At 37.1% G+C, this 113625-nt stretch overlaps 12 protein-coding genes and 1 non-coding gene across 21 annotated transcripts; 6 read left to right on the top strand and 7 right to left on the bottom strand.

Annotated features, from left to right (window-relative positions):
- The first annotated feature begins 419 nt into the window (after positions 1–419).
- LOC113714831 (transcription factor E2FC-like) lies at positions 420–5148 on the top strand. The gene is made up of 13 exons (XM_027238933.2): positions 420–907; positions 2028–2214; positions 2301–2354; positions 2495–2580; positions 2760–2848; positions 2922–2976; positions 3768–3820; positions 3900–3950; positions 4033–4081; positions 4162–4227; positions 4327–4403; positions 4557–4728; positions 4851–5148. The coding sequence occupies exons 1-13, from the start codon at positions 575–577 to the stop codon at positions 4923–4925; spliced, it is 1347 nt and encodes a 448-aa protein (XP_027094734.2). The 5' UTR covers positions 420–574; the 3' UTR covers positions 4926–5148.
- Positions 5149–5860: 712 nt separating this feature from the next.
- Positions 5861–9698, bottom strand: LOC113714832 (putative HVA22-like protein g). The gene is made up of 7 exons (XM_027238934.2): positions 9384–9698; positions 8232–8272; positions 8041–8139; positions 7900–7956; positions 7722–7785; positions 7414–7620; positions 5861–6410 (listed from the first exon to the last, which is right to left on the bottom strand). The coding sequence occupies exons 2-7, from the start codon at positions 8261–8263 to the stop codon at positions 6009–6011; spliced, it is 861 nt and encodes a 286-aa protein (XP_027094735.1). The 5' UTR covers positions 8264–8272; positions 9384–9698; the 3' UTR covers positions 5861–6008.
- Positions 9699–14597: 4899 nt separating this feature from the next.
- Positions 14598–16910, top strand: LOC113713517 (protein SPA, chloroplastic-like). Its single transcript, XM_027237253.2, has 5 exons — positions 14598–14946; positions 15094–15177; positions 15356–15407; positions 16274–16430; positions 16709–16910. Exons 1-5 carry the CDS (start codon positions 14782–14784, stop codon positions 16728–16730), a joined length of 480 nt encoding a protein of 159 aa, XP_027093054.1. The 5' UTR covers positions 14598–14781; the 3' UTR covers positions 16731–16910.
- A 464-nt stretch (positions 16911–17374) lies between these two features.
- On the top strand, positions 17375–20340 carry LOC113713233 (probable diphthine methyl ester synthase). Of its 5 annotated transcripts, none has more exons than XM_027236908.2 (6): positions 17375–17908; positions 17984–18132; positions 18482–18711; positions 19299–19338; positions 19445–19542; positions 19940–20340. In XM_027236908.2, exons 1-6 carry the CDS (start codon positions 17759–17761, stop codon positions 20140–20142), a joined length of 870 nt encoding a protein of 289 aa, XP_027092709.1. In that variant the 5' UTR covers positions 17375–17758; the 3' UTR covers positions 20143–20340. The 5 variants fall into 5 exon arrangements, with proteins under 5 accessions (XP_027092709.1, XP_027092713.1, XP_027092710.1 ...); XM_027236912.2 differs by having other exon boundaries at positions 17375–17879; positions 17988–18132; XM_027236909.2 differs by having other exon boundaries at positions 17379–17908; positions 19451–19542.
- On the bottom strand, positions 17423–17504 carry TRNAS-UGA (transfer RNA serine (anticodon UGA)). Its single transcript has one exon. It is a non-coding gene; the product is annotated as a tRNA-Ser (tRNA).
- Positions 20336–23264, bottom strand: LOC113714940 (L10-interacting MYB domain-containing protein-like). The gene is made up of 3 exons (XM_027239091.2): positions 23136–23264; positions 21311–21641; positions 20336–21214 (listed from the first exon to the last, which is right to left on the bottom strand). The coding sequence occupies exons 2-3, from the start codon at positions 21635–21637 to the stop codon at positions 20582–20584; spliced, it is 960 nt and encodes a 319-aa protein (XP_027094892.2). The 5' UTR covers positions 21638–21641; positions 23136–23264; the 3' UTR covers positions 20336–20581.
- Positions 23265–27514: 4250 nt separating this feature from the next.
- On the top strand, positions 27515–32059 carry LOC113714538 (endoglucanase 10-like). The gene is made up of 6 exons (XM_027238431.2): positions 27515–28167; positions 28885–29168; positions 29602–30039; positions 30722–30863; positions 31273–31439; positions 31583–32059. The coding sequence occupies exons 1-6, from the start codon at positions 27951–27953 to the stop codon at positions 31913–31915; spliced, it is 1581 nt and encodes a 526-aa protein (XP_027094232.1). The 5' UTR covers positions 27515–27950; the 3' UTR covers positions 31916–32059.
- Positions 32060–32319: 260 nt separating this feature from the next.
- LOC113714540 (cytokinin riboside 5'-monophosphate phosphoribohydrolase LOG1) lies at positions 32320–37910 on the bottom strand. Of its 4 annotated transcripts, none has more exons than XR_011822433.1 (9): positions 37378–37910; positions 36606–36703; positions 36468–36498; positions 35886–35985; positions 33813–33883; positions 33517–33660; positions 33269–33389; positions 32639–32729; positions 32320–32536 (listed from the first exon to the last, which is right to left on the bottom strand). XR_011822433.1 is itself a non-coding variant. In XM_072069179.1 (7 exons), exons 1-7 carry the CDS (start codon positions 37513–37515, stop codon positions 33291–33293), a joined length of 681 nt encoding a protein of 226 aa, XP_071925280.1. In that variant the 5' UTR covers positions 37516–37909; the 3' UTR covers positions 32878–33290. The 4 variants fall into 4 exon arrangements, 2 of the variants coding, with proteins under 2 accessions (XP_071925280.1, XP_027094233.1); XR_003453728.2 differs by having other exon boundaries at positions 33269–33386; positions 37378–37907; XM_072069179.1 differs by lacking the exons at positions 32320–32536; positions 32639–32729 and having other exon boundaries at positions 32878–33389; positions 37378–37909.
- Positions 37911–47759: 9849 nt separating this feature from the next.
- On the bottom strand, positions 47760–57618 carry LOC113713816 (5'-3' exoribonuclease 3-like). 2 transcript variants are annotated; one of them, XM_027237603.2, is made up of 24 exons: positions 56747–57618; positions 56075–56177; positions 55907–55983; positions 55630–55821; positions 55346–55465; positions 55183–55245; positions 54657–54806; positions 54382–54546; positions 53992–54069; positions 53817–53903; positions 52634–52984; positions 52283–52378; positions 51885–51980; positions 51010–51080; positions 50607–50735; positions 50455–50531; positions 50304–50344; positions 50118–50192; positions 49881–50038; positions 49361–49465; positions 49155–49230; positions 48821–48900; positions 47978–48705; positions 47760–47867 (listed from the first exon to the last, which is right to left on the bottom strand). In XM_027237603.2, the coding sequence occupies exons 1-23, from the start codon at positions 56948–56950 to the stop codon at positions 47982–47984; spliced, it is 3318 nt and encodes a 1105-aa protein (XP_027093404.1). In that variant the 5' UTR covers positions 56951–57618; the 3' UTR covers positions 47760–47867; positions 47978–47981. The 2 variants fall into 2 exon arrangements, with proteins under 2 accessions (XP_027093404.1, XP_027093403.1); XM_027237602.2 differs by having other exon boundaries at positions 47760–48705.
- Positions 57619–58614: 996 nt separating this feature from the next.
- Positions 58615–63671, top strand: LOC113715112 (ATP sulfurylase 2). Its single transcript, XM_027239282.2, has 5 exons — positions 58615–59321; positions 60602–61007; positions 62055–62315; positions 62996–63082; positions 63211–63671. The coding sequence occupies exons 1-5, from the start codon at positions 58765–58767 to the stop codon at positions 63346–63348; spliced, it is 1449 nt and encodes a 482-aa protein (XP_027095083.1). The 5' UTR covers positions 58615–58764; the 3' UTR covers positions 63349–63671.
- Positions 63672–69728: 6057 nt separating this feature from the next.
- On the top strand, positions 69729–70652 carry LOC113713661 (protein SMALL AUXIN UP-REGULATED RNA 51). Its single transcript, XM_027237440.2, has one exon. The coding sequence runs from the start codon at positions 70037–70039 to the stop codon at positions 70352–70354; it is 318 nt and encodes a 105-aa protein (XP_027093241.1). The 5' UTR covers positions 69729–70036; the 3' UTR covers positions 70355–70652.
- A 7693-nt stretch (positions 70653–78345) lies between these two features.
- Positions 78346–85358, bottom strand: LOC113714752 (filament-like plant protein 4). The gene is made up of 6 exons (XM_027238807.2): positions 85113–85358; positions 83230–83354; positions 82425–82653; positions 79907–82322; positions 79433–79475; positions 78346–78989 (listed from the first exon to the last, which is right to left on the bottom strand). The coding sequence occupies exons 2-6, from the start codon at positions 83344–83346 to the stop codon at positions 78543–78545; spliced, it is 3252 nt and encodes a 1083-aa protein (XP_027094608.1). The 5' UTR covers positions 83347–83354; positions 85113–85358; the 3' UTR covers positions 78346–78542.
- A 26030-nt stretch (positions 85359–111388) lies between these two features.
- LOC113714923 (auxin-induced protein 6B-like) lies at positions 111389–112415 on the bottom strand. Its single transcript, XM_027239069.2, has one exon. The coding sequence runs from the start codon at positions 112338–112340 to the stop codon at positions 111894–111896; it is 447 nt and encodes a 148-aa protein (XP_027094870.1). The 5' UTR covers positions 112341–112415; the 3' UTR covers positions 111389–111893.
- Positions 112416–113625: the final 1210 nt, after the last annotated feature.

Below are 113625 nucleotides of genomic sequence, written 5' to 3' on the forward strand. Positions count from 1 at the left end.
TCTTCTTAATTGCCTCAACACCGAACATGTTTTCAACATACTTTATGAACAGCTTAGTACGAGATACTAAGTTGAGGTAAACAAAAATGTACCATATGTTTTCTACAGCGAAGAAAGACTGGGCCATGCTGGGAGTTTTGACACAAATAAAACGGGAGTTACAATTGGAAAAGAATAATGTGAGGATTTGAGAGTTAAACAAAGATTTCACGGTCACCTAACTAATCCCTCTATCAGTTTAAGTTGATCTTGGATCTTGTATTTGTCTTGGTGCCCTAATCCTACTCATATTTAGGGGTTAATTGGCCCATTCAGCCGTCATTTTGTCAAAAACCGGGAAAAGCCCAAGGAGTTCAAAGGAAGGGAGTTTAAATATGACGCGCACCGCCAACAGGCTAAGACTTCCCCCACCTGGCATTCGGTAGCCATCCACGCACTCACTCACTGACTCACTCACCTATTTTTCCGCTCGTTTTCCCTAAACCAACAAGATCTTTCAAAACTCCCCCTCTTCGGTCTCGTCTTCAGACTCTCCCATTCTCTTTGGGCTTTTCCCCTGGAATTCCTCCTCCTCATGTCGACCTCTGGTGATGGTAGAGGTAGAGGTAGAGAGAGACACATTGACATTGATTTGAACGTTAGTTTAAACAGCAGTTTCGGCAACTTATCCCTCGCAGCTTCTGGTGTTCCTCCCCCTCCTCGTTTGGAGCCACAACATCGTTTCTCGGTTCCCGTGGTCCCGTCCAGAGTCTGTGAACGGCTCGACCCTTTTGCCTCTATACATTCTCCTCCTGCTGCTGCTGATCCCTCTGCTATTATCAATTACTGCATAGCTCCCAATTTTCTAGATATTCAGCCTAAGGACTCCTTCACAAGTCGGAATTCACCTTCACTTCTCGGTCTTCCGGTATATTTTTGCTTCTTGACTTTGGTGGGTTTTGTTTCTGATTCCCCTGGTTGAGCTTCCAGTTGAATTGGTTTTCTTTGTTTTTTTTTTTTTTTTTTGCCTTTTATGGTACGCAAATGTATGACGGCCTTGACGGCTTAGTATCTTTGAAGTGTGTGATCAAGCAAAGAAAATTTTTTTTAAATGTTGTTCCGTTCTGGATTTTGATTATTCAGTAATTTTTTTATGTTTGAGATTTATGTAATTGTGGGTTCAAAGAAAATTCGGTGATCCTTCTCTTCTTTGATTTCTCTCTTTTACTTTTTTTTTCTGGAGGTTTAATCATTAATTTGCGCTTTCACATCATGCTTGAGGTTCTGATGTACCATGATAAATGTAACACGAATGTCGAGGAATTAAGAAGAACCTTTCACTATTAAATTCTCACGTCAGTTTTTGTTTGTTGGCGTGTTTTTGTGTGTGTGTGTAAAACATGATAACATGATAAGCAAGCGCGATAAGCTTCCTACATCTTTGGATAGCTGCCAGCTTGCTGTTCTTTATAATTATTTTGGCGTCAAAAAGGTTGAATTTGTCACCATTAACCTCTATTATCCGCTGGCAAAAACATATCATACTTGCTTTCTCCTGGTTGGACAAGATTTCAGTTCTAGAAGTAAAATTAGTGTTGAAGTATTGGACATTGGTAAAGTACCCTAATATTAGTGATTACCTTCAGCATCTGTATAACTTTCGGTTAGCGAGTTTGTGGTCTCGAGATGCTATATGAGAATCTTATTGTGGATTTAAGTTTCACGACTTCAGATAAAATGGTTGTGTTATTGCATGCCTTGGAGCAATGGTTAGTAGACATCTAGTTCTATAATCTGCAACTTTTGTTGCATGAAATTGTAATTTCTGCTTTAGCTAGTTCATGCTTGTAACTCTACTTCATCAGTGTATTTATTTCGGATAACATGTTGCAATAATTTATTAGCATATCTATAGATATTTGAGCTCCTGAACCAGCAAATTACTAGTCAATAATTGCATTGTAGATTGCCAAAACATTTAATAATGTCAGCAATTAATTTGTATTCCATGAGCATATTAATTACAATGCGTTTCCATTTTTGCGAAGGATACGAATGAGCATGGCATCTTTGAAGCTAATAAAGGCACAAGTAAAACTAGCTCGGTTCATGACATTACTCAAGCTGTAAATGCCGCTTCACTTAAGCTGCCAGTATCTCTCCTTGAAGCTAAGCAATGCAGCAAAGCAAGAGGCTCAAATCACGTGAAACCAGGAACGTTGGAACCAAATGCAGGTTAATGGCATATCAGTCGGATTAGACCTTATACAGTTAACCTTACTTTTACTGTCGTTAATAGCTTGTTGATTCTATTCTTACAGAGGTTCTTGACAATGTGGGTGTAGTAGGTAGCTGCCGATATGACAGCTCTCTAGGTGAGGCAGATTTCAGAATTTTTAGATGTTAAAAGCCAATTTAATAACATTCGTGCATGGGAGGCTTGATGCATTATTTTTCTTTTATGCCAAGCATTTGTACTAAAAGCTCCGGAAGTCATGTCTTTGTTGTCTGGCAGGCTTGTTGACAAAGAAGTTCATTAAATTGATACGGGAAGCTGAGGATGGATGCCTTGATCTCAATAGAGCTGCAGATCTGTTGGAGGTATTGTAGTTTATAGAAGATTACTTGCAAAATATCTTTTCTTCTCCACCCTTAGTAGACAGGATTTTGAAGTAAGGAGTTTTTATTCTTTTACCACTATTTTTGTTTCACAGCATGCCAAATGCATGTAATATTTATTTATTTATTATTTATCTCAGATGGTTGCTTTCTATCTACAGGTACAGAAAAGGCGAATATATGATATTACAAATGTCCTTGAAGGAGTAGGATTAATTGAAAAGACTACAAAGAGTCACATACGTTGGAAGTAATGTTGCTAACCTTTGTTAGTTCCATTTTAATGCCTTTATCGACTTATGATACTAGCATTTTTATATCAGGGGATATGAGATGTTTGGACCGGAAGAGTTGAATAATCAAGCAAGCATTCTGAAGGTGATCTGCTGACAATGTTCCTTTTTATGGACATGCATAAATAAATGCTATATGCAACTTGTGTTCTGATTATCATTATGCCCTTGTTAATTTGTTCATTTTGTTGCACAAGATTAAGTCAAAATACTTGGCTCATTGGACAACTATCTTTCTTCTCATATTGAAATGGGCAAAGCTTAGGATAAACCATCCTTCTTGAGAAAGTACTCCAATAAGGAACTTGTGAGGTACTATATAGCTTCTGCTACTCTAATGCCTTCGTTGCAAGCTGACGCATAGTCTATTACTGTCTACTTCCTGTAGCTAAAAATGGATTTTGCATTACGCACCCCTCCCTTGCCCACTTGAAAGGGAGAAACAAATGATTAGGAACTAGGAGTAATGCATTTTGAAGCCGTTCTCAAAATTTCGACCATCTAACTGAAGTGGTGCCAAAAGCGAAAAAACGTGTCAATCCCTATGTGATTGTGTAAAAGCAGTAGATTTAACCAATAGCTTGCTAAAACTGTAACCAACTGCAAGAATTTTTTGTATGGAAATGAGAAACATGTTGACTATTAAAAAAGTTCAAAACTATTGTCATTATCATGTGAATGTGGTAGAAATTTGTTTAACTGAATCATATTTGTTTTCCCCCCTTTATTGGTCCCCTCCTTTTTTTTACTTTTTCTTTCAAAATCCCTTTCCTTTCTAAAAAATCAACCTAAAGAAATCGTTTGGAAGTTTTTTTTTTTTACCAGAAAACTTGTGGTGAGGCTTTAACTGCAATAACCTTTTGTTTTCCATGACAGGCTGAAATTGAACGTTTATTTGCTGAAGATTGCAGGCTTGACGATTGCATAAGGTTTGATAATCATGATATGGAAGAATGCCTCTTGTAAATTTCCTAGGATTAAATGTTTGGCTTGGATCTTATCCTGCAGGAAAATGGATGAGAAGATGAATGCCCTAGTGCATGCTGGAACTTCTCAAAGGTAAATAATGTCTTCCTACGTTTTATTTGTTTACTGGATGCATAACTTATATCACAGTGTTCATCTGCTTGGACTGATTCAGGACCCTTTATTTGACTGAGGAAGATATCATGAGCCAGCCATGTTTCAGGGTTAGTTAAATTTGTTTCTCTTTGCATTTATATCTTTTTCCCTTTATGTTTGAGATGTTTATGCTGTATGTTTTCTGCAGAATAAAACTGTTATCGCTGTAAAAGCTCCACATGCTAGTACTCTTGAAGTTCCTGATCCTGATGAAGTGAGTCTTCTGTACTGACTTAACCGAGAGGTGCCCTTTAAAGATTTGGATTCCTTGGCCTCTCATAGTGCTGATTGGAATTTTTTGGCATCTGAACAGGATATCGGATTCTCAGAAAGGCAGTACAAACTTATTCTTCGAAGCACTACTGGACCTATTGATTTGTATCTCTTGAGGTATCTTTTTGCTCAGAACAAATAAGCTACCCTGAGAATATCTAGAGACACCATTCAGATTCAACTTCCTTTTCTTCACATTTTAAATTCAGAAGCATGCATGCATGCATGTATTCCAGCTTCTGATGGCTTTGATAATCATTATGACCGTAGCAATCATGGAGGACATCATGAAGATGTGAAGGTCAAGCGCAGAAAATTATTGGATTCATCAGTTGTGAATGGTTGCAGACAAGGGGCGGACGACGCGTATTATTCAGATGCTTCTGGTTTGCAGAGCTCTGATGTATCTGGCATTAATAAAATAATCCCATCGGATGGGGCTGTAAGTTTTCCCAGCCAAACCGACTTACCTTGCAGGGAATGAGAACAAAAGGGAATAAGCTACAGATATTCAGAAGAAGTTTTACCACCCTCTAATAAATACCTTGCTTGTGTGACCTGCAGGTTAATGATGACTATTGGTTGCGATCAGATTACGCGGTCACTGCTACAGATCTGTGGGGTACAGAATGTTCTTAGCAGGCAAATCGTTATCCATCTATTGCAGAAGTTTAGGATCAAAATCAACGAGGCTCTCCATTTCACCTGTACATGCATTTATTTATATAGCATTAAAGGAATAGGTTAGTGTTTAGATCATTGATTATTATAGTTTTCCTTGAAGGACTTGTACAATCCACATCCCTTCCTTCAAGTGTAAAATTGACATGCAGTAAATGCTAATGAATTGTAGGTTCATTAACTATTTTCTTCATCTTTTTTTTTGCCCCCTTTCTGCCGTTTTTGATACAATTGCTATGCATCACATGGTCGATTCACTTCCAAGGCTGATGTTGCTATCTAACTCAAACGGGCTTTGTAGTGGCATTAAAATGGTTTGCCTTCTTCACCATTCCGACCTGCATTTCTGCTTTTCCTCCTCAATAGTATCATGTTTACGTTGTCTTCTTAATTGCCTCAACACCGAACATGTTTTCAACATACTTTATGAACAGCTTAGTACGAGATACTAAGTTGAGGTAAACAAAAATGTACCATATGTTTTCTACAGCGAAGAAAGACTGGGCCATGCTGGGAGTTTTGACACAAATAAAACGGCTCGTTCATATACATTGACAAAGCTTACCAGTGAGCGACAATTGTTTCAACTTCCAAATCCATCGCCATTTTGTGGGTCCCACATCTCGAGTAACAATCAATGTAAATAGCGTCATCATCACCGTTAATTCTACAAACTTCGATCGAATCCGGACCGTCAACGGCCCCAAATCGTTGCAGCTGTTGGGCCCAGGTCCAACCGTATTAGTACCTGATCGTGGAGCGGTGCTCGGCCCCAACTTTTACTTTAGCGCGAGTTACCCAAAGCACAACAACGAGAGATATCTAAATCGTTGTTTCCTCGGCCTTTAATCTAAATCAATTATAGCTTTCACGGCCTACCCACTCAAAATCCATCAACTTAAAAATCTTGAACATTTATAACCAACGAGTCGTCCAACAACAACAACGATGTACATGCACCATTTATCAGCTCTTAACCTATGCCTCCTAGTTACTCACAATTCACAAATTAGGAAGGATAATGGAGGACCCAAGCTCTACTCAACGGTTGGATGTAGCACGTGGTTTCCTTGACCTGGCACGCGTGACCCGAACGCTTTCTTCAATGACCGTCTCTTGTGACCGAGGTTTGGCATTTTCTGCTCCGGACGAAGAAGCTGAATCAATCTCCATAACCTCAGTTTCTTTTGAGGTTGTAGGTTTTGTGGTTTCAGTAAGGGGTTCCGTTGGTGTTGTGTTTAGTGCATTTAGGGCCGCCCCAGAAGAATCAGCTAAAGGCGCTTGTGAATGGGCAACATCCTCCGACACATCATCTTGGTTCTCACTTGAAGATGTACTAGAAGCTGGAGAAGGGGTCTCTTCAGCCTGTGGCACTGATGTAGCAGCTCCTTTACGAACCTGTGGTGCATTGTTTTGTCGAACTCTAGCACCTTCTTGTTGTGTCTGTCACTCAAAAGTAAAAGCTTATGATTAAGAAAACTTTCTAAAATAACAGCACAAGAGAATTAAAGAACATACGATTCATTCACAGGACAACCAAGGTTACAGGCAACATAAATAACTTCCAGATAGACACTGTATCATAAGTGAGTATACTGATAAATTATTGAGGTATAACGTCCATAAGGTTTATATACAGATAAAGTATTGAGGCATAATGTCCTTAAGGTTCAAGTGTACTCCAGACTCCAAAATCCAATTTTAGAACACTTGTAAGACAACCACACCAGATAACATGGCGTAATATAGGTGAACGTCACTGTGATGGAATGTTGCCAGAAAGAATTACAAACATCCTATTATGAATTCGTAAGCCACTATTTGTTTGCAACTGAAATAACGAGGTCGCAGAATGCCATCCAATATAAGAGGCCTTTCTAGAGGAAAGATAGTGGGACATCATGTCTAATGCATACAAACAATAGGACCCGTTTGTTCAGTCTGATTTTGTTTGTAGCAAAAACTGTCCTCCTTATGTTTGTAAAATAATAATAATAATAATAATAGTGATAATAATAAACACACGCATTGCACTCGAAATCTTATGTTCAATTAGCTCTCTAGCCAAAGTCTGCTAATTAGCTAGTTTTCAAGCAAAAAGTGAAGTATTTAATATTGTGCTAAAGATAAAACTATGATAAAGTTTTTCATACCTCAACACGTCGTGTTAATACATCATCATTTCTTTTCAGGGATATATAAATTCATTCAAGTATGCCATGACTTCTTTATTGAGTTGTCAATGTAGTCAAGGATTCACATAAATTGTTGAAAAAGTAGTACTGGAAATGAGCAACTAACTTGTGAAAATGGAAAATTGGATAGTCCTACTCTCAACAAATTCATAGATCTGAGCAAGTTAACCGGACAAATTCATATGTGAAACAGAGTCACACTGGAAATATGACCATGGGATAAGATGCCTATTATACTTAGACATTCATACCTGAGCAGGCCGAGGCTGAGCCGATTGCGAAGCAATATACTGCAAGACATCAAATATTCTTGTCTGACCATAACTAACAGCCTTTTGCCAGTATAGAGCCGCCATATCACCAGCTCTAATTCTCAATTCCAACAGATTACGATCAATTTCTGTCTCGTGTTCTGAGACTATAGGTCTGAAGAAAGAATCGTAAACATAAGTTGTTCCCTGACATATATTTAGCACCAAAACTGTAAAAAATTAGACACTAAAAAGAGAGAAAAAGTTTGAAAAGTTTTAATTGAAATTCTGGAAGGAAAAGTAGAGACCTTAGTCTTGGGGAACCACAAATATATGAAGAATGCCAACTTAGCCTCACTGTACATTGGGACCCTTCATGACAAGGGGAAAATTAATTAAAATAGGGAACAGGAAACAAACACAAAAAAGTTAATTAAGCAAACAGTAATAAAAGTAAGTCACCATTGTACCCCCTAAATTACTTACCATGAAATAAAAGCATCTCCTACCCTCTCACAAACTGTCAACACTGCAACCAATATCCTTCAATGAAGGGACAAGGCAGAGTTAACCAATATACTTGTCATCATAAGAATTTCACAGGAACATACATAAACAGTATATTACCAGTACTGGCACCAAAAGCGAAGTTGCTCAATGTCAGGTTTATTCATCTCCACAGTTTTGAAGCACTCATAAGCAGGATAAGCATAACCAAAAACCATCCTGGAGAAGAAAGTCATGAAAAATGAGAAAATCACACAAGCACAAAGAGAAGCGTATTATATCTTTTTCTTGAAAAGGGATGTAAGGCTTACACAAGTCCTCTGGTGAGAAAAGACCCAATCATCTTGATTACCTAATTAACAAAAAAGTAAAAAGTTATAAACGCAGTTCTACATTGGAAAACAAAAGGATTCATAAAACTGGAAGCAGCTAAAACCCCTTCAGCAGCATGAAGTTGGGAACAACTATTAAAAGCAGATAAACACATCAGCTGCAAAAGCAAAACCTCTACCAGTTTTGTTTTAAAGCAAGCATGTGCATAACTTGCTCCCAATTCCATAGGTAAATTTCATACAGAAACAAAGTAAATCCCATTGAAAACCTCACATCAACCTGGTCACAAACAACAAAACAGCAATCCAACTCTAGGTGACATATTCCTCCTGCTTGGGGTGGCAAAAGAAAATGCAATACAAGGAGAGTGATCTGAGGCTTAGAAAACCAGAAAACCAACACTCACGAAATGAGGTGCTGCAGAACTTTATGTCCAAACTTTGCTCTGTACTGTTTTCTGCTTTTACTTTTGTCTAGACATTTCTTGGATCACTGTGGTCGAAATGATTTTGAAGAAACTATTTCTCTTTACAAAAGACAAGAGTTATCCTTCATTGTTTTGTCCCATTCTTCCTTTCCTCAGCTTCCAAACCAAGCACTAATACACAAAGCAAATTTCATGATCACTTAACTATTTAAAGGTCAATCACAGGGCCTTTTGAATCAAACAATCCAGCCAACTGGGAAAACAAAAGATGACAAAACCGGAAATGCAAAATATGAAAAGTCTCCAAGAGATTGTTTTAATGAAAATTCGACAGTGATCGTTTAGATGCAAATTCAGTTGCTTCGGGGAGAGAAAAACTTAGGGCACACAAAACACTGGCTACTACTTTTAAACTCTTCAATGTTACTCCACTCAAACTACTTGCTACAATACACAAAAGATAAACAAATACATTCCTAATTTGTTTCAAACAGAGAAAGCGATAAAATCAAAAGCACTGCAAACAGAAGTAATAATAGCAATAGCACCCTAAATATCTCAAAACATAGCAACAGAAGAAGAAAAGGCAGAAGCATGGACAGTAAAAACCTAGAATAAGAACCGACAACTATCGCCCCAAAAAGCGAAAAAAGGGAGGTGATAGCCAGAGAAAAATCAAGACAACAATTGTCAAATAAGTTACCGTTGAAATTGGAAAATGACCGTTAGTAATGAGCGGCGGAGCAAATCGGAGAGTAGTGGAGTTAATTCGGAGTAGATAGCCGGCACGTAGAAGAAAGCCGGCGATAATCCGCGGCGGACGGTTGCGATGTCAGCGGAGCTGATTACTGAAATTTTACAGCGTAGTTTTGTTTGAAATTATCTGTTTTATATTTATCATCTGTTTTCTTGTTGAGAGCGTCGAGCGGATTTAAATCCTTGGTGGCTGGATTTGCTATTTAGAGTTCGGTACTGGTGCGGGAAATTCTGTGCGTGGGGGAGCATAAATATATCGTGAGGCTTCTTTGATGAACGGTTGGATATGCAAAGTGCGGGTATATCTATCGCTCTTTATTTTGGGATGTCTGTCTTTTGTCACCTGATGAACGTTGTTTTAACTTTTAATACGCTATCCACCGGGCTTCGTTTGGGATGTTATTGTGAAAAGTGTTAACATCACGTGCAGGGTACCCAAGGACTTTCACGCTGCTGTGCAGCTTTACGATTTTGCCCGTCTAAAGGTAAAGGCGAAGGTCATTTGTTATTCTGTCATAGCCATCTTCATGACATAGTGCCATGCTATTAGGTAAGTTGTAACTGTTGGGAGAGACGGATTGGATGATGCAAAAGAAAAAAAAGTGTAAAAGAGAGATCGCTAATTTGAAATCTCGCACTTATATTATATAAAAAAAAATTATAGTTGTAAATGGATCCTAGTCGTTAAAAAGTGCAAATGGCCGATGGGCAATTTGGTCTAATGAAGCGATGGTGATGTAGCCCGGGTCACAGGTGTGTGATCCCAGACAATTGCAAAAGATGGATGATAAAGTTGAAAGGAGGAATTTCGTTTTTGCCGTTGCTGGGAGGAGGAGTAAGGTACTTCTGGATAAGTCGTATCTAATCGTTACAGATAACGGGCAAAGTATAATATATGAGAGGCCCACTAAACCATAAAGGAGAAAACACTACAAATAATCCGCGGGTGGTTCAAGAAATTAATGGTCTTCTAACTTCTCTCCTCAACCACCCAAAAAAAAAACAAAAACAAAAGGACTTATAGGCATATTTTGTACTAAATTGGATTGTTTAAAACCAATTACTGCATAATTATGTTGAGATAAAAAATGGAATTCAGCAGATAATCACTCAGTTAATGAAGATTGTAAAGGTTATTCCACTTTGTGCATAGCTCTATGTCTCAGCATAATGCCCGATAATGCAAAAACGGGAATTGGATGGGGAATGAGAAAGATGGAGTAGTCATAGCATTTTCAGCACAAGAGTCAAGCCAGTTTGGATTTTTTTTTTCAAATTTTAAGTAAAAGTATATTATAACGATTTGATGTATGTGAAATAAAAAGATGATTAAAAAATATATTTGCGAAAAAAGTAAAATTTTTTTAGAGAAAAATGGCAATCCAAATCCAAACAGATCGTCCAATGATTTTTCCAATAAAGAAGATAATAGATTATTTGGAATTTTTTTTGAAAAATATACTATAATATTTTTTTGATATTATGTACGTAAAATAAAAATATAATTAAAAAAATATGTTGATGATACAAACAAATAAATTTTTACAAATAATCTACAATCCAAACAAACAATTGAATCTTATCAAATACCTTGTAATGCTAATCTATATATTGCATTTCTTCATCAGTGAGTTGTACATCTAACTCGTGATCGCTACACAAGTTGCCCAAATGGCAGATGAAAGCCTTCCTTAAGGAATTTCAATGTCGATGAGCAAATGGTATTTGTACGACATTAATTTAATTTAATTTAATGTATTGTGAAATCTCCTTGCTTGAATTGTTATTTTTGTTTAAAAAAATTATGTTTGTCATAAACATATTTTTTAATTATTTTTTTATTTTATATACTTCAAATTGCTATAATACTTTTTTTATAAAAATTGTAGAAAATAACAAATCAGACGGGCTAAAGTTCCTTGGCTTTTTTTTTTTTATCACATGTACACATTTTGTGGGATCAACCATATAGCCATTATGCCTACCTTAGTGGATATCCTAACTGGAAAGGGTTCGAGTTATACCATGTCGCCTATATTGGGGAAAGTTGCACCAGACCAGGTCGAGCTATATTATACCCTCGAGAAAAAAAAGGGCTCAAGTTATACTATATTTAGGGTTGCAAACGAGTCAAATTGAATCGATTTTTGAATTTATTGAACAGAGTTTGACTTGTTAATATGTGAGTTTGAATTCGAGCTCGAGCTCATCAAGTTGAAAAAAATGAAACTCAGCTTCATTTGACTTAGAAAAATGAATATTTGAACTCGACTCATTTCTGACTCACGAATTTGGCTCGATTTTTGGCATGTGAGCGATTCGAAGTTAGCTCAATTTTAATTGATGTAGGGACATTTTTATAATTTTACATCAACTCGAGTTTTTCGAACGACTCGTCTAACAATTGAGTCGAATAAATGACTGCTCGAGTTCAATTCGCATATATTAACGCTAGGCTCGAGCTCGATGTTGATCAAACAGCCCGCAAACATTTCGAGTCGATTGCAACCTTAACCGTCATCTATGTTGGGGAGAAAAGAAGCAAAGAAATGAATCGTGGTATTTTGTTTGCCTCTTTAAAAAAAAAAAAAAAGTATTTTCACGAAGAAAAATATAAGCAAGAAGTTCGAAGTGATTGAAGTCCTCAAAGTGGCCACGTATTCAAAAAGGCTGGATTTGATTAACTAAACTACATTATTAATTTTACACGTCAGTCAAAAGGTACTGGCAGTAGGGGGTAGCATCCTTGAAAAAAAAAATGCAAGCTGTGAGTGAAGTAACATGACTAAAGGAAAAGTGAAAGACTGGGATGCCATGCTAGATTTTCATGGGAATTAATTTAAAGCACGTTTCCGTTGACTTATTATCAATTAAGACGTGTTTTTACTTTTTAATGCAAGCGTATAAAGATGCATACATAGACATAATGAGTAAAGAATAACATATAGAAAGCAGACGAGTTCAGTAGTATAACGACCACATATCATATCATATATGCACTCCCTCCTGCTCCTGCTCCTGCTCCTGCTTGCTTGCGACTGTAAACAGGCCTATGCATATTCCTAATTAAAAAAATGGGAGCATGATGCATTGGGTAGCTGAAACCAGACAATTAACGTATCACGAGGTTCCAGGACTCGAATTGTTTGTTTAAACTTTAAATGGTGGTCGTCGTACATTCAGAAAAATATGGAAGACCATCCAGTATATGATCATGCGATGCTCAAATGCCATCAATCTTTTGAAAACAAGTCAAGGAACGAAGGTACAAATATGCCATGAATCTTTTGAAAACAAGTAAAGGAACGAAGGTACAAATATGCCATGAATCTTTCTACCCCGCTCTCAGAACGAAGGCACAAATATGGGAAGATTTAATAACCAAAGCCTTGGATTCTACGTTTCATCTCACAGACGTAGGAGGAGTAATTTCAAGGCCATTATGGTAAGAAGAAGACAAACATCAAACTCCAAAGCCATGAATTATGATGATGCTTCTCTAGTTCAAGGATGAGGTGAGTCCCTCACATGCCTACTCATGATGACTACAGGAGAGAGAGTTGTTGCTTAGTCACTCTCATAACCACTCTCTGTTCACCCCTCCCCACTCATCTTCTTTAAGTATTCAATATCATGACTCATTTCTCTCCTCTCCTGTCCTTTTATAATATATATATATATATGTGGTCTTTTTTTTTTTTATACAATAAATATTTTCGTGCCCTTCTACTGCGATGGTTTCGTTTAATTCGTCTGTCCACAACTACTACCAGTAGTATATTAATTAAAGAAATCACAACCTCGTTGTTCTCTTCTCCCTCAAATAAGAAAAAGGGATTCTAGTTCATTTCCAGCCTATGCTGTGAGCCTATGATCAGTTCCATCTCCATATATAACCTTTCTTTGACCGAAACAAGAAAAAATTGAACTAAAAAAAAAAAAAGAGAATAAAGAAACCCCCTCTGGCAGCTCCTATTTTAGCAAAAATGACAGTACAGGCAAAAGTCTTGATGGCGTGACTGGAGGGGGTAAAAGAAAGAAATGTAAAGGGGCTGTCACGGGTTCATCAGAATTCCTTGTTTGGAAAGTGAAACGGAGGATACAATGAGCATCCCATCCCACTTTAGTAAGGTATTCACGAGGAAGTCGTTGTACTCGAAAGGCAATTGAGAACAAAGAATATTTCATATACAAGTATGATGATCACTCAGTTCTTCTTTGTCCAATTCTAACTGCAAAATCCACTTTCTTGGATGGATTAGAAGTTTGAGCTTCGCAAAGATAAATGGATAATAGACCGTTAGAAATAAAAATCCTCCAATGGTAGTGGCGCTGCAGTACATTACAATGTCGATGTGTCGAATTCCGACGAGAGAAAAGGGTATGGAGTCGTAATGCAAAATGTACTTTTCTTCGTCGTTTACGCTATCCAAGTTTTCAAGCATTGATAGGCAGCCTTAAAAACGTTTCTTTATCAGAAACAACTATTACTTTACCCTTTTTTTTTGGATAAAAGAAATAATTTCATTGCCATGAATTTGCTGTAATGACTGAAAACGCATCAACGTGCCACAGATATGAACAAGAATAAAAAACAAAATGTTATTGTGGGTTCTAAAATAACTTCAGTATCATAATATTGTTGCTTTTCCTAGACAGAATGCTGTCACTGCTCAAGTACCTAACTTGACAAATGAAACCTTTAAATCAGCTGGACAAGCATTGCGGGTAGTTCGACTGATTCTGTAATCTGGTAGTTATCGTGTGCTACCTCACTATGTATTCTTGGGACAAGGCTCTACAGAGGCTTAAGAGATTAGTCTGATTGTAATGTAGGAATATCCCTAAATGAAAAAGAAAAAAAAAATTCAGCTGGACAAAACTCGAGCAGTTAAGAGCAGGCTCAGGCCTCAGAGTCTTGTTATCACAACTTGGGCGGGCATGTGTAATCCAAGCGAAGACCAATACCAACTCGAGTCTGATCCAAGTTCTCTTCTTTAAATCCCAAAAGCTAAAGCTAGCCGAGGATCAAATGGACTGGACAATTGTTAGCTGATGATATACGCTGTTGGAACTTGGAAGCCGACCCAAACAGCCCAAGACGAGTCACTCGGAGGTTCAAAATTACAAGAAATTGCTGTGGCTAAGATTGAATGTGACCCCACAAAATCCTACAACACCATTGACACTGAGCTCACATTCCCGTTTTCCACAAGTGCTCACTTGTAGCAGTAATTCTTTGCAATAATCTCAGCCCTTTGCACATACACACAGAACAATTCCTTGAAGCGTAGACAGCAGAGAAAAGAGTTACTTGGAATCTTAGAAGAAATTAGTCAGAGAAAATGACAATTACACCTTCAGTTTCCAGACTGCATTCTCCATTCATATGCTGTCCTCTCAAGAATTCTTCTTCTTCTTCTGGTCTTCTTACGCAGAAATCAATTAGGAACCGACGCTGCCCAACTTCTTATCCATGCATCAGAGCTATTGAACTTGACCAGAATACGGTGCCCCTCTTCTGTCCTTGTAACATTCCTTCTTTTTATTTTATTTTTATCTTGTAGTTTCTTCTGTTTTAAAATCATAACAGATGTCTAACCAGTTTTTGTTGATTCTTGTATGTTTCCTTTTTGAGATGGCATTGGATTCTGCAGATAGTAGCAATAACGGTAGGTGTGGCCAGCATTGCAGTTGGGATTGGAATTCCAGTTTTCTATGAAACCCAAATTGACAGTGCGGTTAGTCCTTAAGCTTGATGTTCTTTCTTCTTTTTCTGTTAGAAAGTACATTTATTTCCATGAAATTTTGTATCTTCTCTTTATTATTTGATTGGGAATCCAGCATTTTGGTAATTTGTACTCAATTTTCAATGATTCAATATTGGAGAGCTGACGCTAGTGCATACTATTGCTGTAGGCCAAAAGAGAGAATACCCAGCCATGCTTCCCTTGCAATGGCTCTGGTGCTCGTGAGTTAATTTTTTTTTTTTTCCTTTTTCAGTATTTCCTGTGTTTTCAAGACAGATAAATTGTTGAATTGACATGTTTTCTTTTTTTATTTTAAATTTTTTATTGAGCAACTGACATAATTAGTTAGTCCGTTGATCGAGCAATTTGAATGAAACAAGGAAGCAAAATGAAGCTTTAGAAGTAAAACAGCAGGAAATAATGATCGTTTACCTCTCTTGGAGTTTTGACACAACTTTGTGACTTGATGGGTTAAATGTAAAGATGTTAGATTACATCCACTATGGATTACTTGTGCTTCCATTCACACTCCACATTGGGGTTGATATATGTATTGACTGCTTGAAAATCTTTACACTTCATATTTAGGAAATTGGTTGATCTTATAGTTCAGAGGGCTTAAATCTTAAGTGTCAACCCAAGGACTCTAGTGTATGGCTTGCAACTCGTCCATAATCCAAAGCTTGGAACTTGGTATGCTTCCATTAAGGCAATAACCAAATGTACATGGCTGGAAAAGCAATCTTATGTTACTTATGTGGATAACCAGCAAAATGCAGTCTTTTACTCTTGATTGTTCAATTGCTTGATAACCATCAGACTATTATGCAACCATTTTCTGGATATCAGATGAATACCAGAAAGGAACAGTGGGTTTCTGTAAATTGTGTTATTGATGCATTGTCTCTGTGTGCATTTTGTGGTGAAGAAATGAGATTGTAAAAACTGTTTACACTGTCAATGGAAGTCAATGTTCTATTATTGCCACCTATTAATTGCCTAAGCACGGTTTACTCTAAACAGTAATATTTCACAGAATTATGAGACTTAAAACAGCTTACAAATATTCAATGGGATCCTTCACCAGAGACGTGCAGATTTTGCATGGGAACTGGAAGTGTGTCAGTCGAGCTTGGTGGGGGTGACAAAGAAGTCTCCCGCTGCATCAATTGTGAAGGTATGGGATCCTTGACATGCACTACATGTCAAGGAAGTGGCATTCAACCTCGATATCTTGATCGCAGGTGTGTACTTGTGCATTTTCTCCTTTTCTGTGTATGCCTAACTGACTATTGAACTACAATGTTGTAAGGTACTTGTAATTACATAAAGCTGTAAAATCTGATTCTGATATAGGGAACCAGGACAAGGAAAATATGGCTCGAAAACTTTAATTTTCACATTAAAACATTTACAATTCTGAAGATGCGTCCAAGCAGCCGCAAGAGAAAACAGTAGTGTAAGTGGAAGCTATGGTAGTCTGTTTTACTGATTGGAAGTAAACTTTTGCTGTTGAAAACAGAGAATTCAAAGATGACGATTAGGATATCTCCGAGCTACTGTGGTTCGCTCAATGGTGAGCCGCGCTTCAGTCATGGAGCAATCCCACAGCTATTCGTGGATAACACCTCAGTTGTTCCCTCTTTTGCTCAGCCAGACTCTTTATATTGGTATTCATTTATGTATGGCTAACAAGTTGTTTATCAGTGAACAAAATTTGTACACGATCTCGTTTTCCACTTGCTTCTAGATTTCCAACTGATGTATCTGATTAACAATGTAAGCATATGCAATACCAAGTGGATATTGAAGATACAAAAGCAGCACATATATATATAGTTACAGTTGTCGTATGCAAAAAGGATCCCATCTGCAAAATTGGACTGTCTAGAGAGAATTTCCATTTTTTGCCACTTCTAAGTTCTTAGGCTTAGGAAGAGGAGAAGACGAAGACGAATGCAGCAACATCAGGCCAAATTGTTAAAAGGAGCCGGTGTGGCTACAGTATCTAGAGGATGGATCAATTGCTAAGAAGCACAATTTCCTAAATGCTGCGTAATACTTGAAATGACTGGTTTCTGCAGCTTGCGTGATGACAAATTCACCATCTCCTCTCAATTTTGGACCCAGCGGTAAAATCATGAATCACTGAAGTCCATCCAAAATGTTTAAACATGGAAAAACATAAACAAACAAGCCAAGACCCATCAACAACGCAGCCAAGAAAATATCAAATCGTCGACAGCAGGGTTCGAACCTGCGCGGGCGAAGCCCAACAGATTTCAAGTCTGTCTCCTTAACCACTCGGACATATCGACGGTTGGTGATGCTCAACGTTGTTGATACCCTTTTGAATAAGACTCCAACGAGGGGTTTAGGGTTTAAGGTCTCCCTGGAGGAGGAATGTGATCTTCTCCGCTGGAACTCAATTACAATCGAGCTATATGAACACTAAATTAGCTTCTACCTGTAGAAATTGACCGGATATCCCCGGCGGTATCTCCATTTAAGGACCTCACACACCCTCCCCATCAGAACAAAACAAAAGAAAGAGAGGAGAAAGACAGTAGGAATGTTGTATATTATAGGACTGGGATTGGGAGATGAGAAAGACATCACTCTCAGAGGCCTTGAAGCTGTTCAGAAGTCCCAAAAAGTATTCATAGAAGCCTATACCTCTCTCCTCTCCTTTGGTATCTCCTCCGATGGCCTTTCTACTCTGGTATCTTTTTTTTTTTTTAATTTTATTTTGGTAGTTTCAGAATTCTTTGCTCGTCAAGCAGTTAACAAAGCTTAGAAAGAAATGTACAATCTTTTGCAGGAAAAGCTCTACGGCAAATCAATTACGGTAGCGGATAGGGAAATGGTCGAGGAAAAGGCAGACGATATACTCTTGGAAGCTACATCGTCCGATGTTGCTTTTCTCGTTGTTGGAGACCCTTTTGGGTAATGTACCACTGCATCTCAATTTCAATTCTTCAGTCTCTTCAAATGTTGCAATTTTTTATGTGGGGTTTGTTTGTTTCTTGTTAATTGCGCAGCAATCATTTAATGTAAAAGATGCTGCAATGTATCTTGTATGTGCGAACATTTGAAGTTTGAAGTAATCATCTTTCAAACTCTTCTTTAAATGTGTTTAATGTACTGGATGAAAATTTTTGGTTATACAGAGAGTCATGCAAGTATAGGCAGTCTGTAAGAGTAGATAGGTTCATTTCATCGATCAGGGAGCTTACTATTCTCTTTCATGGACTAATTATTTCTCTTGCTACTTTTGTGCTGCAATTGTTCACAGAGCTACTACGCACACAGATCTCGTTGTTAGAGCAAAAAAATTGGGTGTGGATGTTAAGGTTGTGCATAATGCGTCAGTAATGAATGCAATTGGAGTTTGTGGTTTACAACTCTACCGATATGGAGAGACGGTTTCCCTTCCATTTTTCACTGATACTTGGAGGCCTGATAGTTTTTATGAGAAGATTCAAAGAAATAGAAAGCTGGGATTGCATACTCTTTGCTTGTTAGGTAAAGTTGACATCTTTGATTGACAAACCAAACAATGTTTTTAATGAACTTAGATGCTGTAGTTAACAGCTGCAGTTGCTGGGCCCTGGTTTTACTGCACACTGCATCATCTGACATGTATGTGCAATGCATTTTTTGTGTTCCAAGAAGCTGTGTATATAGGCGGTGCAGTAGTGAACTTACAACAAGAATTGCCAAGTTCACATTCTGATGTTTTAATTGTTTTGGCTTCTCTAGCTTTCCATGTGCTTGGGTCAACTCAATTGACTAGTTGTATTTGAGTGCTTTGTAATTTTTCATAGTTTTGTTTTCAATCGTTGTTTTAATCCCGTCAGGTTCATGTTTAGAGCTTTATTCCATGAGAAAACCATCGAATCAACTATCATTGGTCATTCACTTCTAGGTTTTTTTTTTTCCCATGCCTTCCATGCCTTCACATCTTATCCTCATTTTAGATAATTCTATTGTCACTTTATATTGCCCTCAAACATCTCTGTAACAATCGAAAGTTCTGAGGCTCTACAACTCTTTTTCTTGTTAAAACCTTAAGCAATAACAGAACTCTAATTAAGAATTCTGCTTTGCAGACATACGAGTAAAGGAGCCCTCCTTGGAGTCTTTGTGCAGGTTTGTTTCAGTGTTAATGCCAGCCTGTAGAATGAAAAACCCCATGTGATTTTGTTTGTCTCTTGCTTTTATGCTTGACTCATCTGCAATATTCTTGATTCCCAAGTTACAGAGGGAAAAAGCAATATGAGCCTCCAAGGTTTATGGCAGTAAGTGTTGCAATTGAGCAGCTCTTGGAGGTTGAACAAATGCGTGGAGAAAATGGTAGGTATACGGGTACAATTGCATTGCTTTTCAGTTGTTGTGGCTCCTGAGATCTTTCCATCAAAAAATTTTCAACTAGCTATATACCTTTTAGCTTGATCTGCACAGATCTTATTCTGTCTAAAATGTACTTCGCCATGAAGTAGTTATCCTTTTTGGTTGTGTCGTCTGGTGTTAATTCCCTGTTCGTGGAAACATTTCAGCTTTGATTAACTTGCGCTACTAACGTGTTGTTTTCACTACCCATGTTTTGTGGGCCTATCATGATGAGCTCCAATGTTCCTACATGCAACATCATTAGAGAAGTAAAGCCATTTTGCTTTGGCCACCTGGATTTTTTTCCCTGTTTATGTTGCTTTTAAAAATATTCTGCTATTTGTTTTGTCTGGAATTGCAGCATACACTGAAGACACTACTTGCGTTGGCTTTGCTCGACTTGGTAGTGAAGATCAGTTGGTGGTTGCCGGTTCGATGAAACAATTGTTAGAGGTGGACTTTGGTCCCCCACTGCATTGCCTCGTGATAGTCGGTGATACTCACCCCGTGGAAGAAGAAATGCTGGATTTCTATAAGCTAGCGAAAAAGCAGGGCCAAGCCTGAATATTTTAATTGTACATCAATAGGATTGTATGACAGTTATTGTTGTATCCATCGTTTATCTCTTGCATTATTTCAACTTTAATTGGCTGTCGATGTTGAGAATGCCAATCTTGCTTGATGTTGGACAATTAGGTTTGTTTTACGATATCAGCTTAAATAGTACTAATACAGTACTGAAATGATTCGACATTGATTTTACTGGAAGGGCATTGCACATCTGCATATTTACTTTTCTTTGTACAGAACGGACATTTCCTAGACAGAACACGAATCCAGTTTTCAGCAATTAGTAGTCACCGTGACCGTTGATCATGCTAAAATATCTTGCATCCCTACTAGCCAGCAAGTCAAAAAAAGTTATCGCCTAACATAGTTTTTGCTATTGAAGGGTGTTATCTGCACCAAAAAATATAAAAAACCAAAAGGTAGTTCTACTAAACTAGGAGAAAAAATGACCACACTTCCCCTGTAGCCATGTTAACCTTACTGTGTTGCTCTTAAGAGAAAGGAACATCTCTCGTGAACTGGGATCCTCGAAAAGATCCAGCGCTGCATAATAGAGCCAATCCTCAATGCCTTCAATCTCGTCCAAAGCTTTTATGCAGTTGGTTATCGTAAATTTATCATCAGTCTTAGACATATCTGTTGATCGCAACTTTGATGCACCAATCATATCTAACAATGCTCCTGCCATTATATTTCTTAAATTTCCATCCAAGTAACTTTCTCCGGATCCCCTGCTAGTCTCTGCTGGACGCTTCCTCTTTCTTTCTGCTGTGGTTTTATTCATATTCTGTGGCGGAGATGGATTTCCTTGTTCAGGTCTTGACAGCGCAGGGGTTTGAGGAAGTGCATTTCCACTTTCCTGACATAAAGGGTCTGTACCTGCAGATTTATCCAGTTCTTCATAGTGGCTGGATTGGGCATATTTCCCAGCAGATTTGTCTAGCTCTTCATAGTGGCTGGATTGAGCATATTTTCCATCAGCACCTGAATCCGCAAAAATTGCACATAACTGGTCATAAATAGGACAATCCTTGATCTTGGTGGACTCAGCAGGCTTATGTTGTACCTGTTAATATAAAAAAAAGAAAAACAGAATCAAGAACCATAATACCATTCAGAGAGAGAGAGAGAGGTAGAAGAATAAGAAGGAAAAGAATAATACTCCAATGTCTTCCCATAGGTCAAACCCAATGTAGCAAGAATCTTCTATGGGATCCTGTTGATCAAAGGCTGATTTCAGACTACAGTAACGTGTCCGGAGAACATCAAGGTGTTTCCTCAATTGATTATTATTAAAGTTAAGATTTGTCTGTCTGTTAAATTCTTCACGTATGTGGTTCCATGTCTTCTTGTCAAAAACATTGTTTGGTCTGTTCCCCAGTTGAATCTGCTGAACAACAAGGTCTGCAAAAATCTTATCAAGGGATGCTGTCCATCTTGTCCTCAAACGCTCCTGTTTGGGCAGCTGTTCATTAGCTTCACCATCCATCTGTCTGAATTAAGCAATGCATTACAGGTTAATCCAGCAATCAGCAGCACAGAACAACTTTCCTCTTACTTTATTTCTCATACTTAATTCTTTTGACTTTGGTCATTTGGTAACATGAAACAAGCTGACTTCGGCTTTATCTTCAGCACAAAAAAATTTCTTAGCTGTATTAGAAAATTTTAGGTCTTCTACTGCACAAATGCCTACTACATCATAGAGTACCAGAACGGTCTGGAAGCTCAAACAGCAAAGCATAATGCAACTGTTATTGGACACGGTAACTTGACCTCCTTTTAAACTAGATTCTAGGAGCTCAAACCCCATTTGCAACACATGATAAAGTGCTTAAAAAGCCAAAGATGTCAGATGGATGGCTAATAGCAACAAGTTGCAGTTGATACCAAAGTTGCCAGGTACATATACAATGTGATATATAGTAAAAGTTAAAACAAGCATCCTACTGTAACTAAAGAAAATTGAATTAATGAACAGAGAAGTAGCAGATATAACACTTGCTGCAGTCAGATATCCACTGATTATCAAAAGTAGCACCATGGCAGCTTTATAGAAGGTTAATTGGATTAACTACTTGAAAGGATCTTGACCACAAAGTAAGCGATGCCAACCTAGGTAGTAAGTTCACCAACTCTCTGCATATTAATGGTTTTGCGAGAATATTCATGAGTCCCAAAATTAAGAAAATGTTCACATTACCTTAAAACATTGATGTCACAAAGAAACATGAAAGATTAGAATAATAAAACATGTCATCTGATTTTCAATCAACAATATACAACTACCTCAGCACTATTTCTCTTTAACATTCCTAATATACCAAATAGTTAAGATATGTTTTGGTATTGAAAAAAAATATCCTTCTAGATGTGATGATTTATTTTAGCAAAATCTCTAACGAAAATGACCGTAATTCAACCATAAGCTTGATAATGTGCACAGCAAAAGACAGTGAATTAGTAGAAAAGCGAATGATCGATTTGTGTTCTAAAATCTGGACTCTTTAAACATTAAAATAGCACAAAAATACTAATTTCAATTAGCACTTGGCAAGAATTGCTTTTTTATCCAATGCAATGAACAAAAATCATGCGCACAATCAGCAAATAAAGATCTAAATTACTTAAACAGCAAAAATTACTGAAAGAAAATGATCAAAATATTCAGCTGAAAGTTACCCTACCAAAACAAAACATCAAAATGCAGTCATCATACTGTCGTCGCACGTTAAACCCTAAACAATATGGTTACAATATGAACGCTTCTTCTTCGTCATTAATTTTGCGGCATTGACGATATTATGAAAAAAAAAATACCCAAAAAGACAAATACCTGGCTTAATAAAATGATATATCCGCACAAATTAAAAAGAAAAGAAAATCGCCACAACGGAAGTTCGAAACGAGAGGGCAAAATCATGAAAGGGAAATGTACATATATGCACGCTTGATGCTGACCAGGTAGGAACTAATGAAAAGTATACCTTTGGAGGGCTCCCGGGTAATCGCCGGAAACCTGGTAAAATTGTCGCCACGGCAAGAGGCGACAGAGCGGGCTCCTCTGAGTTGCGATCAAAGCTACAAAGTACGGCTCCGTAACTGAGTAATTTACCTGTGTTTAATTAAAATGGGGTTACATTTGTAATTCTATAGTTGACTAAATTACGGTAAGCCCCTAAAGTTTCTATAGTTACAATTACCTCCATGTAGTTCTTACAAAATTACCGGAGGATAGAGCATTACGCAAGTATTTAAATTGTACGAGGATATTATGTAAAAGTAAAAAAAAAAAAAAAGAAGTACTACATCAATGGTGTTTACAAATTACCTACCACTATAACTTTTAAATTTAAATTACCCATCAACACAGCACTCACGTCGATTCAAACATATGAACTTACATATTACTCAGTAACATAGCCGCACATTTATAATGAGATTCTGACTCAAATTTTTTGCGAGGAAGTGGTGTATGTTTAACAATTGAACCCACACATTTATATTTAGTGATCATGTCATAGAATCCATATAACTGTAATTTTTACTCATTTTGTGTCATCATCTATGGCTTGATTATTGATTCTTTAATTAATTATATCTTATTTTTTCTTTTGCTTTAGAAAATGTCAATCAGCTTAAATGATGTTATGATTTTTAATTTAAAAATAATTACTTCTATAATTCTCAACTGAATGGATATCATATAAATTATAAAAGAGGTTTTTTGAAAAAAAATATTTTATTAATAGCGGTTAAATGTGTATATGTTTGGGGAAGCAGAGAGGGGGTTATTGGTAATTCTAGAAGAGTGTTTCCTAAAGTAGCTTTTAGCTCCGATTGCTTTCTTTTAAAAGAACATTGGTAAATACCCATGGATAGGCGGAGTTCTTAAGACGAGTTAGAAAGGTAGGGTAATTTAGTGGAACAAGCATTCGTCGGTTGGATCGATAAGAGTGTGAACTGTAAGATGCTTTTAGATATGATGTATGTAAAATTAGTGAACAAACAAGTGTAGCAAACTTTTTTTTTTTTGGAAGAATTTCAACTTCTCTCGAGAACACATATGATCTTTACTTTTTATCTTTTAAGCATAGGATAGCAAATAATGAGAATAAAGGTAGAACCTCTGTTTTAAAACTCGGACCGGCCGATTGAACCGGGAACCGGCCAGGTAGCCGGTCCGAGTCATATTTAAAAACCGGAAATTTAAAATCCGGGTTTGACCGGAAAAAAACCGATTTTTCCGGTTCAACAGTAATTTTTTTAAAAAAAATTCAAACTTTTTAATATTATGTTTTGACCCCCTAAATTGTTAAAACTTATTGATATACCTCAAATATTTGATACTTTATAAATATTGTCCTAAAATTTGATGTTATTTTTCAATTAAATTCATAATTTTAATTCTAAACTTGTTAATATTTATTAAATAATATAAATTGCTACTTGATTGTTCTAATTTCTTTGTATTTTCTTGTTAAATATATTTGAAACATCAAATATATATGAATATAGCTTTATTAATATCAATATATTATTAGATATTATATATATAATATTTTAATTTTTAAATAATTTTTATTTATGACGTCATCCTGTTCGACCCCTATCGACCCCCGGTCGAACCCATTGACCCCTGACCTCTGACCTCGGTCGAGTCGCTATCCGGTCCGGTTCTGAAAACATAGGGTAGAACGAGTAGTAGAATCACATTTACTGGTCTAAGAAGGCAAATAAAGATAAAATAAAACATAAAAATGATCCACTCCAAGTTCGCGCTCCAACCTTTACCGTCCACAACTTGAACTTGCCACCTCTATGGCCCATCACAATTGTGAGAGGAAAAAATGAAAAATGAAAAATTTTCAGATTAAATTTTGAGAGGAAAAAATCAAAAATGAAAAAAGTTCCTTGAAGAATGCTATGTATTTAATACAATTTCATTTCATACATTTATTCAGTTAGGAAAGATGATAAATGTCGCAAGGCCCTAGACTTAGAAAGCTTGTATACCATACATCAGCTCAGTCAAATCAATAGTGCTCTTTTGGTTTTTTTTTTTTTTTTTTTTTGGGTAAATGCATTACATCAATGGACTCATATAATTATCTAATGAATATCTATCCAGAGTAAGCAGAATTAGCAAGGCTAGTTATGTCATGGCTGAGTAGCAGAAATGCTCATGTAAGGTCGCGCAATTCCTGTCTGCGAGTTGCTAGATCGATAATGATAAAAGTTGTTATGTAAGAATCCATCGACTAATTACTACTCTCTTTTTTTTTAAAAAAATTTTTTTTGTTTCATTGGTGAGTTTGTTAATGACGACCTCAGCAATTAGGGGCGAATTCGCTGGTACTTGACAAGTGGTGATTGCCGGATTGGACTTTTGGAGTGGACTAACGAATAACAGACAATAATGGCCAAAGAAACCACAATATGTAGCTATCAAAAGATTCCTGCCTGCCTGCTTGCGAGCAACATACCAAAAGCACCAACACCGGATTGCGTTTTGAAGCTTAAGACACAAATATTTCTAAAAGAGCTTAAGACACAAAGGGTAACAACAAAAAAGGACTCCGCAGGAACGAAAGCTTCCGTGTTTGTTGTGTGGGTGTTTCTTGTGGATCCCCTTTAAATTGCCTTCGGATCGCTCTTTCGGATTACTCCCGTATTTGTTCTAATTGAGTGGGTGTGTGTGTTTCATTCAGTTCTTGAAAAAAAGGAACGAAAGCTTCCGGTCTCTTTTTCTTTTCCCTTTATATATATATATATATATATATATATATATATATATATATATATATATATATGTGGTGTATTTCTTTAGTAATCTTACGTTTCTGTGGCGTAAAATCTTGTAATTCTGGAACGAGTTTAATAAGTTGATCGGAAAAAGTTCACACAAAACAAAAATAAACGGCAAAAGAGATCAGATTAGAATTTACGAGAGGCGCAATCCGGAGTATCCTGATGCCCTCAAACTTGCATTGAAGTTCTTCGACGTTCAAAAATGTAATTACCCTGCATTCCTAAGCTATCTCCTCCATTATCGATTTGTGTCGGTTAGATTGCTTTTGCACACATCCCTTTTTCTCGATTTATATGCAATACTTCTTCATTTGATTATTTATGTGATTCTTCGTCTGCCTTAAGAGTTGGAGTCATATCATATGGAAAAGATAGCTAAACTTCTGTGGGATGCAGACTGCTAAATCTTTAATGGGGATCTTTTTCGTGTTTTATTTACAAAGTAACAAATTATATAAAACCTGAATATAAAGTGGGCAGGACTTCTAATTCACGCATCTGTTGATAAACTAGCTTTGCATGCAAGTTTTTGATGGTGTCGAGTGCCTATCTACTTCACCTAAAAATTTGATGAGACGCATGGGCAGAAAAATCGAAAATTATGCAAATACGGAGTGTTGCACTTCTTGCTAGCGTGTCTTTCTTTGAACAGGTGGAATGTCTTCGTCACTCACCATACACCTCATGTCACACAAAGTTTTTTTTTTTTTTTTAGTTCCATATCACATAAAGTTCAAACCCCACACCACACCTTCCCAGAACACACAAAAAAATAGAAGAGAAAAATGTAGCTTTTGTACCCAAATTTTGATACATGAGCAGTTTTAATTCTTAAACTTTAGACAAAAACAAATCTGGTACTCAGATTTTTTAGCACATTTAGTACCCTTTACAATTTTTTTTCAAAATGCTATCGAAAAGAGTTACGTGATAGTCGCATGTTCAACAATTATTGCATAAGAAAAATACCAAAAAGACGTAAAATATCCTTCTAACACTAAGTACCAAGAAAGATATTTTAAAAATTTTAATCACTTGCCCAACTCTGCTCATCTTATTCTTTTCTCCTTCTTTTGTTGTATTTCATCTTCGCCTTAGTGTCAGAAAGATATTTTACGCTTTCTAGCAATTTTTTTTTTATACAATATTTGCCGAACATATGACTATCACGCGACTCTTTCAAGTAGCAATTTAGGAAAAAGCCATTAAGGGTACTAAATGTGCTCAAATATTAAAAGTTTGGATACCATATTTGTTTTTGTCCAAAGTTTGTGGATTAAAACTGCTTAAGTATCAGAATTTGGATACCAAAACTGCATTTTTCTCAAAAAAAAAAAAATCAATTCTTGGTCGAATTCAACCTCAAAAAGGAAAAGTGAAAAGATACGACGTCGCAGTAAAATAACCAATTATTTGTTAACAGCAAGATTTTCCCAAGGAAATGGAGCTTAGATACGTACGTAATCTTATGACGCCTGTTACAAGACTGATTTCAACATTTACTGCGGACAATCCGGAGACCCAATACTATTAAGGATACTCTTTCTTCTGAATGGCCAGAAAGCATATACATCGTCCTCGTCTATTGTCGGTGCCCCTGTTCTGTCCAAAACAACCATTTTAACGGACTCCTCACCTATCTTTCTCCCTCAAATGGGCTACTAAACCAACCACATTGCCCAGATAAACCTCTCTTCCTCTAAACCTGTTCGTTAATCGTTCCCTCCGGATTTAGTATCTTCTTTTTGGTGCAAAGAAATACTAGAACAAACTAGAAGAACAGAGGCACCTGGAATTGAGATTTTGCAATTTCCTGCAGAAATCTGCTCCAGTTTCCCTGGCATTGATCAATGCCAGGTGCTATATGACTTCTTAAGCCCCAGAACTTTCAAAGTTTTATCGTGTTTTCAAGGTTTTTCTTCTTCTTGGCAGATTAGATCTGAACCAGAACTAAATCCAAAGAAACCAAAGCGAATTCTTTTCCATAGAGAATGGGGGAGAAGTCAAGGTCGAAAGGGGGTTGGTGCGGTTGGTTGCTTGTTTTAATTGTAGCAGCTGCAATCGCATTTGGGATTTTTGTAACGATCAAGAAGAAGCACCATGCCTCAAAGGGAGAGGCAGCCCCTGTTCCGGGGCCTCCCGGTGCTGTTACCAAGAAGTATGCTGACGCTCTCCATGCCGCAATGCAGTTCTTAGACGTACAAAAATGTATAAAAGAATCCCTCCACAACCACAGCATTTTTTCTTTTCTTCGTCTGCGTCTTTCAAGTATCTACATCCACGTTTGCTGATGTTGTTTTAAAACTTCATTTGGTTTAATTGAGCTAAATCCATGTAGTTTCTTAGCTTCTTATGTAGTTCTTCGTGTTTTTGGTTGCTAGATTTTGATATCATGCTTGGAATGATTTTATGCATTTCTTAGTTGTTTGTTTGATTCTCCTGATACTAGATCTTACCAGTGAACCTGAATATTTCTATTCGATTATTAAATCACAAAACTTCCCGTGTGTTAGCTTAGCTCTCAACCTATGAGTACTTAGCAGTAATTTTTTGTACTGTCTTGGTAAAGGTTCAATTTTGTCAGAGCTGTGGGTCGAATAATTAATTTATGCCTTAACTGTATATTGGATTAATTATTTTGAAACAGAATGTACTAGGAGCAGTAAATGCATCTTATCTGTTACAGTTTTAGTAATCTGTCTACGTATTAGCAATTTAATAATGTTCTAGAATGACTTAGCTAGAGTTACCACGGCAATTCTAGTAATGTTTTATGTGAGTACTTTGTTGTTAGACTCGAAGGAATCAGATTTTCTGAATTCCAGATCCAGTAAGCAGCTTCATGAAGAAGCTTCAGTTCGATTATTTTGTTTACTGTTACCGTGATGGTTTTTGCTGATGGTGAAGTGTAATTGTGTTCTGCAGCGGGGAAGTTGGTTCATAACAAGATACCTTGGAGAGGGGATTCGGCTCTTGATGATGGAAGTCCCGCAAAAGTCGATCTTTCCAAAGGAATGTATGATGCTGGGGACCATATGAAGTTTGGATTCCCAATGGCTTACACAGCCACAGTGTTGTCATGGAGTATCCTTGAATACGGTGATCAGATGAAGGTGGTAAATCAATTGGAACCTGCTCAAGACTCACTCAGATGGATCACGGACTACCTTGTCAATGCTCATCTTTCTGACAATGTTCTAATCATTCAGGTTGGTTTTTTCTTGCTTCGTTTTTGGCTGCTTGCTTTCATCACTCTTACCTTTGTGGTACTCATGCTTATTTGCAGTGTTTATCTGCTTTATTTTTCATCCCAAAATTGTGCTGTATAAAACATTGATTTCTGTTCGGCTTACACTAATTTTTGTTATTTTTAAGATGCAAATAAAAAGATCTGAAGAAATTAAAAACATATCCTTTAGGTGATCAAGATGTTCTCATGGTACAAGATGGAATGCTGCATTTCTTATACAAGAAATGCATTTCTTGTAGATTCTTATACAAGATGGAATGCTGCATTTCCACGGATAAAAAATTATAGAGATTGAGTTTGAGCAACCCACCTTCTGAACGTTAAATTTCTCTTCAAACTTGTCAAAACAAACATTTACATTGTGCTTCTTTGCATAATTGAATTTTTGGCAGGTGGGTGACCCTGATGCAGACCATAAATGTTGGGACCGCCCAGAAGACATGACTGAGAAAAGGCCTCTCATACAGGTTAACACTTCTTTCCCGGGAAGTGATGTCGCAGCAGAAACTGCAGCAGCTATGGCATCAGCATCCCTGGTGTTTAAGCCCATTGACTCTACATATTCAGACTTGCTTCTGAAGCATGCGAAGCAACTATTTACTTTTGCTGACAAATATAGAGGTTCTTACAGCATGAGCATTCCTGAAGTCCAGACATATTACAACTCAACAGGCTATGGAGATGAGCTCTTGTGGGCTGCTAGTTGGCTTTATCATGCTACAAAGGACAAATCATACTTTGATTATGTGACTGGAAAAAATGGTGAAGAGTATGCTAACTGGGGAAGTCCTACCTGGTTTAGTTGGGATAACAAGCTAGCTGGTACTCAGGTATTTCTTCATTCTTTCAGAGTCCGGATTTAAATTCTTTAATTGGTTATCGCTGGACACATTGAAGAACATCAGAATTCAGTCTACCAAGTTTACATGTGTTCTTGATTCTCCTTCTCATTGTAATTTGGATATGACAAGGCTAAGACTACAATTGTTCGACTGAATTCACGGATAGATGTAATACCAAAATTGTCCTGTATAACTTCATCATTAGGAGCTCATGACAAAAAGGCTGAGCTTTCCCTAGTATAGCACTCAAACTGATCTTAGTGATTGAAATTATGGATCTAAGAGATCTATGACTGATGCTCAAAATTTTTTTCTTTATATTTCATTTAGATACAGAAGATCAACACTTAATTGTGTTCTCTTATTGCAGAAGTTTGTTAGGTTTGCCATGAGATGAGCTATTTCAGCCTGATTGTCTAGCTTATTAGTTCTCTCCCACCAACCATATGTACACTAACAATGGTGTGAAAATGGTGTACAAATATAAAGGGGCCACTAATCAAAGTAGAGTTCTTTTTGGTTGGCCTTTTAGCTTTCTTTTCTTGTTATTTTTTATTTTTTGGGCAGAAGGGCGGTTGGAGCTGGTAGTGTGGTAAGGGGGTAAGGGAATGTGAATACATTTTGGATACAAATCATGAATTAATGAAGTTGCTGTGTGCCTTTACCGCAGGTCTTGTTATCCAGGATTAGCTTCTTTGGATCAAAAGATACTTCAAATTCTGCTACCCTCCAGAAGTACAGGGATTCGGCAGAGGCTGTCATGTGTGGCCTCCTTCCAAAATCTCCAACGGCCACATCCAGCAGAACAGACAGTAATCTTCATTTGATTGCCTTTTGACTTGGATAATTATGCTTCTCTTCTTCTTTATTTTTTTCAACATTCCTAAATGTGCTAGAAGACATCTTTCATACGTGTACATGGAGATACACCTATATAGACTCTTGCTCACCTCTAGCCCTTCTAAGGAAGGGTTGCATTTGCGAGAGATGTAGTTATCTCTCCCTCACCAACTCTTTAGATAAAATGTGTGTATCAAACGGAGACATCAATAGAGTAATTAATCTTAATTGCAATCTTCAAACAACTAAAAATTGCTATATACGCTCATCGTAAATAAAAAAGGCTAGTGCATTTTGGGTGAGCGACCTCAATGTATGTGAACTGAGCAGATTAGAACTTAAAATTCTGTTATTGCTCACCCTCAAAGTTTTATAATGCAGGTGGCCTAATATGGATCAGTGAATGGAATGCTTTGCAGCATCCTGTGGCATCTGCATTTCTAGCTGTTGTATACAGTGATTACATGTTATCATCTAGGACAGCTGAAATATCCTGCGACAGCGATTCTTTTACGCCAGCCGATCTACGCAAGTTTGCAACGTCACAGGTACACTTTCTGTTTTCATCATCTATACATATAAAACATTTGCTTCTTGCATCAGCATGCAACGAATGAGCATCTTCCTTCATGTGTTCTCTTACATGCCCTAGTACCTAAGTGTGCGAGTGATTTTCCGGCTCTGTTTGTAGGCTGACTATGTCTTGGGTAACAACCCTGCAAAGCTGAGTTATCTTGTGGGTTATGGTGATAACTACCCAAAATTTGTGCACCATAGAGGGGCCTCAATTCCTATGGACGCAAAAACTGGCTGCAAGGATGGTTTTCAGTGGCTTGACTCTGATAAACCAAATCCAAATGTTGCGGCTGGAGCACTTGTTGGTGGACCTTTTCTGAACGAGACCTATATTGATTCAAGAAACAATTCAATGCAAGCCGAACCAAGCACATACAACAGTGCCGTTATTGTTGCCCTTCTTTCTGGTTTGGTTACCACATCTTCAGTGGTGCAGTCTTTCACATAGGTTTATAGGTGGATTTAGGGGAAGCTATTGTATTATCCTATAGCTTATTCAGGGAATATATGCTGCCAAGTTCCCGGTTTGTATAGTATGCCACATTCAGATGACTGCTTTGTTGAACTTCAAAAAATACATGAACTTCAATCATACATGCTCTAATCCCATTAGTGAATACTACTACAACAATCGCATTCATTGTAGTATCAAACTTGAATGGTACCTGCTCCATTGCTGATGGTGCCTGGCACACACGGGCGCTAGCCGTACTGTAAGCGTAAGGTCCCATTTTGGTCTGGCAAATTAAAGATGGTAGTGTACTCTTTGGGCAAAGATTTCGCTCCTCTGTCTTATCCATTCATGGAGAATTATCTATCTATTCACTCATCAATAATGCACTACTGTCCAAATTTTGACATGCACAGATGAGAATAATTACGCACACAGTAATTTACTGTCGGGATAATTACAAAAATTCTCCGTAAAGTTTGGTCAAAGTTAGAGCGTACCCTAGTCAGGTCTATGTATGATTTAACCACTTTACGTCATAGGATAGGATTAAACGAGCGAGGACCTGGGTTCAGATCTCCTCTCCTCCTCCTAACTTCTTAAGCCCTACACATCTTGCTGAAAAATTTAAAAAAGAAAAAAATCACTAAAGTCAGATTCAGTGATTGACCATGATGAGGAAAGGACGTGAAGAGTGAGAAGAGGGTGAAAAAAAAATACCATATTAAATATCACAAAGGGACGCGAGGGTCTCATATTCAAATCTTCCATTCTCCTCTCCACTTTCTTCCTAGAATTTACCCTTCACCTCCTGCAGGAAAAAAAAAAAACAATATGAAACCTAAAACTTAGGTCAAATAAATGTTTGGATGATCGCGTTTAGCATCGATCTATGGATTCAAATTGTCGTCAACCGAATTAGAGATGCAGAGTGTTCAGCCTACAAAGGCAACCCAAAGTAGAAAGAGGATGATTTGCATCGAGTAAAGTAGTCAAACATACAGAGCACTACCAATCAATTCTCCAAACAAAAACACAGTCCTGTTATTGAGAAACTTAGAAGAGAATTTCCCCTTTTTTACCAGGTTAGTGCTAACATTTCAAATCAATCAGAAAAGAAGGAGACGAAATTGAATAAAAACCTCTCCTACTGATCCACAATATGATACCACAAAACAACCGTGGCCTCAAATGCTACAATTAACCGTATGTACTATCTATCGTCCCCAGCGCTGCTGCTCTGGACTCTGCAGGAGTAAAATGTTCCCTGTTGACTCTGCCACTCTTGTGGATGATCATTCGTATCGTATGTACGGTCAAATAAAGACTTGACATTTGAGTTAAAATTACCCCTTCAACCCGACGGAGACTGTCAACGAGCAATGTCCGATTTTGTTGTGTATACCAATTGCTGCTCCATCTCCCAGCTTAGCTTGGAAGCAACCCCGTTATGCTTTGGAACATACTCCTGCTTGATTGAGCATGTCATCAGTCAGTCATGAGCGTCCCGAATCTAATGGGATATAAGAGGTACTAGGCCAGTAGCTTTTGCTGGAAGAGATGACAAGAAGTAGTACTACGCGTTACACGGGATGTACCTCAAGCTTGGACATGAGCTCATGAGCAGTTTGGGCAGAAACGATTATATGACGAGCAGAGGGACTAATGAAGCCCTCATCCACAGCTTTGTCTATGAAAGACAAAAGGGAATTATAATACCCCTCCACATTCAGCAAACCTACCTGAACAGTAAGTAAGTGGTACACATTTTAAACCATCATCAGTAACAATCCAAAACCCGTTTTTTTTTTTTTATTCCATTTAAATAAATTTATCGAATCAAAAATAAAAATGAAGCCGTCCACTCCTCCTCGTTAAACGTAATTGTAAATACCGGTTTGTCATGGATCCCCAGCTGAGCCCAAGTGATAACTTCTAGGAGCTCCTCCAAGGTGCCGTAGCCACCTGCATGCGCAGTAAAAGACTGGGAGTTGGCAAAACGACAATTTTAAAGTGTAATATTGGAGTCGCCATAGCCCATTAGCTGTTTCCCCATTTGTGGTTTGGTTGGGTGCACAGTTATTGATGGAGAGATTTTGATCGCTTCTACAAATGTGGTATGGATTGTCTAGTGTCAATTCCAGAAACTGTTAGGAAAAGCAACTAAAGACTCTCTCTCTCTCTCTGATAGTGATAACAACGTCGTTCGTGCTCCCACATCAATTTTTTGGTCCCTGCCACACACTAGCGGCCACATGGATGCAGTTACGCTTACGCTCACTCTCACGCACACCAAGCAAGTAAAGTAATACGGGCAACACCAATGTTTTCAGAACCGGACCGGACCGGCCGGTTCGACCGGTTGGACCGCGAACCGGCCATGTCACCGGTCCGGTCTAATGCTAAAGCCGGAAGTTCATGGAGAACCGTTGAAACCCGGCCGAACCGGACGAACCGTGCGAACCGTTAAGAACCGTGAACCGGCGATTTTTTAAATTCTTCAACAAAATATCAAGAATGGTGTAGCTAAGATTCGAACCTGGGTCTTCAAGTTTGGATATGACAATTTCACCGCTAGACTGTAGTTAAGTTTGTTGAGAATTCTACTTGACTAAAAAATATATTAAAACATCAAGTTCTTCTCTTATTTTTTTTTCAATTTTTTCTTCTTAACCATTTTTAACCCAAATATCCACAACAAGATTTTCTCAAGTCTTCACCATTATTATCAGGTTATTATCTTTAGCAAATTGTAAACAAGTTGAAAATTTCAACTTTTCTTGTTTTCCAACATCTTAGTAAGTTTAATTTTTTTCTTTTCAAGGTTTTTTTTCTATATTATTATCTTTAGTTGATTTTTTGCATTTTCTTCTTTTTCCCCTCAATTTTCATATGTTTCCCTCATTTTTGTTTTATTTTTATTCGATTAATTAAGGATGAAATTTTTGCAAAAGTAGTGCACATCCGTGTAGGAATTGGGTAGGAATTACAAATAATAACATTGGGCTGGTCAAAAATATGGTAGTTGGCACATAATCGAAGCTATTGATAATTGAATTTAAAATAATTAATTGTATAGGATCATTGAATTTAATATAACATGTTAATTAGTAATGTTTAGTAGCAATTAATTTTTTATGTGTTTAACTGTATATTTGTTTTTCAAAAATTTTTAGTTTTTTTTAGTTTAAGCAATTAGATTTATATTTTTATAATAAAATTTTACTTTTTCAGCTTAAGTTGATGAAATTGTGAAGGTGGTGTGGTTGCTTATCATGCCACTGATAAAAGTTTGCTATTCAAATAGTTTGTTTTAACTTGAACTCTTTTATGGATTTTTTTAAGGGTTGTAAAAGAATTTTAATATTTTATTTATTTATTTTTTGTGTTTTTATTTGTGATAATTGGCGCACATTTGGATTGTATCTATTTATGTTTATAATGAATTTATGAAAACTTATGGTGAATTATGATATTTTAATTATATTTATCATTCCATGTTTTATGTATAACTTTTAGAAAATTTATTATTATCATAACTTAAATTAAGTTATGTTGGTAAAGTTCAAGTATAGAATGAAACATGCTTAGTACTTAACACTTAAAAAAAACAGTAAACCTTTGAACCGGCCGGTTGGACCGGTCGGACCGGTCGAACCGCGAACCGGCCACCTCTCCGGTTCACTGACCGGTCCGAGTTTAAAAACATTGGGCAACACACAATTAGTTCAGACTTCAGAGCTACTATAATATATATATATATATATATATATATATATATACTTCTTCATCAAAATAAAATTTCCACAAGTTCAACAACATACGATGATGATTGTGGTAAAACCACACCAGAAGATGAACGATGCATATACTATCCATTTATATATATATATATATATGTGTGTATATATATAGAGAGAGAGAAGAAAAGAAGAGGGATAATTAATTAATTAATTAAATTAATTACCAGGTAAGGCTATAAATGCGTCTGCCAGTCGAGCCATTTCAGCTTTTCTTTGGTGCATTCCAGTCACAGGCCTCACTTCTCCAACAGTCTCTCCAGTTATCTGAATTAATGCGTTGGACCCGTACGTTAGCCAATTATGCATGCTACCTCTCCTTTCTACGTTTTTTTTTTTTATTATTCTTTTCTTTTTAAAAGCAATCATGGAAACGTAAAAGGTTGAAATAAAAGTTATGTAGCTTGAAAAGAACTGAAGATATTCCAAGAAATCTTGTGTAAAAAGAAGAAAGAACAATATATATATATATATTGATCAGCATAGCAATCAATTCTAATCATAGGAGTACGATCACTTTGACCGACTCGTGTCAAAAATCAGAAGATGACAGGCCAAAAGCTAATCCTAACCGACCGATAAATGTTAAGCGATAATGCATGACTCATTATTATCCAAAGTGCAAGATACACATAAAAAAAATTTTTAAAAAAAGAAAAAAAAAAAAAGGTGCCCAAAATGTACACATGAATTTGGACACCAAAATGTACCCAAGTTCGTTACTATCGGAAGGTAACAGCTCCAATTACCTCTCTGGGCATAAGCGTTATGGGAATCACCCTGTGGAAAAAAAAAATAGAAAATTTTATTAGTTCACCAGAAGAACAGCAGGAAGAAGAAAGAATGAAAGAGAGAAGGAATTGAGGAGGAAATCGAGACGGATTTACCCTAACACGTGGCGGCCACCATTGAAGACAGCTTGGGAGACTAATCCCATCAACCCAATGCTTCCACCTCCATAAACAAGGTCAATGTTCCTTTCAACCTGCCAATATTATTAAATTTTTGAGTACTGCTACTTCTGCTGATAATTTTTTTGCATTACTTGCATGAACACGCAAATTAATTTCAATCGACCACATAAATAATAATGTAATGCTTCACGTTAATCTTGCTGATAATAACATTTCATTTTTCCCAATTATCTATGCTCGTATTTTAATCCCATGCTACCAACCGATCCAGCCTAGAGTCGTCACACAGGAGACATCATCTCGTCTCGTGGTATAAATTCCAACAACAAAAGAGGAAAAAAAAAAACTAAAAGGACAACATCCCCTGATAGAAGTACGCCCCAAGAATTATAGGCTTAAGCAGCAAGTTAGTAGCTTTTGAATGAAGTCAGGATGATATAGCATAGGGGGGAAGTTGAGGTTCGTTTCATTAGTAACGTTTAAGTAGGTGAAGGTGAAGAATAGCTAGGGAGAGAACAACTGAAAATGAGCAACAAATGAGTTGAACAAAACAACTGATCAAAGTAAGTAGTAACATTAATCATGTCAAGAATAAGCAGAAGAGTTGTGGTTATAGGATGCATATGTATGCGAGCCGCCCGAGTACGTAGCTGCGCATAATATGCCGATGAAGACATGGCAAATTAAGCAAAGCAAAGCAAAGATATGTTTGTGTGTGCGTGTGTATATATATATATATACATACCAGCTGATTGGCGAGCTGAATAGCAGCCAGCTGGTAACTGGGATTCTTGCCAGGACTGCTGCCACAAAAAACACATACGCGCTTGAATCTGGAGGCTTTGGTGGGCTGCAGAGGTTGGGATTGGTGGTTGTTTTCCATAAAGAAAATCTCGCAGTTTTTTTTTTTCCTGTTTGGATGCTTCAAACACAAGCCTGTGGTACTTTCTGAGGACCCCTATCTAAGTTCGTGTGATCAAAGAGAGACGAAGATGGATGTAGATTGTGGACGCCGAAAAAGATATATGTTGAGAGTTGGCTCGATTGGGTTGGGGGTTTGGTTTTGGACCAGGAGCAGGAGACGTTATTGGTGTGTGTGGACTCTGTGTGGGGATGGGATCATGGGATTGAGTTGGGAATGGGCATATGTGGGTGTTAGAGCAAGTCAGCAAGTTTTCTCCTTTTGACAACACCGCAGCCGAAAAGTAAGGGAGGTATCGGAAGGAATTATGGAATGAATGTAGAGAATGAAGGGATGGTATGGGGGACTACGGAACTTGCTACTAGCCTACTAGCCAGAGTCTTGTTTTATAGTGTATCCAGATACTGCTCGGCCACCGGCCATTTGGTCCAGTGGTCATCACCTTAATGGTGATGTTGGAGGTCAGGGGTTCAACCCTTGCCTCCCACAAAAATTTGCCACAATATGTGGTTGGTCTTAGATGACCATTCCCCTTGCCCCTTCCCCTAGATTAGACTAGAGTAGGTTATAGGACATCTATCGTTGCGACAAAAAAAAAAAAAAAGATACTGCTCTCTTTTTAATTTTATTTATACTATATGCCATCCATATACGTCGTCCACTTATTGTTCTACACCTGGCAGAATTGAAACATTCAACTCAAGCTTGGAAATGGTGTCGTTTTCAACCAAAAGGCAAGAGCTTCAAAAATGGGAGGGTTGGTTTGTCCTCGTGGCTTGGGACCCCCTACCCGCCCTCCATTTTTTCAGTTCTCCCATTAAAATTTACTAGCACCACTTCTACCCAAGTTATAAATGAAATTGTTTTTGTATTTCTGAATTAGTTTTCTTATTGCTTCTTTATCATTGATTAATATTGATGAGTATTCGTGCAGATTCTCTGAAACAATTAAGTTAAGAGGTGAATTTCTTTTCTTCTTTCTCAACACATCTTGATTATTATGAGGTTGGAAGGGAAGAACGGGAGAATTGTACATAGAACCTCTAAAACAAACAAGCTAATGATTCTTTCTTTGATATTGAGATTGAAACTTTTGAAGCACCCTCAAATTGGATCTTGTGTAGGCACATGTATCTGCACCCGTAATTACAAAGAAATTGAAAAATAAAACGTAAAGGGGATGGTATATGGAAGTTGTAACTCATAATTCTCCAAACAAATGAGGCGTGGACTTCACATGACAATGTTTGTAATGGGGTACCAGAAAGGCAACTACGTGTTCCCTTTCCTCCTCAAACACCAAACAAGAAGGAAAACTGAGCATTGATCATTAAAATTTTGCGAGTATTTTACAGCGCAAATTAGTCCGATGAATAAAGGCGTTGGGGAAATCCGAGTTCCACAGCAACAGTCATATGTAAAATTGGAATGGAGCAGAGGGATTGATAGTGAGTGGTGGACCGGGCGAGCTGCTGAATGGTGTGGTGATGAGCTGCTGAATGATGTTGGTGATGAGCGTCTATACCACTGAGAAAATGCACGTGTCCATACTGCACCTTCTGATGTTGAAGGTAAAATCTCCGTCTATCTATGTTATTGTTCACTGCTTGAACCTTCCAACCCTACTAAACGGTGCTTGCTCCTACCATTGACAATTGCAGACCAAACCGACCTATCATAGAAAGATAAAGCAGGCCAACTTTAGGAACGTACAGCATATTCGCCTTTGACAAGGATATTATTTGGTCAAACTAGGCATGCCAGTGGATCGAGTTTTATTCAAATTCAATTTAGACTTAATATATTTGGATAAAGTTTAGATTTAATTTGTCGAACTCAAACCTTATCCAGACTTAAAACCTATAAGATAATTATGGATATGAAAAGGATCTGATTTTTTATGATTCAGACTCAATCCCAAATACATACTAGATCCTATCCAAATTCATATATAAATGAATTATATATATATATATATATATCAATAAATTTATAAAATAATAGAATATTCTATGTCATTGTAATTGATGCAAATAAATGAAAGATTGAACGTAAATGTAGACGATGCTTTGAAAATAAATAGTTATGATTGATAATAGTTCTTTACTTCAGTTTATAATATTGCATTCAAAATCTTGAATGTTAATTTTTATTATTTGAAAATAAAAATTGGACGGTGTTTATATTATATTTGAACTCTAAATATTTTCAAAATATTTTTACTTCAGTTCTTTATTGTATATTCAGAAAAATATTCACAGATGCCTATTTGATACCCAAACCTATGAGGATTTGGATTTGAATTTACTTTTTTCAGATCCATAAGGGTTTGGGTCCGAATAGCTAAATTTAATGGATCTGAATTTGGATCAAAGGGGTCTAATCTAAACCTTACCCATTAATATGCTACGTTATAGAGTTTAACTACTACAATACTCCAATGTTAAAATCTTGTTTTTTTTTTGAGCCTCCAACGTTATATTTGTAGCCATATAAATTTGAAATGCCCATCTATTTGGTGCCCGAATAAGAAATGAGTCTCGTGTTATTTTTTTTTCTATAATGATAAATTTAAAACTTTAATGGAGCCCTCTTCTTTTCTTTTTTGTTCTTTGGTATGGTGCTTATCATTTGCTTTAAGCCACCAAATAGAAAAAACTATTCCAAAGAAAAAAGATGCTGTTGAAGATATTTTAAACATGTTAGTAAAAGCTGATATATATATATGTATAACCTAGAATGTACAGAACATACATATTGCGTATTATCGCCCTCGGGAGAGAGTACGGGAAGGGAAAAAAACACAGTTTTGAGTTTTGCTTAATGAAAGTAGAGGTTGGATAAGTAGTCAGTCGGACCACATATTTGCGATTCAGTTATATACTGTGGAAAGCAATTTTTACCAACCTGACCAGTCCAACTCGAGCTTTATAATGAATCTGCAATTAGTTCTCAGAGACAAACCCTAATCAAAATTAAAATTTAGATGTGGTGCATATATAATGCAACTGATACAAAAATGCTATTCATCATGTCCAATAGCATAAGGATTAACATCCATAGATGTGGACGCGTGACGCATTCAAACATCCATATATAGCTAATATACAGGACCAAGCAAATTAATTAGTAGAAGATTGTCTACAATCACGTAATATATTAATGGTATGAATCCCATGTACGAAATAGCTATATGAAACATGATGGATATGGTCCAACATATGTGCTGGCTTACTTCTGTACATCATTAGGACTCAGATATATGTGGTTTTGCGTTGTCATTAAATTCATATCCAAGCCTCCTGGCATTCCTTTTTTTTCTTTTTTTTTTTGGCACCTAGGTGATTTTAGACTTCTAAAATAAGTCTTTGATTATTCATTGAAACGAGTGTTCGAATCGGTAGTTTGCTTCTCCACCCTTTTTATTAACTTTCTAAATAAAGTATAAGTGCTATAGTATTGTAGTTGTCACTGCAATATTAATAATGGGTTTTGAAAGAATTCTCTCGTGTCAACTCAATGCTAGGTGCATCTGAAAGAGTCCAAGACTTCACACTCTGTCATGACTTTTTACCTGCCATGCATGGGCTTGTTAAGGCTAACTAACTTTTAATCATGTTTAATTTAGACCACTTGGTTGCGATTTTTTTTTTACTGTTTTTTGGCCTTTGAAAAGTCACTTGTAACGCCTCAATAGCAACGTAAGCATATAGTTAGAGGCTTAAAAGGAAAAAAAAAAAAAAAACATCTTAATGCTAAATATCTAGTGTAGAACCCAAATTTTAGGGTTTTAATAATAATCAATGCGTGCAGAGTTACAGAATTGAAGGGATAAAACAGACATTAAAAATAAATAATTAATTCACAATATTAAAGTCACTCCACTATAGAAAATTTAACAAACTTTTATAGACTGTCTCTTTAGAAAATAGTCTAAACTAAACAAATGTCCTGTTTATAACCGACCAGACTTGTTGAAAAAGAAATCACATGCATATGAAATTACCAAATAAAACACAAATTCCTAAATCTCACAACTACTAAAAATCTAACTCCAATAAAACTAATAAATAAATATTTCTAAACTTGGTTTAGTTTGCCAACATCTCGGCAATGTGGAAAATCGCGAAGGCTTAGAATAAGATGTAGTTATCGTTCCCACTCAAAGAAAAAACCTAGAAGAGTTTCGATTATCAATTTTATTCGGACTTTTTCCCCTGAAGTAATTTTTATCATGGATTTTTTTTGACCCGTACTTTCCATGTCGATTTAGAATTTGTTGTTGCCCTTATACTGTTGTTGAATTTAAGACTGTTGTCTTCGGAAATATAAAAGTCCTTTTCATGAAACATTCAATGAGTTGGAAAAACTCCGAGGGCCAAAGTCCAAAAGAGAAAGTAAAAGGAATGGATCAGCGTCAATTGTTTTCTAAAACAGACGGGAAATTTATTACGCTACTAAAATTCGTATCCTACAATTCCACAAGTCTCTGCCGCTTGAGGTTTGCCACGCGTCACAATAAAGTGTCTCACCACCACTCGCCTTGCCTCTACTTGTATTGACAGTTAATTGCAGCTTAGCCCTTCAATATTTACTACTATGTCAATCGAGTATTTGACAAATTTCTTTTTTCAATCTCGAATTTTTGTTTTGAGTATATTTTCCAACTCAGCTGCCAATTAGAGTTCTAACTATCTTTTAATGTGTTTTAAGGTAGCTAATTGGAGTTGCCGCAATATAATTGGCTAAATTTCTACGGTCAATATCACACTATTCAAAATTGGATTAATCTTTACTACACTGACAGTGTATACATTATCAGCGTTTGATGAATGATAACTATGCAAAGTTTTAATTTGAAATTCAACTTTTTGCATGCATGTCATGAATCAAATGGTGATAGTATGTATATTGTCAGTGTATATAAGATTTACACTTCAAAATTATGTAACAGTAATTGCTAGTTTCTCTCTCTCAAATTTGCCCTTTGAAATTTTCATCTAATCCACACAAGGTAATCCATCACATCATCGTTGCTTAAAAAGCTAAAACGATGGAAAAACCTGTAAATTTTGAATATTGAATGGTAAAACTAAGGACCACATGGATAAGAAGGTCTCAATTGACAAAGATATTTTTTGGAAGGTCTCAATTGATAGAGATAAAATCCTAATTCTCGAGAAACCAAATTGGAATGACTGGTTTAATTTAATAATATGGTGCATTAGTTGATTAACAAATGTCTCTTGTTACTTTCATTGACAAGTCCATTGGGATAAACTTTGACGAAGCAGAAAAAAGCAAAGGTGGAGTCTTTACGCCCACCTCTCGTAGTCATAGGTCATAGCATTGGTGCCAAAAAATTCAAAGCAGTGCTGCGTGAACCGTACCATGTCCATGTCTTTCTTTCTGCACACCCACCGCTAATAACTGCTAAGAAGAAGAAGAAGAAGAAGAATGAATTTTATGCCTCCTTTGAGATCTTTATCCGCCCTGCCCCAATGAGAACCTGTGGAATATTCAGACTCAAAACCACCCCATCCGCTCCTTTTCTCTTGTTTTTCCATCCATGTATGAGAATGAAGCCCCCCCCCCCCCCCCTTCCCTCTTTTTTTTTTTCTATATCCATTAGTACGATTCAGAATTTCCTGATAATGGGTCCACCAAAACACATGCAGGAGAAAAACTACTACTAGTTTCAGACCTTCAGTAGAATACGCGAAATTTATATGTAACTAAACTTCCGTCTACTTCATCATGAGATGAGAATTTCGAGTCAAAGTTGTCTTTTGAAGAAAAGACCTACCACTCCACAGTTAGATAATTATAATTAGATTAGAAGATTGATGACTTAACACCTACCGGCACTGTTTCCCAAACCCATAATAAAATACTCAACACGTCCCTTGGGAGTTGGGCATATGGCACAGAAATTGAGGGGTTGGCCTTGAGTTGCTGGCTTTCCCACTGATCGGGGTTCGATTCGTGCCCGCTGCGCTGCACATTCTGACTCGCCTAGGAAAACTGTATGGAACTATCGACTTCCCTCCGATTTGGTGTGCCGGCTCAGATCCTAAGGGTTCGGATCGGGACATATTTCGAGTTACAAAAAAAAAATACTCAACACCCAATATAACATCATAATAGGAATATATATATATATATATGTAAGTCGAAACATCTCCCGACTGATTCTCAACACACAATGCTCCTTTTATTGGAAAAAAGATTGCTCTCTTCGATCAAGCCTCTGGGTATTGAAAACGATTATTATTATTAACAAATTGTATACTGGAGTATATGAAATTTTCATATTCATGTTTATTGGCTGTGCAGTCTATATATATATATATATATATGCATCGCATGGTCCACTAATACTTGGTGGGATTAAAGTGAGTGGGGTTTTGATCAAAAGAGTGCACGTGGTGGTATCCATGTCTCATCCTGGGCTGCCCCTAATCCATCCGTGTCCCATGAACGACTAACTTCCCTTAATCCAATTCTTTCTTCTCTCCCTCAAAATTGAAAATTCTCGAGTCGTCTTCTTGAAATTGATTAGATAAATACCACTAGAAGTTCTTAGCCAATCATAAAGCTTATCTAATATGTGTTGTGTGGGAACTTTGGTGGTTCATGCCGTGTCAAACCACAGTACAGTGTTGTAAAATATATAGCAAGCCAGCAATCAATTAAAAGTCTCGTATACTCACTTCTTCCAATATCCACTTGGAATTAAACTATTATTCCTTACCATCTTTTATCTTGTCAACTCAGACTTGTGTCTTGGCTTGGAAGTCAGTGGCATGCATCAGCATCTGTCTCTATCCATATTCATCTCTTCTTTTAATCTGTCCCAGTGCCGGACTGATTGATTCAATTTTAACCAATTTAATGTCACACTCGTTCATTTCTTCTCCACGTAAAGTGGTAAATTTTTTTTCCTCGAGTCTTTTTTGACTCGCAATCTTATACTATTATATTAATAGCAGATTACATCATTACAACTGTTAAAGTTACGTCCTTCTGATCCGGTGGTGATTCAGCTCTCTTCGAGTTACTTCAGGATCTTTTCAGAAGTATAGGAATCTATTGTATCGAAAAAAAAAAAGAGAGTGATAAACAGAAGAACACATCTTCCAACTTGTAGGAGCTTGTGACCTTTCTTAATCTGGAAGGTCCAAGATGGAAACCAAGAAACCAACCGCCCCTTAGAAAAGTAATTATATTATATCCATAAGTTGGATTTCCTTTTTGTTTTTTTTCCCCCGCTTTAAGTAATCACAAATTTTTTTTAATTTTTCTGGGGGGTATTTCTGCGACCATTATGAGTACAACCACATGAACAGGTTTGTCGATCGCCGAATTGTATGACTGGGTTACAGATGAAATTGAATTAATTAATCGCCAAGTCTACAAGTTATGGAAAGTACATCGAACGGTGATCAGTTAAAACTCTTTGTACTTGAAGGTTGTGCCACATTAGCTTCGTCAAAACAGACTTGGATTTGAGGCAGGTTGGATTATGATATATTTTGCACGGTTCTATGCAATTATTGTATTTATTACATTATTTTCGTGTGCAAATGTATAAAAATATAATGTAATCGTACTCTAAATAAACAAATGCAGACATACCACAATTGTACCCTCCCCCGCCTCCTAACCTGTCTGGCTCAAGAGCCAAATCTTGAATCTAATAATAAAAAAAAATGCTAAAAATTAACCCTGAATCTGAGAGTAGCAAATTCATTTTATTTACTGTTAATAAAAAATGCTCCGGACAAGTAAACTTGCATACAATCTGAAATTCCATTTGCTTCAAAAGGAGGCATGACTGCCGGGTGCCGACCATAACGCATGTTGAATCAGTTTTAGGCGTAAACGCATCCATGCCAATTCCTTTTCTTTTTGAATGATCCATGCGAATTCTTGATTTTGCTCTTACCAAAGAAGAAGAGGAAGAAAAAGAAAAAAAAGAGCAGATAAATTTTGCACCACGAGCTAAACAGCAATGTCAAGTACTGCACATTCCTCTCCATTGCATCTGTGATGCACAAAATGTATACTACTATAAAATAACAATGAAGTATGGGATTGGACGCTGGTCTGCATCATGGTTACGTTAGTCGCGGCCAGTGCGTCAACGGGTTGGTCATGCTTCAGCTGCTTACTTGGCCTCGTCTTGAGAAATGACTTCATCCCCTAGTAGTACGACACGTATTTGTGTCTTTGTTCAACAACGTTAAGTACTAGGATGCTAATTACTTCAGACAAATTCTAATCCGACGAAGAAACATGTGTCATGAGTAAAATGGTGTAGCTGAGTTTTTGGTTTTTGAAAAATAATCTCAAATTAATGCATCTTCAAAATTTATTCTCATGTTGATATATTTGTTGCCGTGTGAACTCCTGATACGAAAATTATCAATGTCTTTGTCTTGTATTTTTTTTATTTATGAGAGGTAGAATCCGCATCAATGGATTCTTGACGACTCTGTAATAGTTTAAATTTTATAAAATTTTGCTACTTTCTAATTACAATCACAAAAAGGGTAAACAAAAGTAAGTATTCCTTTCTATCTGCGGGTACAGATAGTTAACAAAAAGTTTCAGGGGGTTTTTCTTCCTATCTCTCCATAGCTACGGGAATTTGGACTTCCCACACCTAACGGTAAGGATGAGCCACACGTGTGCAATCATATCAGTGGTCAGTACTGCTCACAAGAAAGGCTTTAGGTAACCGACTCTTCTCACAGATTCAGATTGTGAAATGTGAACGCGTACGCGGCATCAGATTCTGTTATGGCTGTCTTCCAAAGTCCATGGAATTAGACAGTACTATTCAACAACCACCACTCTTCTGAATAATTTCATCATCAATAATATTAGCACGAAACCTATAATTGTGAAATGTGTTTGCTTGCAGAAAGAGTAGAACCGGAAGTCGAAATGTACGCATGCATAAATCACTATAAAACTTGGCAGGCAGCACAGGAGAAAGAGGGGTGTCCAGATTGTCACTTGCAAAAGGTTTTGTGAATGACATCTTTTTTACTGCTACCTTTACAAATCGGACCAATTTTCTTCGGTTCTTGGATTTTCATAGTAAAAGGATGTAGCTATCAGGATGTAAGACCGTCAGCATTTACGTTAATTTTTTTTTTTTTAAAAAAAGAGTAGTATAATTTAATTTCTGGTGTGACGAGGCTTTTTTTTTTTTTCTTCTTTTCAAATCATGTAATCTTAAAGTGGAAATGCAAAAATTCTTTACTTGCGAACTATTGATAATAGTCTAGACAAACAAAACGGCCATCAGAATCAAACAAATCGACTAAGAAAAAGGAAAAATGGAAAGCGGTCCCCCAAATTCCCACCATCCGACCAATATAAGCTGTGACTCCAGTGCACACGCTTGGCTTATTATTGGTTCATCTGAATTCTCCTTTGACTATCTACCCCTCTACACCCACGACACACCAAGAGAGCCACTCATTTAAAGGCCCGCTGGCCACACACCCATCGCGTCGGCCCCTTCATTTTTTGTTTTCCCAAACTTTTTTCGGCTCTTCCCTAATTGTAATCCGTCACGCTCACGACGCCACACGTAGCAAACAAAGGATCACGGTTCAATCCGTCGAGTTACTCAATTAATTTTAGTTCCATCTACCTACTTGTATTAGAAGCTGATTGCAGAGGAGCTAGATTCCATTGTTCCGAGCGTTCCTTTAGAAAGTTGTTCCCGAGAAATAGTAGTGGTATTTGCGATATTTGATCAAACAGGAGCTGCACGGCTCGGTTTATCTTGTGCTACTACCATTCTTATTTCTTACCCCAGTAAGTGGTAACGCGTTGAAAAATTCTATTCCCGTCGTGCCTGGCATAAAAACAAAGCCGGTATCCTCCCATACCATGCTAGTACATGTAACATAGCCAAATGTTTCTGAAAACCCGCGTGAAAAGCGCTCACCCACCCTCCAATTTGACCAGATTTTGTTCAATTAGTAAACATGAAGATCCGCCTCTACTGGCATATGGTATAATATATTGTAATCCAGTGAATTCTTCTATTACTGTGGCCAGTCGTCATGACAATAAAACAACACTTGTAAGTGAAAACGGAGAAATAAAAGTGCAAAGCGCAGAGGGAGAGAGAGAGAGATTTTATCAATTTTACGTGGCACTTCAACCGAAAACAAACCGCATGCAGCCAAAGAATATGAGCACCCCTAATGAATCAATAGGTTACATGGCCTGACGATCCATTTGTTTTCCAAATTCCCCTATTTCACCTTTCGTACCCAGATTCAGATCTACAACATATAAAAGAATAAAATATAACGTCAGGACTATTTTAGGTCTAAAACTTGACTATAATACAACAACAACCATGGTCGCCACCAGGGTGGCAATAAAATAGCACCTCTCTAGCGCGGATGCTCGGAAATTGGTGGTCGCCTGTGAGAACCCCTATCCAGAGCTGAGAATTGGTTGCCTGAATGACGAGGATGTCTATATTCCCTTCCAACATTGGGGTCAACCTGACGGGCCCAACCACCACCCCAGTGATTATAGTTGCCAGCCTCATAAGGTTGAAAGCTTTCGTAACTACCGTAAAATGTAGCACCTGGTGGAAGTGGAGCTCGGCCTACATGCTGAGGATGCATAGGGTACCCAAACCCTCCACTTTGATGTAACCCCGCCTGGTAATATCCATGCTGGGGGTACTCTCTACTTCCATTGACAGGCCTGTCATTCCTCTCATTATGAGAATGTGACCTACTCTGATAAATACGACTTCCATTCACAGACCTGTCACTCCTCTCATTATGAGAATGTGACCTACTCTGATAATTATGAGCAGCAGGGTAAGTATATGGTTGCCTGTAACTATGATCATAGTGACTTCGCACAGAAACCTGAGCAGAATAGCCTGTAGTATACTGCTGCAATGTAGGTTCCTGCCCCTGGTGTCTATCCTTTTGGAAGGGCACGTTAGGTGGACCGTGAGGAAAGTAATGGGTAGGAGGTGGGATGTACATTTGATCATTGAAACCATTCCTATCTGCCTTGACCTGTAAACTATTAGCCACAAGTCGATGTGCAGCCTCTCCAAGCTGTGGACCTGACACTGCACCCGCAGGGTTATGCCTGAAAGTATGGCCAATATCAACAAGAGTTCTTCCAAAAAATGCCAAGTACTATAAATGCCAAGAGTCTGGTTCTCGAAATCCAAAATTAAGTAGAACCAACATGTTCAACATACCTTCCATTTTCAAAAGGTCTCCTCCCAGAATCCTCATGCCAGAGTACAGGCTCAGGTTTCAGATCTCCTATCGCTACAATCTGTAAAAGAAGAGAATTTAGAAACTAAAGTTTGAACCCCAGGCAAAAGTATCTAAGGGTGGGAAAATAAACAGAGAAAAAATGAGAATGGAGGAGTAATTTTGTCATAAGAGAATACTGTGACCATAAGTCAAAAAGTTTTAGAACCTCACTCACAGTCGATGATGTGCTAAAGATTACCAAATGACCATTGGATATTATGGCTCTCCAAAAGATCCAAAGACCTGATTTAAAAGGAAACTGTAAGAGCTTACCCTCTTGGGGAAAATAACCCCAGCCAGTGGCCGAGCAATGTGCTTATGAGCATCTGGAAGTTTATATACAGCACATCTGAAAAAAGTAGACATACTTGGTCAAAGAGAATAGCGAAAACTGCCAGAAAGGGAAAAAAAATCCTATACATCAAATGATAAATTTAGTAAAACCAAACAAAGAACAATAATAGATGCCCTTGACATACATGACTTGATTGTTCATGATATCTTCCATTCCTTCAATAGGTGATCTAAAAATCGGTGGACATGGATCTCCAGCACAAAGGGATATGTAGCCGTTCATCCCACCACTGCACAAAGTTACCCTAATAAAATCAGAACGGTGTCCATGCAGGAGTAAAACTTGTCACTGTAACGGAGACGCCAATTTGGTGGATTGAAAAGGAAGCAAAAGAGGGTACATTGTAGCCATTTCCATTTTGGTACCAAAGCAAAATAGAACCTAAGTGTTACTAAAAGCAGAGATACACCCCAGGAAAGATCAAAAACAAACAAAAAAATGACAAAACTTATATAATGCTGTAGCACAGTTTAAGAACAACTCCCCCCCCCCGGCGCGCGCGCGCGTGCCCAAACAACAAAAATCCAAAAGATAAAAAAAAATTCAGGTAGTGATGGACCAAACAAATGCTCCCACATTAACAGGCAAGTAAAACAGATTTTAAAGCAACAACTCCTGGAATAGAACTTTTCAATAACAGCCACCTGGCTCCCGGATCAAGTGGCTCCTTAACTTCAAGTCGTTCTTTATCCGTAAGCTGCTTACAACGATCATTAAGAGAAAAAATATATGGAGAAAGGCGATGTGATACTGATACAAAAAGCATATCAAACATCACACTGTTTCTCCGAGCTTCTTCTTCCTGCACAGAAGTAACTGATTTAGTAAAGAAAGCAAATGATGTGATTGTTTACTATGTATTAGTAGCAGTCTCAAATTACCGTTAAAGTATGTTCGACTTTTGCAACCTCTGCAAGAAGACGGGCTTCATCAATGAAAGGCAACTTTGCTATTCCCTTCACATTATAAATGATGTCAAAAAGACTAATTCTCAAAATCTGTTGAGTAATTCCTACAACTTCAATGTTAATCTACAAAACATACACGCTAAATAAATTGAAAAGTACCTGCCAAGAAAACCGTTTCCCATTCATGTCCACTTCAAAATCTGATAAATGAAAAGGCTTTTTTCAGATATTTAAGACAAATAAATAGTAATTAAATCCAAAAATATAAAACTTATCAGCTTCAAATTGACTAGAGAGATCTATAACACACCAGCGGGATAAAAATCAATAATTGGTGAGTTCGGATCTGTCATCAATCTCCTGTAATTCTCAGGAAGAGCATGTGCACTGCAGATAAACCTAATTAGAGAACCCTAAAGGCACAATAAGTCCAAAGTAAGTATTGAAGTCATTATATATTACCTAGCAGCAGGGAACACCCCCAACAGCTGATTGAATGGTTTAAAAGGAGATCCTAATTCAAAGGTTATATCCAAGTCTCCAAGATTCTTGAGGTCTGAAGCAAATGGCGCATAATGGTAAGGATAAAACCTGTAACAAAACAGTATTTACCATAAGAATCAGGGATAGGAAAGTATCACATTAAGACAAATTTGCAAACATGAAGACCATGACCGTCAATGCAATAATAACACTAGATTATCACTAAACATGATCCTAAAAGTTGCAAGAGAGTGCACGTGCATTAAATGCATCCATGAATCAAAGGCACAGTAATAAAACATGTGAATCCACAAAGGTGGAACAGAACAATTGATGCAAAAGCAGAAAAGATCCAGTACCAACATGCAACAGAAAAACTTACCACTGCCAGGAACAAACTCCTTCATAGTAATAGTGCATAACCCAACATAGGCCTTCAGTATATCTCATAACCTACAATTGGATAAAAACAACCTCAATTAACTCATCAATCATCAGAATACAGGAACATGCTGCTGAGAGGCCTTGAGAAAATGATGTATGACAGAACCATGCAGAAGAACAGCAGCTCTTGGAAGGATGTACAAGATATTGGGCACATATTAAGCATACACAGATCACCATATTTTCAAGCAAATTACATTTTTCATCAATAAACCTACAATATACAGTGGCAGTTTTAAATCCAAACCCAAAAATTCCAATCAACAGGAGGATTGCAAACATGGCAAACGAAAATAAAAAAACCATCAGAACAAATGGATCCTATTCAAGCGAAGCTGCCACAAATACATGGAAACACCTGTAAAGACACATAAGTATTAAAAATTTACTCTTCCGTATGCCAATAATGGAATAATATGGTGATAAACCATCTAAGCTTCATTTTACCAGAGGCAAAATTATAATGGAAAATGTTCTATTCAATATGAGGTAAAGGCAAGGTGTGGTACCTTTTGTTTTTAAATTTGTCTGAACAACATATAAATGTAGATAGAAAGAAGGGATAGCTAACTAAAATGCCAAAATAGTTATATTTTTCTTGTTCAGGACATTGAAGTAAGAAAAAGTTTCTTCTCTTTCTCTTGCTGAAGGCAAATAATTATCCCTAGACAAAGATAATATCAAAAAATTCGTGCAAACCCAAAACTGAGAACATAATCAACTTTCCTCGTCAGCATTTCATTTCAGTACATAATATGTCACCCAAAGAAAATATGAACACAATATCAACACATTGTATGATTAATAACTTACAACATCTTTCCGTATTTCATCAAGTTCCTCAGGAGTCTTAGCAGAAAACTTATCCTCATAATACCTCTCTTTCCATCCAGGCTGTCCAAGTTTGACCTGTCAACAAACCAAACTCATCTATGAATTAATCAGGAACATATGTAAGCAAAAACTTCAAATATTCATACAAGTGTTTAAAAAATCTTATCAGTCATTGCACATCTCTAGAATAAAATGCCTAACCAGCAGCATCTATAAATCTAGTTATATATTCAACCAAGACATCTATCTAACAAATTTTTACACAAAAGGGAATAAAAACAGGGCCTAAGTTGAGAAACTCTCGCAGATAGCATAAATTCTAATTCTTGAGCAGACAAAAAACTTGGTAAATTGAGAGGCAACCTTTTAGTACAAACCTTGTCTTCTTCGGGAGTCCCTGAACTGAAGGCATCAGATTTTTCACGGAGTGACTCCTTTAATCTCGTTTTTAGTTCTTCTTTGTTTTCATGGACCTAAGAATAAGAAGCAAGGAAAAACACCCATTAATCAATAGAGAATGACAATTTCATAAATTCAAAATCAAATAGGAAAGATTTAACAGGATGTTAATGATGGTTAGAGTCCAGTCATGAGTACCCACAATAAACTACCTAAAGGTGTAAAATCGTTGTAATCAAATGTTAGGGCAGAACTACAAAACCTATTCCTAATCAATGGCTGAATTTTAAAATGGCTTCAAAGTTATATTCCAAAGCCGGAAAACATACGTCAATTTCAAGACTATTCTCAGCTTCAACAATAGCAGCACCAATAGTGGCCCCAGAAGTCGAACGTGCAATTTTTTGAGCCCGGATATGAGTCAGCTTGTCATCAGATTTCCCAGGCTGCTTACACTGAATGTCCAGAACAGCCATACTGGAGGCAGCTTTCCCAAGTTGATCGCGTTTACCAGACGTTGACGACCCAGCCTGCTGATAAGGTGAAGGAGAAGGACCTGAAGCAAGACGAGAACCTGTGAATCGAGCAACTGCAACAAGTGATTCAGGCTGAACATTAGGTTCAGAATCATCTCCTCTTTTAACTTGAGCTTTTTCACGCTTAATTCTTTCAGCTTGTCTCTGGAAATTGGAAGCAAAATGGAAGAAAAAGATCACCAATTTATGTAAATAAATAATCTAAATTAAAAACTCTTTGCAATCAATCAAGCCTCAGAATACATCTGCTCCATTCAATCTGCAGAAAATCGTACTTATTGATGAAGTAGACCAGGTTTAAACAAAGGAAAATCATTTATTTTACCACTGCTCTTATATAAGAAAAATTAAAACTATAAAACTTTTATCCACAATCTGATAAAGAAACAGACTTTCAGTCTAAACTTAGAAGTTAAAACAACCAAGTACAAAGAAAATAAAAATAATGGGAAAAAATCTATCTTCCCAAAAGCTTTGCACACAAGGCAATGCCACTGTCAGGCAATATGTGTGGACCATGCCGATTTCCATTAACTCAGTCATAATAAAGTAGGAGCAAAATTAAAACTATAAAACTTTTATCCACAATCTGATAAAGAAACAGACTTTCAGTCTAAACTTAGAAGTTAAAACAACCAAGTACAAAGAAAATAAAAATAATGGGAAAAAATCTATCTTCCTAAAAGCTTTGCACACAAGGCAATGCCACTGTCAGGCAATATGTGTGGACCATGCCGATTTCCATTAACTCAATCATAATAAAGTAGGAGCACATACAAAATCATGATAAGAAATATTCTCCATTGAGTTTACTAAGCAGCCCAAAAAAAATTTTGACAAAAAAATCTTTTTATTCCAACTTATGTCGAAGGTTAACAAAAACCAACACGTGATTGATTCAATATTGCTGGAAAACAAAAAGGCAATCTTTAAAAAAGCCAATTGAGAAGATATGTGCAAGAATGTAAAAATATACCTGATGAAGCCGAGCTCTTTTCTGAAATATTTTATCCTCATATGATCCCACAGCCTGAATGAAATGCTCCACCCTGCTCAGGTTTGGCTGACAAAAGAAAGAAATTGCAGAATATGAGAAATAACACAGAGGTTGCATCAAATTTACAATAAGCTCGATATTGCCAACTGCATACCTTGCTCGAGTCAGTCAGATACCCACCCATAGCTCTAAATTCCTTCTTATAAACAGCCAGCAATAAGTTAATAGCACCCTGCAAATGTAACAGCATGTGGAAGTCAAGAAAACAATTGCACCAACCCTATTTCTGACCCATTCAAGGAAAGCACAAAGGAGCAGCAATTGATACATTGTACTTGTATAATGTGCCCATTCTTTCTTCTCCCATTACAAATAAAAAATTTAGCATTATATGTGAAGGTATTTCAATTTCAAATTTTGTCAGCTTCTAGCCGATCATAATGCAAGCACATGTAAATGGCTTTCCAAGTCAAAAACTATGGCCTAAAAGGACTTTAGAGCTACAGAGGCAACAATAAATAGATCAAAACATAGTTGAACACACCTCACGGATCTCAAGAGTGGGCATGTGAGGCAAAAAGTCATTGCCAACAAAGAAACACATGAAGATGAAATCATCAACAATCCGTTCAATGTCAATCTCAACTGGAGGATTTGGAATTCTCATTTCATACTCTAAATATTCTCGAAGAGTCCAGACATGAAGAAACTGCAAAAGCCATATAGATAAGTGTTCTTAAGGGGAAAAACTGGCAATAGGAAATAGAATTATAAAGCCACAGCCGAAGTCTAATTACTTTCATGGTAAAAGCAACTAACCTGAAAGGGTTTTTTGGGCGAAACTTCAGCATCTCCTTTCTCATCAAACTCCCCTGACTTTCTCTTGGCCTTTCCTTGACAATCTGCAGCTAAATGACCCATTTGACCACAGAGGAAACATTTATCTTGCTGACCAGGAGTGAAAACCACCTGAAAGTAAATTCACAGGAACCATGTTGATTACTGAACAGCATGAGAAAAATAGAGAACACAGATACATAAACATTATAAACATAAAAATATGGCTCAAAACCATTGAATAAAACATGGTTTCACAATGACTTGAATGCATCTCATCACATCACTAGATAGTATAAGAAGGATAAAGAACACATATACATCACCAGCATAACCATAACGATACGGTTCAAATCCATTTAACAAGACATGAATTCACACTGACTTGAAATGCCTTGGTTCAGATAAATAGAGCTTTTATCAATGTATGGAGAGGTCAAAATCACAATATGATGCAGATAGATCCCCTAAAATACAGTGTAATACCAATAAAAAGCAGAGAACAAACCTCTCTAAGTATTGAAAAATGAACATCATGAGTGGCCAAAGCCAGCATGATCAAATCCGCATCCTGTTTTTTGGGACAATATGAAAACAAGGGTTAAGAAAAACAAAACTAGCAAAAAAGTTTCTGTTATCAAACTCACAGGAGAAAACGGGAGATAGCATACCAAACCATAGAGACAATGGCGCGTATTTGGATCATATCCAGGAAGGTTCCTTTGAAGGCGAATATATGACATGATTTTGTGCTCCCCTTCGCCAGGAACGTTAGCATCAGAAAGAATAACCTTCACAATGCAAATGTATACGGCAATAATATTCAGTAAAGGAAATACTCAAGTCATCAGTAGATCAAGCACAAGTAGATTGAATCAGTGAAGTATAAAACAAAGCAATTTTAGCATAGATGCCTTGAAACAAGTATAATATGACATATTTACATGAAGAATACCTTAATATCTTTCCATCCAGGGTCATTGTTTAATCTCAGATGGATGTAGTACTGCAAAGCAATTGACAGAACAGCCATGAATGGTGTTCCTGGAGTTATGACATTGGAGTCAAAAACTTGCGATTCCTGTTTTGGAGGAAGCTTCCGGCCTTCCCTCTCAAACTCTTGGCGTAGTTTTTCTTCTTCAACTGCCTATAAGAGAAGATCCAACAAGAACAAATATGAATATGTTACATGGGATTTACTTTGTCCCTACACAAGATAAGCAGGTGCATACCGCATCAGCAGCATCTTTGGCTGCTCTAAAACGCCTGGAACGCTGCTGATTCATTTTAGCCCTTGGAGCAACACCATCTGACAACCAGCTCCAGTCAGTAATTAGAATATTAAACCTTTGATAAATTCCAATTAAGAATTACAGACACTTGTCAACCATTTTACCCACCAATAGCCATGTACAAAACTTTTCGAGGCCGCACCATCACAAACAACCTATCTATGTAATCGAATATGCATTGGAACACCTCATCGAAGCTGGTCGGAGAAGGCTGCACAAAGAAACATGTAAAAAACACTTGCCAGAATAATATCACATGGAATATGGACAACAATGAAATACGTCAAAAGTTGAAATGCTCAGTAAGAATTACTTAACAATTTTCCTGCCCAAATAAAAATAAGGTTGGTTTCTTATATAGGTGAGCAAGTGTAGAAAAGATCACGCCACCTATCTTCTCTCTGGTCAGAGACAAAAGAAGTCACGAAACGAGATGTGCATCAACAAAGACAAAGAAACCTTCAACCACCGATGCATCTACGACAAAGTCAACCACCTAAACATTTCTTGTCTAAAAGTCTTCCGTTAGGACGAACCGAACCATTATTATCATTTCTCAAGAGCATCAATGTTAAGTTTGTGTGGAGAATTACACTCCTCAAGCTAGAGAACTAATCAAGAGCTAAGAGCTAGTAGTACTAATTTAACATCTCTAAACCTCCTAGTATCCAAATTTATGAAGTGATAAATACTGCTGCAACCTCACAAACATCGGTGATGATAAAAGAATCAGCAAATTGGTAAAATATAGCTACAGAGATTAGGGGAAAAAGTACGTACTCGGTCCTCGGGGTGAAAACAGGGGTGAATAATCCCGTTCATGTCGAGGTAGAGGTTGTGATATTCGAGGTTGTTAGGGTTTGGCTTGCTGGTGTCCACCGGAATCTTAACTCCCTCGATAACCACCGGCTCCTCCTCTATCACATCCACCACTATCAACGGATACTTCTCCGCTAACCACCGGTAGAACGCCGGAACTCCCATTCTATTGAATTATTACTCAATTCTTCCCCTTATTCTCCTTTTTTAAGTGTGGCTAGAAAATCTCAATCAAACAAGTATTACTCTCATTCATGTACTACACAACAAGTCATGAGAGAAATCAAACAACAAGAACAATTTGAGAAAACTATAAACCTCACCCTGATGCAAAAAAAAGGAAAAAAAATCGAATATTAAAATTGAAATAATTAATTACTATAAGATTGGGAAACTGAAGAGAGGAGATCAGCCGGGAAAGGTTTAAACAGTGAAATAGAATATGCGGACACGAAAGCGGGATTCTGATTTCGTAATGAAGCAGAGCAGGTTAGGACTTAGGGCACGGAGGTGAATTTAGTAGACGATAATGCCCCTAAACGAATAGGCTGGGTATGCTTGAGAAAGATGGGATTCCGGATGGTGATAGAGGGTATCCTTGTACTAAAAATAGTATAGGATGGGTAACCCGGAAACGGAACTGAGCCGGGTCTGGTTTTGTATTGCTGGTGGGATTTGGTAGCTTGTGGTTTGCGAAGGGTGATGAGTGTTGGCGTCACGCCGACTATTGTCTCGCTAGTCCCAGCTAATCGCGGCTGCCGCCATCCTTAGGATGATATCTATTTTTTCCAAAGATACTACCATGCTAATACTAGGAGGGAGGAGGATTGATCAACAATTCAACATAAACCTCTGCCTCTTTTTAATGGAAGAGGGGCAGGAACAGTTGCATCCGCAGTTCACCGTCAAGATTTGATCAAAAAAATTTATACGATTCAGATTTTATCATGTATCTCGATTTTAACAATATATGTGGAATTCATAAAATTTTATTGTAAAATTATACGTTGTTGAAAGTAAGTTACACTATGTGCAAATAAAGTTATGCCGTGTACAAAATGCATGTAACTGGCTGCCCCTGGTCAACCGTTCCTGCCGCTGGTCCCTTTTTAATACTACTAGTACTCCTTCTTAAAAAAAAAAAATTTACTACTAGTACTTTTTTTGTTATGTGTTACTTGTAATTTGTTTTCCCTGCAAGTAATGATATGTACTATTCGATTTTTAAACTTATTTTTCAATCCGGTTACCGGTAATAATATTAACCATGCATTAGGCTCTTTTACAAGTTTTCATTAGTATTAAATTTTTAACTCACTTACATCCAATCTAACAGTATTTACCTTTTACCGATATATTGGATCTGATTAATACTAACAAAAATCTCCAATAACTTTCACAACTTCAACTTGAATTATTATTGTTTTGATTGTTTTGAGAAGTCACCACTAACTTTTAGTTTAGCTGCTAGTAACCAAATCTGGTACTTTTTACAACTCACTAATACGTTGCAAATAAATAATTCTGAATCTTCACAACAAAAAAAAAAACTAATACTAGATTTTCCTTTTTTCTTCTTTCTTGGCGCTAAAAGGTTAGGAGCAAAGGAGCTAGATTAGACAAATGTAATTTCCAAGCTATTCCATCATCTGGCCCAAAATATTCCAGTAAAAGATGGCGGCCGGCCCATATTCGAAAAAAAAAATTTTAAAAAAAATAAAAATAACGTATGAAAAACGAAAACCCACCACCATGCAGGCGAAAGCAAACTCGAACTTGTGGCCATCTTTACAGTTGACAGCATCTGCCTAAAATCCTCTTTTCCACAGCCCCCACGAAAAAGATGTCCACCAATTCTGCAGCCTCCCAATTTTGGATCCATTTATTGCACTTCCTCGACTCCAGCAACACCACCAACCCATTCCTATTCCCATTTCCAAGAAAAACCAAAGGGACAACTTTCATTCCCAAAAGCTGACATGTCTTTCACCATTAAGCTACAGCTCACCACCGCAACACACGCATATTGCAATGCAACATTCAAGAAAAATTCGTACTTTTCCAATTTTCAATCAAAACCAATCTACCACAGTAACCCTTTAATCCAAGTACTATCTTTTCAAGAAAAGATGAGTTCTTTACCCTTTTCGTCACCAAAAGGCAATGGTACAATCAAGAGTTCGTTGATTGATCCAGATGGGGGCTCATTGGTGGATCTTGTGGTGCCTGAGAGCCAAAGGGCTGCTAAGATTTCAGAGGCTGAGTCAATGCCAAAGGTGAAACTCACAAAAATTGATCTCGAGTGGGTTCACGTGATTAGTGAAGGTTGGGCTAGTCCACTCCGGGGGTTTATGAGAGAAAATGAGTATTTGCAGAGCTTGCATTTCAATTGCTTAAGATTGAAAGATGGGTCCGTGGTTAACATGTCCCTTCCTATTGTATTGGCAATTGATGATGAGACAAAGGAAAAGATTGGGGGGTCGACTGATGTTGCACTGACTGGGCCTAATGATGCTTTGGTTGGCATTCTTAGAAGGTTTGCATCTTTGCCCGAATTAAGTAAAACCTTTTAGTACTTGCTTTTCTTCTTTGTTGATCATAGCCTAGTCGTTTCATTTTCTGGTTCTCATGATTTTTCATGGTTAATTTTCCTGGGTTTGTTCTTTGGATATGATCTGAATGGTGATGCTTTTGAAATTGAACATGAGCGCGTAAAAAGGCCACCAGATTGCATTTAGCCTGAGGTTGCTCTGGTCTTCTGTCTTTTTGGTCTGTTTCTAAACCCACTTCCCCCAAACTGAGGGGATTGGTTGTTGATTGTTGTTGGCTCCGTGATTCACATATATTCGTATTGACATTGCTTAGGACGTACGTCATAAACTAATAGGCCAGTTGAAGAGTTTATGTTTGCAGTCTCTCTGGCTTGAAGCCTGTTCAATTGTTGTACAATGCTGATAAAACATTGTCCAGGTTCTAAGGAATAATCAGTGCAAATACATTGCAATCTCACTGACTGTAATGTGAAAAGGAAAATTGGTGTATGTCTATTGTTTGCTTCCACCAACTTTGACTAGAGCATTTGTTGGGTTAAATGTCACATTTATAAAGTTGATATTTTGAAAGCGTTTAGGGCATGATGTATCAGACGTTGTCTATAGAAGATGGCAGAGATATAGAAAAGGTTTTTATGCTTAACTATGAATAGCATGAATAAGTTAAAATTGGTTGCTTTTCTGAATTCATTCTTTCAGTTGTAGATAGAAGACTAGCAGAAACAGATCCACCACTGCTTAACTTATCTTCATTGATATCATCCACTTGTTTTTGGGTATTTCAGTTTCTGGCGGATGTAGTTTCACACATTCAGCCAATGTTACTTGATAAATTAGCTGATTTAAGCACTCCAACATTTTATCAACTATATAGAGAAACTTGTTTAAAATTTTAAATGCTCTTCAATATTGTGGAATGCTAGGTTAACTACTTAGCAAGAATCCTAAGCACTGCTAATTATATGAAGTGTGTGATTAAATTTGATCTATTAAAGTCGGTGACAGTAATAATGTAAAATTAGAATCTCTTTGTTGCATAAGCACGTGTTAGGGTCAATTTTGGTGGATTATAGCACAGGAAAATGCTCCACGTTCACCTCTATCATGTTTTTCTGGAGACTTGTATATGTTGGTCCATATCATTTCTCCATTAGTTGAGTGAGTGAATCTCTTATTAGTTTATGTACATATTTGGCTCTTTATTTCGGACTTTCATTTCGTTTGGTATCACGATATCATGATGGTACAAGATTTGCTGTTGCAGGATTGAAATATACAAGCATCATAAAGAAGAGAGAATTGCCAGAACATGGGGAACTATTGCTCCAGGATTACCTTATGTTGAGGAGGTAATTACTTCAGCTGGGAATTGGCTTGTTGGTGGAGATCTGGAAGTGTTAGAGCCTATCATATATAATGATGGTCTTGATCGCTACAGGCTATCCCCCCAACAACTACGCAAAGAATTTGATCACCGTCAGGCAGATGCAGTTTTTGCTTTTCAGCTGAGGAATCCTGTGCATAATGGCCATGCTTTGCTAATGAATGATACTCGCAGGAGACTTCTGGCAATGGGGTATAAAAATCCAATTCTTTTGCTTCATCCTTTGGGAGGTTTCACAAAGGCTGATGATGTGCCATTGGATGTTCGAATGGAACAGCATAGCAAGGTTAATTGTGCTAGTTTCTTTTATCTTCTTTGTCTCCTCAAGGACCATGCCTAAATTGTGTGCCTTATAAGTTTGTCACAGACCTTACATTCTGCCTAATTGGCCTTCTTTAACAATACCCAATTGTTTTAACACTTTTGCCTGACATCTCACCTGCCATAACATTTTTCACCTTGGAATCCCATATAAAAAATAGCAATTTATACCACCTATAAATTGAAAAACATACTTGTAAGAATTTAATATAAGGAGGCCCTGCATTTCAACTTGCATTCGCTGTGGTAAGGAGGCCCTGCATTTCAACTTGCATTCGCTGTGGTGTGAACAGTTATCTCCCAAAGAGAAGTGCTCTAACATCGGATGCAAACTTTTTTTCCCCTTATTCTGTTTTTTTTTGTTTGGACGCTTTATTTGGTTACTCAGGACATGGGCAATTGTGTCTACCATGTTAGCAGTTTTTAGTGAAATGAACATTTGAATGTGTCTTGAACTTCAGTGATCCTCGACTTGGATCAAGCCATTTTTTCCCAGAAATTTGTAGTCCCTCCGTTCCATCATTTTCATTTGTCTACAAAACACCTAACTTTGTGAGATAACAGGTTATGATTACATTTCTTCAACTAACATTAGTTTTGACTTCTTCATGTGACCTATGAAATAGGTCTTCATAGAAGAAAAGTTTTCCTCCTTTTTTCGACTTTCTAAACTGGGATCTTTAAGGACATTTAGAAAAGAAAGGAGGGTTCTAGAAATTTTAGAGAGCGAATCAGTTTAGGCTAGTGAACCATGAGTACACGTGATATGGCAGCCTGCTTTAGAGAGACGGAGTACAAGGTGATGTTATAGCTCTTTTAGGTACTTTGTTGGACAGCATTACAATTACTAGGTTGCTTCTTTAGTTACAAATCGAATTTCTTCTTATTGTCCATCTTAAGCTACCCTACTGGTTTGAGACTTTTATATTTTAGTGTAGTGAAACAAATACTTCCTTTTGTAAATCTGACAGCAATTCTGAGTTCAACTCATCTATTTATTCCTCCTCGGCAGGTCCTTGAAGATGGAGTTCTTGATCCTGCGACAACTGTAGTGGCCATATTCCCCTCCCCTATGCATTATGCTGGACCAACTGAAGTACAATGGCATGCAAAGGCACGCATAAATGCTGGTGCCAACTTTTACATTGTCGGACGTGATCCAGCTGGTATGGGGCACCCAACAGAAAAGAGAGACTTGTATGATCCTGATCATGGGAAGAAAGTTCTAAGCATGGCCCCTGGTCTGGAAAAATTGAACATTTTGCCATTCAGAGTATGTGCACTTATTATCCTTTTCTATTGATTTTTGGTCCAAGATCATCTGCATTATTATGTTAATCATTCAATAGCAGTGACCTCAGGTCATTCCTCTGATAATCATTTGCATTTGTTAGCTTGTAATACTCTTGGCAAACTCACATTGTGTTGGTAACACTTCAGTCCTTATCATGGAGGAGTGATGTTAAAGCTTCTTTTGGATGGTCTGTGACTTTTTCTGTTTGTATGGAACAGAAAAAGCTTTGAACTTATTCTTCCATTAGTTTGTTCAGTTATCAGATCAATTCAACGCTTTAGGAAGCTATAATCCAGTTTCAGACAGCGTTTTAAGGCTACCGCATATACCCTTTTGGCATAGTCCAATTTATTTATCATGCTTTTAGCAGTTTGTCTTTTCCTGGGCCAATTTATTTTTCAAGCTTTTAGCAGTTTGTTTTTTTCCTGGAAAAAAGTTATGGACAGCATTATGTTGTGTGCCATCTATGACAGACTTAAAATGTCAAGGCATTTTTTCTTTTCAGCAACAAGATTATGTTTCTCTGTCCAATTCTTATGCATGCAGGGATTCCCGTGTTCGTAAATTTTCCTTTATACTGCTGATGGTTACTATCTGGATTTGCTCACATCAAATGTTCCTTATATGTAATACTTAATTATACATTTCTTGCATTTCAGGTGGCAGCATATGATACTGTAGAAAGACGGATGGCCTTTTTTGACCCATCACGTGCTAAAGATTTTCTTTTCATCTCTGGAACCAAGGTGAACATTAACAGTGTTACGCTGCTTTTTCACAGGAGCAACTTGAAAAAAACAGCATAACTCTCTTAGCCGATTAGTTTTTGAAATTGATTAATTTCTGAAACTTGATTTAATGTACAATTTGACAGATGCGGGCTTATGCCAGAAACGGAGAGAATCCTCCTGATGGATTCATGTGTCCTGGAGGGTGGGAGGTCTTGGTCAAGTACTACAAGAGCCTCCAAGCTCAGGAGGCTGATGAAAAGCCGACAGTGCTGTCTGCTTAAATTAGTTTTATTGGAAATAGTAGCAACGCGTGGTAACATTGAAGTTTTCTGGATGACCATTCAAACCTAGAGGCAGTATCCAATTGCGGATTGAAAACGAAGATTGAGCAATTTATACATCAGTGGCTTGCGCTCCTTTTCTTTGGAGTTTGACATCAGCTAATGTTTAGTTATTTCCTTTAGTTGGCCTAAAATGCAGGGATTTATGTCTATTGGTAATTGATTTGATATTAAAAGAGTTTTAGCTAATTACTCTCTCTCCTTTTAATGGAGATGCTGTGTAATATTTCACTAGTTAATGATAAAGCTTAGCATCGGATCGACGCAGGGGCTGTGCGAGGTACTGTTCGTAAGCTCCTTCGAGCATCAAAAGAGAAAAAAGAAAAGTGTAAGTAAGAGTCGAGTCAAAGTGATGACAATCAATTCTTCCACCTGTTTTGACTTCATCACTTTAAACAGGCTTTCACGCTGTTGGAGATTGGTAGTGTAAGTTGCTATGACAAATTAAAAATGGCTTTGTTTCCAACCTTTACATATTCTTGCTGCTGCATTTTGCTGTATCTGCAGTTGAAAATTTGGAGGTTCTTTAAATTGGCACGGTTTTTGCAACTGTGACAAAAGGTGCATCTGATGATCCAATGCTAGAACTAAGTGCCTGAGCAGTGATTTTCGATTTGAAAGGCTATTGTGTTACATGGGCTGGACTGCGACTCTGGTGTGGCATGGCATCTACTCAGGGGTACCATTCATTATATCAAAGATCCAGGAGTCGTGGCTGATAGAACGATGGAATCCCAAAAGATAAAAAAAGATACGAGTAGAAATTTCAATCCGGTTGAAACTGTAACTCTGCATTGCATGCGAGTTGTAAGTGCACTATTTTGTAATGAAATAAGTGCAAGTTTAGTTAGGAGTTGGGACTTTGAAATGAGTTCTACTTATAAAAAAGGAATAGGCGAAAAAAAAAACACATTGGTCCTGAAAGATCTCAGGACACAGTAGTAAGCTGGATTCGGGGGTGGTGTCTCCAGGACATGCTAGGCAAAGAAACGTACAACAGCTGATGAGATTGAGATTGATGGGGAAAAACTATGCAGGAGTTGGATGACAGAGTAACTTTACATGGATTTGATTTGATGGCCACATGGAGCGTGATTTCCAGTACTGTTAAACCACAATCTTCCGAATTAACCAGTGCAAAATGTAAAATGAGAAACATTTCAGATTACTGGCCATGATTTTTGCCTATAACTTTCTCAAATTATTTCCTCAAGTGTTCAGGTATTCGTATTTCTAAGTTGCCATCGCTTCTTGATCTTCTAAGCACTTGATATGGAGATGGGTAGCATTCTAGCTTTTCACCTGCCCCCAGATGTTCGGAACAATTCTCCTTTCTTTCCCTCTTCCTTCCCAAACCTTAGTATTATTGCTCCAACCATGCTGCCCAAGGACATCCCGTCATTCGTTTGTGTGCAGGAGCTCCGGATCAAGCTTTCATGGGCAATCCGGCGGCGCCTGCTCACAATCCAATAATTGGTGTTAATCTGGGCCCAAATAAATTGTTCATCAAGCATAGCCTAAGTAACTATTTCCTCAGTCCCATCTCATTTCATTGAAGTGTCATATTTGAGATGTGTCAAAATATTGGTGTTCGGAGAAAAATTAGAGCGCTTTTTAATATGTCCTTTCAATATAGTTTCTTTCTTTTAATCATATATTTATGTTGTCATTTAATTTTAAAATTTGAATTTGTAAAGATAAAATTGAAAAAAATTATATAAATATTATAATCAAATTACTCTTTTTAAAAAGTTAAATTGAATTCTTGAAACACTGAAAATAAATTGAGACTGAGAGAGTATATAATTTCAATAAGACTGACAAGACAGATTGATGAATTCTTGGTCGTTTGCAAGTACTTCTAAACCATCATGGAGTCTGGAGACATGGACAACAACTCACGAGACTGTACCCACAAAAACAAAAAAAGAAAAGAAAAGCTCACGAGATTGGTTAAAGAGATGACAAACCTTATAGTTTCACATGATCAAATTCTTATCCTGTACTCTAAAATTACACAGACCTGGACTATGATAGATCTATGCATCAAAAGTCTTACTCCTACATACTCTTACAAAATTTTGTACTACCATTGAAAAAATGTGCAGAGTTCCAAGAAAGCATGATCCGCCATGCAGTGGCTCTATCTGCATGAGAAATTTTCCCATTTCTGTATGGCGATGAAATTGGAGAGTTGGCATGTACGAAAGAACTATGATTATGATTGGTTTCTCACACATCATTAAACACTAGGCACGCAAAATGTTTGTTCTTTGTGACCCAAGCAACAAATAATCCACCCTGGACTTGGACCCCTTGAATATTAGTGTGGTTTCTTCTTTCTTCTATAGCGAGCTCTGCACCTTTAAGGTCAGACAGTTGAGCCCAGGTCCTAAATCAATTGATATAGTAAGTAGTGTTCATTTTACACATTTGACATTTCTGCAGTACATGTGAGAAGCTGATCATGATTGATCAAAGCATATGGCTCAGGTACGTCCGTAAGTCCTTATGGTGGTGTTCATGATTCCCAAAAAACCAGAGTGAGCTGTACTGGGGCCATTGCCCATTGGTGTTTCATCTTTTCTTTTTAACGTCCGTCTGTTTCATGTTAATCATGTCATGCTCATTGTTTAATATGATTCGAGCTTCCATCGCATCATTTTCATCTTTGGCTTGACATAAACGGATTTTCGATAAAGCTGATAAAAGAATGGCTTTTTAGAGGCGAAGATCTTTTCTTAGACGTTGATAATCTCATCTGATAGGTGTCCGGCAATGCACTAACATGTAAAACTTGGTGTAATAACACTTTTCCCTGTGTTAGAAAAAGGCATCTATAAAGCCATAATTTGGAACAGATATTCTTCATAACCTAATTCCACGTTCGTCCTCTCCTTCGGTGAACAAATTAGATGTGCTTAATTAAGTTGTTCATCGCGGTGCATGAGTGCTAACACATTTCGAGAAACATAGAACAGTTGTTTTTGGCTGTGTTTCTTGGTTTGACCCTTTTGCGGTTAATCCATATTAGCAATCTTAACCAACTTCAGCCTGTTAGTATAACAATAAGGTAATCAAGTGCATGTGATAACCTTTTGGAGCAAGCATTATTAATGCATTGCGTGATGAATGATCAATTCGCAGCAAAAAAAAAAAAAAAAAAAAAAGGAAGGCAGAATGGTTGCCTTTACTAGTTCGTGTGGACTGCTAATTTCATTTCTCATATTTTCTTAGTTCATTGGGAGGGAGAGAAGAGTGGAGGGTGTGGCATTGGCGTATTGGGTATAGGGGTGCTGTCGAGCTCGAGTAGTGCATTGGGAGGGAGAGAAGAGTGGAGGATGTGGCATTGGTGTATTGGGTATAGGGGTGCTGTCGAGTCGAGCTCGAGTAGTGCACTATTCGAGCTAGACTCGAGGCAAAATAACTAAGTTCGAGCTTGAGCTCGACATCAATTTATGGAACTCGAGCTCGAGTTTAATTAAATGTAATTAATTCAAATCAAGCTCAATTGCGCTTATTCGAGTTCAATCAAGCCTAATCAAGCTTAAGTAATAAAAATTAATATTTTATATATAATTTTAAATAAAGAATATTATTGACATTTTACAATAATAAAAATTAAAATATATATTATAAAAAGCTCGATAGAGCTCGTCGAGCTCTCGAGTATCATATTTCCAAGATCGAACTCGACACGATAGCTCTAACGACCAGCTTGAGCTCAAGATCGAGTTTGGTCAACCGAGCTCGAGCTCGAGCTGTTGACCAAGTAGCTCGCGAGGTCAGCTCCAGCTCTAATTGGGTACAAACTGACGAGAGAATTAAAATTTTGGGGATGAATGAGATGGATGAGTAGGTGTAGGCACAGATACCAAAACAGGTCCTTACAATGTTGTCTTTAGAGGAGAAATGGGGGCAAAAGTAACATGGCCATCATGTGCTCAATAGTTAACAGAGGTCACATTGTAGTTCTACTTCTGTTCCACCATTTGGAATTGGCTTTTGCCTATTTGCTTTATTGTTAGGCTCCGGCTTTCGGTGACAACCTAATGGGGCCACCCCTGCTATTTCTTTCTGTTCGGATCTCCCATTCACTAATCAATTTCATTCACAGAACATGGGAAGGCCTTGAAAGAGGTCATCTTATGGGCCACTCCACGTCAAGTCTAACTTCCCCAGCATAATGGGTTTTAGCCATTTTGGCCCCTTGACTAGCCAGTTTGACTCAAGCTCATAATATATACCGTAAAACACTCCTAAGTTTTAGTCTGTTGAGTTTCTTTTTGCTTCATTGTACTATCTTTAACTGCAATAACTGCAATGTAGATCGTCAATCGTTTAACTTCCCAGTTCTGTACCGCCTTTTACTTTTAGTTCCGAGCACAATGAAAACTCCAGATCACACACCGTCTCCCTTCTTATGATTTAGGGCCTCAAAAGTTTCAGCAATAATCCATAGACAAGGTCGTTTGCATCTATTCTTTGATGTTTCAACCATTCAAACGATGTTTCTTGAGATCTGCGTTATCCTCAGTTGTTTCTTGTGCTAGGGAGATGTACGATGAACCATCCAATTCTTTAGGGATGTTTACGATGAATCATCCAATTAATGGTGAATGTGTTGTTAGCTGAATTGGTTGGGAAATGATTTTCTTCATTTAAGGCGCATCTAATGAGTTAGCCGAATGTAGATATAAAGGGCATAATGTACTAGTGACTGTACTAGTTGAAATGAGGCAATTGGAGGCTGAATTCTTCGGTCTACAACACTGCAGAAAGTTGAAGAGGACAGATGGATTGGACTGACTTAGTTAGCAATGTGAAGCAACTAATTTCCGGAGTATTTGGTGGATGTCGGTTTTTTGAGACAGAAACGTAGCATAAATGCCAACGCTTGGCCGGGGGGTGGTTACCTACTACTCTACTACTCCATAACTCCTCCCGTCTCCGTCCTCACACTAAACTGGCTTCATGGTCACCTTGTTTTTACAAGACCTATGCTACACTTAAGCTCTTGCCACAAAAAGAGGTAAAAGAGAGTTGTCTTGAACAAATACTTAGGCCACAACCACAACCAAAAATAGAAAAGGTAAACTGAGCATCTGTACCAAAACAGATAAAAGTAGATTCTACAAGTGAAAGAGTGGAAACTAACCACCTCACATATATAGTACCGTTTTAATGAAAAGTTAAGATAATGTATACAACATCGGATACTTGAACTAGTTCATTAAAAAAAAAAAAAAAAAGTCCTGAAAAGGAGTGTGTCACGGCCAATCTTCACCTAGACAAATCGAGGTACGTTGCTAGGTATCAAAGAAGTGACACCGCCGAAGCTCTCATTTTACAGATTAAGAGAATCCTCGAATTGGTATCCAAAGAACTGAAGAATCTATGGTATCCAAGACGACGCTAAGCTGTCCTCATACGAGCGCTGTACAAGATCTTTTGTTCTGTGTAGAATAGAATTAGGGAAAGTATTCATTTTCAATGATAGAAATGTGCCTAAATTCAGTTTCAGATAGCAAAGGTAACAGACAACAAAGACCAGTTTACACAAGTAACAAACTAATTAATGGTACAAGATGAGCTAATCATGGAAAAGAGACTTGTTTCATTAACCTTTCCTCAGTAACTTGCGCTGTCCGATGCTATATGCTTGCTAATACAATGCACCCAAAACATTTATTCATGTATTGAAAAAGACAGCAACTGATAAATTAAAAATGTGATCATTTATGATGGCATTCGTGAATTTCGACCCAACAATTTGTTCTTTTACTCAAGCAGTAGGTTAAAAAAGGGTTTAGATGCAAATTTTTAGTAACAAAAAGGAAACAAAATAAAACGCTTTGAACATCAAAAAACATGTACGCAAATTATGAGTTTATCCCCAAATTGAATCTTTCTTTCTTTTTTTGGTTGTCTTGGGGGGGGGGGGGGGGGGGGTGGGGGGGACAGCCAAATCTACCTTTATCACACTCTGTTCGAAAATAAGAGAAAGTTTACTTGGACTTAAAGCTGTATATGCTCTAAAATCTAAAGTCTGTCAAACATTGTCCCCATCTGATAAAGAATGATTCGTTGAAAAATGCTGGAGAAAATAAAGTACAATAATGTGTACTGGAATGGATAAACTATTCAGCAGGCATTCGTTAAGTTCCATGGAAAGTTGGAAATTTGCACTGTAAATTCTGAGGAAGGTTCCGTAGTGGAAAGAAGACAATATGTTGGGAAGAAAGCAAAAAATTTTTAGAAGAGAGGAAAAGAGGTCCTCGATGTCTTGATCAAAGGCAACAAGGATCAGTAAGGCCGATGCCTATGGCCCCCAACATGCCCTGGAGCTCACACAGTCTTCAAAAACACTCGTGGTCTCCCCCGTCGCCCCCACAAGTCCACATGGCATTGTTTATCAATTTCTTCTGATTTTCCTTTTCCCTCTTCAAAGTCCCACTTTATATACCCCTCCAATGTCCTCTCATTTCCGCCGCACCACAATCCCTTCTATTCTATTGTTCTTCTAGACTTCTATTGTACACCGGTAGCTAGTAAAAACTAGCCTCTTCTTTTTCTTTCCTAGCTCTCTTGGCTCTTTTTCAGTCGCAAATTTTTAGTTAGAAACACCATGGCAATCAGAAAGTCTTCCAACAAATTTTCACAAGCAGCAGTGATCAAGCAAATCATGAAGAGATGTTCAAGCTTGGGAAAGAAACAAGGTTATGATGAAGAAGGGCTTCCTGTGGACGTCCCAAAAGGTCACTTTGTCGTGTACGTTGGGGAAAATAGAACAAGATATATAGTTCCCATTTCATTCTTGACAAGGCCTGAGTTCCAAATCCTTTTACAGAGAGCTGAAGAAGAATTTGGGTTCGATCACGACATGGGACTCACAATTCCTTGCGAAGAAGTCGTCTTTGAATCTTTAACATCAATGCTTAGATAGAGAGAAATTTGGCAGAAGCAGAAGATTATCACGAAGTTAGATGGGTACTTCATTAATTGTCTCATAATTATGTAAAATTAACCTTCTCTGGCTACCTATTCTTTTTAGCTTTTGAGATGTTGTTTATGGCTAACCAGAAACCCAAGCCAGGTTGCATTGTGGGTTTTAGCTAGCTAGATTTGTAAATCTCAAAAGTTCGGAAATTTTCCCTCGCGGTGGTGTTCGATTGTAACTTAATGTGTACCCTGTGAGAGTAACTAATACAGCTATATATCAAGAATCTTTGATTTTGATAGTATCAAGTTGTATAGATCGTCCACTTCGAGTTCTTCTGGCAGATTTTTTTCTTTTCTTTTTGTTTTTCCTGGCAGAAAATTTTGGAAAAATAAACGCATAGAACCAAAGAAAGAAGAAAAGATGGAGTGGTCCCTTTTTTTTTGGGTGGAGTATAGTGTTAAAGAATCGCGGAAATGAACAAAACAGGAGTATAGTAGATATCGTTGGTTGAATCTCCACATCGTTGTCATGCAGAATGTACATGTCGGATTTCAAATGGGTGCTCTTGCTATCTGAGCTGATGCTGGTTGGCTCCTGTTTAATTACTTGTCTCATACGGAAATTCTCCATCGTACCTTCCGGATCACATGCAAGTCCAAATTACTAAAGTAAAAATTGAAGATACTAGATATGATGACATTTCTGCTTCACCAATTTTCTTTTTCTTTTCCAGTAAGAGATTGGCTTCTTCTTCACCACCCCCCCCCCCTCCCTCTCTTCCTCTTTTAATCTTTCATTCGATTGTTGTTTCTGCATATCTCGAATAAAGCGTCATAGTCTTGACATTTTTGTTATTCTTCTGGATGGTTGATCTTGAACTTTTCGTACTGTATATCCTACAATGTGTTGCAAATAAATCCGCAACCCGAGTTCCTTTTTTTTTTTTTTTGAAGAAAAACAGAAACATAGAAATTGTCCAAGTCTAAAAGGAAAAGGGAAAAAGAGTAGTGGCTCCTATAGGACTCTTATTCCATTGCATGGCATTTCATGCAGCCATTTTACCAGTGCAATTTCTGGCATACTATATCTATATAAAGCCCTTGCTCTCCTTCCACTGAGAAGTTGACCTTGATCGTCATTTAAGTCATGATGGTGCTCCATAACCCAAACTGATCCATGTAGAATTCAAGACAGGTGATGGCCAAGAAAGAGTATGATGGTACTGATTTCCAGAGCCACTTGCTTTTGTTGCAGTGAAAAATTATTATGTTATCTGACTGAGTTTTCTGGGTAAACCTCACACGTTATTTGAGAGATACGGAATCTGTTATCCCTGTTGAATGCAGATCAGATGGATGCAGGTGGTCCCTTAAGCCTCCCATTCAATTATAGCCCTAAAAACAATGGGCCAAAAAATATCCGTACTCACCGGACACTCGCTCACTCATCACTCTTCAGCTCTCAAGGTGCATCCTTATGTGGCTACTGGTTTCTTCCAGGAAATAATTTATAAGTCCCCTCGAAAAATAAGTTACAGGAAAATTGTACGGTCCCTTTAGCTGTGGACCCAATTTCTGAATTTGTATTCGATGACAGTGATCTTTATTGTAAACGATCAAAATTGTTAGTATAGCCTAAGGTTAAAAATACTCGAGGGTATATATACTCGAAAAGGAAATTGCAGAATCTCTCTAAGTAAAATGATTGGAACTCAACATTGGTTGGTTCTTCGAGGAGAAAAGATTATTACGGTACATTTGTTTCATGTAGTATGTTTCACCTTGTAATGTAGATGGATATACATCAGACGGAATACAGGAGATTGTTTCTATTCACTCCCCTGGTCTAAAAGAGATGACATCGTTGTTGAATAATCCTGTTGTGACTATAATTTGTTCAATCTCATGTTCTTGGAAATCCCCCCAAACACACACAAGCGATATATGGGATGAGGGGCAGAATGACCGCTCCTGAGCTGTTTACGGCCAGATTTTCGTCAAAAAAAATGTACGCTCCAGATTACTTCTTATATCTCGATTTTCACAACATGTGTGAGGTTCACAAAATTTTGTATTAAAGTTACATGTTGTGCAAACAAAATTACGTCGTGTGCAAATAAAGTTACGCGGTATGCAAAATGCACAAAATTGCTGCCCCTTGTCCCGATATATGACATCAAAATGGGTCTACAAAAGTTGCGGAGAAATTTGCTGGTGTAGGAGGAATTATAATGGAGCTGGCGCGGTGGCGCCCATGAATTAGCTGAGTATTCCAGAAATGTTTGTGATGGGGAAGGATGGTGGAATGATCGATCCACCAGCTAGCAGTGTACTCTCGGTCGTCTTATCCTGAAAGATTCCAAAATTCAAATTAACCACGATTATTTTTTTTTGAAAAAAAAAAGGACAACATCTATATTATCCTATTTTGCAGAAGAAATTCAATCGGGTTGTACAAGGAGCTAAACGAAAGATAGATACATCTAAACTAATGGGGTGTTTTGGCACATTTTTTTGTATTTTTTAAACTGTAGTGTGCAAGATTTGAATTCTGATCTACATCTTAAAGAGGAATTTTAAATCTGTTTTGGTAGCTAACTTGTCTAAGACAAGTTGGTTAACCATGATTGTTTGATTTCCAAAAAAGAAAAAGAAAAAGAAAAAATTCAATGTTTGTTTCACCTTCTATCTCTCTCTCTTTTTGCAGCCTTATATCATATTGTCATTTAGCTTTCACAAAATCGGATGTTACGGTTTGTTTGGATTGAGCATTATTTCCCCAATTTTATTTGCTTACATCATCATTACAATTTCCAATACACCTTTTTATCTTCCCAATTACCTTTTTATCTCACATACATCACATCACAAAAAGTGCTACAGTAGAAATATTCCAAATAACTTACAATCCAAACAAACTTGCAATTGCAAATTAAGAGTTTGGGATGATCAGTTATTCGAGATTTGACTCGTCTTCGTACGGCTTAATTAATTTAATTGTACGATATGCTCCTAAGTTGGTGCCAAAATTTTCACATTACGCATTTCGTGGTTGGAAGGGATCAAGGCAATTTATTTGTACAATGCTGATTGTGCATAGAACTGCTGAATTCAACCATATCTCAAACTCCCCAAATGTTTAGATACCCTCTGCATGCACGGCGATGATGTCTCCAACAAAATCTTTATATCCATTTTCAACAATTTGATTAGCCTCAAAATAAGTTTATAAGTAAGAATGCAGAAGCATTATATGTTGTCACCTTAACAACAGCTGGTTTTCACCATGTCTCTATCTCGGACTAACCTAAGCAGGTGGTAGAGAACTTGTTCAGTTTTTTTTTTTTTTGTCGACACAGGGGTGTCCGGGTCAATCCTTACGAGGCCCGACTAATTCCCTGCGATCCGGGCCCGCGTCCCAACCCGGCCCAAGCATGATATGTGCGCGGAGGAATCCATCAGAGCAGAGACTCGAACTCAGGACCTTAGGGGTCACCGGTTGGAAGTGCTACCGCTGGACCATTCACGCGGGGACTTGATCAGTTTGTTTCTTGTGAGCAAAACATATTTCCTCTGCCCATCACCGTCACTAGCCGGAAAAATTTTGGATGTGGCCTTCCTTGCGGTATTTTACCCTTTCTATACTAAGCAGAGAAATTCATATATGTCCTTGGTATTTGATATCCATACAAAGTATCTGTGCTGGATCGAATTTTGGAAAGTTGAGATGGAGCTAGTACTGATATTATCTTCATATGCTGTTGAGGCCAAGAAAACTTGAATTTTCTGGTAATTTTGATACCATAAAGTTTGCCACCGAACCCATGGGGTGGCTTTATCATCTACTGCTATTTTTAAATCCTTCTCAGGGTTCAATTTCAACAGGAAGCAGTACTACTTGTAGACTTGAGCAGCGGCTGCAAAAATATGATTCCTGTTGAGAAAAAAGGGGACGAGAGTACGTAACTAGCCAATGGCAAATCATGATCTTTATCCATCCATCCATCCATCCATGCACATGCCTTTTCGGCACTAGTAGTAACTACTAATATAAATCACAGCGTAAACCCATCCTTGAAGCATTAATTCTTGCTTAATTTTCCCCATTCAGAAATTCAATTCTTTAATCGAGTCATTAGGTTATGTCAAAATTGGCAATCCAAATGGGACAGCAGATAGATAGATAGATAGAGATGTACTACTAGTTTTTCTCCAGGTCCCATTCCACTTTCATAGTTTTGTTTGGAAAACCAAACTGACCACCACGTCTCTCTTTGTACCATTATTAGTACAACTTGTTTTTGTTTAATCATCTTTTCGTTCCAAGTCCTTTCCTCTGATTAGATTTCGCAACGAACATCGCGTATGCTATGAGAGCACTTGTTTACCCTTTAAACCCAATTAACGAAAGAAAGTAATGACAGCTGCAACCATTCATATGCCTTCGCTGAAAGCATGAATATGATCAAAACATCTTAGCTATTGCAAATCTTGAAATTCAAAAAGCTTCTTTTGTTACCTTAAAACATTCTCGTCTGAAGATCGTTGAATAAAATGGATTCATTAACAACATGGAGCACCCTCATAGGATAGAATATCCGCCAATTGCTCGAATAATTCGTCCTAGAAAATATCTAAAATAATGAATATGCCTGCCTGATATCTTGATCCAGTGTGGACCTGGGCTACCTCTTGTCACGCCAATATTTAGAGCTGAAATTGTCGTCTAGTTAGTGGTATCTCTCTGATTATGTTCTGCATTCCATTATGATCATATATATATATATTCAGAATTCAGCATATATGGCTGGGGTGTTGCTTGGCGCAGATGGAAGTTATTCCTATTTTCTGGTCGGCTGCAAACTCATCCCTTCGATCCAAAATTTTTATCGACAGGAAAAGCCAGCTGTGTTGGAAGTTGGGCATTCTTGATGGAACGGACATGTTTGTTGGATCTCAATTTCTAATTTACAGAACCTTTAATTTAGGTGCTTTTCTAGCTGAGTTATACAGACTAATGCTTTTCTGCAGAGATGATGGAAAAATCTCACGAACCACAAAACTCAAGTACAACTCAACTCATATATTATATAATATCTTCATCTGGGAAATAAAATCATAAAGACAGCCTCCCCGCTTGGCTAGCAGGTTCGTAACTGGTGGCTAATCAGACTCCCGACATTTTTATGTTTTCTTCTTCATTTACTATGATGATGTATCTTGACAAACCCTCTGTTGTTCAATGGTGGCAATTCATCGTACTGCCCATATCCATTCGATCAATTCTATGCATGCATACCTTCTATTCTCTCTGCCCAATTCTATAGCAACATATTCATCCTGCATATATACATGAACTTATGAATTTGTAGATTGACACGTTTTTTCCGGTTATCACCGGTTCCTCCTGATTATCGCAGCTAATTATGTGTTTCTCAGTAAACTATAAACTAGTAATTAACTAAACTAGTTACGTGCAAAGTTGAGAACATACCAAGTGAATAAACTGGTTACTAGTTTGTTTCGTTGTTACCAGTTATAAAAGCTAACTTGGAGAAGTGGCAAACCAATTTTTACCATCCCACTAGTAATCACAATGCCAAATTACTAATAACTTACGAAGATGCAGAACTCTTAATAATTTAATTATTAATAGGATTAATCTTATTTATATATTGACGGAACATATGCTAGCAGATATGAATGCATGACACATGTGCATGAATTAATATTTTTATTTAAATTGATATTATGTGGCAAGCATCTATACCAGTTGATGTATTACACTGTCACTGTCAGTGTATATAAAATTAACTCTGACTATATGATAATCAAATTTGACTTGCTAAAAGCTTTAAATGCTAGTAATTAAACCCTAATACATCTTTAGAAACTTTCAATACCACATTAGTAAGAACTAATTTTTTTTTTCCTCACGGTCTTTTTTGTGTAACTAAAAATTCATGTTTTCTTCAATATATTTGAAGGCATATGCTTTTTTGAATCCAATAGTAGATTTTATGCCAGACATATCTGTCTTCTATTTTTGAGCGAAATGCGGCAAAAGAAAAAGGAATTTCCCAAGCTTTAAGTTAAAAGTGGAGAGCGAAGCCAGACTACGAAAGCTAATGAGCAAATATCTACTGTGTCTTCTACGCAAGAGTAAGTTGTTCGTTCACGCGACAAGTCAGCAGCATTATTACGAAAGAGGAATTACTCGATCCGGCAAAATCGAACACAAGGACCGTAAAAACACATTAGGTCCAATAAAATGGATCCATCCATTTTGAGGACGTTCCAGTCCACATCAAACCAGAGAACAATACGGAGTTAAAGGCCAACACCGACAAAACGTCTGCAACCCAAAAAAGGCAACTTCCTATACAGGTCGATACCCCCTTCTTTCACGGCCAGCCATGTACGAAGACATCTACAGGATCCTAACGGCAGGCAGGTCTAAATAATATGAATACTACTATATATCATAAGAAAGGAAGTGTTCCCGTTGCTCCTTCACCCGATCTGAGTTGAGAATCCGGCTGGCTGGAATATAGCGGCCATCACGTGAACGCTATTCTTCTTTACCTGGTCTATGTTGCACGGGGGCCGAGGAGTATGGCATATGGGCCATTTCTCACGTGGGCTACCCAGCCCATCAACATCTCTTCTTTCTGGTTGTTTTTCTTTTCTTTTTATATTGGGTAATTATTGTTTCAGGCTTTCAGCCACCGCTTCCGTTTAAAACTAGAATCCGAAAACAGTTCATTGAGCTGCAGACATGGACGCTTGAAATGCGGGAAGTCATCATTATGTCGACCACAACCATGAAAAATAGCACTCATGAAAAATATACTACCATATACTTAGTTTCAATTAGAAATTCGTTCTTTGCTCTTTTTTTTTTTTTTTTTGGCTGCAGCCCAGATGCATTCAATCGATTTATTGGGTAAATATCCAATATGATGTTTAACTTTAAACAGGTGGGCTGGATTTGGATCCACTTCTCGAAGAGGAGGAGGGAAAAAAAAAAAAAAAAAAGACTTCGAAACCCAAAAGTAGAAAGAAGTTCACGCCTCTTTCTCAATAATTTTCAATAGGATAAGATAAGGATCCCACTTCAAGTTCTCATATAATCTTTCTTTTTGCTCAAACTTTGTTGTGAAGAGATCTCGTAATCTTCACTAGCATTGTTTAGCGATACTAAAAAGAAAACAATCTTTGGTACCAGTTGTAATTCCAGCCAAGTTGTGTTAGTCAACAGAGTATATATATATAATGGATCGCTGTAAAATGCCAGGCCAGAGATTTCATGTAACGCCTTGCGCTGTCAAAGCTTATTGTGCATGCGTTTTTAGTTTTCCTCAGTTCGGGTAAGAATAATAGGACTGCTTGGTTCCAGCTATTTATCTTCCATTGGAATTTACGTAGTGGAGTTAGTTTTGAATTGTCAGATGTATATAACACGATAGAAGAGGTTTTGGTATGACAAAGAAGAAAGGGCCAGAAACAGAAAGGAGGTAGGCACGCATAAAAACATATTTACATCATTGCTTTAACTTAACATACAAGTTCTTAAAACTATTATGTCAATGAGTCAAACATTAACCTTGCAATTTATCATGGAAGAGAAGTAAAAAGAGTAAAGGTACTATAAACATCACATGCATTCATCTTAAACAAAAACCACCCCAATCACACTGCATCAATAGCTTCTTATGCTTAAATTGTGGCCCGTAACCAGAGTCTTCATGGCGTAGATATCATCATCTGTTTCGAGAAGAAGATTGGCTTTTCAATATGCCTTTTGATAACCTAATGGATAACAAATTTTCCCACTTTGATAGCTCGTGACCATCTGAAGCTTCATATTTTCAACCATGCATTATTGGAACATAAAATAGTGTGGTTGTAATTATGGCCCGTTACTAAAGTCTCCATGGCATGAGTATGATCCTCTGTTTTTGAAGAAGATTCGCTTTTTAATACCCCTTGTGATAACCAAATGGATAAGAGTTTCCCATTTTGATGGTTCGCGACCATCTCAAGCTTCATCACGGACTATTGGAACATTACAACATCAAACTAAAAAGAGATTTGGACTTCTATCTACAGACAAACTTACAAATGCCTTCTCTAGATACATCTTATTTGAGCCCCGACCAACCTTCGATAGACTTGCAAAGACAAAAGCACTAGTTGCCAGTCTTCGCCTTTGAGGAAAAGAATCTGCTTAATCCACGAGAATGTTTCTCTGGAGTTGGTGTAGAAGATGAAGAAGATGAGCCCGACTTAGTAGGCCGATGCTTTGAATATTTTGAGCTTGTTGGCGACTTCAGCAGGTTGTTTCCTTCAGAGTCAGGACTAAACGGGGCAGAGTATAAGTCTACTGGGGAGTCGCCGCCTGCTCGGTGCAAACTGACTGAAGTGGCCATGTCTGACTCAGATGGATCAATTTCTTGCAAGTTCATACCACTGATGGTGGGTTCCTCGTTGAAACCCTCGTCCTTGTGATTCCTCTCATGGTTTGGGGACCCTATCGACTCTGTTTGAGGACGCAAGGCTTTCAACTGCTTGCCGAGGAGGAATATTGTTTCCTGACACTCAGCCAACTTCTCTGCTGCAGCTGCCAGATCTCTCTCCTGGAATAATACAAAACGGCAAAATATGCTTTGTAAGACACTAGATCCAAGAACATACCAAATAAAAAAAATCCCACAAAAAGTGGTTTATGAAACACTAAAATTCGTGATTTCCTTTTATTCAGGGAAGCAGTAGCGGCTACCTATCAAATCACCTCAAATCATGGGCAGCAAGAATGAGCAAGTTTCAGGTTTTAAAAAAAATGCGTCCACTTGCTACAGGTTATTTTTTTAAAAATAGTTGGCATATCCTCCAAACTCCAAATTTATTCTTTTATCATCTAACACGAAGCATAGGAAAGTATGATACGCCATATACGTTGATGCTGATTGATATTTGTTAGATTTCTTTCTGTGGATTTAAATATGTGCCAAGGATGGATCGTATTAAGAACCCAAGTAACAATCCAAAAGGGCATCTCAAGAAGGTCTACACATCTCACCTGATTAGTCTTGGCATCAACATCAGGCGGACAACTTCTGATCCTGGAAAAAGACGAGGTAAAACAAAGGAAAGCAAATTCATGAATAAAATTAAATAAACTAGCTGATTCATCAATGCATTTAAGATTTGAAAGCATGCTGTAGAACCCCATTGATTAACATGAATTCATAGTTGACAAAGAAAAATCAACATAAAAGGGACTTTTTACACCTCATTGAAAGTTCAATACACTAATAAAAGGGTGAATTGTTCATGTCAATTAGTATAGATGTTCTTGCAGTCTCAAAGTTCAGAACATATTTTCAGGGATAATTTGTGTTAAGAGAGGAAAAACATTTTAAAAAATACTCTACCCTTTTCTTGACGGTGACAATGTCTTGAACCAAGTTCAAAATCATAAATGAAGTGGAATGAGCAGAAATAATATATGCAAGTATCAATAACCTTTTTAATTTTTTTTTTTATTGCTAACCTTAACAGCTGTTCTTCAAGATCCTTGCATCTGGACAAAGCATCCTGATGATTTCTTCTCTCCTCCTGGAGCTCATTATCCAGACTCTCTATTTTTACCTGGAGGAGGTTTACTTCAGTTTGCAGTTCTTCTGCACGTGCTTCAAGTGTTTTATATGACTCCGCCATGCACTTGAGCTGAGTCTCAGCCAAGCTGTTCAACTTCTGCGCAGAAGTTAACTGTGACTTAACTTCTGCCAATTGTCCTTCAGTCTCCTGCAACTGAGTCTTGGTGTTTTCCAGGTTTTCAGTACATCGAGCTAGATCAACTACAAAGCTCTCTTTCTCTAACTTCAGTTGTTCATACTCCTCTAATGAACATTTCCATGAGGTAGCAGTTAATTCAGAGGTTGGAACAGGACTTCCCTCATGGGGAATATCAGGATCAGAATTGGAATCAGAAAAGTTGGTGCAGTTATTTGGATACCTATCTGTTGAATCCTGGGAGCCTTTATTCTCCGGTAAGGCAACCTTGTCGATACAATCAGAATTGTTACTTTCTACTTCAGATATTTTGTAGCCGAGGACATTAAAATGGAGCTCATTTGCTTTACCTAACACACGAGAAAGGCTAAAGACAAATTTAACCAGATCACCTTTGCTGCTTGCAACCTCATTATATTTGCCATAAAAGTCATCCAATGTTTCACCTAGTCCCACACCATCTACAGATATTCCTTGCACAACCTTGGCCTCTTTGCCCAAAACTGTTACAAAGTCATGAATCTGAGTGATAGCAGCAACTAATTCCTGGCTTAGAGCACACAAAGTCTCCATACAAGGTTTGCGCTGTTCAGAGAAAACTGTTTCCTTCTCCGAAGTCACTTCGGCTTCACTTTTGAAATCAGATGAAGCATCGAGAGCTTGAGTTGCCTCTACAACACAGCTCACAGATTGATGGTGCAGACAATCATATGTTTCCTGCACCACATGTCTAAGATCCTCCAAAACTTTGTGAATGTCAGTATGCATAGTTAGTGACTCAAGTATCACAGAAAGTCTTGACTGGAGCTTTACCAGAGGATCTGCATTGACTTCAGGGTCTTTTTGTGGCAGTTCTAACTTGGAAGAGATCTGAATTTCCAATGAATCAGAGTCGTGATGCTCCTGTAATCCTCCTTCAACTGCAGAGTTATGATTTACAATATCAGATATCCCATTGTTTGAAATATCAGAGACAGAAACTGCTTCATTTGAATTATTTGATAGGTATGCTAATTTCTCCATTTCCAGGAAGTCATCCATCAGCTCCAGATGATTAGCATTTTCAGGCTTCTGAGAACCATCAATGTTCTTTTCCTTCTTGAAATGAGAGAGCTCAGACACTAATGCAGTAGCCCAAGACCCAGCACAACTCGCATCATCTTCGTTTCCATCTTCAGACATGGATGTTAAGCTTGGTGGATTGCTTGCATTTTGACTCAAAGAACCTTCAATAGGCATCTGAATGTTGAATTTTAGAGGACTTCTTAGTTCTCCATTAGCGTGCAACTGTGCCTCCAGACTTTGAAGCTTGCTAGCTGTCTTAGCACAAATACTCCTAGAGGCTTGCAATTCACTGTTACGCTTGGCCACAGCTTCTTTTAACATTTTTGTTTCTTCCTCCATGGCCAGTAAGCGTTCTGTGAGCAACTGATTCTCTTTCTGATATTTATGTGCATTGTCTATTGAAAATTCAGGCAATTGCGACAAATGTGCCACAGGAGGCTTTACTGGAGATCTCTTCATCCGAGTTTCCCCTTGATCACGGCCTAAGCTTTCAACTTCTAGCTTCATTTGTGCCAACGCAGCAGGACCAGGCAACTTCTTTCGAACAAGACCACGTAATCTTTGGCACTCTGCTTCCAGCTTAGCTATTTTCTTTACTCCTTCCAAATGCTGCTTGTTTGCCACTTCTGCTGATCTTACAGTCATGTTCTTTTCCTCATTACGGATTTCTAACTCCTTCGTAACTATATGGACTTCATACTTTAGCGAATTTATTTCCTTTTGACATGATTCAATATTGCTGTTCAGAAGTTCTATCTCTGCTTCAGCCTGTGATTTTTCCTCATTTAGCTTGATCAGCATGTTTGAACGCTCTTGCAAAGACCTTGAAAGTGCAGCATTTTCAGCAGCAGACCTGCGCAATTCTTGGTCCAAGTTGGATATTTTTGATTCAAAGTCAAGCTTTAACTTGTCAATCTGTTTTGTTTTGTTGACAACAACTTCATGAAGTTTTTGTTCATGTTCTTCCTTCAGGTTTCGTATCTGCCGCATGCATTCCTTGAGAGCTCCATCCAGGTGTGATGCCCGATCTTCAGCTGTTAGCTTTAACAGTGTAACGGATTCTAGATGGTTTTTCAAAGATAAAGCTTCTGCCTCAGCCTTTTCCCAACCTGTTTCACATACCAATGCCATTTTAAAAAGTTGAAATGCCAGAAGATTGAATGCATGCTTAGCCTTTTCCTGAATATGCTAGAAGCTGACAGTTAACAAACCTGAAACAGCTTCTTCAGCCACTTTAGCATGTTGTTTCACCAGGTTTTCCTTATTAGTCATCTCTGTATTGGCTGCAGCTAACTTTTCATTTAGTTCCTTGATCTCTTCTTCCAAAGTGCCCACTTGTTCCTCATAGGACTTCACTTGATCCTCCAATCCAGTTAGGTAAGAATAGGTGTCCACGGATATTTGCACATACTTCGGCTTTTTGTAGTCATCCTTCTTTACCTGGAAACAAATGAAAATACTAAAATAGAGAAAAACAAGGATATGATGACAGTTATTCTAGTGCCAGAAAAAGCAAAAGATGTTGAGAGGTAAAATAAGTTATTGTGAATTTCTCATTAAAGTGCATCCAGATATATCTAGTGGATAAATGCATACAATTCGAGGGGTACAAATAAGAAAAATAATTGCAAGGACTGGCCTAAGATGTAAGTTTCACAGTTATCTACTCTCTGGTAGTTTAAATGTTTGTCAACTCCGTTGCAAACGAGGGATTGATTCAAGAGCATGCGTTGTTCCAGAAGCCCTCTGTTTCTTTTTCTTTTTTTCTTTTTGACAAATATCATTTGTGTAAAAATCAATATTATGCAAACTTGCTTATGAAGACATGGCACTCAACAATCATAATCTGCTGAAGAAGACCAGAATGTAAAGCATTCTAACATAGGCCAGAAAACTTCCAAGTGAAGTAGGATTTGCACAAAATATGAGCAGTAAATATGATTAAAAACAAAGACGAACTGGGTCAAGAATTAATATGTTTTTTCCTCAATAGACCTATCATGCGAATGAACAGACCTGATCACCCTGAGATCCTGCTGAATCTGAAGGAGCATTATTAGAGTCTGAAGCAACAGTGACACTAGCTGCTTTATCTGATGATTTTTTCTTCCAAGGCCAGCTCCTTCGGTCCATTGCCAATTCTAAATGTGAAGGAGACAGAACCAAATGTCAATGGCTAACATAATCCAAAAACAGACTAGAAGAATGGGCAAAGTGAAAATGCAAATGGACCAAAAACTGATTTCACAAAACAGTATATTGCGGGTGCCCTTTAAATGAAGTGCGTAATTCTAGTTTCAAGTTTTGGCTTTCCACTATTCACAAAATTTCATGCGGATGGTAATGTCATGACCACCCCTGTCAAATGTCAACATGGGAAGTGAGGAAACACCAAACTATGACCGTGCTATGAGAGTACTGGAAGCTTTATGATGACACACATCCATCACCATCAAGCTTACCTGTAAGAGTGGTTGAGGAATATTCTATTCCAAAAGAGATTTGACATCTAAAACATCATACTATACAGCAGGTTTTTGTACTGAAACAGACCAAAGATTGAGGAAGATCCAGCAAAACAAGAAATCTAGATATTAGGACAATTAATGAACCGCAGTATGGACACAGTGAAATGCAATGTTCATGTTGAGGCATATACAGAGCGTTCTTGTACTTTCTCTGCGTCACAAGATACATAAACACGCATAAAACGAAACTGGAAATTAAATTACTTTCAAAGGCACAGAAAAAAAAAATCATCTTGGAGTTAAACCGATAAATAGATAAACAAAGGGGCATATTCATGGAAGAAATTGGTACCGGAGAAGTCAAAACTTTTCCTTAATTATGATATGTCATTAATATAAGGGAAACTAAAATGGTTGGTTAGACTTTAGAGTCTTGAAGAGACAAATTAATACGGATATTTAGCTCAGAAAACAACATAAATTTCATATTTAAAAGTAGAGAGCAACTTTCGAGGCATACAACTAGCATGGGCAATTAAAAATGTACCAAAGGTGGGATGTAGAAAAGGACGGACCACCAGAAACGAGAAAACACACCATGAAAATGGCATTCATGTATAATTTACAAAAAGATATACATATCCAAAAGGAAACAAACTAATTCGTATCTGATAATGGAAACATTAATTACATGCATCGGAATATTTGGCCTAAACCTCATATTCCCAATCACTGCAACCTTGAAATATTTCTGCAATACCCATTTTATACCAGTGTAGACCAAATACTATACATTTATTCTCCTATAGAATCATATCCGGCCAGCACAATCACATTTTTCAAAATACTTTTAATTTAAACGTTTAGCTTAAAAGAATGAAGAAGAAAAGAATTTTCAAGTTTGCTTTAAGGACTAAAAATCCTTTATCAACTACAATCAGCAACAAATTTATCCGCAAGAATTGCTTTTTCCTTAAAATTATATCCACAAAAATTGGCTGCATTGCAAAAAGATAAATTTCAAATGCTTTCGATTTTAAAACTCAAAATGAAGCAAAATAAATAAATTTTAAAAATTATCGATCAGCAAACCGGTGCATCGCAGCATTGATGCTTAGCTTCTGCCATCAAAAATCTAAAATTAAGAGAAAATTACATAGAAAAGCGACCTGATGGTTTTGGAAAGTGAGGAAGGGAAAACACACCGACAGAAAGAGAAGAATAGTGACCGATGCGCAAGAGAAGCTTCAAATATGAAAACCAATAGAGGAAATAGAGAAGGAAAAGCTTTGGAAAGCAGAGAAGACAAATCAAAGCGAATGACGCAACAAAAACATCAAAAGTGTGAATGACACAATCGAGTCCTGAAGAATATGTAACCGAAAGATCAGCTAATTCTATACAAAACAAAAAAGAGTTACTTTTACTCACCACTGGACACTGACAATGCAGCTGATTTACCGCTGTAGTAGAAGAAAAGAAACAATAAGAAAAAGTAAAAATGCTTTACTGTTAAGCTCTCCGGAGAATGTTTAAGATCTAAGAAGAGAGAGAAAGGACGGAGGAGGAGGAGGTGGCGGCGGCGGTGGTGGTGGTGATGGAGTGATGGAGGACGTGGTGGTGGGGATAGTGGGTTGGGGATGGGGAGGAGGGGCGTTGGGCATGGGAGATGTGTACAAATATTCGCATTAGGTGTCACTTAAAAGGCAAGACGTTGGAAAGCTCCAAAACATCAGCCCTTTAAATACAAATTTATAATTTCCAGACCTAAAAAGAAAAACAATTTTTTATTATTCATTTGTTTTTGCTTAAATAAGTCATAAAAGGGCGTTAAAGATTCTAGTAACATTACATACTCTTTAATTTCAAAAAATTACAACACATATAAAAAAATTTTGGATCGATACTTTGTATCTTTTGAATTTTTTTCAAGAATAAAAATATTTAAGATTACAAATACAAAAGCCTTAAATTTAAAAAATTAATAATTAAGAAAATTCTATGCAACGTCAATAACATTTTATTTTTTTTTAATATTAGAATATGCTATCATGCTGGTGAATGATGATAGAGGTAAATAAGACTAGAGTTTTCTTTTTCTTTTTTTTTTATTTTTTGGAAACGAGTGAAATATTTATAGAATTGAAATAATGGAACTATTCAATATCCAAATCGAACTCAATTTGATGGAAATTCATTCAAACTTGATTCGTCAACTAATGAAGCCAAAGGCTGGAGAAACATTTTATACAAGATAACTTTTAAGTTTGATAAAATGCTTGTTCAAATTTGGTTCAGCCAATAAATGAGTCAAATTTAAATAAAATTTCAAACTCATTAAAATAATTAAACAAGTTTTAAAGTATTCGACTTGATTAACCTCATTTACACCCTTAAATATTTATCAATATCTTGAATGAAGTACTAATTATTTTAGTGTTGATTTGGTGACATGGTTATTCTTAATCAAATTAATTAATTGTTGATTTAAATGACGGCTTTAGCCTTCGAAGCATGAAAGTGAGATATTTGTTAATTTCGCTCCCACTAAAGTGGGTGTAATTGTCATAGCTGGTGAGCTGTACAGGAGGAGAAAACTTGGACCACCGGCACGAGGTTAATAGGAAGTCCTGCAGTAGCACCCAAACTTCAGCTCCAGCTCATTAGTGGATTGGTGCGTCCACACTGGGTGGCATGTGAAGCCACTGTATCTGATTCTTGTCGCGCCACTAGTTTTACATCCATTTTTCCTCTTTTACACCGTTGTTGAGATCGTACCCAATGTGTATATAATTCAAAAATAATTAAAATAAATTAATTTAACCTAAATTTTAATTTTCATATAAATACAATTATTAAAAATTTATTTAAAAAGTTTATGGTAGTTTGGTAGTTACCACACTTAAGAGTGATTATGATTAGTTATATTGGAAAAATGTGATTCGGTAATTAGAATAAAAATTAGTTTCTTTAATGGAAAAAATGAAAGTTCAAAAATAACATAAAACAGTTTACACTCGTTGCCACACCTTTGACTTTATATATTATATTAAAAAAAAAAATTCCTAATAAAGAGAGATGGGATCTAAGAAGTAGGAAAAGAGCAGGTTACATAGATAGATATTCTTTTTTAGCTATATTTACTTTAGGGAAAAAAGAAAGGGATCATAAAATGGACAGTTGTGAATCTAAGGAGTAATACTACTGATTAGGGAAACGGGAACAAAATCATACGCATAGAGATATTATGAAATTAAAATCCGAAAAGAAAAGAAGTGTTTCTAATACCCTTTATTCAAAATGAACCCCCACTTGCATATGGAGTAATAAATAAAAACATTAATCCCATTCTAAATGCATAATCCTTCTCTTGAGTACATTAATTTATTGGATTATTCTTAAATTTTGACAACTACAATTACCTATCATTTTTTAAGTGTTGAAGTGAATATTATCGACATTAAACACTTTGTTACTGAGAAATTATTATGTAAAACTAAGATTATTCCCCAGCCAAATTGTAATTGTATATGTTATCTCCTTGTTTACATTAATCTTTGGTACTTAAAAAATGCCGGTTGGAAAATGTCTACTATTTAATATGTATGATTTACTAGTTTATTTTCATTGGTATTGATTAGGATATTCTTGAAAAAATCCATAAACATATTACATTTTCACACAATAGACAGACCGGCTGTGAAAGATGTTCTGACTTTTCCTTCGGCCCCCGCCATCGGATTGAAAATGCTGGTCTTCGTATTTGACATTAACAAGAGAAAGCTATAAATGCAATTTCAGGGCTAGGCTTTAGGCTGAAGAAAATTGATGAGCAGGAGCTGCCAAACTCATAGTAACACACCTTCAAGGCTTGATGAAGGTTTTGTCCAAGACGATGGAATGTTTCTTCCAGTAGAGCAATCCAAAATCTGCTTTCAGTTGAGCACTTGGAGATCAAATTGTTCTGTCAAATTCACCCTCTAGATCGATACTACTGACATACTGGAAGATGTCGCTTAGCTTATTGATATCATACCCGTCTGGGTTATATTATATGATGACGGCACATTGAAGGATCAACGCCATCGACGTCTATTTGCGGGGCTCTAATTTTGCAGAATGGTAGCATGGACTATAGAGACAGCCAAAATTGACAAAATTGAATTGTTTAGGGCTCGACGACTAAACATCTATTTTGGCGGGCCTACGTAACAACTATTTTAAGTGTGTACTTGCACAAATAATTGATGAGATTAACAAATAATAAAAAATGTGATAAATTTTGAATATAACTTCTACAACACATATGGATTTTATGCCTACATGCTTTGGGTCAAGCGCTTCTACAATTATCAACGAAAACTACAGCGTGCAGCATGCAGTGTAGACGATAAGATAACAAGTATAGGCAAATTAATAAACGTAGACACTAAAATAACAATACCCAAAATCACAGTAAACTTTATCTCTTTTTACTATTTGTGCCCAAAAATTTATTGTGCTTCTAGGTATCGTTGTGTTAGTTTTTATATTTATCAATTCAGTATCTACATCTGTTATGTTAAGGGTTACATTGCATGGTGCAATTCCTGCTTATAACTGTAGAAGCTTTTTTGATGCGCAAACTTTAAACCCAATGTCCTAAATACTGTAACACTTTTTGTGATGTGATGTATGTGAGATAAAAAGATAATTGAGAAGATAAAAAAATGTATTGAAAATTGTATGGATAATGTAACCAAATAAATTTAGACAAATAAAAAGGTGTAACACATTTTTGTTAGGCGTGCTCTCTCTTTATATGCATGGTCATTAAAATTTTGCAACCATTCATCAGGTTTAAATGGATTCGAATCTTTCAATTCGTGCATGCATGATTTTTATTCAAGAAAAGTGGATTTGATAAGTGATTAAGACAAGTAATTATGGAAGAAGTAAGTATGACATCAACAGGTGATTAAAAAGTCTTGCAGGTTGCTTGGGATGAGGGGTGAAAGAAAGCTACGCATATAGACCACCATCATCAGAACTTTGTATTCTGCTTAAATCCAAGATGGAGAGTCTAAGCAAGTCGCCATCTATGATGACTATTCCATATTTATACTAATTAGGATGTGGATGGAATGAATTGCGCGGTGAAGCTTAGCCCATACTTCTTGGCTGTTATTCTGTAACATCATTGATTGACTGATTGTGCGCCAGTTTTTTCTTTTTTTATTTTTTGGCTTCAAAAGTAAGAGGGAGGAGCGCTGCAGATGAAAAGCAGGCTTAAAAGTGGCTGTAAGCAGTAGTAAAAAAGAGCGTAGGATGCTACAGGAGCCATGCCTGTTTTTGGGTAGATAGCAGTACATGGGTAGTTGTCGCAGCCATCAAATTTATGGCTAGAGCTGTCCTAGGTTCTCCTACGGTTAATCAAGTCAACTACAGTCTACTGTTTATTCATCTGACAAATTAATCTGACTCCGGTGACACCCCAAGGCAACTCCGGTCAATGTCATCTACAGTTATCGAGGGTAACTGCATGGAAGTGTAGTCACTAGCATAATAAATATAGATATTAAAAATAAAAAATGCAGATCTAATGCAACAACAAACAAAAGTAAAATTTGTTATGTTTTTATCGTATAGTTGTGTTAATATCTAATTTTTATTTTGTTAGTATGCACATTTATTTTGCTAGTGCTTACATTACACGATACAATTAAGACTACTAATTATAGAAGTCTCTCATCCAAGGCAACTCATACTTCTTTAGGGCAAACAAAAAAGATGACCCAAATTAGTTTGCTGAAAACCTTTTCGCTCTGAATTCCAATACTGGTTGGAAAGCCATTTTTTTTAAAAAAAAATATTTACGTTTCCTGTGAGCATATTTTTCAATCATTTTTTATTTCACATACATCAAATTGTTACAGTAAATTTTTCTATGAAAATTTCAGAAAATAGCAATACAAACAGGCCTCTGCCTTTCTACAATACTATTTTAAACATTTTTTTTTTCAAATAGTCTTCTATCCAAACAAACCAATTGCCATTAGCTTGTTATCAATCTTAATGTCATTCAGAACTTAATGATTTGCTGATAATAGCAACCCGTTATTGTTAATCAGGCATATTGTCAATGACACTCCAATTATTTTTGATAATACTATGTCTTTTTGTAATTTTTAGAAAAATATATAAAATAAATGGAGTGTCAATAGCATTAACCTTGTTAGTTTGTAAGTGGTACGTAGCATATATGGTCCAAGTTGATTATGATACACATCTGACTTAAAATACGACATTGATGAGTAACTTGCAGTTTTTTTTTTCTTTTTGAGAATAATGACTCACATATATATATATATATATATATATATATTTTACCACATCAATTTCAAACAGATGAAGTAATAAATAACAAGGGGTAGTAGAAGAGCACCAATTTTTGTCCAAATATTGCACCGCCATAGCCGCTGAATATGAGCCGCAGACAACCCGGTGCGGTTGGTTTGAGACAATCGCCTCGACATTTAATCAAGCGGAGCCCTCCAACAATTAAATCCCAGACCCCAACCCTCAACTCTTATTTTTACCAATTAATACTACCGTTTAAGTCCGTCAGATTCTCTACAATTGCCGCATATAGAGTTGTAAACACTAGCATAATAAATATAGATATTAATATAATAAAATTTCAATACGAATTTTAATAAGAATAATAATCTATTGCTTTATTTATTTATTATTATGTTAATATCTATATTTATTTTAATTTTAATAATATTTATTGTACACCATACAATTACGACTGAAAATTGCAGAGGATCATCCATCCATGGTGCTGACTCAAAGTTGGAGGTGTGGTACTGCTTCGTTTTCCTGGTTCAAGCAGGAACCAGGCGGAGAACGTACAACTGCACTGCTGCCAATTGTAAAAGACGCGTAGGGACCACCAACTAGTCTACACATTTCAGTGAAACTGAAGCCTTTTTTACAGCAGAACTGTACAACAGAAGTATGGTACTTTTTTTTTTTCATATTCCAATCATGGTGGGGCCCAACATTTAGTTACTTTGTCGTCGTCTCCGGTGCACGGAATCCCAACTGACACGTGTCCAGCGAAGCCATCACCTTTCACCCAACTCGTGTTTTCAGCTCCTGATTGGGAAAACAGAACTCATTAAGTCCACTGTCGGCAGAGTGGAATATGAGCAATCACAAAACAATTTCCCTGTTGAAGGATTTTTTATTTTTAGGCCCGTTGTATGAAAAATGGTACAAAAATTGCCTACTTACAATAATAACTATCACCAATAACTTGTTTTCTTTGAAACTTTTTTTTTTTTTGTTAAACACACACAAGAAAATAAAAAAAAAATTTATCATTTCACTTTAATATCCCTTTAATCAAAGAAAGCTTGGGGAATTTGGTATCAATTATGTCGTTCAATTTTTATGTGTGTGCAAGTGTTAATTTGATGCAATACTTATTAGTTTGGATTGCCAGTTTTCTTTAATAAATTTTAACATTTTTTATAAATATATTTTTTAATCACCATTCAATCTTATATGTATCGAATCGTTGTAATATATTCATTCACAAGAAAATAGTAATTTTTTAAATTAATGTGCCGGTGTGAATCACAACTCATGTTTGGATTATATTTTTTTAAATTTTTTATTAAAAAAATTAGTATAACGGCTAGATATATATAAAATAAAAAGATAATTAAAAAATCGCGTCAAAAGATCCGGACCAAGGAAATTTTCTGCGCCTTCTCCAAAAAATAATGATAAAACCAACGGTGGTCAACTCATTGATAAGACCCCATGGATAATAGTACTAATGCTCCCGCAGGGTTCCATACACACGTGAATGTTCTTCGGCAATCTGTACGGCCCGAGGGGAAGTTGGCCCAGATAATTTTGGATGGTTTGTTAGTTATGGAGCAATAACTCGTACTGCGTTGTTTTATTCGGGTTGGCTTGAAGTTATGATTATTTCTGCAAACAACCGAATCTGGATTGTCGAGTTATTTTGTGTTGGCAAAAGCTTCGGCCTCAGCTTCAAGGCGGCTGTTTCTACTGTTTCTACTGCAGGAAAAGGGTTCAACAACAACGACATGGTTGGCGACAATTTGTGAAGATTAATTCTATTTAAGCATTAATTTTTTATAGATTGACAATATATATTCTTATCATTAGATATACGATATATAATTGAATTTTAAATTTTACGTTTGCATCATGCATCAAATTGTGATAATATATGCACTGTCAGCGTATATAAGTTAAACTCTCTATTTTTATATGAAGTTTAAGGATATCCACATATGTCAATTTTTGACATAGTTATTGTGTATGTTCCAACTGCATCTTTATATATTAAATATAGAATACTACACTACTGACTGTTGAGATTCCGAATTTATTTGATGTTGCTCTCTAAAAATAATTTTTTTTCTGGGTAATTGAAGAAGCATGTGTGTGTAACTTTCCTTACCGGAATAACCATGTTGGAAAACCTATGTAAGAAAACTGAATGCGAGTTTTTATTTCAATCTAGGCCAATTACGTTGCAAGTTCAGTAGTTGATGGGAAACTGGGTTTTTCAGAATAATTTGTTGAATAAGAACAAACATAACAATTCAATCCAAAGTCCAAAAGTGTTCCCCACTCCACACCCCCCCCCCCCCAAACAAAAAAAAAAAAAAAAGAAATACAAGGAGTCCAAAAGTTCATTGTTTCCACTGTCGATATCTCTCGGTTAATGTAATGCTTATCCGACTAATACGGCTGAAAAATGTCTATAGTAGTATTGCATCCACCGAAAAGAAATACTATTAGGTTTTAGTAGAGGTGGCAATTTGTCCCAAGTCACAATGGGTTACCCATGCCCATGGGGACTTTGGACGAGTTGGGTACTGGAATTTGATATTGGGTTTAAAATGGGACAAATCCCAATTATACCCATTAATTGATGGGAAATTTTGGAAAATACTTGGGTACCCATTAGGCTCAAAAAGCAAGGGCTCCGTTTGGATTAGCTGTTTTTTGGGGTGTTTTTGAAATATTTTATTGTAGCAGTGTCTATGAAAAATTTTTACTATAATTTATTTTTTGAAATATTTGATATACTAATGTGGATGGGATGTTTTTTGGATTATTGTATATTACTGTAACATTGTATTTGAAAATTTTGTTTTTTGAAAAAATAGCCAATCCAAACGGAGTCTTAGATTCAAAAATTATCTTTAACAATTTTTATAGTCATACCAGCGAATATAATCTAGCAGTCTTCCTAGTCATTATCCACAAGAATTTCCAACATTTCAGTCAATTTAGACCTGCCATCCTTGGACAATGATGAGGATAAATATTCAACACCCTAAGTGCCTTGACCATCTTGATATATATTGGAATATGGCTGTATATCTATCTTTTCCTTTATTTGTTAATCCAAATTTTGGTGGGAATCCTGAGTATAAAGCACTTGCATGTTTATTTAATAAAACTAAAAGAAATTTAATAAATAAAAAATATTAAAGTTATATAAAAAATAAAAAATGAATTAAAGGAAAAAAAAATATAGAAAATAGATTTAGGTATTGGGCGGGATCAATCTAAACCCATTCCAAAGTGATCCCGCCCAAATTAGTCCCAAAACACATATGAATAAGGTTGGGCCCAAACCCATATGACTCGGTTCCATCTCAAACTCAAGCAAATCGCACCCATCCCGCCCATTTTGCCACCTCTAGGTTTTAGTTACGGTTTCCCTGATTTAGGAAGACATGTTATACTACATCTTCAATGCGAGTTTCCTTGCCTTTGTCACTCCAGTATGTTTTTACTGGAATTCAATCAGGTATATGCTTGTTACGCTTTTCGGGATTTTCGTGTGTCGCTCATCAAATCAGGGGGATAAAAAAATCAGAATCAAGTACAAAAGAAATATTTAATAAATGGTCGAGAAAAAGATTCTACATAAAATAGATAGATTGAAGGCATGTCTCCTGGAATATGTTTCTTAGGGGTTAATAGCATTCCGCTAAATTTGGGGTTAAACACGAGAACTACGTATTTTGTTACACCTGTCTCCAGTCCTCTGTCTTCCCAAAGGCATGCAGGGATATATGAAAAGTTCCTGGCGGTGTGTACAGTTAATGGCGTCATAGGATGAATTTTCACAGCTTAATTTCAAGATATGTTCAGGGGAAGAAATGAAGCTTGAATAATTTTCAGCAAATATACACGAGTAAATCTTATATACACTGACAGTGTATACATTATTATCTTTGGATCCATGACATAAGCGCAAAAATTAAATTTTAAATTTAAATTTTACATATTTGTTATTCATCCAAAACTGATAGTGTATAGTGTAGAAAAGATTAATCCAATATATATATGTATATATATTAAATATATGTGTGGTCCTGTAATTAGCTGGTGTCACATTAGAAGTAATAGCTTATATCAATGATTATCTTGTTGAAATTGTTTATAAACCGCGGTACCACTATTAGGTAAAGGATATTATGGGACGTGTACACATAATACGGTATACATATATGTTATCGAGAAGTCAGTTTCATGCAAGCGCATTAAAACTATTGAAATTGGTAGGTGGATTGGCCCTAATTGATTTATTTCAAGAAAACAATAATGATATCTGCTAGTCATTTTTTAGAGAAGAACGCAAGGTTTTAAAACAAATACTAACAAAAGAATTATTGACTGAACCCGGTTGTTGAATCAAGTGTATCCGTAGACTTCAGTCGCTGGATAATAACAATCTAACCGCTAAACTTGTACCCACTAATCTACCACTAATATTCCTCTTCAAGCCTCACAAAACAGTAGGTGTGGCATATATAATTAAATTAACTCGCTCGATAAAAGATTGATTAGGCTTGATCATTATTCTCACGGGAAGTTTGGAAGGTATCGTTCTGTACAATACGTTGGAACTTAGTACAAGATTGATGAACCAGTCCAGTAGTCAGCTTTTTGGCAAATTGGAATGCCAATTAATCACCAAATAGTAAATATATTTGATTAACAGTCCAATCAAGCTACATTAAAGAATTCCAACCTCTTGATTCGACTCAAAAAGAATACTAATGATAACAAAGATCCTAATCCTGCGGGTTACGCAATTGACTGTCGTTTTGCTTCTTGGTCCAAATCTTTTTTATGATGAGCTGGTATAGGAGTGAGTGATACATATTTCTACATTCATCATAAGCTTAAAGGAAAAAAAAAATGCTGTAAATGATTAAAGATGGGTAAGTGGAGGCCGGTTTTCTCAAGTGTCAATTAGTGTAAAAGAGAAAATTCCATAGCCAGCTAAGATGGAAGCAGCTGGGAATGGTGAAACAGGCAACAACAGGGATTTTGCTGGGATGATACGATAGCTGAGCAGTTGAGCATGGGAGCAGGGGTCATGGTGACGACTGCACACTGCCAAGCTATTCCATATATAGGAATGTGTTATTCTGTGTAGAAGAAGCTTCTGCTGCAAGTTTCTGGAGAGCAAATATTGATTGCATTTGACTTTTATCGTCCCCAGCCAGCCTGCCAATGCCATGGCATCTCTGAGGAAAGAAAAGCCGGCCAAAAAGGAAAATGAATTTGGGAGTTGGGGAAGTCTTGAAGAGTATCAAAACAGTTCTGTGGATTCTGAAACCAGCCTGTAGATTTGACTAGAGGAATAGGAGGCTTCTCACTTTCATGATTTATCTTTGTTTGAGAATCGGAAAAGGAGTTACATTGCTTAATTCTCAAGTCTTTTCTTTTCTTTATTTCGCAAAGTTACATGGCAAGTACGTCAACTAATGTTTTCTTCTTTTTTTTTTTCCCATCAACTTATGTTACACAGTCAACTACAGAATATATATATATATATGTAGGCAATTTATTGCAAGTTAATTAATCATGCCACTAGTGTCAAAAAGTCTTCTCAAATATTTTTTGGGGGGAGGGGAAGAAATGGTGGGGCGAAAAAGTCTTCTCAAATACTAATAACCGTATAAAGAAAGAAAACAAAAGGACTCACATAATTAATAATGTGCATGGAGATATATAATTATACAACAATACATGGAAGAGGTAGGTCCTTTCCAAGAAGATGGTTGTGCCAAAATAAGAATGCCAATTATATGGAATGGAATGTAGGTAAATAATTGGTCTCGAATATCTTTTTTTTTTTTCTTTTTGAGGAAATTGTGTATCTCGAATATCAATGAGCACAGAAGCTAGCTAGGTAGATTTTTCTTGTGTATGCAACTATGATGGGGTAGCAATTGATGGGAAGATTATCATTAAATTTAAAGAGGATTTTCTCCCTCCCTCTATGCACTTCAAATTTGGGATTCTAGAACGTTGCATGAATATAGAAAACATGAATGCTTCGCATCTAAACAAATCTTCAAACTATCGAATATGCTTCAACAATTTCTGACAACTACAAGCATATATAATTGTCTGATAAGTCACAGGTCAAATAAGCTGCAATGGTACCAATCAAAGTCGACAAATCACCGTAACTTTTACGTTGATTGAATTCACATGTTAATCACCATGAGCCGAACAGCGGCTTCTTTTATCTTTATATACATGTGTATTCTTTTTCTTTCTTTCTTTTTCGTCTTTTTGGATTACTATAAGTAAACTGTGGCGAGGTAAATAATTTGGAACGACAAGAACAAACTCATTTTTTGAAGAATCAAGTTGCAGCGCAGCTGCCCCACGGGTTTAGCCACATGTTAGCAGCGTTCTCTTGGGACCTTCAGGTCCCGAGTTTGAAACTGCGCTATGGGGACGCCTATGCACTTATCGTGCCTTGGTCGGGTTGGGGCGCCGGGCTCGGGTCGCAGGGGATTAGTCAGGCCCCGTAAAAATTGACCCGAACACCCCTGCGTCGACAAAAAAAAAAAAAAAAAAAAGTTGCAGCGCAGCTCCTAGACCTAGACGAAGTTGCGTCATGAACATTATTATTGATTGACTCGTGTTGATGGTTTCTTGAAATAACCTGCTGAATAAAAAAGAAAGGGGAAAAAAAAGAAGAAAAAGGCAACCACGCATTCATGTATAAATCAGCATCAGTTAATATATCATGATGGAAAATATAATCGAAAGAAGAAATCCACTTCTTTTTTTTTTGTCGTCGTCGTCGTCGTCGTCGTCTATATATAATTCTTGTGTGCTTGCTCTTGATCTGATTTAGTCAAGAGCATGTGGTTAAACCATTAGTTACACCGAAATGTAAGCATTGGGTAATGGGAAGAAAATGATTACTAGCACTGGGTACTGTAGTCTCATTAACAATAATAAGTAGTTTCTACTCCTACTATCTATCTATCTATCTATCTATCTATCACAGCAAAATTCCTGCCTTTGCTTTGTTGAAACGAAAGCATAACATGAGGTGGGGATGGATATAGCCATATAGGAAGGAAGGAAGATAAGATTTAGAAACAAATTATACCAATTGGGTCCCTGTCATCGGCCATCACTAACGCAAGACAGCTTTAATCCACCTGCCCCTCGGCCCCTCTCCTTTCTTTGCTCTTTTTGGTCTTTTATAATACTAGTAATCTATTCTTCCCCATCCCAAAAGTAAAGCTTTTTTCATTGGATTCGATTTTTGCTTTGGTACTTCAACCACATACCAAGCAATCTGTATTCCATCTGCATTCACTTTTCTCTTACTATATCCGCTTTCACCCATTCACTAATCATCTTAAATTTTTCTTTTTCTAACCTTTTCTTGTCTTAAGTTGCAATTAGCATTGCCTCTTGCCACCTGTTACGCGCCCCCTTTTTATTTTTTATGCTCCAATATTAATTAGCAACCCTACAATGATGATTTTTTTTCCCCGTACAATGCTAATGCTGTGATTAGCGATGCATAATTAATGTAACCTAGTAGATAATTAACCCACTACATACAAGAACTGGATGCTCAGGGATTAACATTTTTGTGCTCATCATTCTCGATCGTTGTAAATAAACCAATAGAACTTCAAAAAAAAAATAACAAAAATAAAAGTTAACAGGATGTGTGGTGGCAATCTTTGGACTATTGGGCATATTAATTGAGTTACTTGGGTGGTTTGTACAGATTTTGACCGGATGTACCCCACCTTTGTTTGGTTTACAAACTTAACAATGGCAAAAAAGTAGTCCAAATTTGTGATGTGATTTTTTGCAGTAAGTTCACTGATCACTTCATCAATTGGAATATTGCATCAGTTTAAGCAAAGACCATCATCACACCCAGCTTTTTAAGGAGTGGATGCCCTGTTGAAGATAGATATCCTTCTCCTACCAGTCCTTTACTTTTTCCCTCCAGTTTAATGGTGGGCATATATTCTCGCCTGAAAAGGGTTATTAACGTAGCACCGTTAACCTGTTCCAAATTGGCAAGTTAAGTTGGACTGACTGAAGTTTACGTTGAAAAAAAAATGTACGTACTGTATTCTATTCTATATATAAGGACTTTATGTGAGAACCCGTAAAACCCTAATATTTTCCTAGGGTTTATTTTCCTTTAATTGCATGTTTTCTGTATTTTCTGGCTTAGAAATATTTTCTTAGTGGATTTTATGAGCGATTCTAGTTTTGAGATGACTTTTCTAGCATTGGTGAATTTTTAGAAAATTAAGAGTGAATAGTGGACGTGGGACCCACTAGTGCGAAAAGTTCGGAAAAATTCGGCCATTAAGTGTAAGTTTCGGATACTGTGAAAAATTTATCGGATGTTAAGTGATAAGTAGAATGTGTGAAGTGATTGATGTGAGTGAGAAAAGAAAGATAAGAATGCATTTATGGAGGTGACAAGTGTCACCTCCTCATTGGAAACCTTTTAAGAATCACTATTCCATTTCTTGACTTGTTTTGACCAAAGGAATAAATATCAAAAAAATGCACAAAAATCACCATTTTTCTTCTCTTGTTGGCCGGCCACTTTGAGCAAAGAAGAAAGGAAATTCTTCAACTTCCAAGCTTCCATAAGCTTCAATCTTCCATCACCAAAGGCTTAGACTAGATTCTAATCCATAAAAACTTTGCTTCTAGTGATAGTAAGTGTGTTGGTGAACTTTGTTTGAAGAGCAAAGGTGACCACAATCTCTCTTTCTCTTGTTTCTTGGTAAGTGAAGCTTGAACACCCTCTTACACCTTATGGAGCTTAAATTATGCTTATTAGTGAGTGAAGTGCTGAAATTTCTGGTTTTATCTTGGTTTGAAGTGATTTGGTGAAGTTTTCTATTTTCTTGGGGATTTTTCTGGTTTCATATGAAATGAATGTTGTGGCCATCTTTGATGATTGGCAATGGACTATAATGGCTCTAGTGGATGTGAAATGTGGATAAATGCAACTAATTTTGGATTTGGATGGAAAATTGGAAAGTTAGGGTTTGAAAATCCCCAATTCTGTCCGGTTTTAGATCACTAGGTTAGAGGCCGAATTAGACTTTGCTCAAAACATGAAAGTTGTAGGTATTGATGTGATGAAGATGCCTGTAAAATTTCAGGTCATTTGGATCAATGTAGAATGAGTTATGACGATATTACTGTAGCTGTTCTGCTTTGGACAGAATGCGAAAACTGCGATAGTAATTGGACATTTTGACTGGAATTGGTTTGGATTTTGGAGTTGGTGTCTTCTGATGAAATGTAGCTGAATGTCTTAGCTAACATATGCCTTTGGAATTTCGGCAGTTGGACTTGTATAGACTGAGAGATACCGATTACAGTTTTCTGTCTTTTGCAAACCTGTTTTGGGAATTCTGGTATAGTTTTTGGCATTTTTGACCTAGTGGTGCTAGGAACTGGATTGAGTGCCCTTCTACATTGTTGTAGCCCTGTTTCATAGCTTCGAAACGGTGGGTCTTACACCCCCAACCGATAACCGTAGTGAAATTGACGCCATTACCGCATTATACGCTCAAACACGGTTTTTCTATCAAGGCTTAAGTTAAGGCCATATCTTAATTTCTGGTTTTCTATCATGCCTACTTATGCATATGAAACCCTATTGGGGTTGTGTTTAGCATTGTTTGATGACTCGTTCTCGAGTCTCATTGCATTTGTTGTGTGATTCTAGGGCGTGACGGTAGCTCACGGCGTCTTGGTGATCACGGTGTATGAAACACCATTTTCTCACTTGGTGAGTATACCACTCACTTGATGGATTACTATGTGGCTTTGTTAAATGTTATGTGATGCCTTAATGGCCTACTTGGATATTGAAATTGATCAAGGTGAGGGTGTACTTGACCGCCCTCACCTCTTGTGTTATTGTCACTGATTGGTTACCGTTTTATTGCATTACTGGACTTGATATATTGGTTGGTAATTCCATTTCATGGAAACCGACTTGATGTCGTTTGGACGATGTCCAACGGCCATACTGCATTACTGAGCTCAACTCTGTTTGGTAGTCAATTGGATCGAGCCGGCGAGGGCTTGGTCGTGAAGATTGAATTGCCACGGGGACTGTACTGGGGAACCTTGTGGTAATGAGACCCTTGGTTCCGGTAAACTCGAGTATTACCAAAAGCTACTGAAATGGAGTGCGGGCCCGGTTGGGGTATGTTGGGTGGAAGGAATGGAAGTAAAGAGTTGTCTACGGTTTGGTATGTTAACATTGAAAGCAGAAATTCTGGAGGAAGCTCATAGATCTAAGTACACAATCCATCCGGGTAGCAGCAAGATGTATCAAGACCTGAAAGGAACCTATTGGTGGGACAATATGAAGAAGGAAATCGCGCAATATGTACAAAAATGTCTCATTTGCCAGCAAGTGAAGGCAGAGCATCAAAAACCATCGGGTCTGTTACAACCCTTGGAGATACCCGAGTGGAAGTGGGAAAACATTACCATGGACTTCGTTTCCGGTTTACCGAGGACGCAAAGAGGACACGATGCTGTTTGGGTGATCGTTGATCGATTAACCAAGTCGGCCCATTTCTTGCCGGTAAACATGAAGTACTCAATGGACAAATTGACTCGACTATACATGGATGAGGTTGTAAGACTACACGGTGTCCCTGTGAGCATTGTCTCTGATCGGGATCCACGGTTTGTGTCTCGGTTTTGGCAGAAGTTTCAAGAAACCCTGGGGACGAAACTCAATTTGAGCACTACCTACCACCCTCAGACGGATGGCCAGACAGAACGGACAATTCAGACGCTCGAGGACATGCTACGAACGTGCATTCTGGACTTTGGAGGCAACTGGGGTCAACACATGACCTTAGTCGAATTTGCGTACAACAATAGCTTCCATTCGTCAATTCAAATGGCTCCGTACGAAGCTCTCTACGGACGCAAATGCCGCTCACCGATTTACTGGGATGAAGTTGGTGAAAAGAAAGCACTAGATCCGGCAACCATTCCATGGATGGAAGAGGCTCAAGAGAAGGTCAAGTTGATAAGGCAACGGATCCAAACCGCTCAAAGTCGCCAAAAGAGCTACGCGGATAATCGAAGAAAAGATTTGGCATTTGAAGTTGGAGACCATGTGTTTCTAAAAATCACACCTTTACGAAGTCTCACAACGGGCAAAGGAAAGAAACTTCAACCGCGGTACGTCGGACCTTACAAGATCCTGCAGAGGGTTGGAGCGGTCGCGTATCGATTGGAACTACCGTCTAGTCTTTCTCGAATCCACGACGTATTTCACGTCTCGATGCTAAAGAAGTACCATCCTGACCCATCTCATGTTTTACAACCGGAGGATATCGAAGTAGATGAATCACTGGCCTATGAAGAGAAACCGATCCAAGTGCTCAATCAAAAAGTCAAAGAGCTCAGAAACAAGCGGATTCCACTAGTGAAGGTGCTATGGAAAAACCACGGAGTTGAGGAAGCCACCTGGGAGATGGAAGAGGAAATGCGAAAGAAATACCCAAACCTTTTCGGGGAGTAAGGTGAGAAATTTCGAGGACGAAATTCTTTTAAGGGGGGGAGAGTGTGAGAACCCGTAAAACCCTAATATTTTCCTAGGGTTTATTTTCCTTTAATTGCATGTTTTCTGTATTTTCTGGCTTAGAAATATTTTCTTAGTGGATTTTATGAGCGATTCTAGTTTTGAGATGACTTTTCTAGCATTGGTGAATTTTTAGAAAATTAAGAGTGAATAGTGGACGTGGGACCCACTAGTGCGAAAAGTTCGGAAAAATTCGGCCATTAAGTGTAAGTTTCGGATACTGTGAAAAATTTATCGGATGTTAAGTGATAAGTAGAATGTGTGAAGTGATTGATGTGAGTGAGGAAAGAAAGATAAGAATGCATTTATGGAGGTGACAAGTGTCACCTCCTCATTGGAAACCTTTTAAGAATCACTATTCCATTTCTTGACTTGTTTTGACCAAAGGAATAAATATCAAAAAAATGCACAAAAATCACCATTTTTCTTCTCTTGTTGGCCGGCCACTTTGAGCAAAGAAGAAAGGAAATTCTTCAACTTCCAAGCTTCCATAAGCTTCAATCTTCCATCACCAAAGGCTTAGACTAGATTCTAATCCATAAAAACTTTGCTTCTAGTGATAGTAAGTGTGTTGGTGAACTTTGTTTGAAGAGCAAAGGTGACCACAATCTCTCTTTCTCTTGTTTCTTGGTAAGTGAAGCTTGAACACCCTCTTACACCTTATGGAGCTTAAATTATGCTTATTAGTGAGTGAAGTGCTGAAATTTCTGGTTTTATCTTGGTTTGAAGTGATTTGGTGAAGTTTTCTATTTTCTTGGGGATTTTTCTGGTTTCATATGAAATGAATGTTGTGGCCATCTTTGATGATTGGCAATGGACTATAATGGCTCTAGTGGATGTGAAATGTGGATAAATGCAACTAATTTTGGATTTGGATGGAAAATTGGAAAGTTAGGGTTTGAAAATCTCCAATTCTGTCCGGTTTTAGATCACTAGGTTAGAGGCCGAATTAGACTTTGCTCAAAACATGAAAGTTGTAGGTATTGATGTGATGAAGATGCCTGTAAAATTTCAGGTCATTTGGATCAATGTAGAATGAGTTATGACGATATTACTGTAGCTGTTCTGCTTTGGACAGAATGCGAAAACTGCGATAGTAATTGGACATTTTGACTGGAATTGGTTTGGATTTTGGAGTTGGTGTCTTCTGATGAAATGTAGCTGAATGTCTTAGCTAACATATGCCTTTGGAATTTCGGCAGTTGGACTTGTATAGACTGAGAGATACCGATTACAGTTTTCTGTCTTTTGCAAACCTGTTTTGGGAATTCTGGTATAGTTTTTGGCATTTTTGACCTAGTGGTGCTAGGAACTGGATTGAGTGCCCTTCTACATTGTTGTAGCCCTGTTTCATAGCTTCGAAACGGTGGGTCTTACACCCCCAACCGATAACCGTAGTGAAATTGACGCCATTACCGCATTATACGCTCAAACACGGTTTTTCTATCAAGGCTTAAGTTAAGGCCATATCTTAATTTCTGGTTTTCTATCATGCCTACTTATGCATATGAAACCCTATTGGGGTTGTGTTTAGCATTGTTTGATGACTCGTTCTCGAGTCTCATTGCATTTGTTGTGTGATTCTAGGGCGTGACGGTAGCTCACGGCGTCTTGGTGATCACGGTGTATGAAACACCATTTTCTCACTTGGTGAGTATACCACTCACTTGATGGATTACTATGTGGCTTTGTTAAATGTTATGTGATGCCTTAATGGCCTACTTGGATATTGAAATTGATCAAGGTGAGGGTGTACTTGACCGCCCTCACCTCTTGTGTTATTGTCACTGATTGGTTACCGTTTTATTGCATTACTGGACTTGATATATTGGTTGGTAATTCCATTTCATGGAAACCGACTTGATGTCGTTTGGACGATGTCCAACGGCCATACTGCATTACTGAGCTCAACTCCGTTTGGTAGTCAATTGGATCGAGCCGGCGAGGGTTTGGTCGTGAAGATTGAATTGCCACGGGGACTGTACTGGGGAATCTTGTGGTAATGAGACCCTTGGTTCCGGTAAACTCGAGTATTACCAAAAGCTACTGAAATGGAGTGCGGGCCCGGTTGGGGTATATTGGGTGGAAGGAATGGAAGTAAAGAGTTGTCTACGGTTTGGTATGTTAACATTGACGGAGAGTCAATGAGATTGGTTCAAGATTACAAGCGTGGAAATGGGCTCTTGAGAGCCGACCGTATCCTTTTACCATTTTGCTTCATTGCTTATTTGTGCACTTTAAATGAAGGTTCATTCTTATATGACTTTGATTGCTTATTGGGTGGTATACCACTGGGCCTTGGCTCATTCCGTGTTATTTGTTTTCCTTACAGGCAAATGAATTCTTTTGGAAAAGGTTGTGACAAGTTGAGCTCATGTATATGTATTTTGATTAGCTCCTTGAGGGTGAAAACCCTAAGTGCTTTGATTGCACCAATGTTTGGGGTAAATGGCTATTGTATATATATGAACGAAATGGATACTTTGGTAGGCCGTTTGGTTTGTAAATGTTGGTTTCCATTGTATATATATGTTTGGTAAATGTTTGGATGGATTTCGGATCACCACGGCTTTCAAACAGAAAAAAAAAAAAATTTGACCGAAGGTCACTGGCCTGAATCCGGCCAGGAATCCGGCCAGAAACTGGCCGGATTGCCTGTGAAAATTTGAAAGTCCGGCCAGTTGCTCACTGGCCGGTATCCGGCCATACAATCCGGCCGGAATCTTGGCCGGATTGCCGGCCGGATTGGGTGGAACTTTTGAAAAAAAATCGAGTTGCTCACTGGACAGTATCCGGCCAAGAATCCGGCCGCTAATCCGGCCAGATTCCGGCCGGATTCTGGCGTGTCCAGCACTATTCATTTCGGTTTTCAATTTTCGTTTTTTTTTATTTTGTGTTTTTCTGACTTGTTTGCGCGCAATGGTATGTTCCGGAACGTTATAGAACGACGTTAACTGTACCGTAGTCCTGGCGAGAGCTGGGCAGGCAGTCCGTTAACCCCTTTGGTTCGCCTTAGGGGAAGGTGGGGCTGTCACACTTTACTTCCTACCTAACTCCCGGCAATTAATCATTGGATCGTCATTCAAGGTCGACTGAAAATTATACTATAAAATTCAAACACCGCATTTGATGCCACGTTAGAAGCTTATGTGGTAAATCTTTCACGATCATCAGACCCAATAGAAGCGCTCCAATCCTATGGTCTGTGTATACTACCCACATAATTGATACTACACGAGTAGAGCTGTTAAATGGAACGAGTAATTCGAAAGCTCGATTGAGCTCGACTCGATAAGGTCGAACTCGATTCGTTAATTGTGATAAATGAGTCGAGTTAGAGCTCGAAATATACTCGTTTAATTAACGAGTCAAGTAAGTTCGACTCGTTTGTTATTTGAGTAACTCGATTGGGTTCGATGATAAAGGGCATATATGTCATTTTACAATTCAGAAGAATAAAAATTAAAAATTATAAGTTTTTATTGTGATTAATTTGCATGAGTTCGAGATCGAGCTCGTGCAAGCTCGGTTCATTTGTGATAAATGATTCGAGCTCGAGTCATATGTCCCATTTGGCGAGTCGAGTTCGACAGTCAAATACTCGACTTGATTAACAGCACTATACACGAGTATCATTGCGACTCAAACAAATTCGATTGAATTTACTGTGAGTAAATTTTATATACAATATCAGTACGTTCGGATGGATGATACATGATCAAATTTTTAAATGGATTAGTTTCTACCATGATTTGTGTTTTGACTGACTAATCCAGACAAATTTATGCTTTGCTAGACTGTCTTTATTACATTGGTTCACCAACAACGTGCACTCTTTTCGAACGTAGTGGGAAAAACAAACGCGTACTGTTTTCGTAAAGGCACGAAAATTCTTCTCACGGATCTCAACACGAGTTCAACAAATATAGCCTGCAGAGATAAATATCACTTTGTCATTTAATTTGCATCACAAATCATTAGCTCGTCTTCTTGCTTGTGCAATCTCTCTTGCATTTACTACAGTACAGCAGCCAAAAAAAAGGCCATTATTAACCGTAATTGAGCACCGGCTGCAGTTGAGTTACCATTTCGTTTTCTTTTTACCGCGCTGTACACTTTCGCCGACATTCGTCCAGCACATTTCTTCCAATGTCTGACTACTTGGAAATGCGAAAGACAAAACTTACGGGTATGTCGGTCTAGCTAGTGCAGAGTTGTGTAGAGAAAATGTTACATCTGTAGCATGGAGTTTAGTGGAAAAATTCAACTCCTAAGATGTGATCGGCTAAAGCATTAACAATTCTAAATCACTACTGTTTATCTAGGATAATTTTGCGTAGTGACAACAGATTTGACCAAAATGGCATTGTCACAGCATGTAATTTAAATGTGAAAATAAATTTTTTCAAAATAATAATATACCCTCCTCTCCAATTCCTTCAATATATCCTTGAGCTTATGCCACTTGTCTCACTTAATGTCAATGTCCCAGATTAATTTATCTTAACTAAAGTTTTCTAACCCCAGGTAAATTGGTCAAATGATTTTATCGTACAATAAAGGGAATGATTAGTCACCTGCTTCGATGCCAAATCCATCGGTAGCAGTTATCAATAATGGTAATTGCATGCAGGATAACATCAGGAAAAAAAAATTAAATTTCTGTATCTCTCTTCTTTTGTTTTTTTTTTTCCCGACTATATTTCTTAATTTCTCCATTTCACCTCCAACAAATGAAAAAACAAAGATTTTACGATTTGAGCACAGCTAACCTCTTGCCGTTGAAACATAAATTCAGATTAACAAAGAAATAAAAAAAAATTGTGTTTAGCTGGCTAAATAATTTTACTTATCTATTATAATAAAATTGAGAAATCTTTTGTTAGACACCGTAAAGGCTTTTCGGTAACCAACAATTTTAGAGAATAAATTAAAGAAATTTATAGCAGTTGTTCTTGGCAAAAGAAAATGTACCTTCATAAAATGTACTCCGGACAACAAAACAATGCCATGGTCTAATATAAATGTAAAATACCAAGAAATTAATTCTTCATTGGTCAACTTAGAAAAATGTACGTCTAAAATTTAGGAAATGTCTTACTATTTCTAATTTCACTTTTCACCGGCCAACCATATAAAAAGATATAAACATATTATTAGTTCTATTTTTTAAAGACTATTTTTTAAAGACAATGCATCGTTAAGAAATTGATTTGTACAACCAAATTACAAATTGAAAAGTAAAAGTTTACTACATTGAAGAAATAATTTTGGGTTAGCCAATCCTAGTAATTTTAAATATATTTACTTGTAAAATGAGGGAGTGTGTCATTGCTTCAAAAGTTATTCACTACCAAACCGTATAAAAAAAAAAGAAAAGAATAATAGTTCATGTGAGTTTTACTTAGTAAAGTAAGAGTGACCATTTAAAAAAATGCTTTTTTGTTTTGGAAAATAAAAAATATGCTATCACTTACTATGAAATGTCAACACTAAGAAAATAATTGATTTATCATTAGCAACCTAGTCAGTAATTGTAAATATCCATAATGGTAAAAGTAGTGAATGCTTCACCATTTCAAAATATTTTCACTAACCAACCATATTTAGTAGTTTAACTAGTAATCGAGACATATACTTTTTTTTTAAAAAAAAAAATTGAGTTCAAGTTATAATGGATTTCACGGTATAATGGGAAGAAGCTCACATTTGTTTCCTTGGTTTTTTGGAGGTGAAGAAAGAGAGAATATACATATATATAAGCAAGCATCGAGGGAATCCAAGAGGGATAGAAGTAAGAGTAGGTTAAGTACTTATTGTTGTAGAAAAAAGCAAGACAAGTGACATGATATTGAGGGAATCTGAGAGGAATGATAGGTAGGGGCTGAACGATTTTGTTAAATTCCAGAAGATGTAAAATTATTTAGGGTGTAATTCACTTTGAATATATTCTAAATATAAAATAATAAAATTTTATAAATCCCACGTATGACATGACGTTAAAATGATACGCCGAACCCTTAACACTATTCTTTTATCCAATCTTGACCGTGAATCCTTTAGAATAGGTCATTTTGATAATCATTCTTGCCCCACGTCCATTGGAGAGGATCCGACTCCATCCAATAGTCAAAGATTGTGTGATAATTTGATTGTTTTCGAAAAAACATCATCGGTTGCGGCATTGCCATTATCGCCGGCCTTGACGAAATTACATGCCGTAAGGTCCGTATCAACGCCTTGGGAGTATTTTGAACCTCCAGCAACTGCCTTTTTCCCCCAAAATAGATCAGAATCTATGTTGAGGTGAAGTTTGAGAGAATAGGATACCCTTAAAAGGAGGACGAAGGAACAATGACCAATCTAGGACCACCACCTACTCGTTCCAGTTTTCCCTGTCTTGCACTAACAGAATCCGAACCATCTTTGTTTCGCTATTTTGGGGTTCTGCTTTTCGAGTTTTCTTTTGTTGGGTTGTCATGAAGTCCTTTAATGCAAAAGTGCATGCATCATCATGATTATGGGCTTCGCTTTTGTTGTTTTCTATGTGGATGGCATCAGCATTAGTACACAGATGCTCCAAGCACTGACGCTAAGTGCTAACAACTTGGTGGGCTTTTCTTTGCTAGTGCTCTGACCTCCAACCTTATTCCAGCATTCTGAACATTTCCAGCGTTCCACTGCTGAACCTGATCGCGGGCTCCCCAAGCCTTCACAGCTACTTGCCAGGCCTTTCTTGACCGCCATTCGGATCCTTGATCCTGTTTTAGCTTTAAGCCTCAAATATGGAAACCTATAATAATTTCATCTTTTGTTCAGTTATGTTCTTCGAAGAAACAATTTTTTTTTTCAGTTCCCAACGCTAGATTTCTCAGAGAAGAGACCACAAATCATTACACTGATCCTGATTTTGCTGTGTAATTAATTGTTGAGAAACATTTATAGATTCACGGATTTCCTAAAATTTCTCTATAGCTAAGAAATATAAAGTAAGGAAACAAGACTGCTTACATCTCTCAAATCTGTATAGACTTCTGCAGACGGTAACAACCATTATCATATGCCTGCCTCAGTGCCCTTTTGTCTCTTTCAAATGCAACTAATATCGTCGAGGAAGACAACATTGAAACAAAGATTGACAATGATCAAGATATCCAGTTGGGCCGATATCAAACTATAATTCAAGGTTGGGCCATTAAAAGTACCAGGAGAAGGGATGAAGCACAAAAAAGCCCATTTTTTTTTTTCAAAAAAAAAAAAAAAAATCTCTATCATTCATTCCTGGTTTCAGAAACGTTTGTGAAACAGCAATTCAGTAGCTGAATCAATACCATCCTTTGTCTCTCTCGTCGGGTTTAATGTTTGAAGATGTGAGGCATTTCTTCGGAGAGCCCAATTTAAGTTGATTTAACCAGCAGGTACTTCTATTCTATACTTGTGAGTTGGATCAGATAGTTTACTAGAGTATTCAGAAAGGGAAACGGGCCCAAGTTTTATTACAGTAAACTATGCCCGACTCATCCAGCGAGGATCATAATTTGAATATCAAAAATTTTCAAATAATATTTCGTTTGCATTATAAACACATTTTTCAATCCATCATTTTATGTTCTCAATCACTTTTTTATCTCACATATATTATATCACAAAAAGTGTTACAGTAATTATTTCAAATAATACGCTATCAAATAATTAAAATTTCTTTCACCTGAAAAACCCCAAGCACAAACGTGAGTCAAGGACATGGAATCCAAGCATTAAAATGAAAGACAACTGGACAAGCAAGAAGGGAAGAACACTCTACTAGGAAAAATTCTAAAAGAGCACTTGATAGGATGGGGTAGGAAGCAGGATAGGTGGTAATTAATCCATCCTTGACGAAGGGAAAGCCTTACTCGATGAGAATTGTTGAAATAATTGCAGCAAAGAACGAAAATTAGGACAAGCTAAAACCATAACCAAAGAAGTCAAACAAAATTAGCTATGAAATGTTGAAGAAGGCGGTTGATGCATCAAAAGTCAAAAACATTTATAATTAGATTGTACAATTTGTACAGCTTGCTGCCGTCTCTTCCACTTTTCCGTATTGCGTACAACTGTACCGGTTTCTGATAGCGAACAACTTGGGAGTACATGCAATTCTCGTTCTTTTCCAAAAGAAACGCGGCTAATTCAAACTTGGGATTGTCTTTATTTTCCAAAAAAAATTAATATTATTTGCTTGCATTACTAATATATTTTTAATTATATATATGACATCAAAAAAGAAAAATGCTACATTATTTTTTACAGAAAATTATCCTAAATAATTTACTATCTAAACACACACGGACCAATTGCATTGAGAATTCACTTGTTACCACTTTTTGAGATACAGACATTCAGTCATATATCCAATTTCTTTTTATTTTTGGACCTATGTTAGATATACACATGTTTAAAAAGAAATTTAAATACTTTATTCAATCACTTTTTTTTTTATAATCTCGCAAACACATTAGTAACTAATAAGTCTATGTTACTGTAACATTTTTACAAAAGTACCCAAAAAGCAACTAGCCAAGCTGTTATTTTATCCCTTGTGGAAATCAAACACAAGATGACCATTCTAAGGAATTAGCAGTATTTACATTGACCAAGTCCTCCGTCACCAGCTTCATCATAGCCATATATAGGGTGGGCTTTTGAAGATTCTTTTGGAACTAACTTCATCATTAGCTCTGGTCTTAGTTACAGATAATTAAAAAATATATATAGCAGAACAGAAGGAAAAGCCACATAGACGGACTGTTTGTTAATCACCTCAAGATTCCGGCGGGAGACAAGCAAATTCATTTAATTAAATTTATCTATTTCCGTCCATGAATAGATAAATATGGGCCGAACAAATCAACAAAAGTTAAGGCAATCAAATGATGGATGTTATAATATTAATATTGTTAGCAAGAAATCAGCCCACATTTTTTGCTCAATTTGAATGTTTGATGTGGGCATAGGTATACTAATACCATACCCAAGGCATAACTTTTTTATTACTTATGAGAGACCAACTATTGATTTTCATAAAACGATTGATGTTCCACTGCTACTACTCTTTTTAATTTATCTCCAATTTCTACTCTTAAGTCTTAACTAAGCTGACCCAACAGTAACATAGACTGTGATTTACATTTGGTACTCCGCTTAAAGTGGATCGGTTCCTATTGATCCAAGCAAATCTTTTCCAGCCGATCCATGCAAATATCTAAATCACTCACTCAAAAAATTGGATGAAAAGAAACTGAAAGAAGAAATAAGAAGAGGAGGAGAGAAAAGGATAGTAGAACTAACCTTGTTTGGAAAGGCATTTTTCACCCAAAAAATTTCTCTGTGTTGTTATGAATATATTTTTTACCTCATATATATATATATATTAAATTACTACAGTACATTTTTTACAAATAAAATTGCAATCCAAACAGAGTGCAAACCTGTTTATCTCAGACAGACAAAAGTGCAGGACAAAACAAAATGATGCTACTACAAAGGCAGAAGGCACGTCCTGAACTCACGCATGCTTTCATTCACATGGGTTGTTGCTGTATAACTTCCACAACTGCTCATGCACGTTATACTCTCAATTATCATCACTACTCTGCTAACAAGTACTATCTATCATATTTATATGGAGGAGTACTATTTAAGTACCAGAAGAGTAAAACAATGAACAACTTACTATCCATAATATTAGTGATAAATATAATAATATAATAACATGGACAAGCATGCTTGAATTTCTCTACAATTTCCAACCATTAATCAGTGAAAGTAAAAAATAAAAATAAAAATCACATTAATGATGTACAAAACAGTAGTGACTTTATCATTATTCCTTTGGTCCTTTTTTTTAAAAAAAAAAAAAAAAAAATTTCCCCTCATAATCGCAAACTTGCTCTTCGCTTCCCTCGTCCGCATTTTGCAAATTTTATTAGGCGGGGTGGTCTTTCCTCTGTTGTTGGCTGGTTCTCATCCGGTTGGAACCCGGGACGACTCGGTGGCTACTTGCCCACCTACTTGCCATCTCCGTCACATCCTCCGGAGTAGACTCAGACTCAGTACCACCGCGACTCAGTAGTCAGTAGACTGGGTAATTCAGGACCCCAAGAATTATTAAAGCAACCTTTAAGAAGAAAAATCCGGGTAAAAGAATCAGCTTCTGCCCACCCTCATTCATCAATCCCCCCCTCTCACCAAACGGACTTATCGGCAATCCCGTTGAGGAGGGGGCGTGACTCCGCTAGAAACTCAAGGTTGCTCCGCATGCCTACGTGGCAATATCTTTGGAACTCCTCCAAATTCATGAATCGGGCTGAGTTGCTGTGAGTCGACTCGGAGAGGGCCAGGTACCGGAGAACCTCTCCGAACAGGGACTCGTCACAGGGGATGGCCAGTGGCCCTGAGTTCGTAAACCCATATTCTTCCTCCGCCTGGAGCAATAGTTTCTTAAACAATGGATGGTTCAAGTACGTCGCCCGGACCACAAATCTTTTACAATCGGTCCCTACAGTGACGGCCACATGTCCAGCAGGTATATCCGACGGTAAGCGCTTGGCAGTCATTGATGCCTTCTTCCTCCACCGCCGTAGCATTTGGCGGAGTCTCACAATGTACCGGATTTTGCTGCACCCTGACATTTTTCTTTCTTTTTTTTTGTTTTGGTTCTATTTCTTTCACGAGAGAGAGAGTTGAGGGAAGAGAACCTCTTAATAAACTGAGAAGGCGAGGGGGCTCGGAAGGTGGGACGGCGGAGGATATATGTAGAGGTGGGGTTAGTAAATGCCCTTGGTTTCCTGAAATAATTACAAAATGGCAGCGGCTGTGTTGCCACATATTTAAATGGCTTTTAATTGGCTGTACTGCGGTTTGATTGGATTACTCAAATTTACACTAGATAAGGGATTCGAATATATATATATTATAACCTTGTTTGTATTATAACTTTTTTGCAAAAAAAAAAAATTTTAAGTTTTTCTTTTATATCAAATATATCAAATCGTTACAGTACACTAATTTTGTTACATAACTTGATTGTGGTCAAACGTCTTTGAAGTAAAACTTATATTAAAATGTTAGATTTGATTAGACGGGCTAAATAAAGGGGGTTGCATATTAAGGCGATGCCAGAAAAATAAATACTACTTTTCTTTTGGCAATTACAAAAACACTTGTCTTGCTCGCTAGTACATGAATTCATCTACATGTTTGTTCTAAAAGATTTTGTATAGCGAAAAAATTAAGCCTTGTTTGGATAGTCTTTTTTCATCGGAAAATTGCGTCGTTTTCCGTGATCACATTTCCTTATTATCTTTTTTCCTCACATACATTAAATTGTTACAGTAATTTTTCTACAAAAAATTCTAGAAAATGCAATCCAAATACGACCTTAGTTTCCCGAAAATTACTGGTCAGAAGAAAAAAAAAAAGATGTTTAATGAGAATATAGGGGTGAATTGATTCTGACGATTTATAATTTATAGCATTTGGCTGCCGAATTTATAAATGGAAAAGTGTTGATTTTTAGGCTTTAAGGAATATTCTTATTTGCTCGCTTACTTAAATGTTCAGATGCGTTTTCATATGATTCTTAGACTCTATACAAGGTTCTTCGTTTTCACTGGTGTCGTTATTTTGGTTGAAGAATACCTATAAAAGGTTTTTTTTTCTTTTTTTGAAGGTTTTGTTGGACAACACTTTATGGCATTTTTTTTTTTTTTTTCAGTTGGAAGGTGTCCGGGTCTCACCCCGACTAATCCTACCAACCCCGAGGAGAGCGGGCCCCACCGATCCTCAAGAAATTACCCTAGGCAGCCCAAGCGCGGAATCGAAACCAGGACCGGCGCCTTAACTAAGAACGCGAAATCCGCCCAAGCTGCCTGTGGGGGGCATATGTTAAAGAGTGTTAGAAATTAAGTTCCTGTT

Source organism: Coffea arabica, chromosome 10c (genome assembly GCF_036785885.1).
Source record: "Coffea arabica cultivar ET-39 chromosome 10c, Coffea Arabica ET-39 HiFi, whole genome shotgun sequence".
Taxonomy (NCBI): domain Eukaryota; kingdom Viridiplantae; phylum Streptophyta; class Magnoliopsida; order Gentianales; family Rubiaceae; genus Coffea; species Coffea arabica.

Bases quoted from the DNA above. Each gene is read 5' to 3' on its own strand.
- LOC113714831 (XM_027238933.2), top strand. From the start codon at position 575: ATGTCGACCTCTGGTGATGGTAGAGGTAGAGGTAGAGAGAGACACATT. The intron at 908-2,027 runs GTATATTTTTGC...ATTTTTGCGAAG, and splicing joins CTTCACTTCTCGGTCTTCCG to GATACGAATGAGCATGGCAT. The intron at 3,951-4,032 runs GTAAATAATGTC...GGACTGATTCAG, and splicing joins CATGCTGGAACTTCTCAAAG to GACCCTTTATTTGACTGAGG.
- LOC113714832 (XM_027238934.2), bottom strand. From the start codon at position 8,263: ATGATTGGGTCTTTTCTCACCAGAGGACTTGT. The intron at 7,621-7,721 runs GTCTCTACTTTT...AATATATGTCAG, and splicing joins TGTGGTTCCCCAAGACTAAG to GGAACAACTTATGTTTACGA. The intron at 6,411-7,413 runs GTATGAATGTCT...TTTGAGTGACAG, and splicing joins CTCAGCCTCGGCCTGCTCAG to ACACAACAAGAAGGTGCTAG.
- LOC113713517 (XM_027237253.2), top strand. From the start codon at position 14,782: ATGACAATTACACCTTCAGTTTCCAGACTGCATTCTCCATTCATATGC. The intron at 14,947-15,093 runs GTGCCCCTCTTC...TGGATTCTGCAG, and splicing joins TTGAACTTGACCAGAATACG to ATAGTAGCAATAACGGTAGG. The intron at 15,178-15,355 runs GTTAGTCCTTAA...CTATTGCTGTAG, and splicing joins AAACCCAAATTGACAGTGCG to GCCAAAAGAGAGAATACCCA.
- LOC113713233 (XM_027236908.2), top strand. From the start codon at position 17,759: ATGTTGTATATTATAGGACTGGGATTGGGAGATGAGAAAGACATCACT. The intron at 17,909-17,983 runs GTATCTTTTTTT...AACAAAGCTTAG, and splicing joins CCGATGGCCTTTCTACTCTG to AAAGAAATGTACAATCTTTT. The intron at 18,712-19,298 runs GTAAAGTTGACA...TCTGCTTTGCAG, and splicing joins GCATACTCTTTGCTTGTTAG to ACATACGAGTAAAGGAGCCC.
- LOC113714940 (XM_027239091.2), bottom strand. From the start codon at position 21,637: ATGGATGGTGAAGCTAATGAACAGCTGCCCAAACAGGAGCGTTTGAGG. The intron at 21,215-21,310 runs GTATTATTCTTT...TTATATTAACAG, and splicing joins ACCTATGGGAAGACATTGGA to GTACAACATAAGCCTGCTGA.
- LOC113714538 (XM_027238431.2), top strand. From the start codon at position 27,951: ATGGGGGAGAAGTCAAGGTCGAAAGGGGGTTGGTGCGGTTGGTTGCTT. The intron at 29,169-29,601 runs GTTGGTTTTTTC...AATTTTTGGCAG, and splicing joins ACAATGTTCTAATCATTCAG to GTGGGTGACCCTGATGCAGA. The intron at 30,040-30,721 runs GTATTTCTTCAT...CCTTTACCGCAG, and splicing joins ACAAGCTAGCTGGTACTCAG to GTCTTGTTATCCAGGATTAG.
- LOC113714540 (XM_072069179.1), bottom strand. From the start codon at position 37,515: ATGGAAAACAACCACCAATCCCAACCTCTGCAGCCCACCAAAGCCTCC. The intron at 36,704-37,377 runs GTATGTATATAT...TAATATTGGCAG, and splicing joins TTCAGCTCGCCAATCAGCTG to GTTGAAAGGAACATTGACCT. The intron at 33,884-35,885 runs GTAATTAATTTA...CTGCGCATGCAG, and splicing joins CGCATTTATAGCCTTACCTG to GTGGCTACGGCACCTTGGAG.
- LOC113713816 (XM_027237603.2), bottom strand. From the start codon at position 56,950: ATGGGAGTTCCGGCGTTCTACCGGTGGTTAGCGGAGAAGTATCCGTTG. The intron at 55,466-55,629 runs GTATTCTTCATG...TGCATTGTGAAG, and splicing joins CTGGATGGAAAGATATTAAG to GTTATTCTTTCTGATGCTAA. The intron at 49,231-49,360 runs GTATGTCAAGGG...TACTTTTTTCAG, and splicing joins ATCATGAACAATCAAGTCAT to ATGTGCTGTATATAAACTTC.
- LOC113715112 (XM_027239282.2), top strand. From the start codon at position 58,765: ATGTCTTTCACCATTAAGCTACAGCTCACCACCGCAACACACGCATAT. The intron at 61,008-62,054 runs GTTAATTGTGCT...CCTCCTCGGCAG, and splicing joins GAATGGAACAGCATAGCAAG to GTCCTTGAAGATGGAGTTCT. The intron at 62,316-62,995 runs GTATGTGCACTT...CTTGCATTTCAG, and splicing joins TGAACATTTTGCCATTCAGA to GTGGCAGCATATGATACTGT.
- LOC113713661 (XM_027237440.2), top strand. From the start codon at position 70,037: ATGGCAATCAGAAAGTCTTCCAACAAATTTTCACAAGCAGCAGTGATC.
- LOC113714752 (XM_027238807.2), bottom strand. From the start codon at position 83,346: ATGGACCGAAGGAGCTGGCCTTGGAAGAAAAAATCATCAGATAAAGCA. The intron at 82,654-83,229 runs GTCTGTTCATTC...ATTTGTTTCCAG, and splicing joins CAGGATCTCAGGGTGATCAG to GTAAAGAAGGATGACTACAA. The intron at 78,990-79,432 runs GTGAGATGTGTA...GTATTATTCCAG, and splicing joins TTGATGCCAAGACTAATCAG to GAGAGAGATCTGGCAGCTGC.
- LOC113714923 (XM_027239069.2), bottom strand. From the start codon at position 112,340: ATGTCAGGGTGCAGCAAAATCCGGTACATTGTGAGACTCCGCCAAATG.